The 144179-nt window shown below is 43.5% G+C and overlaps 1 protein-coding gene across 2 annotated transcripts; it reads left to right on the forward strand.

Annotated features, from left to right (window-relative positions):
• Positions 1-7967: 7967 nt before the first annotated feature.
• On the forward strand, positions 7968-88887 carry TBX4 (T-box transcription factor 4). Of its 2 annotated transcripts, none has more exons than XM_039320849.1 (9): positions 7968-8377; positions 31237-31395; positions 35831-35925; positions 58493-58612; positions 59217-59364; positions 64902-65054; positions 75305-75393; positions 81566-81807; positions 86313-88887. In XM_039320849.1, the coding sequence occupies exons 2-9, from the start codon at positions 31240-31242 to the stop codon at positions 86942-86944; spliced, it is 1635 nt and encodes a 544-aa protein (XP_039176783.1). In that variant the 5' UTR covers positions 7968-8377; positions 31237-31239; the 3' UTR covers positions 86945-88887. The 2 variants fall into 2 exon arrangements, with proteins under 2 accessions (XP_039176783.1, XP_039176784.1); XM_039320850.1 differs by having other exon boundaries at positions 58496-58612.
• The last annotated feature ends 55292 nt before the right edge of the window (positions 88888-144179 follow it).

Here is a 144179-nt window from a genome sequence, read left to right on the forward strand (position 1 = left end):
CTTCCTTCCCTATTTCATTGCTTCGTTCCTTCCTTCTTCTTTATTCCTTCATCCTTTCCTACTTTCCTCCCTCCCTTCCCCCCTCCCTGTTCTCTTGTTTTCCTTCCTTCCTTCCTTTCTTCATTCTTCTTTATTCCTTCATCCTTTCCTTCCTTCCTCCGTCCGTCCCTCTCTCCCTCCATCCCTCCCTCCCTGTTGTCCTTCCTTCCTTCCTTCCTTCCTTCCTTCCTTCCTTCCTTCCTTCCTTTATTCATTCATTCATTCTTCTTTATTCCTTCATTCTTTCCTATCTTCCTCCCTCCGTTCCTGTTCTCTTGTTTTCCTTCTTTCTTCTTTATTCCTTCATCCTTTCCTCCTTTCCTCCCTCTGTCTCTCTGTCCCTCCCTTCCCCTCCCTCCCTGCTCTCTTGTTTCCTTCCTTCCTTCCATTCTTCCTTCCTTACTTCATTGCTTTCTTTCTTCATTCTTTATTCCTTCATTCTTTCCTATCTTCCTCCCTGTTCCCTTGTTTTCCTTCCTTCCATTCTTCCTTCCCTACATTGCTTCCTTCCTTCCTTCTTCTTTATTCCTTCATTCTTTCCTATCTTCCTCCCTCCCTCCCTGTTCCCTTGTTTCCTTCCTTCCTTCCTTCCTTCCTTCCTTCCTTCCTTCCTTCCTTCCTTCCTTCCTTCCTTCCTTCCTCATCCTCCCCCCTATTCCCCATCTCTCCGTCTCTCTGCAAGAGATGCAGTTTTGGCATCTTTCTATGGACTTCTGATACACCAAGAAAAAAGCATAATTCTGAATAATCTCAAGACTTTAACTTAACGCTTAGACATTCGGAGGAAAACAGCGTTCCCTAAACAGCAGCCACCGATGAAATGTTAGCGGAATGTGACTTTAAAATGATTTATGTTTTACTAAGGCGAGGAGGGCGACCTTATTCACAAGAAAGGTGACCAGGTTTATTCCGGTGCCAATCCGATTTATGCTTCGGAGCTTCCCGGCTAAAGAAAGGGTACTGAGGACTGGAACCTTAGCTACTGTAAGTCTCCTCGCGGTACTCTATTTGGGAGCCACGAGTTTTCTCAGGGGAAAACCACACCACTTCCTACATGAAAATAGGCATCTTTCTGATATACACCTAAAAAATCCTCTCCTGGAAAAAAAAACACCCCGTAGATTCAGCCCACTTTCCAAATTTATTTATTATAGACTTTATTTATTATTATTATTTTATCTCTTTGTTAAAGGCGAGAAGAGGTCCAACAGTCGGCATTAAATGCTGCCTTTGATTTATGGCCGAGGGGGCTTAGCCAAATAGCAGCGATTGTTTCAGAGGAGAAGCTTGTACGTGTTTGTGTGTGCTTGTGTGTCTGTCTCTGTGTACATGCCGTACACATTTTAAAAATTGGCCTGATCCCATTAAATTCTCTTTTCTGTTGGCTTTGTTCTTTCTGTTGGAGAAACCTCTCTTTTATCATGAAAAGTACTCTCCGGATTTGAAAGAATCATGCATCTCCTGCGTGAAGGGGCAATGCCTTTCCTTGCTCCCAAGTGGCTCCGATCTGAGTTCATCGGCCCTCAATACTAAGTCTCCCTGCCGGTCTACGTCTCCATCTCTGTCTCCATCATCTCCATCTCCATCATCTCCATCCATGCACCCATGCATCCATCTATCTATCTATCTATCTATCTATCTATCTATCTATCTATCTATCTATCTATCTATCTATCATCTCATGGATCTATCTCCTAGATCTATCTGCCTGCTATCTCTATCTCTATCTCTGTCTCTGTCTGTCTGTCTGTCTGTCTGTCTATCCATCCATCCATCCATCCATCCATCCATCTATCTATCTATCTATCTATCTATCTATCTATCTATCATGGATCTCTCTCCTAGATCTATCTGCCTGCTATCTCTGTCTCTATCTCTGTCTCTGTCTGTCCGTCTGTCCGTCCGTCCGTCCATCCATCCATCCATCCATCCATCCATCTATCTATCTATCTATCTATCTATCTATCTATCTATCTATCTATCATCTCATGGATCTATCTCCTAGATCTATCTGCCTGCTATCTCTATCTCTATCTCTGTCTGTCTGTCTGTCTGTTTGTCCGTCCATCCATCCATCCATCCATCCATCCATCCATCCATCCATCTATCTATCTATCTATCTATCTATCTATCTATGATATTAATTCTCCAAGCCCTAAGCACGTATAAGTGTTTGCAAGCCATATCCTGAATCACGGGAAGCGAGCTTTCTATAATCTTCTCGGCTGTCCTCACCACTCTCTGCATGGATCTTCCATCCGAAGTTCTGCTACCACCACACCAGACGGTGATGCAGTTTGTTAAGACGCTGGCTCTCCATCCTTCCTCTGCAAAAAGTGGCCAGGACAGAAGGAGAAAGAGTTGCTCTCCTTATCCAATGGAAGAAATGCAAACGGTGGTTTGAGCATTTTGAGAGTTTTGCACAGGATCTTAGCTGTTCTTAGCATTGCACTCCTCTGGACCAAACACTCTAATATGATTCCTGGGATCTGTTGGAGTCTCTTCCACTTTAGAAGACCACCTGAGATCACTTTGTCCATGACTTTCCACTTCCCCTCCAGTGCCTCCTTCATACCCTCCAGCTTCTCATTCTCCTTGTTCCTCAGACTACTCTAACTTGGCCCTGCTAACATGTGTCACCACCGCTGTGTTCTGGTCCTTGTCTGCTACCACCATATCTGGCTTGATTTTCTAGTACCAACCTGTGTGTCTAGAGCTGGGATTCCCACAGGCAGGCTGGGGGATTCTGGGAGTTGAAGTCCACGCGACTTCAAGCTGTCAACGATGAGAAAGACAGAGCTAGAGGCTGAAGGCTTAGGGCCCTTAAACCGTTTGGCACAAGAAATCTGTAATTCTTGAAGGAGATATCAGATTCCAGACCTTCACTGGGGTCTGCTTCTTCATTGGGGACTAGTTCCTTGCCTTTCAGGATTCATTTGGGGTTTGTAGCTGATTCTTGCCTTGGAGTTTAAGAAACATAGAACATAGAATAGTAGGCTTGGAAGGGACCTTGGAGGTCTTCTAGTCCAACCCTCAGATGAATGATCGTCCAGTCTCTTTTTGAAAACCTCCTAAATTTTCCTGGCTGGCTGTGGAATTCTGGGAGTTGAAGTCCACAAGTCATAAAAGGGCCATGTTTGAAGACCCCTGTCTTACAAGATGACTTAGGAAAGGACGTAGGATCCAAACTGCCCCAGACTTTAGAGTGGGTTTTGAATGTTTGAGCCTCCATTTTTCCCATCTGTAAAATGGACCTATGCAGTCATTGCTCTCCCCACCAGAACGTGGCTGCCAAAGTCCAGATGAACACCTGACAGGAGCAAGAGATTAAGTCTTAGAGGAGAATATTTATAGCTCAGGGTTGAACTGTGGACTAACTTTCCAATGGGTTCAAAATTAGGGGTTATTTTCTGTGTTTCTGCACACACACACACACACACACACACACACACACACACAAAAGGCTGGATGGAGAATCCACAACAGATGACTTTGTGTACTGTAATTAAAAGCACCAAATGAATATTGTCCCATCTGCTTTGGGGCTGGAACTAGCATAATTGCCTTACACATTCAGAATATTTTACATTGAATTATTGAATTACATTGAATTATTGGCCAATGAATGGAGTTTGTTCGTTTTGATTTAAAAGGGTTTCTCTGTTCAAGCAACTGACTAGCTCGGGGGAGAAGCTGTGAATTGGGTACGGGATGGTGGTCCGATGCTGGCTGGAATGGGGTTTTAGGAAAAGAAATGTCTAATCCACCCCCTCCTGTTTATTCAGAAGACCAGTTAACCACAGGTCCCTGCCTGCAAGGTTAACAATAGCAGTGTGTCTTTAAATGTCAGCAGATGGTTGGGGGGGGGCAGGAACCCCAGAGGGGGCAACTTACCACTGCTGGAGGTGAAACTCTGAATCAAGTTTGTGATTGGTCTGATCTAAAGAGTTATTTTAATTTTAGGTTCCCCCTCCCAAAAGTCCCCGCTTGCTGTGTCATATTTATGTATGACTGTGTAACACAACAAATGAATATTGCTTGTCTTTGTGGTCACATTACCCAGCCAGAAGGAATATATGGGCCAAAAATTCCAACCAGCAAATCTTATTAAAGGCATAAATTTTTGTGAACTGCAGGCCGCTTAATCAAAAGCTGGTGTCCTTTGATGGAATATGTTAGCCTAAAACAGGGGGCTCCAATCCTGGCAAACTTTAAGATTTGTGGATCTCAAAAGTTCAGAATTCCACAGCCAGCATGGGGAATTCTGGGAGTTGAAGTCCACAGGTCTTAAGGTTGGACACTCCTGGTCTAAAAAAAGTGCTACTTTTTCACTTGTTGTCAAATACACTAACACAGTTCTACTACAGCAGGGGTTTTCAAACTTGGCCCTTTTATAATTGTGGACTTGTGGACTTCAACTCCCAGAATTGTGGACTTCAACTCCCAGAATTCCTCAGCCAGGCACACGTGCCTGGCTGAGGATTTCTGGGAGCTGAAGTCCACAAGTCATAAAAGGGCCAAGTTTGAAGACCCTGTCTTACAAGATGACTCAGGAAAAGATGTAGGATCCAAATTGCCCCAGACTTTAGAGTGGGTTTTGAATGTTTGAGCCTCCATTTTTCCCATCTGTAAAATGGACCTATGCAGTCATTGCTCTCCCCACCAGAACATGGCTGCCAAAGTCCAGATGAACACCTGATAGGAGCAAGAGAATAATTATAGCTCAGAGTTGAACTGTGGGGTCCTTGGTGCTCTCCGTGCCTGGTTGTTTACTTGCAGACATTTCATGACCCAGCTAGGTACATCATCAGTATTAGAAGGGAGTGTGGGGTTTGCAGAGAGGAGGAGGAGGAGGAAGAGGAGGAGGAGGACTGTGGAGCCCTGGGTGCTCTCTGAGCTTGGTAGTTTTATTGCAGACGTTTCATGACGCAACTAGGTAACAACATCAGTGCTAGAAGGGAATGGGGTTTGTGGAGAGAAGGAGGAGGAGGAGGAGGAGGAGGAGGAGGACGACGACGACGACGACGACGACGATTGTGGGGTCCTTTGTGCTCTCTGTGCCTGGTTGTTTACTTGCAGATATTTCATGACCCAGCTAGGTAACATCATCAGTGCTAGAAGGGAATGTGAGGTTTGTTCTCTGTTTATATTCTAGTGGCTTGCTTGCACTGTCAGTTTTCATGGGAGTGGTCTTGATGGATGGATCTAGTTAGCCAATGAAACATTTACAAACCCGCCCCCAAAAGCTCAGAGAGCACCAAGGATCCCTCGGACCAACTCTTTCTGTACAAAGATTGTAAAGGCAGACTGCAAAATTGATTTTAATTTGTCAGGTCCTTGGTGCTCTCTGAGTTTGCTGGTTTTCTTGCAGATGTTTCATGACCCAACTAGGTAACATCATAAGTGCTTCTAGGGAGTGGGGTTTGCTGTCTGTTTATATATGAGTGGCTTGCCTTGGTGGTTCTCTGATTAGATATATAGCATAGATAGATAGATAGATAGATAGATAGATAGATAGATAGATAGATAGATAGATAGATAGATAGAAGATAGATAGAGATGGATGATAGAGATAGATAGATAGATAGATAGATGGATAGATAGATAGATAGATAGATGATAGAGATATGATAGATAGATTAGATAGATAGATAGATAGATAGATAGATAGATAGATAGATAGATATATGATGGATGATAGACGGAGAGATGATAGATAGATGATAGATAGATAGATAGATAGATAGATAGATAGAGAGAGAGAGAGAGAGAGAGAGATGATAGCTAGCTAGATAGATAGATGATATAGATAGATAGATGATAGATAGATAGATGATAGATAGATAGATGATAGATAGATAGATGATAAATGATAGAGATAGAAGGCAGAATGGAGCCTATATGTTTCTAAGCAGTCTATCTGTATAGATGGGGAAGGATGGCCCAGGATTGGGGTTTATCCTCAAAATCTCTTGGATCCTTCGAAATCCTGGAGCAAGCTGTGCATCCTTAAGCCAGTTTAGAACTGCTCCTATAAAAATCCTAGTAAGGCCACTCCTGGAAAACTGGAGCCAATTTTGGTCAGCATATCAGAAAAAAGATATTGAGAGTTTAGAAAAGATTCAGAGAAGATCAACTAAAATGATCCAAGGCCTGGAGACTAAAAGATACGAAGAATGGCTGCAGGACTTGGGTTTGGCCAGTCTAAAGAAAAGAAGAAATAGGGGAGACATGATAGCAGTGTTCCAGTATTTGAGGGGCTGCCACAAAGAAGAGGGGGTCACGTTATTTTCCAAAGCACCAGAGGGAAGGACGAGAAACAATGGATGGAAGTTCATCAAAGAGAGAAGCAACCTGGATTTAAGGAGAAACTTCCTGACAGTGAGGACAATTAACCAATGGAACTGCTTGCCTCCAGAAATCATGGGCGCTCCATCGCTGAAGATTTTTAAGAAGAGATTGGACAATCACCTGCTTGAGCAGGGGTGGGGGGACTGGACTAGAAGATCTCCAAGATCCCTTCCAGCTCTATTCTATTCTATTCTATTCTATTCTATTCTATTCTATTCTATTCTATTCTATTCTATTCTATTCTATTCTATTCTATTCTACAATCTATTCTATTCTATTCTAAATAAAGATTCTATTCTGTTCTGTTCTATTCTATTCTATTCTGTCCTGTCCTGTCCTGTCCTGTCCTATCCTATCCTATCCTATCCTATCCTATCCTATCCTATCCTACTTTATCCTAAAAGATTCTATTCTATTCTAAATAAAGATTCTATTCTGTTCTATTCTATTCTATTCTGTCCTGTCCTGTCCTGTCCTGTCCTATCCTATCCTATCCTATCCTATCCTATCCTATCCTATCCTACTTTATCCTAAAAGATTCTATTCTATTCTAAATAAAGATTCTATTCTATTCTATTCTATTCTATTCTGTTCTGTTCTGTTCTGTTCTATTCTATTCTAAATAAAGATTCTATTCTGTTCTATTCTATTCTAAATAAAGATTCTATTCTGTTCTGTTCCGTTCTGTCCTGTCCTATCCTATCCTATCCTATCCTATTTTATCCTAAAAGATTCTATTCTATTCTAAATAAAGATTCTATTCTATCCTATCCTACCCTATCCTATCCTAAAAGATTCTATTCTATTCTATTCTATTCTATTCTATTCTATTCTATTCTATTCTATTCTATTCTATTCTATTCTAGCGTCTTTACGCAGCTGCGCGAGGCCAGACGGGGCAGGATCTGTTCAGGATCGAGGCCGGGCGGGATCTCCGTCCTGCAGCCCTTCAACCCGTCCAGAGCTGAAGAAGCTTCTTGGAGGAGAAGCGAAACGTCTTCAAAGAAAAACCAGCAAAGTCCAAGTCGCCTGGTGAAAAAAATCACCTTTGGGATAACTACGACCTGGGTGACTGAGAATCTCCGTAGACAGCCCGCCCGGTTGGGCCGCTGCCTGGAGCGTGGCGAGGAATCCTCCGGGCCGTGCTTTCCAGATGTACCCTTAATTTAAACCAGGAGGGGCTCCGCTGATCCTCCCTCCCTCCCTTCCTCCTTCCTTCCAGCTTGCATGCGCCTCTTGCTTTTCTGGAAGGTTTGCAAGAGGCGGGGGGGGGGCAGAATTTGGCTGCGGGGGAGCAAGCAGGGAAAAGGCTGGATTGCGGGGGGGGGGCCCTGCGCTGAGAGATCCAGGGGGCTTGAGAGAATTTGGCAAAAACATCCCGATTGGGAGAAAGTCTTTGCTCAGTCGGGTGGGGAGTGGGGGGGGGGCTAGAAGCAGCCCCGGGCTGGTCTGGAAAATCCTGGGCTTGAAGATTGACAGCAGCGACGTCAGCAGAGCGGGGGGGGCGGCGCGGGAGGGCAGCCCTTTCCTCCGTACCTCGCAGGCGTTTTATGGGACAGTTGAAGAGGCGATCCGAAGGGAGCCGAGCGATCCTTTTGGCGCTGCCAGTAGCCTGGAGCCGAAGCTGCTTTCTCTTCTACTCCCCCCCCCAACCACCTGCCCCCTCCCCGATCCTGTCTCCTTTGGGGGAGACCCCCCACACACACACACCCTCCACCGGACCTTTCAAGAGAAGAGACTGTCGTTTCTTCCTTGGCCCTTTTCAAAGTGCTGTTCTTATTACCGCCACTATTCTTATTTTGCCCGGCGGGGGGAGAAAAGAAAAAAAAAAGAATTCTCTGGATGTCGCTGCGCGGGATCTGGTGATCCGCGAAAGGTTTTTTTTTTTCTCCCGAGGATGCGGAGCCCCGCAGGATGGTCTTGATGCCGCCGCAGCTGCACAGCCTTAGCATCTGATCCTCCCAGCTTCCAGCCTCGGGGGCTTACTGTGAGTCGGAGCGGTGCCGTCCCCCCCCTCCCCTGGCAAGGATCCTCAGCCGGGTGGGGGTGGAGAGGGAGGAGGACCAGGTCTTTAGCCGTGTTTACCGCCTGTTGGACCCCCCAGCACAGGACTGGGAGGTGGGGAAGGACCCATGCCCCTCTCTCTTTCTCCCCCCCTCCCCACTCACACCCTAAAGAAGGAAGGGCATCTTTCAGGCTTGGTCCAGAAAAAAAAAAAAAAAACAACCAACAGGGTGCCTGCATTCCCACGACTCCTTGACTCCCGCTTCCGGAAGTCTCCCAGGTGCAACCTGACCCCGGAGACCTGGGCTCGCTAAAGCACTACGAGTCCAGATGCCCTTCTGCAGGCGTAATCTTTCCTGAAAGGCAGTTACTGGGGGGGGGGGGTTGTGTGTATATGTGTTTTGTTTTTCTCAACCCGAGTCAGCTGGTTGTGGGAAGGCAAGTCCCCGCGTGGCATGGGCCTGGTTGTAGCCAGAGGCTTTGTGTGTGTGTTTCTTTCCTTTCCTCTCCTCTCCTCTCCTCTCCTTCCATTTCCCTCCTTTCCTTTCCTTTCCTTTCTTCTCCTCTCCTTCCATTTCCCTCCTTTCCTTTCCTTTCCTTTCCTTTCTTCTCCTCTCCTTCCATTTCCCTCCTTTCCTTTCCTTTCTTCTCCTCTCCTTCCATTTCCCTCCTTTCCTTTCCTTTCCTTTCCTTTCCTCTCCTTCCATTTCCCTTTCCTTTCCTTTCCTCTCCTTTCCTTTCCTTTTTTTTTAAATGGCACTTGGCCTTCCTCTTTGGCCTTCCCTGGTATCAAAATCAACCTTGCTCGCTGGATCCTAAGTAAAGGGTGGGGGGAGGGAGAGAAGCGTGGGCTGACGCGGCCGTCGCGTTTCGCGAAAAACAGGTTGGCGGGCAATTCTGGGGATCTGAAAGTCGCGGGTAGGTCCTTAGGAATGCAAAGTGCTCCTGGATGGCTTTTTTGGGGGGCGCAGTTAACGCTAAGAGGGTGCGGGTCCTCTTTCCCAATAGCCCCACCGGGAAATTTCTACTGAAATGAAAAACGGTGTAATTTCCACCTCTCTCTTCCTCTTACGAAGATTAGCAGCCTTCTTACAAAAAAAAAGGGGGGGGAAGGAAAATGTAAAATGTGTCCCCAAAAGAAAACTTGACATTTTCTTTCTTTTTTTTTTTTTTTTGGAAAAGGCCACCCTCCGCTTCCAGACCACGATCCAGCTGTTGCTCCTTTCTCCCTTTTCACAGCCGTCCTTTTCCTTTTCAAACGGTCTGGGCTGGCTTCAGCCCGGCCTGCTTTGCAGAGGCCGATCCCCTGAACGTATTCGCTCGCTTCGGAGTCAGTCCGCTTGGGGCCTCTCTGGTTAGGGACCGGAGTCGCCGCCGGGGAAGCGTTCTGAGGTCGCGCGGGGAAGGGGTGCAGGAAAAGCCGTAGCGCGTGGCTTGAAATCCAGATTTTTATTTATTTTTTTTGGAAAAGGTGTTTTTTTAAGAAAGAAAACCCACGTTACGCAGCGCTGAAATCACCCCGGAATGATTGATTGATTGATTCTTTTTTTTTTCTATTGAAAAAAAGGAAAGTTTATTTTTCATCAACGGTTTGTAAAGGCCCTATTATCTAGTAACCGGTAGGGTAGGACGGCATGTGCTTGCCTCACACACATATCCGTTTATGTGTGTGTGTGTGTGTGTGTGTGTGTGTGTGTGTGTACAATTTGTGTCTCCTGCGGTTCGCGTTCTCCTTCCTTCAACGCCCTGGACGGGAAACTGAGCGCCCGGTTCGCCGGTTTCGCGTCGGTTTCGCTCTCCCACTGCCCCCAGGGAGGGCGAACTTCGGCCGCCCGTCGGTGCAATTATTTAGCGGCCGCTGTTGAACGCCGCTTGGTTTGCAAAGTTTCGGGACTCGCCTTGTGGGTCTAGAGAGCGGCGTCTTCCCCGCGAACCCTTCGAACTTCGTAGCGGCTCTTCGAACCCCTTGTCAGGGTGTGGGGACGCCAAACGGGCCTGCCTGGAGAAGGCTCTGCACGGGCTGAGAAGGCGTTTTAAGAAAGTTCAGGTAGGCGTCGGGGAGAAAAGAAAGCGGTCAAGGCGAAATGTGGCCGGAATTGATCAATTGCCCCTTCCTCTCTGGATTAAAAGGGAGCGAATTGCACTCCAGCGTCCGTCCCGCTCTGACTTTTAATTCCTGGTTGGGAAGGAAGCGAGGCCTAAGAACCGCGTTCAGCCCGGGTTAAACCCTGTTGAATTCTGCCAGGGTTAAATCCTGCTGAATTCTGCCAGCTTGCAGTATTTCGGGACAGGGTGGATCTTAATAGCGATAGCACTTCTTAGACTTATATACCGCTTCACGGAGCTTTATAGCCCTCTCTAAGCGGTTTACAGAGTTAGCCTATTTGCCCCCCAACAATCTGGGTCCTCGTTTTACCGACCTCGGAAGGATGGAAGGCTGAGTCAACCTTGAGCAGGTCAGGATCGAACTCCTGGCAGTGGGCAAAGTCAGTCTGCAATACTGCATTCTAAACTTCGTGCCACCGTGAGAAGGAAGGAAGGAAGGAAGGAAGGAAGGAAGGAAGGAAGGAGAAGGAGGGAAAGAAAGGAGGGAGGGAAGGAGGGAAGGAGGAAAGAGAGGGAGGGAAAGAAGGAAAGGAAGGAAGGAAGCAATAGCAATAGCACTTAGACTTATATACCGCTTCATAGTGCTTTACAGCCCTCTCTAAGCGGTTTACAGAGTCAGCCTATTTGCCCCCAACAATCTGGGTCCTCCTTTTACAGACCTTGGAAGGAAGGTAGGTTGAGGCAAGTTTGAGCTGGTGAGAATCAAACCACCAAACTGCAGGCAACCGGCAGGCAGCAGAAGTAGCCTGTAGTACTGCATTTGGCTCGCCTGAAGATACTTAGAAATTGCTCTATCAATCAATCAGAATAGGTCTGGAAGGGACCTTGGAGGTCTTCTAGTCCAACCACTTACTCAAGTAGGAGACCCTCTACAATTTGAGACAAGTGGCTGTCCAGTCTCTTCCTAAAAACCTCCAGTGTTGGAGCATTCACAATTTCTGGTGGCAAGCTGTTCCACTGGTTAACTGACCTCAGTGTCAGGAAGTTTCTCCTTAGTTCTAGGTTGCTTCTCTCCTTGATCAGTTTCCATCCGTTGCTTCTTATCTGGCCTTCTGGTGCTTTGGAAAATAAGTTGACCCCCCCCCCCCTCTTCTTTTTTGGCGGCCCCTCAAATACTGGAAGACTGCTATCATATCACCACCACCCCCCCCCCTAGTCTTTCTTGTCTCTAGACTAGCCAGACCCAAATCCTTCTTCCTTTGTTTTCATCTCCAGGCCTTTAATAGTCTTTGTTACTCTTCTCCACACTTTTTCCAAAGTCTCAACATTTTTTGTGTAATGTGGGTGCGGATTGAATCGAGGTTTTTTTGAAGTGACTGCAACCCGCTGGATCACAAAGAGGACGAGAGTCGGCCCAACTCAACCCTTAGACAGTCCAAGTTGCATATCCAAGTACTAAATCCAAGGGCCAGACAGCTGCTTGAGCAGGCCCCATCTCTTCTCAGCTTCCAGCAAATCCTGGCGACCTGGCGGGATTGTGGATCGAAGAATCCATTGCAAGCTTTCCAGGGGGGGAAAGAATCGATTTTTCCATTATTGACCCAAATTTGAAAGGGGTCTTCTTCTAAGCATCAGCCAGGGCAGCCGTGGGGGGAAAGGTTATTCCAAAGAATGGTGAGTAAGGGGCGTCTAATATCGCCCCCCCCTCGTTGGACAGATCCATTTGTTTCTCTTGGGGAAGGAGAGGAAAAATCTCTTCCCCATCTTAATCCTGAATTTGGGTTAGGAGCAGCTGTAGGAATCCTGTAGGGCTTTGATGGTTATGGTATTCAGGGTATTAGTTGCAATCCTATTTATTTCCGTCCGTTATTAATATTAGTCCTAAGAGTCAGCAATGTTAGCTCGTTTCCTCTGCTTTTACATCAGGGTTTTTCCAAACCTCTCTGTTTTACAGGCTGGGAAACTGAGGCTGGCAGCCTACAAATAGGCCTTATCGAACCATAGTTTAACTCACTTCAGATTGCCTTTCAGTATTTCATTTTTTAAAATCAGGCGGGTTCAAAAGCATTTCAAGGCTCTCTGTCCATCTTCTTTTAAAATTTAAAATTTTATTGAATCTTCTTGTGAAGGTTCAGTTTATTTTAAAACGTGGGATAAATTTTACCAACGGTTAGGAAAACAAACTAGTGAGGAAATGAATCTGAAATGTTATTTTGGAGATATATTAGCAAGAAGAATGATATGTATTGACCAATTGATATTGTTCATGATTATTGTTTATCATATTCACTACAGCTATTTACTCTTGTATTAATTAGTGTTAACTGAGCATATGTACCCCGACAATAGTCTGTTTGCTAAAGCTTGAAAATGTTATTGGGGGGGGGCAACTTCAATGTTGTTCCCAATCCTATCCTAACCCCAATCCTGATCCTAACCCCACCCTGAACCTTAATCCCTATCCTGGTCCTATCCCTTCCCTAACCCCATAAAACTCAATGAAAACTTTTATTTAAACAAAAAAAATAAATTAAAATTTTACTTCCTCAGTAATCTTTTAGCACTGCCCTGTCCTGACTTTCCGGGAAAGTGTGGGCTTTATTTTTAAAAGGAGAAGCCTTGGGTTTTCTTTGCCATAAAAAAAAGATAAAAAAACGATTACAAAAAATAAAATGTAACAATGTATGTAATATGTATGTAATATGTAATATGCATGTAATAATGATTTCCTGGGTGAATTCACAAAGTAGCTATGAACAGCTCTGCTCTAATCCTTCAGATAAATGAAAGAGAGATTCAGACGTTTCCTATTTGGGTTTAGTTTTTTAAAACGTGTGGAAGCGGCTCCCTTAAGCCATTTAAAGACTCCAAGCAGCCTGTAACTTGTTTTGTCCCAAGGATTTTCCTGCTCTTCTGACTTAGTTACAGTTAAACTCCCGACGGCTTATCCGTCAGCGAAAATTTTACAAAGGGTGCACAATTTTAGAAAGGTTTGCCTTCGTCCTTATCTCCTTTCGTTCGGTTGAAATGGAGGGACCGCGTTGATTTTAAAGGGGTTTCCCCCCCCCTTTCTTCTCTCGAAAAAGAACGGAAAATGCAACCCATTTGAATATAATTAACTGGGATCAATCCATTGTATGAATACACTTTTAGGGATAAAGAAATGCAGTTTTTTTCCCCCTTGCCAATGGATGCGCCTGGATGTTTTTATTTTAAGAACAGACACCACTGTATTTTTCTAAAATTAAAATTAGACAGCTCCTTTGACCTCAGTCTATTCGAAACTAACTTTTCTTTCATTTCGATATTTTCTCTTTCTTTCTTTCTTTCTTTCTTTCTTTCTTTCTTTCTTTCTTTCTTTCTCTCTCTCTCTCTCTCTTTCTTTCCTTCCTTCCTTCTCTCTCTCTCTCTCTCTCTCTCTCTCTCTCTCTCTCTCTCTCTCTCTCTCTCTCTCTTTCTTTCTTTCTTTCTTTCTTTCTTTCTTTCTTTCTTTCTAAACAAAAACGTCCTGAAAAAGATAACGAAGCGAGAGGTCCGCTGCGGTTTTGCCCTGTTTCTGAGAACTAACTAAACGAAATAACTAACTTAAAGAAACTGGCCAGGGAGATTTAAAAAAAAAAAAAAGTTAGAAACTGGGAATTCTACGGGCTTGTCCCAAAGGCAGGGTTAATCCTATTTCTAGCCCGCGCGAAAAATCTTTCGGGGGGGGGGCAGCTTGGACTGTCCAGAATTGAAGCGGAGACCCCCCCCGGAAAGCGGAACTAGCGCAGTTCTACTTGAGAGTAAGCAGCTGCTTTCTCAGAGGACGGTTCAAATCGGTTAGTTTTTCCTTATCTGGGAAGTAAATCCGCTGGTTCAGCAGGGCTTGAGGATGGTTGGGGTCGTCTCCTTTAAAATCTAAAATAATTGTGAGCGGGATCTGGCTAAGGGGTTCCCCACAAGCGGAAAAAAAAAACTGGAGAAGTGGTGTGTGGTCTCTGATCGTCTGCAATTTGGAAAACGGAGAACAGTTGATTATCCATCCTGTTCTCTTTTTCTCTCTCTCTCTCTCTCTTCTTTGCGCTTCTCACTTCCTTGGGTTGCAAATCAAGTTTCTAGGCCTCGTGGCCTTCCCAGCTACCACTTCCTGCTCGCAATAACGTGGAAATCAAGCAATCCTCTCAAGGTGTCTATGGAGATTCTCAATCATCCGGGCCGTGGTTGCCCCAAAAGTGCTTTTCCATAGGCAACTGGACTTCTTGTTTTGTCCCCCCCCCCTCTTTCTCTCCCCCCTCCCTTGGAGACGTTTCGTTTCCGAACTGAAGAAGCTTCTTGGATGAGAAGCGAAACGTTTTCAAGGGGGGCGGGGAAAGGAAGAAAGTCCGGTTGCCTTTTGAGGAAAAAAAATCACCTTTTGAGACAACCCTCTTTGTATTTCATAAAAGTCCTTTCTTCCCCACCTTTTCCAGAAACGACTAACATTCAAAATTAGTCCTGCTATAACTGACTCCCAAACGGATGCCATTTCGGAGGATCAAGCGGGTCCCGTTTTTAAAAATTGCTTACGCCTTGAGTAAATGAAAGAAATAAAAGGTAAGGTGTGTAAACGGGGGGGGCCGTGAGATTCGGCGTGAATTACCAAATCTGATCCATGCTTTTAATCTACGTATTGATTTATATCCTGCCTATTATTATTTTTTTTTTACAAATAACTCAAGGCAGTAAACATATCCCACATGCCTCCTTCCTCCCGTTTTCCCCACAACAACGTCAACCCTGTGAGGTAGTTTGGGCTGAGAAAAGGCGACTGGCCCAAAGTCAGCCAGGTGGCCTTCATGGCTAAGGCAGAACTAGAACTCACAGTCTCCTGTTTTTCGGCCTGGTACCTTATCGCTAGGCCAAATTGGCTGAAACTATATTATATATAGTATATTATTAATTATATTACTATGCTATTATATGTGATCAACTAATGTATTATTAAAATATTGTTAATATTATTGGCTGGTTGCACAGTCAGACTGGATCTGGAATTTTTTGTCCACCGATCAAATCCTTCCCAAGGATTTGGGATAGGCAGATGGGGATGTTTGATGGTGTTATAATCATCCTCTTCATTTTAACCATGGTCTTATCCCCTGCAGGATGAAGGCCTTTTCGGCATGTTTCCAACCAATTTGGTCCTGAGTTTCCTTTTGCCAATTGCCCCCCTCCTAATACTTGTTGATGTAATGTCTTAATATTATTATTATAACGGCCAAACTAATATAAAAATAATGATAACCCACCTGGGGGGGAAAAGCATTTGGACAATTCACTAATTGCAAAAAAAAAAAAAAAGTGTTTCCAATCAATTTGGTCCTTTTGCCATTTCCCCCCCCCTCAATACTTGCTGATGTGGTGTCCTAATATTATTATTATAATGGCCAAACTAATATAACAATAATGATAATCAATCTGGGGGGGGAAGGGATTTTGAGCTTCCTTTTGCCAATTGCCCCCCCCCCAATACTTGCTGATGTGGTGTCCTAATATTATTATTATAATAACAGCCAAACTAATATAACCATAATGATAATCAATCTGGGGAGAGAAGCATTTGGACAATTCACTAATTGCAAAAAAAAAAAAAAGTGTTTCCAATCAATTTGGTCCTTTTGCCATTTCCCCCCCCCCTCAATACTTGCTGATGTGGTGTCCTAATATTATTATTATTATAATGGCCAAACTAATATAACAATAATGATAATCAATCTGGGGGGGGAAGGGATTTTGAGCTTCCTTTTGCCAATTGCCCCCCCCCAATACTTGCTGATGTGGTGTCCTAATATTATTATTATTATAATAACAGCCAAACTAATATAACAATAATGATAATCCACCTGGGGAAAAAAAGCATTTGGACCATTCACCAATTGCAAAAAAAAAAAAAAAAAAAGTTGCACTCTTAGGAGCAGTGCAAATATTAGGACCCTATCCGTTTATTGCGTTTATTTAGAAAAGGCATACAGCCTCCCATCTTAAGTACATCACTCGGCAGTCAACAATAGGAAGATCATATTAAAAAACAAAAACAAAAGCCACTCTGTTCCCAGAAGAAATTCCGGCCAACAAACGCTTCTGTGGGCAAGATAACCGGGCGACTCCTGTCCATTAGGCCGGACAAGGCAGGAGAAACGCAGATCGGCTCTCCAAAGCCAAACGGGAGATCCTGACGCGCCTCTTTATTTATTTATGTATGTATATATGTATTTATTTCTTTATGAGACTTATATACCGCTTTAAGTGCAAGCACTCTCTAAGCGGTGTATACCAGTAAGCAATGTATACATATATTTACATTGCCCCCCACAATCTGGGTCCTCTTTGCTTCTGGATCTCGCCACGCAGCAAAGGCAGTTTGTGTGGAAGCACAGAGGCTCCGGGAGTCGAGTGGGGAACGGGGAGAGAGCAGTCTTAAGGTCTCCCCAAATTAGCTTCTTCCAGGGGTTTTACTTCTGGAAATATCCAAAGATCAGAGAATCTTTTTCTTGCCTCTGGAGCAAATTCGGTTGCGCCTTTTTTTGGGGGGGGGACTCAGCCAAAAAGCCTCGCTGGAGCTATGGCCAGCTTCTGGTTTCCCCAAGAGGTCGCGTTCAAACGACCTTTTTGTAACGAAACGGTGCCGTGGTCCTGCTTTGGCTAACTGGAGAGGAAAGGAGCGGGTGCGTCTTTGGAATGAGAAGCGGGATGGGTGGGGGTTAATCCGAATTGGATTCCGGCTTCGCACTTTAACCCGGGGGAAGATATAGGGTTTCCTGCCTGAGAAGGGGGGAGGGTTATTATTATTATTATTAATTATTAATAATAATAATAATAATAGACCTATCCCAGGTCCTGGGTAAGGACTCGATAGATAGACAAAATGCCAAATCCAGTCTGAACATCTGGCTGTGCGATGATCCATAATAATAATAATAATAATAATAATAATAATAATAATAACAACAACAACAACAACAACAACAATAACAATAATAGTAATAAAGTTGGAAGGGACTTTGGAGGTCATCAAGTCCAACCCCCTGCTCAGGCAGGAAACCCTGCGCCAGGGCTTTTCAACAGAAATAATAAGAAGGGTGCACTAAAGATGTGTAGAATAACAGGTTAACAGACTTGGAAGGGACCTTGGAGGTCATCTAGTCCAACCTCCTGCTCAGGCAGGTAACCCTATACCATTTCGAACAAATGGCTGTCCAGTTTCTTCTTACAAACTTCCAGTGTTGGAGCATTCACCGCTTCTGGAGGCAGGTCGTTGGACTAGAAGACCTCTAAGGTGCCTTCCAACTCTATAATTATTATTACTGTTATTATTAAGGGATGTCGGAAGAGCTCCCCCATGCCTGATCGGGTTTGAGGCGGCTTTCAAACGTGAGAGGGTGGCGGCTGGCTGAAACGTACCTTCCTTATGAGGGAGGTTTTCGCGAGGGACGGACGGATGGAGAAATCGCCTCGGCTCTCGTGATAGCAGCGTTCCAATATTTGAGGGGCTGCCCCAAAGAAGAGGGGGTCAACCTATTCTCCCAAGCACCCGAAGGCAGGACAAGAAGCAACGGGTGGAAACTAATCAAGGAGAGAAGCAACCTGGAACTAAGGAGAAATTTCCCGTCAGTGAGAACAATGAACCAGTGGAACGACTTGCCACCAGAAGTTGTGGCTGCTCCATCCCTGGAGGTTTTCAAGAAGAGATTGGACAACCGTCGGTGTGAAATGGTATAGGGTCTCCTGCTTGAGCAAGGGGTTGGACTAGAAGACCTCCAAGGTCCCTTCCAACTCGGCTGTCCTGTTATTCTGAATCCGAAGTGACTCCGCCAGGCGGTTCCTTCCGCCACCCATCTGCCTCCTTGGAGGTGGGCGCCTAGGTTGGCCCGGTCTAGGCCAGGGGTAGGCAACCTCGGCTCTTTTATGACTCGTGGACTTCAACTCCCAGAATTCCTGAGCCAGCATGGCTCAGCATGGAAACCTCTCTATTTCTCCTCAGCATGGCTGGCTCAGGAATTCTGGGAGCTGAAGTCCACAAGTATAAAAGAGCCAAGGTTGCCTACTACTGATCTAGGCCAGGGGGAGGGAACCTTGGCTCTTTTATGACTCGTGGACTTCAACTCCCAGAATTCCTGAGCCAGCATGGCTCAGCATGGAAACCTCTCCCTTTCTCCTCAGCATGGCTGGCGCAGGAATTCTGGGAGTTGAAGTCCACGAGTCATAAAAGAGCCAAGATTGCCTATCCCTGGTTTAGGAGCTTTCAAGCAATCCTAACCAAGCGCGGCTTTGTTAAGTTAAAGGCAGGGGCGTTCAGCCTTGGCCACTTTAAGACCTGGGGACCTCTGGGAGTTGGCCCACAAGTTTTCAAGTTGCCGTGGTTGGACGTTCCTGGGTTAAGGGAGCCCTTTCGAATCCGATTCGGCTCAGCGGACGCTCTGCGGGGCCGCTCCGAAGTAAAGGCGGAGCAGGAGCGCCTTCGCAAGAGTGAGCAGCTTCAGAGGTCAAATGTCTCTCGCCTCGGGGTGAGATGGGGCTTTGGCAAAGGTTGCCCCGGGCTATCAGGCCGGGCCAGACCTATGACAGGAGCCGTTTGGCCGTCCCGGGGAAGCTGGGTCACCCGGGGCTTCTGCAGGAGGAGATGGGGATGATGGGAGTTGTAGTTGTGCCCGGTGAGGAGGGGCAGAGTGGCTGTAAGCTGGGCCCTAATTCTCTCTCTCTCTCTTTACTCTGTCTTTCTCTCTTTCTCATTCTCTTTCTCTGTCTTTCTCATTCTCTTTCTTTCTCATTCTCTTACTCATTCTCTCTTTCTCTCTCTCTCATTCTCTCTCATTCTCTGTCTTTCTCATTCTCTTTTTCTCTTTCTCATTCTCTCATTCTCTCACTCTCTTTCGCATTCTCTCTCTCGCTGTCTCTCTCATTCACTCTCTCTCTCAAACCTTTGGGGTAAATTCTTGAGGGGCTGAAACTAATGGACTTAGGAGATGCCTCGCTCTTTTATTTGAGTTTTTTGGGGGGGTCCGTGAAGGGGGTCCAAAGGAATGTGCAGAACCAGCAAAGATGAGGATTGCCCTCCCTCTCCAGCTAACACAGAATTGACTTCCACGTCCACAAGACCTGCTCGCCGGAGTTAACGGATTAGCCCCTTTTCCGAGTTCGCACAGCAACTCAAACCTGAAAGAAATCCAGCAAGATAATTCGGCTTAACGTCTTGCGTGCAGACTTTGAGCTGACCCCGAGTTGGGAAACTCTACCGACATGCAGCTTTCCTTCCAGTTCATAACCCGTGTGAATCTGTGGGGTTACTTCTAGGTACTCTTAGCTGCTCTCCCTAAAATGAGCAATACCTAGTGGGGCCCATTCCGGAGTCATTCCTAAGAGTGCTCAACTTCCGGACAATCCTTGTCGCAAAAGCGAGGAAGAAATAAAATTAACCAGGATAAACTATAGGATGTTTGTGGGGCTTCTCCTGTTACAGGAAAACCTAAAGAAGGATCAACGCTGCCCAAAACTGCCCAAAACTTCAAACCCCTTGAAATTCCCTGGTTTTAGTGTCCTGGCTTTTTTTGGGGGGGGGGGAAACTGTGTGTAATTCCTCTTAAATATGAAGGAAATGCAATGCTACTTCTCTGTCTGTTTTTCCTTCCCTTCTCACCCACCCCCTTCTTTTTAAAATCTTTATTGCTTTTTTCCCAGTCTCTCTCTTTTATCTTGAGTGGAGATTCACCGTTTGTGATGTTTACAGCAAGGCATCCTTGGGTCTGTCTCCGGCCTTAATACCAATGCTAAAAATGGATTCCAGATAAGAAACTTGGGGAAAGAGAGAGAATCTTAAAAAGAGCTAGCCTGCCTTCCATCTATCTAAATAAGGGGGGGTGGGTAGGTGGGTAGTTGAAAAATAAAAGGATCCTCAGTGCAGACAGCTATGGGCCTTCTCAGAAATAAGAATTCTCTTTAACGGGCTTTGCTTCCTGGGAAATTTCTATGTAATTGCAGCTTAATGCAGCTTTTTTTTATTTTAAAGTCCAGAAAAATATTTTTCTCTCCTGATCAAAACAGATTCTACTAAGTCATATTCTATATGGCTGATCCTTTTTTTTTTACAAATTTTATTTATAATACAATTAAAAACAAACAAACATTGAATTTGACGTGACATTCCAGTATATACATTCTTATCAGATTATTCCACTTTTTACAATCTCTACATATACATCTAAGTTTTATATACAATACTTGTTCTAAAATAACATATATTTCTATCTTAACATTCGTCTTTAATCCTGACTGTCCTCTTCAAATTCCTCCAGCGGTAAAATTTATCCCAGGTTTCATAATAAACTGATCCACATTTGTCTTTTAATATCATTGTGAGCCTGTCCATTTCCGCACATGCTAATATTTTATGTATTAACTCTTCCTCTGTGGGAATTTCCTTGCTCTTCCATTTTTGCGCTAAAGCAAGCCTAGCTGCAGTCAGGATGTGTAGCAGCAGGTAGATTGTTCCCTTGTCATATTTTTCTGTCGTTATTCCCAACAAGAATGGTTCAGGTTTTAACTCTAAGTCCAGTGTTAATATATCCCTCAATCAGTTTCGTGTCCTGTTCCAATACTCATGGATCTTTGGGCATTCCCACCACATATGGTAGTATGAACCTAATGCTGTTTTACATTTCCAGCATAGGGGTGAAATGTTTGAACCCATTTTGGCTAACCTTACGGGAAATGTATATGGCTGATCCTTGATCTACAATAGTTCGTTTAGTGACTGTTCAGGGTTACAACAATGCTGAAAAATGGGACTTATTATGACCGTTTTTCACACTTACGGCCTTGGCCACATCCCCATATTCACGTGATCAAAATTCCGACGCTTGGCAACTGATTCATATTTATGACGCTTGCATGTCCCGGAGTCCTGTGATCCCCTTTTTGTGACCTTCTGACAAGCAAAGTCAAGGGGGGGGGAAGCCAGATTCACTTAACAACCAGCTTACTGACTTAACAACTGCAGGGATTCACTTAACAACTGTGGCAGGAAAGGGCGTAAAATGGGGCAAAACTCACTTAACAGAGGTCTCCCGTAACAACAGAAATTTGGGGCCTCAATTGTGATTGTAAATTGAGAACAACCTGTATGTGTCAGTGCTAAAGGAGGACTCAAATAACCCTTCCCTTTAACCACATCTCGCTACAAAAATTCTAAAACTGCAGGGAAGGGAAAAAAAATAAGATAATTTTTGTAAAAAAAAAAAGCAGCATAGGCGGCATTTTAGAACAAATCATCTGGGTAAATTTTCCAGTCGGATGGAAAGTTTCTAGGGATTCCTTCACTGAAGAAGTAGTCAGAGGAGGTAATAATAATAATAATAATAATAATAATAATAATAATAATAATAATAATAATAATAAAGTTGGAAAGGACTTTAGAGGTCATCTAGTCCAACCCTCTGCTCAGACAGGAAACCCTATACCATTTCGGACAAATGGCTGTCCAGTCTCTTCTTAAAAACTTCCAGGGTTGGAGCATTCACTACCTCTGGAGGCAGGTTGTTCCACTGGTTAACTGTTATGTCAGGAAGTTTCTCCTTAGTTCTATGTTGCTTCTCTCCTTGATTAGTTTCCATCCGTTGTTTCTTGTCCTGCCCTCAGGCGCTTTGGAGAATAGCTTGACTCCCTCTTCTTTGGGGCAGCCCCTGAGATACTGGAGCACTGTGATGATCAAAAACCGGAGTAAGGGGTGATCTTACTGGATTCTCCATCTTTTCACTTGAAACGGAATTTGGTGATTTTTCAGTGTTACCTCTGTGCAATTTTACACAGTGCTGTGATCTTCTGTAAGTTGGCTGCTAAATCTCTTAAATTTAGGAAAAGAGGTTTTCCTGGAAAAAACTTCCTTTACTCTTAAGCAAATGAATGTAAGAGTAGAAGAATAGTATCTTGCTACCCCGACTAAGATAGGACGAGACATTTGTAGGGGTCTCTCATTATGATCCAAAAATGATATTTTAGCCTTATTGTGAATTTTTTTTTTCCTGGCGAAATTTGAATCAATACATCCGAAGGGAATTGGGGGTAAAAAGAGAATTGGAAATGATTGTTGAACTAAAATGCGGCAATATATTTAATAAACACAGGAATAGTGTTTATTCTGAAAAGTTAATTATTCTGGAATAACCCTTACGAGTCTACATGCTTAAAATGGTAACACAACTGTAGAACACAAATAGTTTTTTAGGCATTTGGATTCCAGTGAGAAAATGATTTGAAGCATACAGACAAATGCAAGCACACAAGATTACTGTATTGTTTTTCATCACAAAAGAGTGATTAAAACACAACAACTTGGAAGTAAACCTGCACAGTTAGGTTGTATGTGCCACACAGCAGTGTTCAGTGGGGATACAGATAGTCCCCAACTTACGACAACTAAGCCCAAAATTTCCATTGCGAAGCAAAACCGTTGTTAAGTGAGCTTTGCCCCATTTTACGACCTTTCTTGCCACAGTTGCTAAGCGAATCACTGCAGTTGTTGAGTTAGTCACACAGTTGTTAAGTGAATCTGGCTCCCCCCCATTGACTTTGCTTGTCAGAAGGTCGCAAAAAGGGGATCTGATGACCCCGGGAGTCTGCAAACTGTCATAAATACGAACCCATTGTCAAAAGTTCGAATTCTGAGCAGGAGGCTGCAGTGGTTACATGTGTGAAAAAAGTCAGCAATCACTTTTTTCAGCGCCGTCATAACTTTGAACAGTCACTAAACGAACTATTGTCGATCAAAGATTAGCCATATAGAATATGGCTTAGTAGAATCTGTTTTGTTCAGGAGAGAAAAATATTTTTCTGGACTTAGAAAAAAAAAAAGCTGCATTAAGCTGCAATTACATAGAAATTTCCCAGGAAGCAAAGCCCGTTAAAGAGAATTCTTATTTCTGAGAAGGCCCATAGCTGTCTGCACTGAGGACCCTTTCATTTTTCAACTACCCACCTATCCCCCCCCCCCTTAATACCAGTAAGCCCTACGGTGACTTTTCCAATGCAATTTGCTCTTTTTACCATAACGAACAGTCTGAAGCTGAAAAGATTTATTCAAAGGGACCTGTGGGGACTCACTCCCTAGGAAGGTCGTTCTATCAATGTCTGAGATTCATACAAGTTGCTGGTTGTCTGAATGAAGCTTTAAGTTTGCTGGAGGCTTTTGTTTTACCAAAGATCATTATATTATGTTATGTTATGTTATGTTATATGTTATATATAATAATAATAGTAGTAGTAAAGTTGGAAGGGACCTTGGAGGTCATCTAGTCCAACCCTCTGCTCGGGCAGGAAACCCTACACCATTTCGGACAAATGGCTGTCCAGTCTCTTCTTAAAAACTTCCAGTGTTGGAGCATTCACAACTTCTAGAGGCAGGTTGTTCCACTGATTAATTGTTCTCACTGTCAGGAAGTTTCTCCTTACTTCCAGGTTGCTTCTCTCCTTGATTAGCTTCCATCCGTTGTTTCTTTTCCTGCCTTTAGGCGCTTTGGCGAATAGCTTGACTCCCTCTTCTTTAGGGCAGCCCCTGAGATATTGGAATACTGCTATCATGTCCCCCCTTGTCCTTCTCTTCATTAAACTAGACATACCCAATTCTAGCAACCATTCCTTATATGTTTTAGCCTCCAGTCCCCTAATCATCTTTGTTGCTCTTCTCTGTACTCTTTCTAGAGTCTTGTTATGTTATGTTATGTTATATTACCGTATTTTCCAGCGTATAAGATGACTGGGCATATAAGACGACCCCCCCCCCGCCTTTGGAGAAGATTTGCATGGTTAGAAAGTCGTCTTATATGCCGGAAAATACGGTATTTTCTGGCATATAAGACAACTGGGCGTATAAGACGACCCCCGACTTTGGAGAAGATTTGCATGATTTAGAAAGTTGTCTTATACGCCGGAAAATACGTTATATTATATTATATTGTATTGTATTGTATTGTATTGTATTGTATTGTGTTGTGTTGTATTGTATTGTATTATATTATATTAATATATTATATATTATAGTATAGTATAGTATTATATTACATTACGTTATACTACATTACATTACATTACATTGTATTATATTATATTATATTATTATTTTATTTTTATTTTATTATTATTTACTTCAATGCCTTGGAATACTGCATCCAGTTTTGGTCACCACGATGTAAAAAAGATGTTGAGACTCTAGAAAGAGTACAGAGAAGAGCAACAAAGATGATTAGGGGACTGGAGGCTAAAACATATAAGGAACGGTTGCGAGAATTGGGTATGTCTAGTTTAATGAAGAGAAGGACAATGGGGGACATGATAGCAGTATTCCAATATCTCAGGGGCTGCCATAAAGAAGAGGGAATTAAGCTATTTTCCAAAGCACCTGAAGGCAGGACAAGAAGCAACAGGTGGAAACTAATCAAGGAGAGAAGCAACCTAGAATTAAGGAGAAACTTCCTGACAGTGAGAACAATTAACCAATGGAACAACCTGCCGCCAGAAGCAGTAAATGCTCCAACACTGGAAGTTTTTAAGAAGAGACTGGACAGCTATTTGTCCGAAATGGTGTAGGGTTTCCTGCCCGAGCAGGCAGTTGGACTAGATGACCTCCAAGGTCCCTTCCAACTTTACTATTATTATTATTATTATTATTATTATTATTATTATTATTATTATTATTATTATTATTATTATTATTTACCTCCTGTATTATTTTTTTATAAACAACTCAAAGTGTTGTTTCTTTCTTCCTATTTTTCTTCCTATTTTTCCCAACAACAGAAACCTTGTGAAAGAAGAGAGAAAGAGAGAGAATGAGAGAATGGGGGGGGGGGGGCACAAAGTCTCTCAGCTTTCAAAGGCAGGACTAGAAGTCCCTGTCTCCTGGTGATTGGCCCAAAGTCACCCAGCTGGCTTTCATGGATAAGATGGGACAAGATCCCCTGAAAAGCAAAAAGTTGGTTGGATTGTTGTTGTTTTTCACTGGGAGGCTGTATGTGTATGTGTTTCCAGTGTTTCCAATGTTCTCCTGTTATTGGAGAGAAGCTTGTAATTCCCGTACATCAAACTATAGTAACGTCATCAGTCGGCAAAGCTACCAAAGGAGAGTTTTAAGAAATAAGGTGATAGGATAGAGTTTACCCGTTCACTTTCCCAGGGTAAGCACTGGTTTGTTGTAAGTCGAGTTAGTCCTCTACTTACAACGGCTCATTTAGTGACCGTTCAACCTTACAACGGCACTGAAAAAAGTGACTTATGACTAGTTTTCACAGTTACCACCTTTGCAGCATCCCCATGATCACGTGATCAGAAGTCAGGCGTTTGGCAACTGGTTCACACTTATGACCATTGCAGTGTCCTGGGGTCACGTTGATCCCCTTTTGTGACCGTCTGATAAGCAAAGTCAAAGGGGAAGCCGGATTCACATCACAACTGGGTAACCAACTTATCCACTGTAGTGATTCCCTTAGCAATGGCGGCAGGAAAGGTGGGAAAAACGGAGCAAAACTCACTTAACAAATATCTCGCTTAACAACAGAAATTTTGGGCCTCAGTTGTCGTCGTAAGTCGAGGACTATTTGTAGGTGTTTACTAGATCACCTGAGCATGGGGATGCTGTAACCATCGGAATTCCAAGGAATTAGGGTCGTAAGTCGTTTATAATCAGGCGTGTTATGACTTTGAACAGTTGGCCAAGGTGAAGGAGAAGCTGCAAATTGACTTCTAATGGGGGGAATCTTTAATATATTTTACTATTTTTTAAAAAACATAATCTCCATTAATGTTTGATAAACAGCGTGTTGTCTGGGTTTAGATTTACAAACAATAACTATTCATTTCTATAATTCCATACTCCACGTAGTAGCTTCCCTTGATTTTCTTTTCTTCTAATAATATTCTCTTTTATCAACCTTAAATTAGTCCATTTCTTAATAATTTTAGTAGATAACAATTGAATATAGGCATTTTTGTAGTATTTCTACAAGTAACAACACATCAATATGAAGCTTCTTTTCTAATTAATAGAATAGAATGGCATGGCATGGCATGGCATGGCATGGAATAGAGCTGGAAGGAACCTTGGAGGTCATCTAGTCCATCCCCCTGCTGAAGCAGGAGAACCTATACCGTCTAAGACAGGTGGTTGTCTAGTCTCTTCTTAAAAACCTCCAGTGATGGAGCGCCCACGATTTCTGGAGGCAAGCTGTTCCACTGGTTGATTGTCCTCACTGTCAGGAAGTTTCTCCTTAATTCCAGGTTGCTTCTCTCTTTGATCAGTTTCCAACTATTGTTTCTCATCCTGCCCTCTGGTGCTTTGGAGAATAACGTGACCCCTTCTTCTTTGTGGCAGCCCTCAGATACTGGAATACCGCTATCATGTCTCCCCTATTTCTTCTTTTCTTTAGACTAGCCAAACCCAAGTCCCGCAACCGTTCTTTGTATCTTTTAGTCTCCAGGCCTTGGATCAGATTACACGGTGTCCCAAAGCCCTGAGAAAAATTGAAACCCACCGTCTCGGGGCCTTCTTTACGGTGGCACCTTGGCATGGATATCAGCTTCTCTTGCAGGCCGGGCTGCCGTTTGCATTTTTGATGTTTTTATTTCTATCCCGCCTTTATCATTTGAGAGCTGGCTTTTTACGGTCCTATTTGCGGCTTTGCCTCCACCTCCACCAATGTTGCTGCTGGTTATTCTTCCTGTGTTACGATTTGTTTAAAAATTGTTCTCTCTCTCGCTGTTTTATTTGGCTTGGCTGCTTAGTCCAGCTTGTTTTTATGGAGTGCTGCTTCCATGAGTTCATCTGGGTGAGTGGGTGGGCTGCCGCTTTTGGAACCAAATAAATAAATAAGAAAAAAGGAGACCGCTGGGTGGTCAAGCCTACTATGTTTTATATCCCCGGCGAGGGTGATTAAAAAAGACAGGAAGGCCCCTTCTTCCACCTTGGAGCAATGTGCTTTGGAGTAGAGAGTCCTTGATTTATCACCACAAGGGAGCCCAGAAATTTTCCTGTTAAGCAAGGCAGTTGTTAAGTGAGTTTTGCCCCATTTTACAACTTTTTCTGGCCACGGTTGTTACTACTATGGTGGCGCAGTGGTTAGAATGTGGTATTGCAGGCTGACTCTGCCCACTGCCAGGAGTTCGATCCTGACCGGCTGAAGGTTGACTCAGCCTTCCATCCTTCTGAAATCGGTAAAATGAGGACCGAGATTGTTGGGGGCAAAATGCTGACTCTGTAAACCGCTTAGAGAGGGCTATAAAGCACTGTGAAATGGTATATAAGTGCTATTCTATTCTATTCTATTCTATTCTATTCTATTCTATTCTATTCTATTCTATTCTATTCTATTCTATTCTATTCATATTATTTCATTCTGTTCCATTTCGTTCCGTTCTGTTCTGTTCTATTCTTGCCATGGTGGTGCAGTGGTTAGGATGCAATATTGCAGACTAACTCTTCCCACTGCCAGGAGTTCGATCCTGACCTGCTCAAGGTTGACTCAGCCTTTCGCCTTCTGAAGTCAGTAAAATGAGGACCCAGATTGTTGGGGGCAAATATGCTGATCCTGTAAACTGCTAAGAGAGGGCTGTGAAGCACTGTGAAGAGGTACATACTGTAAGTGTTATTCTATCCCATCCCACCCCGTCCCATCCCGTCCCGTTCTGTTCTGTTCTGTTCTATTCCATTCCATTCCATTCTATTCCATTCCATATTTTCTATTCTATTCCATTCCATTCCATATTTTCTATTCCATTCCATTCTATTCTATTCTATTCTATTCTATTCTATTCTATTCTATTCTATTCTATTCTATTCTATTCTATTCTATTCTATTCTATTCCATATATTCTATTCTATTCTATTCTATTCTATTCTATTCTATTCTATTCTATTCTATTCTATTCTATTCTTACCCTGGTGGCGCAGTGGTTAGGATGCAGTATTGCAGGCTAACTCACTACTCGCTGTCAGCAGTTCGATCCTGGCCAGCTCAAGGCTGACTCAGCCTTCCCTCCTTCCGAGATTGGTAAAATAAGAACCCAGATTGTTGGGGGAAATATACTGACTCTGTAAATTCCTTAGTGAGGGCTGTAAAGCACTGTGAAGTGGTATATAAGCCTATGTGCTATTGCTACCTTGCCACTACCTGTAAATACACTGTGACAAGGTGTGGTTTTCCCCTCCCAATAAAATGGTCTCCAAATCATACAAAATGTCTACCCCATCCAGTTACGCTTTCGGTAAGAGGCTCTGCTGGTTTTGCTATTCTGCCAAGAGAAATTAGAGTTTTGTTCTTCCCTTGACTACAGGTGATTTTGAACCGAGCCCCAAATTTCCCTTGCTAAGCAAGACAATCATTAAGAGAGCTTTGCCCCATTTTATCACCTTTCTTGCCACAATTGCTAAGCGAATCATGCGGTTGCTAAGTTAGTTGCACAGTTGTCAAATGCAGCTGACTTCCCCACTGACTTTGCTTGTCATAAAGTCACAAAAGGTGACTTTCACATGACCCCCGGGACACTGCAACTGTCACAAGTACGAGTCGGTTGCCAAGCATCTGAATTTTGATCGCATGACGATGGAGAGGCTGCAACGGTTGTTAAGCGTGAAAAACCGTCATAAGTCACTTTATTTCAGGGCTGTTTGAAGGATCACTCAGGGGATGGCTGTAAGTCAAGGACTGTGGTACAATTGGGTTGTGAGCCAAGAATTCTTTTTGGTGGGCTCAGATTTTAATTCACTTCCTTCCTTTATTTCCAAAAGGGAAACCCTGGGAAATTGACTGTCATGGTTCTGACAGATGAAACTCTTCAAAGAACTTCCAGGCATTGTTTATCTTAAATAATCTTTATTCGAGTAGCATAGCATCAGCATGTACATAGGCAAAGCCAAAATCTGAATTCCCCTTCCCTGAGCACATAGTATCAAAACACAATTCCCTCTTCTAATTAACTGTCATAAATCACATTCTCCAATTAGTTTGAAATGCAGGCTTCCCTCCAGTTCTCCAACCCGCCATTTCTTATCATCTCTTATTTCAAACAACCTTGATTCTCACACTGTTCTAATATTGTTATGTCTAACTAACTCCCATGCACATTCCTCCCCCCCCAGTATCATCTAATTCTAAGAGTAAAACATAAGAAGGAAAATGGCTGCACATCTCCATATGATGTTAGCAGCATTGAGATTGACATGAGTATCTTCCATGGATGGAGAGAACTTCCCTGTCCATCAAAACATGGGCAACCAAAGTTAAGATGGCAAACAATAGGATAATTCAGGGGTCCCCAACCTCACTACTGTGGCTAGCTGGAGCATGCACATGTGCAGGTCAACATCCATGAGCAGCGGGCTGGCGGGCACTCACATGCACGAGCGCTGGCCTGTCACTCATGGAAGGGCTGTGTGCGAGCAAGCGCCAGCCCACTGCTAGTGTGGCCCAGTTCCCCTCTCCACCCACCAGCCAGACCCCCAGGCCTCAAAGGTTGGAGACCACTGGGATTATTCATAGGAAGGTTCAAAGGAGTGAAGATGGTGGATGTGTGCAGATAGTCCTTAGCTTATGACCGTAATTAGTACCAGAATCGTGTGGTTGTTAAGTGAATCATTGCAGTTGTTAAATGAATCATGTGGCTGTTAAGTGAATCACATTAGTTAAGGGAATCACATACTTGTTAATTGACTCATTGCAGCTGTTAAGCGAATCACATGGTTGTTAAGTGAATCACTTCAGTTGTTAAGTGAATCACGATTGTTAAGCAAATCTCTGCATTTGTGAAATGAATCGTGGCTGTTAAGTGAATCACATTAGTTAAGTGAATCAGATGGTTGTTAATCGAATGACTGCAGTTGTTAAGTGAATCATGTGACTGTTAAGCGAATCACGTGGTTGTTAAGCGAATCATTGCATTTGTTAATCATGTGGCTGTTAAGTGAATCACGTGGTTGTTAAATGAATCCCTGCAGTTGTTAAATAAATCCTATGGCTGTCAAGTGAATCACATTAGTTAAGTGAATCTGATGGTTGTTAATTGAATCACTTCAGTTGTTAAATGAATCATGTGGCTAAATAAATCATATGGTTGTTAAGTGAATCCCTGCAGTTATTAAGTTGTTCATTGAATTACTGCAACTGTTAAATGAATCATGTGGCCGTTAAGTGAATCACATGGTTGTTAAGCGAATCATTGTTAATTGAATCCATCTTCCCCCCCCCCCTTGACTTTGCATGTCGGAATCTCCCTGGGAAGGTTGCAAATGGAGATCAGGCAGGCAAAAGGCAGGTTGGTTGCCAACCACCTGGAGTTTGATCCTGTGACCCTGGGGATGGAGTGGTCGTAAGTCACTTTTACCAGTGCCATTGTAACTTCGAACGGTTGCTAAACAAATGGTTGTAAGTTAAGGACTGCTACACCTGTTTTGTGGAAGCCCCGCCTCTCCCTCCCATTGCATTGCAGAGTAAGAGAGGAAGGCTGAAATCTCACAGGTACAGCCACCAGCTTAGCTTTTTGGAGCCTGTCTTAGCCATTCTGGGGGTGGGTGAGGGAACACAGCAATTTACTGTAAATACTAAATCTTTGTTGATGAAATCTGTGTCCAGATTTCGGGGGGGGGGTCTGCCCTTGCAAAAAAAAGGAAAGTGATCGAGGGCAAAAGGTTGACTGACTTCACTTTGGAGGCAAGGAAACCCCAATTCTGTAGAATCTCTTTTTCCTGGGAGGAACCTGGCCTACAGCAAACCGGTTAATTTCTGTTGGCTTGCTCACTTTCAGGAGATGCTCCAGGAGAAAAGCTTGTCGGACGTGGAGGATGGGTTTGTGGTGCCTCAGGGCCCTGCCCATGCTGAAACCACGGGAGGGTCTCCAGTACTTGGGGTCGCAGGAGTCAGCAGCACACCCCTGAACAGTCCTCAGGTCCCAGATGCGGAACAGGTAAGCATTTAGCACATGAAACAGTTTTCAGATATATCTCAAGCTTGGCAACTTTAAAGAATGTGGACTTCAACTCCCAGAATTCTCTAGCCAGCCCTCAAGCTAGAAGGCCACGCTAGGCTGTGTTTCTCAAACCTGGCAACTTTAAGATGTATGGACTTCAACTCCCAGAATTCTCTAGCCAGCCCTCAAGCTAGAAGGCCACACTAGGCCTGTGTTTCTCAAACCTGGCAACTTTAAGATGTGTGGACTTTAACTCCCAGAATTCCGTAGCCAGCCATCACACTAGAAGACTACACCAGGCCAGTGTTTCTCAAACCTGGCAACTTTAAGACATCTGGATTTCAACTCCGAGAATTCCCCAGCAAAAATTTTGGAAGTTGGAGTCTACACATGTTAAAGTTTCTGGCTGGGGAACTCTGGGAGTTGAAGTCCACATGTCTTAAAGTCGCCAAGTTTGTGAAACTTGGCCACCGGACTGACCTAGTACTTCAGAATCCAGAAATGGGGAGAAGCAGTGTTAAAATTGCAAATAAGATCTAATTCATTTGCTGGGAAATTACTTGGTCAATCACCAGATCTCCCGGAGGAGACATTTTCTGAGGAAAAACTTTGGTGGCTGGGAGATGGCTTTGGTCTGGTGGTCAAGTTCCTGCTTGTAGACCAGGGGTCTTCAAACTCGGCCCTTTTATGACTCATGGACTTCAACTCCCAGAATTCATCAGCCAGGCACTGCTGAGGAATTCTGGGAGCTGAAGTCCATGACTCATAAAAGGGCCGAATTTGAAGACCCCTGTCGTAGACAAAGTAATTTCTATGTTCCACAGTTCCATAGTTGAATTGGTGACAAACGCCAATAAAAATGATCAAGTTACAACTGATGGCGTGTTTCTGTCTATTTGAAACTCTATAATCATAGAATCATAGGGCTAGAAGGGACCTTGGAGGACTTCACTTTCATTTCCTTGAAAATGTTTTGCTTCTCATCCGAGAAGCTTCTTTTGTTCTGGCTGAATGGTGGAGAATGGAAGAAACAAAACATCTTCAAGCCAAACAAAGAAAGTCCAGTTGCCTTTTGGACTCCAGCTATGGAGCACCCAAAACTCCAGGAGGCAAGCTGTTCCACTCCCGAAGGTGCCTTTTCAAGAGTCAACTGGACTTTCTTGTTTGTCTTTGAAGACGTTTTGCTTCTCATCCAAGAAGCTTCTTCAGCTCTGGCTGGATGGTGGGGAATGGGAGGATTTATACTCCTTGCAGACAGCTGGTCATTTGCCTTCTTTTAGACCAGTGGTTCTCAACCTGTGGGTCAGGACTCCATTTGGGGTCAAACGACCATTTCATGGGGGTCGCCAAACAAGGCTGTCCGTCATTTTTTCCCACTTTTCTTTGGCCACGCCCCTGGCACCCGGTGATGTATAAGTGGTTGGGGGTCATCACAACATGGGGAACTGTATTATGGGGTCACGGCATTAGAAAGGTTGAGAACCACTGTTTTAGACAGTCCTTGAGGCCACCTGGAGGTTTACCTGTGTCCTCAGGATCACCTGAGTGGTGCAAATGTGTGTGCAGGAGTATGAAAGGATTTCCAAAAAACATTGCAGTCTATAGGAACAATTTGCACTTCAGTTTGAGATAAAAAAAGAAGGCAAATGACCGGCTGTCTGCAAGGAGTATAAATCCTTCCGTTCCCCACCCTCCAGTCAGAGCTGAAGAAGCTTCTTGGATGAGAAGCGAAACGTCTTCAAAGGAAAAACAAGAAAGTCCAATTGCCTCCTGAAAAAGCATCTTTGGGATTGAAGGGTCCTGTAACTGCAACAAAAAGAAATTGTTTAGGCTAACTATTGCTATCTCGCTTCTGTAATCAGCGTTTGTGTCAGGGATAAATTTCATGCAAGTGTGGGAAACATGTACATGGATGGGATGTACTGAAGGAGGGAATAAGGGAGTATATAGGAATTGTGCTGGACCAGCTAGGATTGATGCCTTCCTTATAATCTAATGGCTCTGTTGTCTGCTTTTGATTGGCTAACAAAGTTTATAAAGCAATGCTACTAACTTTCTAAAGTGTGGCACCTCTGGATGTAACTCTGCCACCATTCCAGACTCTTTGCCACACAGCTGTTTTACTTGATCAATTAAAGCACTGTTTCCCCAAGACACCTCTGTTTGAGTTGCCTGATTAGACTTTTAATGGCATCTCAAATTTACGTTAAGTGCCAGTGACCTTACAAGACAACCATGATCTGGATGATGGAGAATCTCCATAGACATTAAGCTGTTCCACTGATTCCACAGTTCTGTCAAGAAATTTCTCCTTAACTCTAGATTTGATCTCTCTTTGATAAGATTCCATCCTTTACTTCTCATCCTGCCCTCAAGGGCTTTGGAGAACAGGTTGACCCTCCCATCTTCTCTCTGACAAACCCTCAAATATTGGAAGATGGCTTATCATGTCACTCCTAAGCCTTGTCTTCATTGGGATAGATCGCTTCTGAGGCTTCAGGAATAATTCCAGGAAAAGATCAGCTTGTCTGCCTCAGCAGAAGTGAAAACATCAAAATATCACATATTTTGATCCTGCAACTAAGATGATCAAAGGCCTGGAGACCAAAACGTACGAAGAACGGCTGCGGAACTTGGGTCTGGCCAGTCTAAAGAAAAGAAGAAATAGGGGAGACATGATAGCATCTTCCAGTATCTGAGGGGCTGCCACAAAGAAGAGGGGCTCAGGTTGTTCACCAGAGAACCAGAGGGAAGGATGAGAAACAATGGTTGGAAACTGATCAAAGAGAGAAGCAACCTGGAATTAAGGAGAAACTTCCTGACAGTGAGGACAATCAACCAGTGGAACAGCTTGCCTCCAGAAATCGTGGCTGCTCCATCACTGGAGGTTTTTAAGGAGAGACTAGACAACCACCTGTCTGAGATGGTATAGGTTCTCCTGCTTCAGCAGGGGGCTGGACTAGAAGACCTCCAAGGTCCCTTCCAGCTCTATTCTATTCTAGTCTAGTCTAGTCTAGTCTGTTCTAGTCTAGTCTAGTCTGGTCTGGTCTGGTCTGGTCTAGTCTAGTCTAGTCCTATTCTGTTCTCTTCTCTTTCTTCTCTTCTCTTCTCTTCTCTTCTCTTCTCTTCTCTTCTCTTCTCTTCTCTTCTCTTCTATTCTATTCTATTCTATTCTATTCTATTCTTTCCACTTAAAATGGAGGATCCAAACTCAGCTTTGAAGATTAAATTATCCCAATCCCCAGGGTCCTCAACAAACAACCATTTGTTTAACGACCATTCAAAGTCACAATTGGCACTGGAAAAAGTGACTTACAACCAGTCCTCACACTCAAGACCATTGCAGCGTCCTCACAGTTACGTGATCAAAATTTGGTTGGTTGGCAACCTGCATATAGTTACAATTGCAGCATCCCGGGATCATGTGATAAATCCTTTGCCACCTTCCCAGATGACTTCAGACCGGCAAAGCCGATTGGGGAAGCTGGATTCATTTAATGACCATCGATTCACTTAAGAACGGCACTGATTCGCTGAACAACTGTGCCCCCCCAAAAGGTCATAAATTCGGGCCTGATTCACTTCATCACTGCCTTGTTTAACAATGGAAATTTTGATCCCAATCCCTATAATGCAGGGAGAAAAATGTAGGGTAGAGTCTGCCAAAAACCTGCTAACTTATTTTGGAAGTAAGTGGGGTCAGAATCAAAAGGGTAGAGTTTATAGCTACAACTATATGCTCTTTTTGGAATATCAGTGAATGAGGGAGCATGTTTTGAGAAAAAGAAGTCTGGGCTGCAAAAAGATCAGCAAAGGCTATGGTCTAAAGCAGGGGTGTCCAACCTTGGCCACTTTAAGACTGTGGACTTCAACTCCCAGAATTCCCCAGCCAGCCATGCGGGCTGGGGAATTCTGGGAGTTGAAGTCCACAAATCTTAAAGTGGGCAACTGGGCCCAAAATTTCAGTTGCTAAGAACGGTGGTTGTTTCGCCTCATTTTACAACCTTTACTGCCACGGTTGCTAAGTGGATCACTGCAGCTGTTAAGTCAGCCACATGGAATCACCGCAGTTCTTAAGTTAGGAACACAGTTGTGAAGTGAATCTGACTTCCCCTTTGACTTGGCTTGTCAGAAGATCGCAAAAGGAGATCATGTGATCCCGGAACGCTGCAACCGTCATAAGTACATGTCAGTTGCCAAGCCTCTGAATTTTGATCACGTGACCATGGAGATGCTGCAATGGCTGTGAAGTGTGAAACTGTCACTAAACAAATTGTTGTAAGTGGAGGACGATCTGTAGAACTTTGTTTCTGCCCAGGCCAATGAGGACTCCTCGCTCTTCTATTAGAGAAGAGGCGCTAACTGTCTCCTTCCGCATTCCGGCATCTTATCTCACTTTTTAATTTTTGTTCTTTCTCGGTGTATTTGGAAGACCATTGAGAATATCAAGGTGTATTTGCACGAAAAAGAGCTATGGAAGAAATTTCACGAAGCTGGGACCGAGATGATTATAACTAAAGCCGGGAGGTAAGCCTGCTTTTGCAACAATCGGTTTCAATGTCTACATCTATTTCAAGTTTTTATTTAGCATGTTTTGTTGCTGACGAGCCTACTTTACAGGGTTGTGGTCAGGGTGCAAAGGGACAGCCTAGCTCAGGGGTAGGCAACCTCGGCTCTTTTATGACTCGTGGACTTCAACTCCCAGAATTCCTGAGCCAGCCATGCTGAGGAGAAATGGAGAGGTTAACATGCTGAGCCATGCTGGCTCTGGAATTCTGGGAGTTGAAGTCCACGAGTCAAAAAGCAGCCTAGGCCTAGGCCAGAGGTAGGCAACCTTGGCTCTTTTATGACTCGTGGACTTCAACTCCCAGAATTCCTGGGCCAGCCATGCTGAGGGGAAAGGGAGAGGTTTCCATGCTGAGCCATGCCGGCTCAGGAATTCTGGGAGTTGAAGTCCACGAGTCATAAAAGAGCCAAGGTTGCCTACCCCTGGGCTAGCTCCTTTTCTGAATTCCTTGGAAGAAAGCTGGGATCAATCGAATCGTCATTCTACTTTTCCTAGTTGAAAATCCGGGTAATTCTCGACTTACAATGCATTCATTAAGTGATCCTTCAAAGTGACAACAACAGTGGAAAAAAAGTGACTTATGATCATTTTCCCCCCTTAACATCATTGCAACGTCCCCGTGGTCACATGATCCAGATCCAGACGCCTGACAACCGGCTCAGTCTTATGATGGTTGCCGTGTCCCGGAGTCATGTGATCAACTTTCGCGACTTTGGGGAACCCAGGTTGACTTAACAGCCACATTACTAACTTAACAAGCGCAATGATTTGCTTACAAACCGTGGCAAGAAAGGTCATAAAATGGGGCGAAACTTAACCTGCCTCACTTAGCAATGGGAATTTCTTGCTCAATTGTGGTCGTAAGTCGAGGACTGCCTATATTTCCCAAAGGTAGAGGGAGAAACTGCTTCCCACCAATTCGTGATGGTGAGACTGTTACAGTTCTTTGCGTTAATTATTCTACCATCATACCTGGCCAAGGTTTCCAGATAGTTCCAGCATCCACATTTTCCAAGTTAATTACCGTTGCAAGCCCAAGCTTTGGTGTCTCTGCTCCTTACGTTGATCCTGAGAAAAAAATCCTGTTTTGGATTTTTTATTTTTTTTAAATTCTGATTTATTATTTTTATAAATAATTCAAGATGGCATAAATATCTAATGCTCCTTCCTCTTCCTAATTTCCTCACAACAACCCTGTGAGGTAAGTTGGGCTGAGATTGGCTCAAAGTAACCCAGCAACTTTCATGCCTAAGATCCAGCTGGCTTTCATGCCTAAGGCGGGATTAGAACTCACAGACGCCTGGTGATTGGCTCAAATTCACCCAGCGACTTTCATGTCTCAGGTAGGACTAGAACTCACCATCTCCTGGTGATTAGCCCAAAGCCATCCTGCTGGCTTTCATACCTAAGGCCAGACTAGAACTCACAGTCTCCTGGTGATTGGCCCAAAGTCACCCAACAGCTTTCATGCCTAAGACGCCACTAGAACTCACCGTCTCCTGGTGATTGGCCCAAAGTCATCCAACTGGCTTTCATGCCTAAAGCGGGATCAGAACTCACAGTCTCCTGGTGATTTGCCCAAAGTCACCCAGTGGCTTTCATACCTAAGACGCCACTAGAACTCACAGTCTCCTGGTGATTGGCCCAAAGTCATCCAACTGGCTTTCATGCCTAAGACGCCACTAGAACTCACCGTCTCCTGGTGATTGGCCCAAAGTCATCCAACTGGCTTTCATGCCTAAAGCGGGATTAGAACTCACAGTCTCCTGGTGACTTGCCCAAAGTCACCCAGTGGCTTTCATACCTAAGAACTCACAGTCTCCTGGTGATTGGCCCAAAGTCACCCAGCTGGTTTTTTTCATTTCCTAAGCTGGAACTAGAACTCACCATCTCCTGGTTTCTAGCCAGGAGACCAAACTGGCTCACACTTCCCTTTTCCCTTTCATCTCCAAAAAAGGTTCCTGGCTCATCCAGGATGACAACACTTTGCAGATTGCCAAGCGAAGAAGGCAAAACAAGTGATGGAAATTCATCAGGAAGATAAGGCAGGAAATAAGGAGCCTTCTTGGGAAGGGTTGAAGAAGACCCAGCTTGGCTGGTTTAAAAGATAGTGGCACGGATCAAAGTGAGGTTGCCTTATACATTAAAAAAAAAACACATAAAAAACCTCCAGTCACCATTGGCCAGCTTAAGCATCACTTTCAAAGCAGAGTAAGAGAATAACAGCAGAAGCATGCTATTCTCATCTGCTGTTTGCACAAGCAGGTCTATAAATTAGCCAGGATTTATTACTAACCTCTTAGTAATAGATGTTACTTACTGAGTCTTAACTCCCTTTTAGACCCAGGGATATATATAAAAAATCAGAACTTGGTACAATAGGCAAGTTTGCCAAGAATGTGTGATTTATAAAGTGGAAACATCTTTAAAATGCTCTCACTATCTTTCCGATGTTTGGCTGTTTTAGTTACAGGAGGAGGGCGGGGGGGGGGAACCAGAGAGATTATTTCATATTAAGATCATCAAAAGATTCTGGGGAAAAAAGGAGTTTATATTAACCAAGTTCCCTGAACTTTGCATAAAACGAGGTGACTCTTTGGCGGATAAAAGACAGAAGAGACCCAGTATACAAGACGGAGAATGTTTCCAAGCATAAATCTACACACTTTTTGAGTTCCAGGATTTTATTATGACTTTATCTTGGCACGCAGAGTAGCTTTTTGGGAATTTTTTATTTATTTATTTGGGAAACAGGCAGTGGGTTAAGGCTCCGAAGCTCCAGGTTTTTTTGCAGACCTTTAAATGATTCTAGGATTGAAAGAACTGGTTAATGTGTGAAAAAGAGCATGGAATAACAATAGCGATCATAATTTTTTAGTATTTCAAGTTCTTCCTGTTGTTTAGCTCTTAAAACCAAACGGATGGAGAGAATCAAAGTTCCATAATTAAATATCAACTTATCAGGGTTTGTCCATTATAGGTAGTCTTCAACTTACAAACATTCGTTTAGTGCAGTGGTTCTCAACCTTTGGGTCGGGACCCCATTTGGGGTCGAACGACCATTTCACGGGGGTCGCCAAACAATGCAGTCCGCCATTTTTTCCCCCTTTTCCTTAGCTGTGCTACTCCCTTTTATTCTATTGGCTTTTGAATGCCAATAGAATAGACTCTCTTGAATAGAGTCTAATTCTATTGGCTTTCAAAAGCCAATAGGAATTGTCCAGGCTTTCTCTGCCCTGCTGAGCCCGCCAAAAGTCCCATTCTGCAAACGGTGCTGCGCCAGTTGAGTAGTAAAAAGGTTGAGAACCACTGGTTTAGTGACTTTTGGAAGTTACAAGGGCACTGAAAAAAGTGACGTATGACTCTTGTTCACACTTACGACCATTACAGCACCTTTGTGATCACGTGATCAGATTTCAGAGGCTTGGCAACTGGCATGTACTTATGACAGTTGCAGAGTCCCAGGGTCACGTGATCCCCTTTGGCGAGCTTCTGATAAGCAAAGTCAACGGGAAAGCCAGAATCACTTAACAACCATGTTACTAATGTAACAAGTGCAGTGATTCACTTCACCGCTGTGGCAAGAAAGATCACAAAATGGGGCAAAACTCCATTTTTAACAACTGCCTCGCTTAGCAATCAAAATTGTGGGTTCAGTTGTGGTCATTAAGTCGAGGACTACCTGCCCGTTGAACCACCTTCTGATCTGCTTTTGGCTTAAGGTAGTTAGACAAGAAGCTATTATTTGTCATTATGGTTTGTGATGGATTTGTAAGCGCCAGATTGCTTTCAGTGTGACTTTTGGTGACTGAATCGAGAATCTGGTTTCATCGTGGGTTTGTTTCATGGATTGGGGTTGAGCCAGCAGATATAAAGATAATAAGCTAGGATGACTTTGCACATTGGCAAGACTAACCCTGATTAAAGCAATCTGGCGAAAGATGGCTTATCAATGAAGGCTTGTAGACAGTTTGCTTAGAAACCCATCTTTTGCAAACCTGGATAATGCCAGTTTTGTCTAATGGAGGCAATAACAGGCTCTCCTTGACTTACCTGGAGTGATTGTTCAACATTACAATAGCATTGGAAAAAGTGGCTTATGACCATTTTTTCACACAACCATCGCAGCATCCCCCGTAGTCACGTGATCAAAATTCAGACACTCGGCAACCGTCTCATATTTATGGCGGTTGCAGGGTACCAGGTCCCCTTTTTGTGACCTTCTGACGAGCAAAGTCAACGGGGAAGCCAGACTCACTTAACAGCTGTGTTACTTTAAAGCAGGGGTCTTCAAACTTGGCCCTTTTATGACTTGTGGACTTCAACTCCCAGAATTCCTCAGCCAGCGTGCCTGGCTGAGGAATTCTGGGAGTTGAAGTTCACAAACCGGGGTCTTCAAACTTGGCCCTTTTATGACTTGTGGACTTCAACTCCCAGAATTCCTCAGCCAGCATGAGGGAACTATGACCCTTTTATGACTTGTGGACTTCAGCTCCCAGAATTCCTGAGCCAGCATGCCTGGCTGAGGAATTCTGGGAATTGAGATTCACAAGCAGGGGTCTTCAAACTTGGCCGTTTTATGACTTGTGGACTTCAACTCTCAGAATTCCTCAGCTAGCATGAGGGAACTATGACCCTTTTATGATTTGTGGACTTCAATTCCCAGAATTCCTCAGCCAGCGTGCCTGGCTGAGGAATTCTGGGAGTTGAAGTTCACAAACCGGGGTCTTCAAACTTGGCCCTTTTATGAGTTGTGGACCAGGTATGCGTGGCTGGCTGAGGAATTCTGGGAGTTGAAGTCCACAAGTCATAAAAGGGCCAAGTTTGAAGACCCCTGCTTTAAACTTAATAACTGCAGCGAGTCATTTAACAATTGTGCCAAGGAAGGTCGTAAAATGGGGGGAAAGTCACTTAACGACTGCCTCGCTTAGCAACAGAAATGTTGGGCTCAATTGGGGTGGCAAATTGAGGCCTATAGTACCTGTACATTGCTTATGAAACTCAGCAGTGTCATTAACCATGCCCCCACTTGTGTAGTATTTACGAAGCCCTCTTGAAGATTTACCTTTGGCTAAGTGGAAATCTAATTTTAGCTTTGTTATGCTTTGAGTGTTCAAGGCTGGGGAGACAGGATTTTTTTTTTTTGTCAGGCAGAAAGTAACCAGCTCAATTTAGAGGCCTGGTTGGAAAGCTAAGAAAAGTCAACCAGTGTTTAGAAGAGGCAAAATATTGTCTTTAAATCCAACAGCCTACAAGTAGTCCTCAATTTACAGCCATTCGCGTAGTGAATATTCGAAATTAGGACAGCACTGAAAAAAGAAACTTTTGACCATTTTTCACACTTAACGACTGTTGCAGCAGCCCCAGGGTCACGCGTTCAGAAATTCAGATGCTGGGCAACTGATTCATAATTGTGACGGTTACAGTCTCCTGCGGTCGTGCAATCTCCTTTTGTGACCTTCTGACAAGCAAAGTCAATGGGGAAGCCCGATTCGCTTAACAACCGTGTGACTAATTTAACAACTGCAACGATTCCCTTTAGCAACTGAGGCCAGGAAGGTCATCAAACGGGGCAAAACTCAATTAACAGCCGTCTTGCGCAGCAAGGGAAGTTTGGGGTTTGATTGTGGCCGTAAGACGAGGACTACCTGTAACTTAGCCAGCAGGACAAGAAGCAACAGATGGAAACTAATCAAGGAGAGAAGCAACCTGGAACTAAGGAGAAATTTCCTGACAGAACAATTAATCAGTGGAACAACCTGCCTCCAGAAGCAGTGAATGCTCCAACACTGGAGGTTTTTAAGAAGAGACTGGACAGCCATTTGTCTGAAATGGTATAGGGTTTCCTGCTTGAACAGGGGGTTGGACTAGATGACCTCCAACATCCCCTCCAACTCTGTTATTCTATTCTATTCTATTCTATTCTATTCTATTCTATTCTATTCCATTCCATTCCATTCCACATTTTCTATTCTATTCTATTCTATTCTATTCTATTCTATTCTATTCTATTCTATTCTATTCTATTCTATTCCATTCCATTCCATTCCATTCCATTCATATATATTCTATTCTATCTATTCCATATTTTCTATTCTATTCCATATTTTCTATTCTATTCTATTCTACTCTCTATTCTATTCTATTCTATTCTATTCTATTCTATTCTATTCTATTCCATTCCATTCCATTCCATTCCATCCATTCCTATTTCATTCTATCTATTCCATATTTTCTATTCTATTTCTATTTCTATTCTATTCTATTCTATTCTATTCTATTCTATTCTATTCTATTCTATTCTATTCTATTCTATTTCCATTCCATTCATTCCATCCATTCTATTCTATTCTATTTCATTCCATTCCATCCATATTCTATTCTATTCTATTCTATTCTATTCTATTCTATTCTATTCTATTCTATTCTATTCTATTCTATTCCATTCCTTCCATTCCACTCTATTCCTATTTCTATTCTATTCTATTCCATTCCATTCTTATTCTATTCTATTCCATTCCATTTCCATTCCATTCCATATATTCTATTCTATTCTATTCTATTCTATTCTATTCATTCCATTTATTCTATATTCTATTCTATTCTATTTCTATTCCATATTTTTCTATTCTATTCTATTCATATTTATCTATTATTCCATCTCTATTCTATTCTTTCTATTATTCTATTCATTCTTCCATTCCATTCTATTCTATTCTATTATTCTATTCCTATATTTTCTATTCTATTCCATATTTTCTTCTATTCTATTCTATTCTATTCTATTCTATTCTATTCTTCTATTCTATTCTATTCTATTCTATTCTATTCTATTCTATTCCATTCCATTCCATTCCATTTCATTCCATTCCATTCCATTCCATTCCATTCCATTCCATTCCATATTCTATTCTATTCTATTCTATTCTATTCCATATTTTCTATTCTATTCCATATTTTCTATTCTATTCTATTCTATTCTATTCCATTCCATTCCATTCCATTCCATTCTCGGGAAGGGATAAAAAAAGAAGATTTTAAAGAAAAGCCAGAGTGGGAAAGAGGGTGGTTTAAATAAATCCTAGATGGTACACTCTGTCTCTGCCTCTCCCTCCCCGTCTAGAGTTATCTCCAAATTTAGACACGGGTCCATCCCCGTTATCCGCTGGGGCTCCACCACCAGATAAAACTCTTCGATCTGTCCACGGGCCATGAGTTCAAGGGTGCTGATGGGTGCCGAGCATGAATTTGGGGCTGACAAATGAACTAGCCAACGAGAACTCCTCTTGAACCTGTATTGTTTGTTATTCTGGAGTAAGGATCGGGCCCGGGCTAATCCTGCACTTCAAAGAGGGCCTGTCCCCGTTTTGTATATCACACGTCAGAGCCGAGCGGCGTGGTATGATAAGCGAAGCTGGCGTAGGAAGAGTGCGATGCCCTGGGAACGGAGGGACACGGACCGAAACCCCTTTGATCTTGCTCAAATAGTTTCCATCAGCCAGATTATTTTCCTCTGTCATCTCCTTCCCATCTCTCTCTCTCTCTCTCTCTCTCTCTCTCTCTCTCTCTCTCTCTCTCTCTCTCTCTCCCTCTCTCTCTCTCTCTAAAAAAAAAATCCTTCTGAGACTTGGTGTCCATAAGCGAATATCTTTGGGGTGGCTTTCAGTGTGTGGGGGGGGGGGGAGTCGTGCAGAGAAGAACAACAAAGATGATCAGGGGACTGGAGGCTAAAACATACCAAGACGGTTGCTGGAATTGGGCATGTCTAGTTTAATGAAGAGAAGGACGAGGGATGACAGGATAGCAAGTCTTCCAATCTCTCAGGGGCTGCCCCAAAGAAGAGGGAGTCAAGCTATTCTTTAAAGTGCCTGAAGGCAGGACAAGAAGCCACAGATGAAAACTAACCAAAGAGAGAAGCAACCTAGAACTAAGGAGAAATTTCCTGACAGTTAGAACAATTAACCAGTGGAACCACCTGCCTCCAGTAGTTGTGGGAGCTTTATCACTGGAAGCTTTCAAGAAGAGACTGGACTGACATCTGTCAGAAAGGTGTAGGGTCTCCTGCTTGGGCGGTGGGATTGAACTGGATGACCTACAAAGTCCCTTCCAACTCTATTATTCTAATTCTATTCTTCAAAGCGCCTGAAGGCAGGACAAGAAGCAACGGATGGATACTAATCAAAGAGAGAACCAACCTAGAACGAAGGAGAAATTTTCTGACAGTGAGAACAGTTAACCAGTGGAATGACTTGCCTCCAGAAATTGTGGGTGCTTCAACACTGGAGATTTTAAAGAAGAGATTGGATAACTATTTGTCGGTCTCCTGCTTGAGCAGGGGGTTGGACTAGAAGACCTCCAAGCTCCCTTCTGACTCTGTTATTCTCTTATTTCCAATCCCCAAAGTTGAACAGTTCCAATATGAGAAATTCCCAATGGAGACGGCTCCTGGGGATCATCCAGAGGGTCAAAAAAAAGAACATCATCCGTTCCTCCCTCAAGCTTTTCTGAGACTTTTTTTCAGGTCCGGTTTTATTCTATCGATTGCTTGATTAAACTTAGATGTTGCCCTTCTGTTCCTTCTGCAAAGCGATTCTGAACAGCTTTCAAAAGAATCCAAACATAAGTATGAAAACAATTCAAATGACAAAAGTTAAAAGGAATGTAAAATTATAACATTGGAAGGACCTTGGAGATCTTCTAGTCCAACCCCCTACTTAATTGGGACTTGGACTAGGGCAGTGGTTCTCAACCTGTGGGTCGGGACCCCATTTGGGGTCGTACGACCATTTCATGGGGGTCGCCAAACAACGCAGTCCGCCGTTTTTTTCCCCTTTTCCTTAGCTGTGCTACTCCCTTTTATTCTATTGGCTTTTGAAAGCCAATAGAATAGACTCTCTTGAATAGAGTCTAATTCTATTGGCTTTCAAAAGCCAATAGGAATTGTCCAGGCTGTCTCTGCCCTGCTGAGCCCGCCAAAAGTCCCATTCTGCAAACGGTGCTGCATCAGTTGAATAGTCCTCGACTTACGACCGGTTGGGGGTCGCAGCATTAAAAAGGTTGAGAACCACTGGACTAGGGGGATTTCAATTTATCTTTGGGAATTTGGGGACAGTACATTAAGTCAGAGGAGCTTATTTTTGCTATTATAGGAGGTCTGTACCCATTTTATTGATTGTTGAGGTGGGGAGATTGTCACAGCATTTTGAATTTGATTTTCTGTTTTATTGGCTATTGAGGATTGACGCTGTCCCTTGTTCAACACCAAAATGTTCAAAGTTATGATGTAAAAAACATAAACTAAAATCTGAGAGGATGTTCTTGCTGCAGAAAAACAGACCATTCTCCTAAATACTTTCAGAATACAGATAGTCCTTGACTTACAAGCATTCGTTTAGTGACAGTTTGAAGTTCCAAAAGCCTTAAAAAAAATAAATTGGATGTTTAGCAACTGGCATGTATTTATGACTGTTGCAGTGTCCTGAACTCACATCATCTTTGTTGCTCTTCTCTGCATTTTTTTCTAGACTATCAACAACTTTTTTTACATCGTGGCGACCAAAACTGGATGCAGTATTCCTAGTGTGGTCTTAGCAAGGCATTATTATTTGAGGTCATCTAGTCCAACCCCTAACGTTGCATCAGGCAGCAAATTTCTGAATGTCAGGTTTGTTTGTAGGAGCAAGAAAGAAAAAGGGCCGTTAATCCAGTGCTGACATGTGAATTTCTGAATGGATCTAGATAGAAAACAGCAGGTTTGTGTAAGGGAGGAGGGGTGGTGATCTAGTTACGAAGTGCTCTAGGCACCCTTTCTAGAGATTGCTGGTTTCCAACTCCTGGCATTGCACCAAATTTTCAAATTCAGCAGGATTCAGGCTGACCTAGTCACCAAAAAAAAGAGCCGAGGTGGCGCAGCAGTTAGAGTGCAGTACTGCAGGCCACTTTAGCTGACTGTTCAGCAGGTCAGCGGTTCAAATCTCACCGGCTCAAGGTTGACTCAGCCTTCCATCCTTCCGGGGTAGGTAAAATGAGGACCCAGATTGTTGGGGGCTATGTAAATATATATATACATTGCTTACTGGTGTACACCGCTTAGAGAGTGCTTGCACTTAAAGCGGTATATAAGTCTCATAAATAAATAAATAAGTATTTTCTAAAACAAAATTTGCAGTTTTTCTCTCCTGGATCCCTGGTGATGCAAAAGCCAGCCAATCCCTGGATGGACCCCTTGGATTCAGAACAGAGGGATAGAATCAAGATCATGTGAAGTATTAGTACCACTTTACAATGCCTTGGTGAGGTCACTCTTGGAATACTGCATCCAGTTTTGGTCACCGCGATGTAAAAAAGATGTTGAGACTCTAGAAAGAGTACAGAGAAGAGCAACAAAGATGATTAAGGGACTGGAGGCTAAAACATATAAGGAACGGTTGCTGGAATTGGGTCTGTCTAGTTTAACGAAGAGAAGGACAAGGGGGGACATGATAGCAGTATTCCAATATCTCAGGGGCTGCCCCAAAGAAGAGGGAGTCAAGCTATTCTCCAAAGCGCCTGAAAGCAGGACAAGAAGCAACAGGTGGAAACTAATCAAGGAGAGAAGCAACCTGGAACTAAGGAGAAGTTTCCTGACAGTAGGAATAATAAACCAGTGGAACGACTTGCCTCCAGAAGTTGTGAGTGCTCCAACACTGGACGTTTTTAAGGAGAAAATTGGGCAACCATTTGTCTGGAATGATACAGGTTTCCCTCCTTGAGCAGGGAGTTGGACTAGAAGACCTCTAAGGTCCCTTCCAACTTGGTTATTCTGTCATTCTGAATCCGTGCCTGCTGACGGGGAGTCAAGAACTGTGGGGTGACTCTGGGAGACAAATAAATCAATAAATCTCTCCCCTCCCCCCCCCGCCATCCCATGACGAACACGATTGCAAGACCAGCTGTAAAACATGGAAATCTTCAGAGGTTTCTTCTCTCACAGTTCATTTAAAAGCCATTTGTGAGGATCCGGCATTCCTGGGACAATCCGAACAACACAGAGAGCACTTCATTATACAGGAATAAGTCATTCGCACTTCATCGCGGAGCTATTTTAACCTCGGGTTTTCTTTCTATATCCCCCCCCTTTTTTCCCCTTGATTTCGCTTTGTTCTTGGCCACCAGCAGAGTTGGTCAAGGGCTGCCAAAACAGGCTGTTTGGGTAGAAAGACAGCGGGGCGTGTCCCCTGGGAGAAGGATGAGACAAGCTGGGTCTCTAAAGACAGGCCAACAAGGAAGCCGGTTTGAGTGACCCATGGCTTGCTTCTCTCCTGTTTCAACCAGCTTTGCAGAGAAGAGCATCAAAGATAATCAGGGGTCTGGAGGCTAAGCCCTGGGATGAACGATCGTGGGAACTAACTATGTCTAGCCTAACAAAGAGAGATTTTAGGGGTGACACAATTTGACAGTATTCCATTGTTTGAGAAATTGCCACAAAGAGGAGGGGGGTCAAATTATTCTCCAAAGCACCACAGGCAGGACAAGAAACAATGGATGGAAAGTAAGCAAGGAGAGAAGCAACCTGGAATTAAGGAGAAACTTCCTAACAATGAAGACAATTAACTGGTGGAACAGATTGCCTCCGGAAGTTGTGGGTGCTCCATCCGTTGGAGGCTTTAAAAATAGATTGGACAACCATTTATCTGGGATGGTATATAGGGTCTTCAACTTGAGCAGAAGGGTTAATAATAATAATAATAATAATAATAATAATAATAATGCAAGTACATCAGATGGTTGAAGAAAAAAAATGGCTTTGAAAGAATATCTGAAGGTCAGTGATGAAGATGCACTAAAATTAGTATATCAGGAAGGCTTACTGACTACTGGAGAGACCAAACTGGCCTACAAGAAAGACCAAATGAAGAACAGAATAGAGGCATGGGAAGACAAAGCACTACATGGCCAATACATGAAAAAATAGCTGGAAAAGCAGATAATAATAAAACCTGGCAATGGCTAAGAGCAGGAAAATTGAAGAAAGAGACCGAGGGACTAATTCTGGCTGCACAAGACCAAGCCTTAAGGACAAATGCATACAAAGTCAAAATTGAGAAGACAGCAACAAATAGTAAGTGCCATCTATGCAAAGAAGCTGAAGGAGCAGTGGACCACCTGGTAAGCTGCTGCAAGAAGATTGCACAAACTGACTACAAGCAGCAGCATGACAAAGTAGCAACAATGATGCATTGGAAGATCTGCAAGTAATATCATTTGCCTGTAAGCAAGAACTGGTGGGATCATAAAATAGAGAAAGTCATAGAAAATGATAAAGTTAAACTGCTCTGGGACTTCAAAATTCAAACAGACAGGCACCTGCAACATAACAACCGGACGTAACAATTGTCGATAAGAAAGACAAAAAAGTCTGGATAGTGGACGTGGCAGTGCCTGGAGACAGCAGAATAGACGAGAAAGAACTGGAGAAGATAACAAAATACAAAGACCTACAAATAGAAATAGAAAGACTGTGGCAAAAGCAAGCAAGGGTAGTACCAATAGTCATAGGCTCCTTGGGTGCAATCCCAAAACAACTGGAGCACAACTTGAACACCATTGGCATTGACAAATTCGCTATTAGTCAATTGCAAAAGGCGGCCTTATTAGGAACTGCTTCCATCCTGCCACGATATCTGTAATACCATCAAACATCCACATCTACCTATCCCAGGTCCTGGGTAAGGACTCGATAGGTAGACAAAATGCCAAATCCAGTCTGAACATCTGGCTGACTGTGCGATGATCCATAATAATAATAATAGTTGGAAGGGACCTTGGAGGTCATCTAGTCCAACCCCCTGCTCAGGCAGGAAACCCTACACCATTTCGGACAAATGTCTGTCCAGTCTCTTCTTAAAAATTTCCAGTGTTGGAGCATTCACCACTTCTGGAGGCAGGTTGTTCCACTGGTTAATTGTTCTAACTGTCAGGAAGTTTCTCCTTAGTTCTGGGTTGCTTCTTTCCTTGATTAGTTTCTATCCGTTGCTTCTTGTCCTGCCTTCAGGCGCTTTGGAGAATAGCTTGATTCCCTCTTCTTTGCGGTAGCTCCTGAGATATTGGAACACAGCTATCCTGTCCCCCCTCGTCCTTCTCTTCGTTAAACTAGACATACCCAATTCCAGCAACCGTTCCTTATACGTTTTAGCCTCCAGTCCCCTAATCACCTTTGTTGCTCTTCTCTGTACTCTTTCTAGAGTCTCAACATCTTTCTTACATCGTGGTGACCAAAACTGGATGCAGTATTCCATTGTGGCCTTACCAAGGCACTGTAAAGTGGTATTAACACTTCACATGATCTTAATTCTTACCCTCTGTTAATGCAGCCCAGCACTGTGTTGGCTTTTTTGGCAGCTGCAGCACACTGCTGGCTCATATTTAAGTGATTGTCCACTAGGACTCCGAGATCCCTCTCACAGTTACTACTATTGAGCAAGGTACCCCCTATACTTTACCTGTGCTTTTGGTTTTTCTTGCCTAAATGTAGAACCTTACTTTTTTCACCACTGAATTTCATTTTGTTAGTTAGCAGCCAGTGTTCAAGTCTGTCCGGGTCCTCCTGTATCTTAAGCCTGTCTTCTGGAGTGTTGGCTACCATTAATCTATGTTCTGTATCCTTTTTTAGGAACAGTTCAAGTAGCCTTGCTGTGATAGGGTTGGGATTGCAAAGGCTAGGTTGACCTTCTTTGGTATCTCCCAAATTTTGGCTGATCGTGAAAATTCCACTGATCTTCAGCTGCTCTAATCTCAGCCAATGAAACCCAGATGGCTGTGTCTTGAGATTGAGAGAGCGTCTTCAGAGAAGGCCTTTTGCGGTTCATTAGTGCAACTGTCTAGTACAGTGGTTCTCAACCTGTGGGTCGGGAGCCCATTTGGGGTCGAACGACCATTTCACGGGGGTCACCAAACAACGCCATTTTTTTCCCCTTTTCCTTAGCTGTGCTACTCCCTTTTATTCTATTGGCTTTTGAAAGCCAATAAAATAGACTCTCTTGAATAGAGTCTAATTCTATTGGCTTTCAAAAGCCAGTAGGAATTGTCCAGGCTGTCTCTGCCCTGCTGAGCCCGCCAAAAGTCCCATTCTGCAAACGGTGCTGCACCAGTTGAGTAATCCTCGACTTACAACCGGTTGAGTAGTCCTCAACTTACGACCGGTTGGGGGTCGCGGCATTAAAAAGGTTGAGAACCACTGGTCTAGTAGCTGCCAAGCATCTGAGTTTTGATCACGTTACCACTGCAACAGTCGTAGGTGTGGGAAATGATCATAAGTCATTTCTCCGGTGCCTTTCTCACTTTGAACGGTCACTAAACAAACTGTTGTAAGTTGAGGACTACTTGCATTCGCCTTTGGGATATAAGGAGCTTTTTCTAGGCGGGAAGTAGGTTTTTGAAATCGTGGGACTAAGGCAGGGGTAGGCAACCTTGCCTCTTTTATGACTCGTGGATTTCAACTCCCAGAATTCCTGAGCCAGCCGTGCTGAGGGGAAAGGGAGAGGTTTCTATGCTGAGCCATGCCGGCTCAGGAATTCTGGGAGTTGAAGTCCACGAGTCATAAAAGAGCCAAGGTTGCCTACCCCTGGACTAAGGGAAGCTGGACTGTGTGCTGATATTTTGAAAAGAATCTAAGGCCCTTATTGGTTGACAGCTGGATGTCAGCACCAACATAAACAGAGAGATGTCCGTCTCTATTAAAGAGGAATGTTGTGATTGCTACTCTTGTAGTATTCTCTCAATTTATCTTTGACTCCCTGGATTGTTGGTTTAATTCATGCTTTGCAAATTGCACAAAATTGAGGCATTAATGTGAGGGGGGGTATGAGTAAATATTATTTTAGATAAGATATCTACTCCTAGATTGGACCTATCTTAGAATTCACCAGCCTCACTTTTTAAGACAAAGAGTGGACAGATATCGATTAAATATATGATGTGACTTGCTGATTGCCGAGGTACTTTTGTGTATTGCCTAAGAGTTTGTCAATGAACCCTCCTTTGCACAGTTGTTCCCTGTGGATCAGTGCTTTTCAACCTTAGACACTTTAAGACGGGTGGACTTCCACTCCCAGAATTCCCCAACCAGCTTGCTTTAAGACGGGTGGACTTCCACTCCCAGAATTCCCCAACCAGCTTGCTTTAAGACGGGTGGACTTCCACTCCCAGAATTCCCCAGCCAGCTTGCTTTAAGACGGGTGGACTTCCACTCCCAGAATTTCCCAGCCAGCCTGCTTTAAGACGGGTGGACTTCCACTCCCAGAATTCCCCAGCCAGTGTGCTTTAAGACGGGTGGACTTCCACTCCCAGAATTCCCCAGCCAGCTTGCTTTAAGACGGGTGGACTTCCACTCCCAGAATTTCCCAGCCAGCCTGCTTTAAGACGGGTGGACTTCCACTCCCAGAATTCCCCAGCCAGTGTGCTTTAAGACGGGTGGACTTCCACTCCCAGAATTCCCCAGCCAGTGTGCTTTAAGACAGGCGTACTTCCACTCCCAGAATTCCCCAGCCAGTGTGCTTTAAGACGGGTGGACTTCCACTCCCAGAATTCCCCAGCCAGCCTGCTTTAAGACAGGCGGACTTCCACTCCCAGAATTCCCCAGCCAGTTTGCTTTAAGACGGGTGGACTTCCACTCCCAGAATTCCCCAGCCAGCATGCTTTAAGACCGGTGGACTTCCACTCCCAGAATTCCCCAGCCAGTTTGCTTTAAGAGGGGTGGACTTCCACTCCGAGTACACATTTTCCTCTCCACCCTCCACCCTGCCCCAGCCTACTTTCTCAGTGCCAGATGTGAAGCTTTAGATATGGCAGGTCAAGGAGCTGGTTGGTGGGGAACAGCTGTCCTCCTTCCCCAATTAAAGAAGAAGGATTTCAGTCTCTGGAAAGTCTTTCTCCAAAGAATCAACTCTTAATGGCTGAGGGGATCCTGAGATTGGCAGGATGCAGCCATGAGGGCTGCTCTTTGTTTATATACCAGTGACTTTCCCTGTCAGGGTTGATGGGAGTGTTGCTTGCCAACAGTCAACACCCAGATTAGCAGACTGTAACTGTAACATCAAAACGATTGTTATTATTGTTATTGTTATTGTTGATGATGATGATAATAATAATAATAATATCAGGAAGGCTTACTAACTACTGGAGAGAGCAAACTGGCCTACAAGAAAGACCAAATGAAGAACAGAATAGAGGCATGGGAAGACAAAGCACTACATGGCCAATACGTGAAAAAAATAGCTGGGAAAGCAGATAATAACAAGACCTGGCAATGGCTAAGAGCAGGAAAATTGAAGAAAGAGACCGAGGGACTAATTCTGGCTGCACAAGACCAAGCCTTAAGGACAAATGCATACAAAGTCAAAATTGAGAAGACAGCAACAGACAGTAAGTGCCGCCTATGCAAAGAAGCTGAAGAAACAGTGGACCACCTGGTAAGCTGTTGCAAGAAGATTGCACAGACTGACTACAAGCAGCGGCATGACAAAGTAGCAACAATGGTGCATTGGAAGATCTGCAAAAAATATCATTTGCCTGTAAGCAAAAACTGGTGGGATCATAAAATAGAGAAAGTCATAGAAAATGATAAAATTAAACTGCTCTGGGACTTCAGAATTCAAACAGACAAGCACCTGCAACATAACACCCCAGACTTAACAATTGTCGATAAGAAAGACAAAAAAGTCTGGATAGTGGACGTGGCAGTGCCTGGAGATAGCAGAATAGAAGAGAAAGAACTGGAGAAGATAACAAAATACAAAGACCTACAAATAGAAATAGAAAGACTGTGGCAAAAGCAAGCAAGGGTAGTACCAATAGTCATAGGCTCCTTGGGTGCAATCCCAAAACAACTGGAGCACCACTTGAACACCATTGGCATTGACAAATTCGCTATTAGTCAATTGCAAAAGGCGGCCTTACTAGGAACTGCTTCCATCCTGCGACGATATCTGTAATACCATCAAACATCCACATCTGCCTATCCCAGGTCCTGGGTAAGGACTCGATAGGTAGACAAAATGCCAAATCCAGTCTGAACATCTGGCTGACTATGCGATGATCGATAATAATAATAATAGACATGACTGAGTTGCTAAATTAATCCACTGGGCATTGTGTAAAAAATATGACTTGCCTGAAAAGTCGTGGGAACATAGGGTGGAAAAAGTTGTTGAGAATGAGAGGGTGAAGATCTTGTGGGATTTTCGAATACAGACAGATTGCCATTTGGAACACAACATGCCAGGTATCGCAGTTGTAGAGAACCGAAGCGTACAGCTGATTGATATCGCTGTACCAGGAGATGCCAGAGTCGAAGAAAAAGAACGGGAAAAAATTACGAAATATCACGACCTGGCCATCAAAACTGTGCAATTATGGATGAAACGTGTAACAGTGGTACCCATTGTCATCGGGGCACTGGGAACTATGTCCCAAAACTTTGCAAAATACATCAAGAAACTGCAGCTTCCTGCAATACTACAAAAAACTGCGCTACTCAGAACATCTTACATTTTAAGGAGGTACCTTGTTGATACTTAGGATGCTGGTAGCAACCATCAGCGCCAGTCAATCTGAATGTTTAGTTAACTGAGGTTCACATCTAATGAATAATAATAATAATAACAACAACAACAACAACAATAATAATAATAATAATAAAGATGATGATGATGATGATGTTGGAAAGGACCTTGGAGGTCACCTAGTCCAACCTCCTATACCATTTCAAACAAATTGCTGTTCAGTCTCTTCTCAAAAACTTCCAGCGTTGGTGCATTCACTGCTTCTGGAGGCAGGTTGTTCCACTGGTTAATTGTCCTCACTGTCAGGAAGTTTCTCCTTAGTTCTAGGTTGCTTCTCTCCTTGAATAGTTTCCATCCATGGCTTCTTGTCCTGCCTTCTGGTGCTTTGGAGAATAGCTTGACTCCCTCTTCTTTGTGGCAGCCCCTGAGATATTGGAGCACTGCTATCATGTCCCCCCTCATCCTGCTCTTCATTAGACTAGACAAAACAATCAAGCAGTAAACAACACAATCAAGGAAGCATCAAGAACTCTTCCAGCAACACTGACACAGCAATCCCTTTATATATAAGCACGAAGCAAATCTCACTCCCTTCAAGCATGATGTTCCCTGTCTCCTTCCTTCCTTCCTTCCTTCCTTCCTTCCTTCCTTCCTTCCTTCCTTCCTTCCTTCCTTCCTTCCTTCCTTCCTTCCTTCTTTCCTTCCATCCCTTCTTTTTCTTCCTTCCTTCCCCTCTCCCTTCCCCTTCCCCTCTCCCTTCCTCTTCCCCTTCTTCTCTCCTCTTCCTCTTCCTCTCTCCCTTCCCCTTCGCCTTTCCCTATCCCTTCCCCTTGCCTTATCACTTTCCCCTGTCTCTCCCTTCCCTTCCTTTCCCTCTCCACCCCTCCCTCCAAGGTTTTGGTTGCACCTCCCAGCTATACCTGCTTTATGAATACAATGACAATGTTGGAATTCCCCCCCCCCTCCGTCCTGTTGCTTGCATGCCTAAAAACACACCAGCCTATCTTCTTCTTCTTTTTGTGCCATATCCGTTATGGGACATTGGAGATCATGTTGACGATCCTGTTTTTATCAGCAGCCGCACGAAAAAGTGCTGCTGAGTTTTGTCCAAACCAGTCCCTTCGATTTTGAAGCCACGATGTTCTTCTTCTGCCTGGACCTCGTTTGCCTTCAGTCTTTCCCTGGAGGATTAAATGGAGTATGCCGTATTTTTCTGGGTGTCGCTTCCCATGTCCAGAATATTCTAATTTTCGTTTTTTGTTTTGATGATTTCCCTTGGCTTTCCCAGGCGGCTGATCACCTCCTCATTTCTGATCTTGTCAACCCAGCTTATACGTAACAGCCGCCTGTAAATCCACATTTCAAATACTTCTAGTCTCTTCAGGTGGCCTTCTGTCAGAGACCAACTCTCTACTCCATAGAGCAGGATAGAAAAAAATATAGCATCTGATAAGCCTGATTTTCATCAGGATGATGAAATGGCCATGAGCTAAAACCTGAGAGGTGGGAGGTGGGGATCCCTCCAAGATGCTTTTTTCCCCTCCCCTCCTGGAAAAGGAGGGGAAAATTGGGCAGGTGCCTCTAGGCCAGAGGTAGGAAACCTTGGCTCTTTTTTATGACTCATGGACTTCAACTCCCAGAATTCCTGAGCCAGGATGGCTCAGCATGGAAACTTCTCCCTTTCTCCTCAGCATGGCTGGCTCAGGAATTCTGGGAGTTGAAGTCCATGAGTCATAAAAGAGCCAAGGTTGCCTACCCCTGGTCTAGGGCAAGGGTCTTCAAACTTGGCCTTTTATGACTCGCAGACTTCAACTCCCAGAATTCCTGAGCCGGCATGGCTCAGCATGTTAATCTCTCCATTTCTCCTCAGCATGGCTGGCTCAGGGATTCTGGGAGTTGAAGTCCACGAATCATACAAGAGCCAAGGTGGCCTACCCCTGCTCTGGGCAGTTGACCAATCCTGATTTGTGACAGTCCATGTTATTCAAAGCTGTTGCGGCGCAGCTCGCAGCTTAAATGACACCTGGGTTAAGACGCAGGATTCTCATTTGTTCTGCCGAAAAGAATTTCAGTTGTATATATTACGGTCGGACTTCGGCTTGCACTATTTATTTTACAGCCCTCTTCTACAGAACATTATTAACTCCGACTTGTCTCTTCCGTATGAAGTCCATATGCTGAAGCTTAATTTTAAATGCCATTAAAAAGCACTTAACATTTACAATATTTCAGATGTTGGCTCCTTTAGTAGCTTTGAATGCCCTTCGGTTTGGACAGGGCCGGGCTGGTAAAAGAGAGAGGAAGCTGTTCTAACGCGGCTCTCATAAATATCCTTGTGCAATCTTCCAGCGCACTGTTTATAATTGTACTGAACAAACTTTGCGTCTGCCCGTCTGTGTGTGGGTCCTTGTGTGCACATGATTTTTAGAACGGTTTTCTAAACCTTAGTTTCAAATAACACAAATGGCAAGGGGGAAAAAAAATCACAGCCTTAAAAATTGAGTACAGCGCTGCACTTTCTTTTCTCCGCTTCCCCCCCTTCTTCTCTTTTTGGTGGGGGGAGGGTCTCAAATCGCACAGCAAAATTAATATATGGAAGTGTACTTTTGCAGTTGCGTGTCTAAGGGTGTCTAATCAGTCACTCTGAAAAGAAATCAACACCCTGGCTGGAAGGACAGAGACTGAGCTAAATTTCAAATACTCCAACACTGGAAGTTTTTAAGAAGAGACTGGACAGCCATTTGTCTGGAATGCTATAGGGTTTCCTGCCTGAGCAGGGGGTTGGACTCAATGACCTCCAAGGTCCCTTCCAACTTTACTACTACTACTACTACTACTACTACTACTACTACTACTACTACTACTATTACTATTATTATTATTGATCATCGCACAGTCAGCCAAATGTTCAGACTGGATTTGGCATTTTGTCTACCTATTGAGTCCTTCCCAAGGACCTGGGATAGGCAGGCGTGGATGTTTGATGGTATTACAGATATCGTCGCAGGATGGAAGCAGTTCCTAGTAAGGCCGCCTTTTGCAATTGACTAATAGCGAATTTGTCAATGCCAATGATGTTCAAGTGGTGCTCCAGTTGTTTTGGGATTGCACCCAAGGCGCCTATTACTATTGGTACCACCCTTGCTTGCTTTTGCCACAGTCTTTCTATTTGTATTTGTAAGTCTTTGTATTTATTATTGTTATTATTATTAATGCAGGTATTAGTTAGAAAGGTTTTTTTCATCACCATTGTAACTCTGAACAGTTGCTGAATGAGGCAGTTGGTAAAAGAGGATTAGCTGTACATAGGCTGTTAGAAGCAGCACTTCAGGGGCCTTTTAAAAGCATACCATTTTGTCACTAGGGAGTAAGCAATCACTGTTTACTGCACGGAAGGTGTCAAAAAAATCAAGATGGCCGTTTTCATTGCACATTAAGTTTTGAGAATGCCCATTGTCAGGAGGCTGAGTTTTCAGGGCAGAGGGCAAAGTGGACGATAGAGAGGAAGACAAGAAAAAGGCCAGCTGAAATTCCAAATACAAAGATTGACTAAAAATAGCCACTCCTTGAGAGTAAGAAGGGAGGAAGGTGTAGGGAGGAAGTAGGATGGTAAGAGGAGAAGGGGAGGGGAGAGAGTAGGAGGGGAGGAAAGAAAGAGGAGGGAAGTAGGGAAAGTTTAGAGAGAGTGGACGCAGCCTGGGGGGGAATGGGCAGGCGGTACCAATAGTCATGAATTTATTTCATTTTGTAAATTGTATTTTGTATTTTGTATGATGAATAAATGGAAAATAAAAACTTTTTTTTAAAAAAAGAGAGTAAGAAGTCTACAATTCAATTGTGATTGCATGTCACTGTGGTTTGACCTCTGCTTTGTCTTCTTTGGGCATATCAATTGTCCTTGTGATGAATGTTCCTTGTTATCTATTTATTTCCCTCCTTTATTATCTTTATATATAACTCAAAGTGGTGATCATATCTAACACACCTTTCTCCTCCTATTTTCCCCTCAACAACAATCCAGTGAGATAGGCTGGGCTAAGAGACCATGACTGATCCAAAGTCACCCAGCCAGCTTTCATGCCTAAGTGGACTAGAACTCACCATCTCCTGGTGATTGGCCCAAAGCCACACAGCTGGCTTTCATGAACTAAAACTGGACTAGAACTCCCAGTCTTCTGGTAAACAGCCCAGAATCACCCAGATGGCTTTCATGCCTATGTGGGACTAGAACTCAACATCACCTGGTGATTGGCCCAAAATCACCCAGCTGGATCCCATGAATGTTTTTCTCTCAAGGTTTGAAGGCGGTCTAAACAGACTTCTCCACCTGTGTGTTTTTCAGATGTATGATGGGGGAAGCTAAAACATCCCAGCAGTGGTAACTGGGGTGGGGGGGGGTGAGGCAGAAAAGTCAAGATAAGTGACCATAACTGTATGACCAAAGCCTCACTGCTTTTTAATGTCTCGCATATGCATTACCCTAAAAGGTGTGTGTGACTTCATTTGCCAGACCTTTTTGATCTCCTGCCCCAACGGGCTTTTTTTTTCTTTACAGTTGCTATAGAACAGTGTTTCTCAACCTTGACAATTTTAAGGCATGTGGACTTCAACTCCCAGAATTCCACAGCCAGGAATGCTGGCTGTGGAATTCTGGGAGTTGAAGTCCACATGCCTTAAAATTGTCAAGGTTGAGAAACACTGCTATAGAAGTTGATGATGTAGAAATTCTGGGAATGATAATCCCAATGAAGTCACAGAAAGATGATCTATAATCTGATTTGTTTTTTAGTGTGTCTAATGTTGATTCTCCTCCTCCTCTTCCTCCTCCTCCTCCTCCTCTTCCTCTTCCTCTTCCTCTTCTTCTTCTTCTTCTTCTTCCTTCTCTCCCTCTCCATCTCCATCTCTATCTCCTCCTCCCTCTTTCCCCCCATCTCCTTCTCCATCCCCATCCCCTCCTCATCCTCCTTTCTTTCATCCTTCCCATAAGGAGGATGTTTCCAAGCTACAAAGTGAAAGTGACCGGCATGAACCCCAAGACTAAGTACATCTTGCTGATTGATATCGTCCCCGCCGACGACCATCGATACAAATTCTGTGATAACAAGTGGTAAGTGATGAATAGCACAATTGACATAACTGTAGGGAATTTTGTGGCAGGACCTCAGCTGGCTGAGGAATTCTGGGAATTGAAGTCCACAAGTCATCAAAGGGCCATGTTTGAAGACCCCCGCTCTTTTGTGACCTTCTGACAAGCAAAGTCAATGGGGAAAGCCAGATTCACTTAACGACCATGTGACTCACTTAATTGCAGTGATTCGCTTAACAACAGTGGCAAGGAAGATCGCAAATGGCGGCAAAGCAGACTTAACAAACGTCTCGCTTAGTGACAGAAATTTTGGGTTCAGTTGTGGTCCTGAGCCGAGGAGTACCAACATTAGCTTTTGATTGCTGAACAATATTCATTATTTAAATGGACACAACCATACGGCTGTTGCAACACAACCTGCACAAAGTCAATGGGGGAAGCCAGATCCACTTAACAACCATGTTACCAACTTAACCACGGTGGCAAGGAAGGTCGCAAATTGGGGACCAGGCTCACTGAACAAAGGTCTCACTTAGCAACAGAAATTTTGAGCTCAACTGTGGTCGTAAGTCAAGGACTATCTGCTAGAGGCAGGGAAATTTAACTTCTTATATTTTGCACATAGGATGGTGGCTGGAAAAGCTGAACCTGCGATGCCTGGACGATTATATGTTCACCCCGACTCTCCAGCCACCGGAACCCATTGGATGCGACAACTGGTGTCTTTCCAGAAGCTAAAACTCACCAACAATCACCTGGATCCCTTTGGACATGTAAGAGAAATTTCTAACATTTCTCCTTGTTGTTGTTGTTAATTGCAAAGTTGTGTCCGACCCATCGCGACCCCATGGACAATATTCCTCCAGACCTCCTGTCCTATTCAGACAAGTAGGTAGATGGATAGGTAGGTAGGTAGGTAGATACGTAGGTGGATGGATGGATGGATGGATGGATAGATAGATAGATAGATAGATAGATAGATAGATAGATAGATAGATAGACAGACAGACAGAAAGATAAATTCTGTTGCTTCTTTTCTAGTAAAAGTTTTGTGATTTTCTAATTTGTCCTGAAATATAACTCAGAGCATACAAAAAAAGAGGGGGGGGAAGGGCACATTGCACAATACAATTTAATTGTCAAATAATCCTGATCTGTTCTCATTATACTTTGTGGAAGCTTGAAAAGATAGAAAGTAAAAATGTGTCCTGGTATATTTTAGTTATTCGGTCAAAAGAAGGTAGAAGTTTGGTGGGCTTTTTAGCCTTTGCTTTTCCAGATTATTTTCCTTGTTGTTGTTGTTAGTTGTGAAGTCGTGTCCGACCCATCGCGACCCCATGGACAACGTTCCTCCAGGCCTTCCTGTCCTCTACCATCTCCTGGAGTCCATTGAAGCTCACGCCTACTGCTTCAGGGACTCCATCCAGCCACCTCATTCTCTGTCGTCCCCTTCTTCTCTTGCCCTCCATCTTTCCCAGCATCAGGCTCTTCTCCAGTGAGTCCTTCCTTCTCATTAGGTGGCCGAAGTACTTGAGTCTCAACTTCAATTTCTCCTAGCCTCACTCAAGGAATAATGGATGGAAACTGATCAAAGAGAGAAGCAACCTGGAAATAAGGAGAAACCTCCTGACAGTGAGGACAATCAACCAGTGGAACAGCTTGCCTCCAGAAATCGTGGGCGCTCCATCACTGGAGGTTTTTAAGGAGAGACTAGACAATCATTTGTCTGAGATGGTGTAGGTTCTCCTGCTTGAGTAGGGGGCTGGACTAGAAAACCTCCAAGGTCCCTTCCAACTCTATTCTATTCATTTAAAGAAGAGACTGGACTGCCATCTGTCAGAAATGGTGTAAGGTCTCCTGCTTGGGCAGGGGGTTGAACTAGATGACCTACAGGATCCCTTCCAACTCTGTTATTCTAATTCTAATTCTCAACCATCAGTGACTAGCGTAAGCTACAGTGATGTCACCTACCTGGTCATAACGTCCCTGCAAAAATGATAGCATTTGCGCCATGCAGATTACAGATGATGTCACTCTCTTCCATTCCCCCAGCTTTCTTTCATGAAAAGAAGGAGTATCAATCAGAATAGAACTGGAAGGGACCTTGGAGGTCTTCTAGTCCAGCCCCCTGCTCAAGCAGGAGACCCTATACCATTTCAGACAGGTGGCTGTCCTATCTCTTGTTGAAAGCCTCCAATGCAGACTGCCTTCAGATGTTGTGGGTGCTTCATCACTGGAGGCTTTCAAGAAGAGACTGGACAGCCATCTGTCAGAAATGGTATAGGGTCTCCTGCTTGCGTGGGGGGTTGGACTAGATGACCTCCAAGGTCCCTTCCAACTCTTCTCTTCTCTTCTCCTCTCGTCTCGTCTCGTCTACTCTATTCTTTCATTATTCTGTTCTGTTCTGTTATGTTGTATTCTTCCATTCCATATTTTCTCTTCTCTTCTCTTCTCTTCTCTTCTCTTCTCTTCTCTTCTCTTCTCTTCTCTTATTCTATTCTATTCTATTCTATTCTATTCTATTCTATTCTATTCTATTCTATTTCTTTACTCTATTCCTATTCTATTCTATTCTATTCTATTCTATTCTATTCTATTCTATTCTATTCTATTCTATTCTATTCTATTCTTTCATTATTCTGTTCTGTTCCATTCTTTCATTATTCTATTCTATTCTATTCTATTCTATTCTATTCTATTCTATTCTATTCTATTCTATTCTATTCTATTCTTCCATTCCATGTTTTCTCTTCTCTTCTATTCTATTTGCAAGCTTTTCCACTGATTAATTGTTCTCACTGTTAGAAAGTTTCTCCTTAATTCCAGGTTGCTTCTCTCCTTGGTTAGTTTCCATCCATTGTTTCTTGCCTGGCCTTCTAGTGCTCAGGAAAATAATTTGACCCCCTCTTCTTTGTGGCAGCCCCTCAAATATTGGAATACTGCGATCATGTCACCCCCAAGTCCTCCTTTTCTCTAGACTGGCCATATCCAATTCCTGCAACCGTTCTTCATACGTTTTTGTCTCCAGGCCTTTAATTGCTCTTCTTTGCACTTTTTCCCAAAGTCTTTTTTGTAATGTGGTAAGCAAAACTGGATGCAATATTCCAAGTGTGGCCTTACTAAGCATTTATAAAGCAGTGCTAATCCTTCACATGATTTTGGTTCTCTGCCTCTGTTTGTACAACCAGGGATTGTATTAGCTTTTTTGGCTGCTGCTGCACACTGCTGACTCATGTAGATAGCATCTTCCAATATCTCAGGGGCTGCCACAAAGAAGACGGGATCAACCTATTCTCCAAAGCACCTGAAGGCAGGACAAGAAGCAACAGATGGAAACCAATCAAGGAGAGAAGCAGTTAAAACTAAGGAGAAATTCCTTGACAGAACAGTTAATCAGTGGAACGACTTGCCTCTAGAAGTTGTGTGTGCATCACTGGAGTTTTTTAAAAAGTGGACAACCACTTGTCTGAAATGGTATAGGTCTAGGACAATGATGGTGAACCTTTTAGAGACCGAGTGCCCAAAATGCAACCTAAAATGTATCGTCGGGTGCCCAATTGGTGGGTGTGGCCCATTGGGTGGGTGTGGCCCATTGGGTGGGCATGGCCCATTGGGCGGGTATGGCTGCGGTGGTAACAGCAGACTGAGTGGCTCTAAAAAATTCAATCAATCAATTCCAACTTTGCGAGATCTTTTTTTCCCCCATGAGAAGTTGAAATTGATTGATTGATTGAAACTTTTTTTTTTTGTACATGGCGGCGGAGGCCTAAAGCGAAAAAGTTTTATAAAACCCAGCTGAAGGCCTAGGACAGAGGCGACGGCGCGCGTGCCCACAGAGAGGGCTCTGCGTGCCACCTGTGGCACGCGTGCCATAGGTTCGTCACCACAGGTATAGGATCTCTTGCTTGAGCAGGGGGTTGGACTAGAAGACTTCCAAGGTCCCTTCCAACTCTATTATTCTGTTATTCTATTACTCTTGAATCACAGAAAGCCCGCGTCTTAAGTAATCAAATTAATTCTACCAACTAATGCTTTGTAAGATATTTATAAAGCCCAGTAAAGTTCTCCTTGAAGGACCTTTGGGTGCCAAATAGGAGAAGCTAGAACATCGATGTTGTAAATGGTACACACTTTTCTTTTTTTCTGGTCAAAGCCCCAGGTTGCAGCAAAAGAGTTAAAAGAAACCCCCCATATGAGGCTCAGAAATCCTAGTTTTTCATTCTCCCTCAAAGAGGAGGGGGCAAGACCTGATCTGGAAAATGTCATCAATAAAAACTGCATTTCCGGGTGGGGGTATAAGATGCAGTTGCTTCTGTGGGTAAGGTTATACATTGCAACCAGATTTTAAAAAAGGGGCCATTAAAAAGGGGATCCCAACCTAATGGACAGGCTCATCAATCCAGCAAAGAAAGAGCTTCTGTTTTCTTGTGACCTTCGTAGTGGGCTCCAACAAGTGAAGAGGTCAGCTGGAGAGAAACCCCAAAATGGAAAAAAGGCTGTTCCTGGATGTTTTTTCCCCAATGAGAATTTGAATTCTCCAGGGTCAATGGATCCTATTTCAGACACATGATGTGACAGAGGGATAGAATCAAGATCACGTGAAGTATTAATACCACTCTTCAATACCTTGGTAAGGTCATACTTGGAATACGGCATCCAGTTTTGGTCACCACGATGTAAAAAAGATGTTGAGACTCTAGAAAGAGTACAGAGAAGAGCAACAAAGATGATCAGGGGACTGGAGGCTAAAACATATAAGGAACGGTTGCTAGAATTGGGTCTGTCTAGTTTAACGAAGAGAAGGACGAGGGGGGACATGATAGCAGTATTCCAATATCTCAGGGGCTGCCATAAAGAAGAGGGAATTAAGCTATTTTCCAAAGCACCTGAAGGCAGGACAAGAAGCAACGGGTGGAAACTAATCAAGGAGAGAAGCAACCTAGAACTAAGGAGAAACTTCCTGACAGTGAGAACAATTAATCAGTGGAACAGCTTGCCTCCAGAAGCAGTAAAGGCTCCAACACTGGAAGTTTTTAAGAAGAGACTGGACAGCCATTTGTCCGAAATGGTGTAGGGTTTCCTGCCTGAGCAGGGGGTTGGACTAGATGACCTCCAAGGTCCCTTCCAACTTTATTACTACTACTTTGAAGAGCTACAGTAACTTCCTGGAGAAGACTCTAACATTGGGTAGGATGGAAAGGACGAGAAGAGGACAACCCGCAACGAAGTGGATAGAATCAATTTCAGCAGTGTTTTTCAAACTTAGACACTTTCATACCTAAGGTGGGACTAGAACTCACCCCTCCTGGTGATTGGCCCAAAGTCACCCAGCCAGCTTTCATATCCAAGGTGGGACTAGAACTCACCATCTCCTGGTGATTGGTCCAAAGTCACCCAGTTGGCTTCCATTCCTAAGGCAGGACTAGAACTCACTGCCTCCTGGTTTCTAACCTGGTGCCTTTACCTCTAGACTCAACTGGATTTCACAGTTGCACCAATCCCAGAGCAACACAATTGCCTTCCTCTTTGAAATAAAATGCAACCAAGATCATGGCATCCGTCCCTCTCAGTTCCTGGCAAATAGATGGGGAAGAAATGGAGGTAGTGACAGATTTTATCTTCCTGGGCTCCAAGATCACCACAGATGGGGACTGCAGCCAAGAAATTAAAAGACGCTTGCTCCTGGGGAGGAAAGCTATGGCAAATCTAGACAGCATACTAAAAAGCAGAGATGTCACCCTGCCAACAAAAGTATGTACAATCAAGGCCATGGTTTTCCCAGTTGCAATGTATGGCTGTAAAAGTTGGACCATAAGAAAGACTGAGCGCCAAAGAATGGAGGCCTTTGGACTCTGGTACTGGAGAAGACTCCTGCGAGTCCCCTGGACTTCAAGGTGATCCAACCGGTCAGTTCTGGAGGAGATCAACCCTGACTGCTCTTTAGAAGGCCAGATCCTAAAGTTGAAACTCAAGTACTTTGGCCACCTAATGAGAAGGAAGGACTCACTGGAGAAGGGCCTAATGCTGGGAAAGATTGAGGGCAAGAGAAGAAGGGGACGACAGAGAATGAGGTGGCTGGATGGAGTCACTGAAGCATTAGGAGTGAGCTTAAATGGATTCCAGAAGATGGTAGAGGACAGGAAGGCCTGGAGGAACGTTGTCCATGGGGCCACGATGGTCGGACACAACTTCGCAACTAACAACAACAACTCAATTGTTTTTAAGTTTTGCTCTGCTCCAATGATTTCTTTTAGCAGAACAGGCTTTTATTGATAATTCTCTTTTTTCTCGTCTTCTTTTCCTCCTCCAGATTATTCTTAATTCCATGCACAAATACCAGCCCAGGTTGCACATAGTGAAAGCGGATGAAAACAACGCATTTGGCTCAAAGAACACAGCTTTTTGCACTCACGTCTTTCCAGAAACCTCCTTTATATCGGTGACATCCTACCAAAATCATAAGGTAGGTTTGTAGCTCACCTCAAACCCCACCCCCCTTTTTTTGCTTTGTGAATTCGATGTAGGATGCAAATTAAACATCAACAAGGTAAGGTTTTTTTAGAATGTCTTTAAATCTGAAAGAGTCAATTCATCTTCATCCCAGCAAGCTCATGTGAATTGTGAATTATCACTCTCAAAAATATGAAGTTTTCTTTTCCACAACTGTCTTGGTCATTTCCACATGTGCAGGCTGTGCACAGTCCAGAAATTAATTGTAGGCAGTACAGTATAATTTTTTCCCCTGTTTCTTCTGACCATATTTAAACATTGAATTTTTAATAGGACAGTATTGGGCCAAAATTAAATGAAAGCAAATTTTTTTTTTGTTCTCTCTCAAGAGTGGAGTTTAAATAAACCCCAAATTAAATTTCTACTTGAAATTCAGTTCAACGCCTGCTGATTTAATGGAAAAATCTAAATAATTTTTTGGCAACAACCTGGAGGAAATAGTTGCCCTTCATTGTTGTAATATTCATTTCAGGCTAGGCTACAGTATTGGGATTTTCTCTTCAGCGTCCCCGACCAATTATTAATCCAGTCTAATTCTGTTAAGTTTCATTTCCTCCAAAATGCTGAGAAATCAAACCTGCTCTCAAAAAATTAAAAATTAACTACTGAATAATTCTAGGATTCTCTGGATTGAGGAACGTTCTCCAGAAATTGTTCTATTCAAGACCTGTTATTATTGTTTTTAATGTTGTGCACTGCCTAGAATAGTGTTCCTTAATCTTGGTGGGGGGACTTCAGCTCCCAGAATTTCCTAGCCAGCCATGTTGTGGATTTTTAATGTAATATGCCTAGAGTCACTTATCTGTGAGTTGGACAGCCATATACATTTCTTTAATAAATAAATATATAAAATTTCTTGCAATTTGAACATGAAGAAAAGGTGGAGCCTTTTGTAAGGGACAAGGAAGTGGGGGGGGGGAGAAGTGGAATTAGAATGGAAGCCATTAGAAAAGATTTGTCCATTGCCTTGCCCATAGTTATCTTTCAATTATCAAAAAAGTCAAAATGGCAGTTAGAACATGGGGTTCAAGTCCCACACTTCAGAGCTGCAGAACCTGGACCACATCATTGTAGCTGCCATCTTGAGTTTTTGACACCAGCAAAAGATTGGAGCCCCGCCTTCTTTAGATGATTGAAACCCCACCTTCTCCAGGTGTTTGAAGCCCCATCCTCTCTAGATGATTGAAGCCCTACCCTCTCCGGGTGACTGAAGCCCCACCCTCTCCAGGTGTTTGAAGCCCCACCCTCTCCAGATGATTGAAGCCCCACCTTCTCTAGATGATTGAAGCCCCACCCTCTCTAGATGATTGAAGCCCCACCTTCTCTAAATGATTGAAGCCCCACCCTCTCCAGTGTTTGAAGCCCTATCCTCTCCAGGTGACTGAAGCCCCACCCTCTCCAGGTGTTTGAAGCACCACCCTTTTCAGATGATTAAAGCCCCACCTTCTCTAGATGATTGAAGCCCCACCCTCTCTAGATGATTGAAGCCCCACCTTCTCTAGATGATTGAAGCCCCACCTTCTCTAGATGATTGAAGCCCCACCTTCTTCAGATGATTGAAGCCCCACTCTCCAGATGATTGAAGCCCTGCCTTCTTAAATGATTGAAGCCCCACCCTCTCCAGATGATTGAAGCCCCACCCTCTTTTGCTTGCGTCAAAACCCTCAAGATGGAAGCCAGAACTATGCAGTCCAAGCTTTGACTTTGTTGCTCTCTCCCGGATCCTGTGGCTGCTTTCTTGAAATATTGTGGAAAGTTAGCATGAAGACAGACCTGGGATAGCAATAGCAATAGCGCTTAGACCAGTGGTTCTCAACCTGTGGGTCGGGACCCCATTTGGGGTCGAACGACCATTTCACGGGGGTCGCCAAACAAGGCTGTCCGCCATTTTTTCCCCCTTTTCTTTGGCCACGCCCCTGGCACCCGGTGATGTATAAGTGGTTGGGGGTCACCACAACATGGGGAACTGTATTATGGGGTCGCGGCATTAGAAAGGTTGAGAACCACTGGCTTAGACTTATATACCGCTTCACACTGCTTCACAGCCCTCTCTAAGCAGTTTACAGAATCAGTATCTTGCCCCTAATAATCTGGGTCCTCATTTTACCGATCTTGGAAGGATGGAAGGCTGAGTCGACCCTGAGTCGGTCAGGACTCAGCAAATTCGGAGTGAGAAAGAAAATTTTGAAAATGTTTCTCCTGTCAGATTCCAGAGCTGGGCCTGAGGCGGCTTTCCTTCACTTTCACCCTGCACGATCCACCCAAAAAAACAGAATTCCTTTGTTTTTCTTATAGGTAGTCCTTGACTTACAACCATTCATTTAGTGACTGTTCAAAGTTACAACCGCACTTTAAAAAGGGACTTATGACCGGTTTTCACACTTACGTCCATTGCCGCATCCCCATGGTCACATGATCAAAATTCAAATGCTTGGCAACTGGCATGTACTTATGACAGTTGCAGTGTCCTGCGGTCTTGTGATTCCCCCTTTGCGGCCTTTCTGACAAGGAAAGTCAGTTGGGGAACCCAGATTCACTTCACAGCCGTGTGACTCACTTAACAACTGCAGTGATTCACTTAACAACCGTGGCAAAAAGGGTCATAAAATGGGGCAAAACTCACTTAACAACTGTCTCGCTTAGGCTCAATTGTAGTCTAATTGTAGTCTAATTCTTGCTATACTTCATGAGGCACCCAACTGGAGCCAAGGACAATGAAGAAGGAGGGGGGGGCTGTGTTTTTCCATCCCCAACTTAAGCCTGAAATCTTTTCACAGAGGAAAAATCTGTTCCTGAGGGGTTTCCCCCCCCCAATTTGTCAGCTGATCGTTATTTATTTGCTACCGTCCATCAGCCGAGAGTCAGAAAGTCTTCCAGAATCTTCCGCAAATCGGTCTGACCCTGGTAAATCCAGGCCTGGTTTCCTTTTTACGGGGAGGGGGGGCACACCCGGGCTCTAAAAGGAGACCTCCAGATGCCTCCAAAGTCCTGGAAAAAAAGAGGATTGCAAGCTTAAAGAGCCATTAAATTTATGGAAGGAACTGGCCCTGCGAATTTTATTTTATTTTTGCCTCCCCTCCGGCGGCTTGCTTCCTGATCAAAATCCAAAGCACTGGCTTTAAAAAAATTGACAGGGTTCGTGTCATTTTAGGAAAAGCCAGGCCGGATACCGAAGTGGGGAGAAGGAAAAAAGGTCTGGGGTGGGGGTGGGGGTGGGAATGATCCTGCTTTAGCAGAAAACAGGCCAAAAAAAAAAAAAAAAAGCTTGATCAAGGCAGCAGCTAGGAGGAACCCGGAGCCCCTATAACTTGTTTCACCTGGGGCGGGATTGTCAGTTGCAAAGTGAAGCTGTCCAGAAGCCGCCTGCATTTTGAGGACCTTTAAGGAAAGGGATCAGCCTGAGGACCCTCTTAAAACGTCAGTCTTAAGGAGGGGGTAATATTTCTACATTAAATGAGGTTGAGACGTGGCTTTCTTAGCGCCCTGGCTTCAAAGCTGCTCTCCCGGCACTCCAGGAACAGATTGTTCCAGGCTTATTGGCTTCCATCTTTATAGGAATAAAGCAAAAAAAAAAAAAAAAAAAAAGTTCATTTGGTGCCTAATTGCGCAGAGAGAGAGAGAGACAAAAACCTGGATAAACATGAGATAAAAGAGATGGGTCTCTTCCTATCGCTGTGTGTCCCAAAGGTGCTTTTTCAAGAGGCAATTGTTTTGCCTTGAGGACGTTTTGCTTCTCATCCGAGAAGCTTCTTCGGTTCTGACTGAATGGTGGAGAAGGGAACTGAAGAAGAACCAAAGAAGCTTCTTTTTTTTTTTTATTAAAAGTTTTACAAATTACAATATAAACCCCTCCCACCCAATCCCACCCCTCCCCCACTTCCCAGAGCTGATTACAGGGTAACAAATAAACAAGCATAATCTAACTAACATTAACCAACTATACTATCAATCAAAACCATAACACACTTTTAACTCCTTTTCAAAGCAAATATTAACAAATCAAAAACGAAAATAATAATATAATTAAAACTATTAATAATTATCTAAAATCTACTCATATGCAAAATAAACCGAAGAAGCTTCTTAGATGAGAAGCGAAATCTCTTCAAAGAAAAACAAAGAAAGTTCAGTTGCTTTTTGAAAAAGCATCTTTCGGACAAACGTGACCTGGAGGACGGAGAATCACCAGAGACTCCTATCATTATGATTATTTTGATAGCGGAAGTCCTCGATTTACAAGCATTTGTTTAGCGAGCATTCAGAGTCACAACAGCGTGGGAAAAAAGTGATATCCAATCAGTACCCACACGTACAACCATTGCAGCATCCCCATGGTCATGTGATTGAAATGTGGGCGCCACTGGGATGTTATTCACAACGGTGGCAGCGTCCGGGGTCACGTGATTTTTGGAATGTTGTCATACAAATAATGGGCAGACTGTTGCTCCCTTTCTCGTTGCAAATCAACCCTGAGTGCACTTTCTTTGAGCATGACAGGATTAGCTCAGTGAGACATGTTAAATAGCATAGCAATAGCACTTAGACCAGTGGTTCTCAACCTGTGGGTCGGGACCCCATTTGGGGTCGAACGGCCATTTCACGGGGGTCGCCAAACAACGCAGTCCGCCATTTTTTTCCCCTCAGCTGTGCTACTCCCTTTTATTCTATTGGCTTTTGAAAGCCAATAGAATAGACTCTCTTGAATAGAGTCTAATTCTATTGGCTTTCAAAAGCCAATAGGAATTGTCCAGGCTGTCTCTGCCCTGCTGAGCCCGCCAAAAGTCCCAGTCTGCAAACGGTGCTGCATCAGTTGAGTAGTCCTCGACTTACGACTGGTTGAGTAGTCCCCGACTTATGACCGGTTGGGGGTCGCGGCATTAAAAAGGTTGAGAACCACTGACTTAGACTTATATACCGCTTCACAGTGCTTTACAGCCCTCTCTAAGCAGTTTACAGAGTTGGTTCCCCAACAATCTGGGTCCTCATTTTACTGACCTCGGAAGAATGGAAGGCTGAGTCCGCCTTGAGCCGGTCAGGATCGAACTGCTGGCAGTGGGCAGAGTCAGCCTGCAATACCACATTCTAACCACTGCACCACCATGAGAAGGAAGGAAGGAAGGGAGGGAGGGAGGGAGGGAGGGAGGAAGGAAGGAGGGAGGGAAGGAGAAAAGGGATTGAAAGAAGGAAAGGAAGGAAGGAAGCAATAGCAATAGCACTTAGACTTATATACCGCTTCACAGTGCTTTACAGCCCTCTCTAAGCGGCTTAGAGAGTCAGCCTATGACCCCCAACAATCTGGATCCTCATTTTACCATCTCAGAAGAATGGAAGGCTGAGTCAATCTTGAGCCAGTCAGGATCGAACTGCTGGCAGTTGGCAGAATTAGCTTGCAATACCACATTCTAACCACTGCGCCACCATGAGAAGGAAGGAAGGAAGGAAGGAAGGAAGGAAGGAAGGAAGGAAGGAAGGAAGGAAGGAAGGAAGTAGAAAAGGGAGGGAGAAAAGGAAGGAGGAAGGGAAGGAGAAAAGGGAGGGAAAGAAGGAAAGGAAGGAAGCAATAGCAATAGCACTTAGACTTATATACCACTTCACAGAGCTTTACAGCCCTCTCTAAGCGGCTTAGAAAGTCAGCCTATGGCCCCCAACAATCTGGGTCCTTATTTTACTGACCTCGGAAGGAGGGAAGGCTGAGTCAACCTTGAGCCGGTCAAGATCGAACTGCTGGCGTTGGCAGAATTAGCCTGCAATACTGCACTCTAACCACTGCGCCACCACAGGCCTTAACACAGTGTGACAGGATTTTTATTTATTTATTTTTGCTCGAGGTTCATCAGCACCTGGGTTGAGGACCACCCTGGGGGGGGGGGAGGGAGAAGCCCGATCTAGTGAACTTCCTGTGAATGGGAAGTGTGAAGTAATATAAGAGCACATCAGGAAGTGGTCCAGAATCCCCATTGTGTCTATGACCAGAGTAGGCCAATTCGGGCCTCTGCTTTCTTGGACTTTGATTATTCTTTTTTGGACAGGGTTTATTTTCTCTTTCCGAAAAAAGAAAGCAGTTTATTTTTACTATCGAGCACTCGGCTGCCTCAGATTAAGCCAAGGTGCACAAAATTCCACGTCAAAACTGAGATGCTGCCTTAACTTGGAATGTTGGTTTTAAGTATTGGATCGTAGCTTCCTTGTGGCAAAAATGGAGAACTCTGGTGTTCCTGAATCCACACAAGGATGCTAGTTGGGGATTTTTGGGAGTTAAAGTCCACTCATCTTAAAGTGTTACCTGTAGTGTGTTCTGGATGGCATTCAGAGGGATGAGGAAAAACTTTATTTTGCTTGCCCCTTTTTCGTGATTTTTTTTAAAAAAACTACTTTTCCCAGTAGCTTAGTACGATACGTTTTAAGACTCACTGTGGGTCTATTAAAGTTCTCCCTATCGTGTCAAGGGCTGAGAGGGTAAGCAAGAGGAGTAAAATAAATAACTATCCCACCAAGAATAAGAGCAGAAGGACTCCGGGTTGTGCGTAACACTAAGCAATGGAGGGGAAAAGGGAACTTGGTTGTAAATCTCTTGTAGCGAGAAGCCCGGAAGAGGGAGATGGAAAAAGAGCTTCCCAGCCAGAAAATTCTGCCAGCTGCAGCTGGGAAGCGCTTCTTGTGAATATCATCAAAAAAAAATAAAACAAAACCAAGTTAAGATAAGTTCGGCTCCATGCTGGTTTACAGGGAGAGCAATGATCTTTTGTGGTCTGCAGAGATTTATTAAGAGTGGGAAGCCCTCATCTCCAGTAAGAAGATAGTTTTTGAGGCATTGCTTGAGGAACATCTGCAGGGGATGGTCAAGCTCCCGCTGTGGGATTTCCAAGTGGTCTCCTATCCTCCCATCCTCCTTAGCATTGGAGATCAGACAAGGTTGATTCAAGACTGCCACCTTCTGTTGATCGAAGGAACAGGCGAGGTTACAAATGTAATCTCCGTTCATTTTATTTTATTTTTTTTTGTAACATATTTCATTGATTTTTTAAAAAAACATAAATCACTTAATAATTGGTGAACAGTGTGTTGTCTGGGTTACCTTTGTAAAACAATCACTAACAATTGGTTTCTATAATCCATAATCCACGTAGTAGTATTAGTTGATTTCCTCTTTTCCCAAAATATCTTCTTTTGCAAACCTTGAGTTAATACAATTCTTATCGTTTTGATAGATAGCAATTAAATATATAATTTAGGGCCTCTTCCTATCACTGTGTGTCCCAAAGATGCTTTTTCAAGAGGCAACTGGACTTCGTTTGTTTTGCCTTGAGGATGTTTTGCATCTCATCCAAGAAGCTCCTTCGGTTCTGAGTGAATGGTGGAGAAGGGAAATGAAGAAGAACCGAAGAAGCTTCTTAGATGAGAAGCGAAATGTCTTCAAAGAAAAATAAAGGAAGTTCAGTTGCCTTTTGAAAAAGCACCTTTGGGACAAACGTGACCTGGAGGACGGAGAATCACCAGAGATCCCTGTCATTATGATTATTTTGATAGCGGAAGTCCTCGACTTACAAGCATTTGTTTAGCGACCATTCAAAGTTACAACAGCGTGGGAAAAAAAGTGATATCCAATCAGTACTCACATGTACAACCACTGCAGCATCCCCATGGTCATGTGATCAAAATGTGGGCGCCACTGGCATGTTATTCACAATGGTGGCAGCGTCCGGGCTCACGTGATTCTTGGAATGTTGTCGTGCACTCGGTCTTACAAACAATGGGCAGACTGTTTGCTCCCTTTCTCGTTGTGAATCAGCCCTGAGTGCAGTTTCTTTGAGCATGACAGGATTAGCTCAGTGAGACACGTTAAATAGCCTTTGAGGAAATATAATATTCTGCCCTTTTAATATTTCTTTCTCTGGGGGGCTGACTTCCAACAGGCCATTCTTGGAGGATTTCAAGCAAGGTTGGGCAGCTATTTGTCTGGAATAGTATAGGGTTCCTCCTTGGATGGGGGGGGGGCTGGACTAGAAGACCTCAAGGTCCCTTCAAGCCCTATGATTCTAGGATTCTTTTGGCCTGCCAAGACCACAGGCAATGGACCAGCTGTGTGGCGGTTATAGCAAAGGCTGAACTTTTTGGCTGTTTCTTTTTTCCATTTTGGGGAGTCAGGCAGAGGGAAGTAAAGCAAAACAGATGGAGCTGTAAGATTCCTATTATCTATTTCTAAAGCCCCAAATTGGGCTGTCAACATTCGTTGTCTGCCAAATTTCATCAGCGCAATCTTGGTGGGATGCTGGGTCAAGTAAATTCGGGAGGGGAGGCCTTCCCGGTCCCCAAGAGTGGTGTGAGAAGGGGATATTTTGTTTATTACTTTTTAAGCAATAATAATTGCTTCATAAGCAATAATAATAAGCAATAATAATTGCTTTATAAGCAATTCAAAGCAGCAAACGTAAAACTCCTTTCTCGTATTTTACTCACAACAACAACCCTATAAGTTGGGTTAGGCCAGGGGTAGGCAACCTTGGCTCTTTTATGACTCATGGACTTCAACTCCCACAATTCCTGAGCATAGTTGGCTCAGGAATTCTGGGAGTTGAAGTCCACGAGTCATAAAAGAGCCAAAGTTGCCTACCCCTAGGTTAGACTGAGAGTGTGACTGGACCAAAGTCATCAAGCAGGCTGTCATGCCTAAGATGGAACTACAACTCACCATCTCCTGGTGATTGGCTTAAAGCAGGGGTGTCAAACTGCCAGCCCGCGGGCCGGACGCATCATGCGAAAGCCGCGCCCACCCCATTGCCGGCAATGGCAAAACTGTCCTGATACGTTGCACGATGTCACGGGTTTGACATGTCTGACTTAAAGTCACCCAGTGGGCTTTCATGCTTAAGAAAGAACCAGAACTCACCGTCTCCTGGTGATTGGCTTAAGGTTACCCAGTTGGCTTTTATGCTTAAGATGGAACTAGAACTCACAGTCTCCTGGTGATTGGCTTAAAGTCACCCAGTTGGCTTTCATGCTTAAGATGGAACTAGAACTCACAGTCTCCTGGTGATTGGCTTAAAGTCACCCAGTTGGCTTTCATGCTTAAGATGGAACTAGAACTCACTGTCTCCTGGTGATTGGCTTTAAGGCACCCAGTGGGCTTTCATGCCTAAGATGGAACTAGAACTCACAGTCTCCTGGTGATTGGCTTAAAGCAGTGGTTCTCAACCTGTGGGTCGGGACCCCATTTGGGGTCGAATGACCATTTCACGGGGGTCGCCAAACCACGCTGTCCGCCATTTTTTTCCCTTTTCCCTAGCTGTCCTACTCCCTCTTATTGATGGCCACACACCCACTTGGGGGTCACCACAACATGGGGAACTGTATTATGGGGTCACGGTATTAGAAAGGTTGAGAACCACTGGCTTAAAGTCACCCAGTTGGCTTTCACGCTTAAGATGGAACTAGAACTCACCATCTGCTGATTGGCTTAAAGTCACCCAATTGGCTTTCATACTTAAGATGGAACTAGAATTCACTGTCTCCTGGTGATTGGCTTAAACTCACCCAGTTGGCTTTCATGTCTAAGATGGAACTAGAACTCACAGTCTCCTGGAGATTGGCTTAAAGTCACCCAGCTGGCTTTCCCGCTTAAGATGGAACTAGAACTCACCATCTGCTGATTGGCTTAAAGTCACCCAATTGGCTTTCATGCTTAAGATGGAACTAGAACTCACTGTCTCCTGGTGACTGGCTTAAAGTCAACCAGATTCATGCCAAAGGTGGAAACAACAACACTGAAGAAAGTGATGTATGGCCAATTTTCACACTTACGACTGTCGTAGCACCTCGACGGTCACATGATCCAAATTCAGGTACCTGGCAGTGTCTCTGGGTCATGTGATCACCCTTTGCAACCTTCCCAGCCGGCTTCCCACAAGCAAAGTCAGTGGGGGGAGCTTGACTTGCTTAATGACCGCATGATTCATTTAACAACTGCAGCGATTCGCTTAACTGCTGTGGCAAAAAGCTCGTAAAAATGGGGCAAAAGCCATTTATACCAACTGCCTCATTTAGCAACTGAAATTTTGGACTGAATTGCAGTTGTAAGCCGAGGACGACCTATAACAGGCTCCACATCCTGATCAAGTTTGACATTTCCTGTTCTTAAAGTGCCAAAGCTTAAGAATCCTGAGTTGTGTCAAACTGGATGTAACTTTTTCTTCTTTCCCTCGACAGATCACCCAGCTGAAGATAGAGAATAACCCGTTTGCCAAAGGCTTTCGAGGGAGCGACGACACCGATCTCCGCGTGGCAAGATTACAAAGGTGGGATAAAAGGGAAATTTTGAAAAAAGCAAGGTTCTTCATTTAGGCAAGAAAAACCAAATGCACAAGTACAGCATAGGTGGCACCATGCTCAATAGTAGTAACTGTGAGAGGGACCTCGGAGTCCTAGTAGACAATCACCTAAATATGAGCCAGCAGTGTGCTGCAGCTACCAAAAAGGCCAACACGGTGCTAGGCTGCATTAACAGAGGGATAGAATCAAGATCACGTGAAGTATTAATACCACTCTTCAATGCCTTGGTAAGGCCACACTTGGAATACTGCATCCAGTTTTGGTCACCACGATGTAAAAAAGATGTTGAGACTCTAGAAAGAGTACAGAGAAGAGCAACAAAGATGATTAGGGGACTGGAGGCTAAAACATATAAGGAACGTTTGCTAGAATTGGGTATGTCTAGTTTAACAAAGAGAAGGACAAGGGGGGACATGATAGCAGTATTCCAATATCTCAGGGGCTGCCATAAAGAAGAGGGAATTAAGCTATTTTCCAAAGCACCTGAAGGCATGACAAGAAGCAACGGGTGGAAACTAATCAAGGAGAGAAGCAACCTAGAACTAAGGAGAAACTTCCTGACAGTGAGAACAATTAATCAGTGGAACAGCCTGCCTCCAGAAGCAGTAAATGCTCCAACACTGGAAGTTTTTAAGAAGAGAGTGGACAGCCATTTGTCCGAAATGGTGTAGGGTTTCCTGCCTGAGCAGGGGGTTGGACTAGATGACCTCCAAGATCCCTTCCAACTTTACTACTATTACTATTACTAGACATTCCCAATTCCAGCAACCGTTCTTCGTATGTTTTGGCCTCCAGTCCCCTGATCATCTTTGTTGCTCTTCTTTGCACTCTTTCTAGAATCTCAACATTTTTAATAGTGTGGTGACCAAAACTGGTTGCAGTATAATAATAACAATAAGAACAGCAGCAGCAGCAACAACAACAACAACAACAACAATAAAGTTGGAAGGGACATTGGAGGTCATCTAGTCCAACCCCCTGCTGAGGCAGGAAACCCTATACCATTCCAGATAAATGGCTGTCCAGACTCTTCTTAAAAACTTTCAGTGTTGGAGCATTCACCGCTTCTGGAGACAGGTTGTTCCACTGGTTAATTGTTCTCACTGTCAGGAAATTTCTCCTTAGTTCTAGGTTGCTTCTCTCTTTGATTAGTTTCCATCCGTTGCTTCTTGTCCTGCCTTCAGGTGCTTTGGAGAAGAGCTTGACTCCCTCTTCTTTGGGGCAGCCCCTCAGATACTGGAATGCTGCTATCATGTCCCCCCTCGTCCTTCTCTTCATTAAACTAGACAGACCCAATTCCAGCAACTGTTCTTTATATATTTTAGCCTCCAGTCCCCTAATCACCTTTGTTGCTCTTCTCTGCACTTTTTCTAGAGTCTCAACATCTTTTTGATATTGTGGCGCCCAAACTGGATGCCATATTCCAAGTGTGGTATTCTAGGTGTGATCTTACTAAGGCTTTATAGAGTGATAGTAGTACCTCCCATGATCTTGATTGAATCTCTCTGTTAATGCAACTTAGGATTGCCTTGGCTTTTTTGGCTGCCGCTGTTCGGCCCAGAGGCCTCTGACTTCTCTCAACCTGGGAGATTTACTGTCTAAAGCACAGCTCAGTTCTTGAAATTTGGGTGGCCCCAGGCAGAACACCTCACCCTGAATCTGTTTCCCATCTGTATTGCACATGGCATTGATTCATAGTCCACTTCTGCCAAGTCCATATGGGCCTTCGTCCAAGCAGCATGTTGCATACTGCAGAACTTTGCACACTGTAAAGCATTTGGCCCTTGGGAAGGACTGAGGCCACAGATGCTTTGCAAAGAAAGCTGAGGGTGCAAATGGACAACATAAGATACCAGGGATATAGGCTACAGGACAGTGGTCCCCAACTTTTGCAGTTTGGCAGCCCGGCGGGGGGGGGGAAGAGGGGAATTGGGCTGCATGAGCGATAGCCAGGTGTGCAGCTCGACTTGCGTGAGCGGCAGGCCGACGCGCATGTGCCTGCACAGGCAGCTCTACTGCAAGCGGAGCTGCGTGCACACGCGCATAAACAGCGGCCCATCGCTTGCACGAGTTGAGCTGCGCGTGCACATGTGTGCGGTGGCCCGTGGTCCGGTTGTGAATTGGCTGTGGCCCGGGGGTTGGGGACCCCTGTGGTAGGAGATGACAGTAGGAGAGAGGATTTAATCAAGGAGAGAAGCAACCTAGAACTAAGAAGAAATTCCTGATAGTTAGAACAATTGACCAGTGGAACAACCTGCCTCCAGAAGCTGTGAATGCTCCAACACTGGAAGCTTTTAAGAAGAGACTGGACAGCCATTTGTCTGAAATGGTATAGGGTTTCCTGCCCGAGCAGGGGGGTGGACTAGAAGACCTCCAAGGTCCCTTCCAACTCTGCTATTCTATTCTATTCTATTCTATTCTATTCTATTCTATTCTATTCTATTCTATTCTATTCTATTCTATTCTATTCTCAATAAAGATTCTGTTCTGTTCTATTCTATTCTCAATAAAGGTTCTATTCTATTCTACTCTGTTCTATTCTGTTCTATTCTTAATAAAGATTCTATTCTATTCTATTCTATTCTATTCTATTCTATTCTATTCTATTCTATTCTATTCTATTCTGCTTTCCCAGTCAGTTCTTTGCACATACCACGTGGTATTCTACTGCTACATCTAGTAAATTTTGAAAGTAACTACAAAGTTACAGATTCCCAAATAAGAATCTATTTATTTCACCACTGTCCCCTATAAAGTAGTCCTTGACTTACAACCATATAAGACCTAACTGGAAAATAAACCCTAATGCGTCTTTTCGAGCAAAAATTAATACAAGACCCGGTCTAATTTTTGGGAAAATACAGTTTGTAGGTCAGAGGCTTTTGCACCAAACAATGTAATGAGTCCATTGCATCAAATATTTCTCGAATTTCCACAGCTAGAACGTAGAACACAGAGTAATACAGTTGGAAGGGACCTTAGAGGTCTTCTAGTCCAACCCCCTATTCGAGCAGGAAACCTTATACAAGTATTCATTAGAGCACGCTTGTTAAATGAATGTGGCTTTCCCCCATTGACTTTGCTGGTCAGAAGGTCACAAAACAGGATCACGTGACCTTGGGACACTGCAACCGTCGTAAATATGAGTCCGTTGCCGAGCGTCTGAATGAACTGTGGCATGAAAGGTTGTAAAAGGAGTCCCAAAGGTGCTTTTCCAAGAGGTAACTGGACTTCCTTGTTTTTCCTTTGAAGACATTTCGCTTCTCCTCCCAGAAGCTTCTTCAGCTCTGACTGGATGGTGGGGAATGGAAGTATTTATACTCCTTGCAGACAGCCGGTCATTTGCACTCTTTCAGAGAGTCGTTGAGGCCATTTGGAGCTATCTGCAAAGAGTATAAATATTTTCTCTCTTCTTTTTTTGTACATTTTTATTGATTTTCTAATATTACCTTTAACTATTTGAAAGCAACGTGGTGGCTGGGTACAATAATTCTGTTACACATAAATATCACTGGTACAGATCTCAAACTGTTACAATCCCCATTCCTTCTCTTTCGCCCTTAATATCTACTGTTTCGTATCTTAACGAATACAATTCTTGTTCTGTCCATCAGACAGAAAGTAACTTTCTAACATTTATCAATCATTTTTAGTTAATATGTACCTTAGTTCAGTGATGGCGAACCTTTTAGAGACCGAGTGCCCAAACTGCAACCCAACACCCACTTATTTATCGCCCGGTGTCAGGTGGGCATGGCCCCTGGGTGGGCGTGGCTGTGGTGGTCATGGCAGATTGGGTGGGTGTGGCCAAGGTAGGCGTAATCACCTCAATGTTGCTCGTGGGAGGGACACCTGTGGAGGCTGGGCAGGGTTGGGGGAGGTCCAGGGGGTCTCTGGCAGGTGGGGCAGTGGGCAGGAGGCTCGTCCTGCAGGGAGAGGCAAGGCAACGTGAGGCAGGGCGGGGGTGCTATTGTCACAGGGCAAGGCGAGGCAGGGGCCGGGCGGCCACTGCCTGACACCATCGGCCCCTGCACATTCCAGATGTTGGCTTTTCTCAAATGCAAAGTCTGCCAAAATTAATGCATCCACTTTTTTTTCCTTTGACTCCATGAATTAAGTTTCCTTTATATAAAAAAATAAAATAACAAAAAGGCCCAGCATATTTTAACATGAGATTTACAGATAGTCCTCAATTTACTAGTCTAAAGAAAAGAAGAAACGGGTGACAGGATAGCAATATTCCAATATCTGAGGGGCTGCCAGAAAGAAGAAGGTGTCAAACTATTCTCCAAAGCACCAGAGGGCAGGACAAGAAACAATGGTTGGAAACTGATCAGGAAAGAAGTAACCTGGAATTAAGGAGAATGTTCCTAACAGTGAGGACAATTAATCAGTGGAACAGCTTGCCCCCAGAAATCGTGGACACTCTATCACTGGAGATTTTTAAGAAGAAACTGGACAGTCACTTGTCTGAAACAGTATAGATTCTCCTGCTCAAGCAGGGGCTGGACTAGAAGACCTCCAAGGTCCCTCCCAGCTTCTATTCTATTCTGTTCTGTTCTAATTCTATTCTATTCTATTCTCAATAAAGATTCTATTCTATTCTATTCTATTCTCAGTAAAGATTCTATTCTATTCTATTCTCAATAAAGGTTCTATTCTATTCTATTCTAAATAAAAATTCTATTCTATTCTATTCTATTCTCAATAAAGATTCTATTCTATTCTATTCTATTCTAAATAAAAATTCTATTCTATTCTATTCTATTCTAAATAAAAATTCTATTCTATTCTATTCTATTCTCAATAAAGATTCTATTCTATTCTATTTTCTATTCTATTCTATTCTATTCTATTCTATTCTATTCTATTCTATTCTATTCTATTCTATTCTATTCTATTCTATTCTATTCTATTCTAAATAGAATAGGTGCTGGGATGCATCCAGCCATGTGGGACCTTGGCAAGTTAGCAGGCGGCTGGTTGAAGAGGGACAGTTGCCATCTCCAGGGCATGGCGCACGTGCCCACAAAGAGGGCTCTGAGTGCCGCCTCTGGCACGCATGCCATAGGTTCGCCACCACTGCCTTAGTTGTTTTAACTTTCAGTCTTTAGACAATCAATGACCTAATCCATTTTTCTCAATTTTAGTTTTCTGTTAATATTTAAATTTAACGTTTAATGATGATCATTTCCACACTTTAGATGACCCCAGTTCCTTTATCATCATTCTTCCCAAAGTCTAATATTCCAGATACACATCTTATCTACATAAGTTCTCACCATCTACATCAACAAGTTAATAATGCAATAATAGTATAGAACGGTGGTTCTCGACCTGTGGGTCGGGACCCCATTTGGGGTCGAACGACCATTTCACGGGGGTCACCAAACAACGCAGTCTGCCATTTTTCCCCCCTTTTCCTTGGCTGTGCTACTCACTTTTATTCTATTGGCTTTTGAAAGCCAATAGAATAGACTCTCCTGAATAGAGTCTAATTCTATTGGCTTTCAAAAGCCAATAGGAATTGTCCAGGATGTCTCTGCCCTGCTGAGCCCGCCAAAAGTCCCATTCTGCAAATGGTGCTGCACCAGTTGAGTAGTCCTCGACTTACGACCGATTGAGTAGTCCTCGACTTACAATCGGTTGGAGGTCGCAGCATTAAAAAGGTTGAGAACCACTGGTATAGAAGAAATTTTGGTTATTAACTTTAAGATTTTAAGGAGAATTATTAGAGTAGAAACACTTCCATTCCCCACCATCCAGTCAGAACCGAAGAAGCTTCTGGGATGAGAAGCGAAACGTCTTCCAAGAAAAACCAGAAAGTCCAGTGGCCTCCTGAAAAAAGCCCCTTTGGGACAACCACGACCTGGATGACGTTGTAAAAGGGGGCAAAACTCACTTAACCACCGTCTTGCTTAGCAACCAAAATTTGAGGATCAATCATGGTCGTACGTTGAAGTCTACCTGTAATCCAATTAACCGCTGTGGAGATTCTCAGTCGTCCAGGTCACAGTTACCTCAAAAGTGCTTTTTCAAAAGGCAGCTGGACTGTTCTTTTCTCTTGAGGAAGAAGAACGAAACGTTTTGTTTCTCAGCCAAGGGAAAACTTCATCCCTTTTCTACTAACCTTTGCAGCAAAGAGTATCCTGTGATCTCGAAGACCATCATGAGACAGAGGTTGGTGTCCGCGCACGGTCAACTCTCCGGAAAATCGGACCTCAGCCCACCTCACGGAAGCCACCAGTCCCTCCACCACTACCAGTACGAGAATGGCGCTCACATGCAGTTTGCCGCCTCAGATGCCCAGGATCTGCCAATTAACACCTTCACGGGACAGAGGGAATCTGGGCTCTTCTACCACTGTCTGAAACGGAGAGGTGAGGCAAGGGAATGGGACTGGGGGAGATCTTTTTGAACAGATTCATGGGGGGATCTTCTGCTGGAGAAGGTCAGACTTGAGGCAGGTCTGGGGTTTTTGACATCCAAGTAAAGAAACGAACTAGGCCTTTGGTTGGTAAGGAGCAGGCTGAAACTTCCGAGGCTTCCTGATTGGCTGCAGAGCCTTGGAAGGGTTCTTGATTGGTTGGGATCATGCTGAACCTTCCCAAGGGTTTCTGATGGGTTGGGATCAGGAACCTCTCCAAGGATCTTCATTAGCTGGGATCGTGCTGGACCTTCCCAAGGGTTCCTGATGGGTTGGGATCGTGCTGAACCTGCCAAAGGTTCTTCATTGGTTGGGATCAGGAACCTCTCAAAAGTTCTTCATTAGCTGGGATCGTACTGGACCTTCCCAAGGATTCCTGATTGGTTGGGATCAGGAACCTCTCAAAGATTCTTCATTAGCTAGGACCTTGCTGGATCTTCCCAAAGGTTCTTGATTGGTTGGGATCAGGAACCTCTCAAAAGTTCTTCATTAGCTGGGATTGTGCTGGATCTTCCCAGAGGTTCTTGATTGGTTGGGATCAGGAACCTCTCAAAGGTTCTTCATTAGCTGGGATCAAGCTGGACCTTCCCAAGGATTCCTGATTGGTTGGGATCAGGAACCTCTCAAAGATTCTTCATTAGCTGGGATCGTGCTGGACCTTCCCAAGGATTCCTGATTGGTTGGGATCAGGAACCTCTCAAAGATTCTTCATTAGCTAGGACCTTGCTGGACCTTCCCAAAGGTTCTTGATTGGTTGGGATCAGGAACCTCTCAAAAGTTCTTCATTAGCTGGGATTGTGCTGGATCTTCCCAGAAGTTCTTGATTGGTTGGGATCAGGAACCTCTCAAAAGTTCTTCATTAGCTGGGATCGTACTGGACCTTCCCAAGGATTCCTGATTGGTTGGGATCAGGAACCTCTCAAAGATTCTTCATTAGCTAGGACCTTGCTGGACCTTCCCAAAGGTTCTTGATTGGTTGGGATCAGGAACCTCTCAAAAGTTCTTCATTAGCTGGGATCGTGCTGGACCTTCCGAAGATTCCTGATTGGTTGAGATCAGGAACCTCTCAAAGATACTTCATTAGCTGGGATCGTGCTGGACCTTCCCAAAGGTTTTTGATTGGTTGGGGTCAGGAACCTCTCAAAAGTTCTTCATTAGCTGGGATCGTACTGGACCTTCCCAAGGATTCCTGATTGGTTGGGATCAGGAACCTCTCAAAGATTCTTCATTAGCTAGGACCTTGCTGGATCTTCCCAAAGGTTCTTGATTGGTTGGGATCGTGCTGAACCTGCCAAAGGTTCTTCATTGGTTGGGATCAGGAACCTCTCAAAAGTTCTTCATTAGCTGGGATCGTACTGGACCTTCCCAAGGATTCCTGATTGGTTGGGATCAGGAACCTCTCAAAGATTCTTCATTAGCTAGGACCTTGCTGGACCTTCCCAAAGGTTCTTGATTGGTTGGGATCAGGAACCTCTCAAAAGTTCTTCATTAGCTGGGATTGTGCTGGACCTTCCCAAGGATTCCTGATTGGTTGGGATCAGGAACCTCTCAACAGTTCTTCATTAGCTGGGATTGTGCTGGATCTTCCCAGAGGTTCTTGATTGGTTGGGATCAGGAACCTCTCAAAGATTCTTCATTAGCTAGAACCTTGCTGGACCTTCCCAAAGGTTCTTGATTGGTTGGGATCAGGAACCTCTCAAAAGTTCTTCATTAGCTGGGATTGTGCTGGACCTTCCCAAGGATTCCTGATTGGTTGGGATCAGGAACCTCTCAACAGTTCTTCATTAGCTGGGATCATACTGGACCTTCCCAAGGATTCCTGATTGGTTGGAATCAGGAACCTCTCAAAGATTCTTCATTAGCTAGGACCTTGCTGGACCTTCCCAAAGGTTCTTGATTGGTTGGGATCAGGAACCTCTCAAAAGTTCTTCATTAGCTGGGATCGTGCTGGACCTTCCCAGAGGTTCTTGATTGGTTGGGATCAGGAACCTCTCAAAGGTTCTTCATTAGCTGGGATTGTACTGAATCTCTCTAAGGGTTCCTCACTGGTTGAGAGTGTGCTTACTATTTAATTTTTGTTTGGCTAGTTCTTGAGCATTAGGAAACTAACCCTGAGCTACTGCAATGAAATTATTTTTAGTAATGAATAAGCAGGATGGAGGAACAGAGAGGCAGATCAGCAATACGGTTACTATGCTGAAAGCAAACGAAATCATTAATATTGCCAGCTCTACTACCCTTTGTCAGAAATAAATTAATTTGCGCCATTCAGTTTCAACATAAGTGAGCCAGTTTGGTGTCACAGTGAAGGTGCTGGCTTAGAAACCAGGAGGCTTTGAATTCTAATTTTACCTTAGCCGTGAAAGCTGGCTGGGTGACTTTGGGCCAATCATCAGGAGACGGTGAGTTCTAGTCCTGCCTTAGGCATGAACGCTGGCTAAGTGACTTTGGGCTAATCAATAGGATACTGTGAATTCTAGTTTTACTTTAGGCGTGAAGGCCGGCTGGGTGACTTTTCGGCCAATCACCAGGAAATGGTGCGTTCTAGTCCCACCTTTTATGCCTTAGGCGTGAAAGCTGACTGGCTTACTTTGGGCCAATCGTCAGGAGACTGTGAGTTCGAGTCCTACCTTAGGCACGGAAACCAGATGGGTAGCTTTTGGGCCAGGTTCTCTGTCTCAACCCAAACTGCATCACAGGGTTATTCTTGTGGGGAAACAGGAGGAGAAAGGAGTTTTAGGCATGTCCACTACTTTGAGTTAACCGTGTGTGTGTGTGTGTGTGTGTGTGTGCGCGCGTGCGCGCATGTGTGTTTGTTTGTGTGTGTGTAAAAAAAAAGGCAGGATACAAATCTAATAATAACAATTTTAAAAAGCATCTTATAACAGTTAACAAAATGTCTTGACCCCAGAACACTGTCAGATAAGAAAGGAGATATTTTCTGAACAACTGGGTTTTTTTCCCTTGTCCTGTTTTTTTTTTTGTTTGTTTGTTTTTTAAACCATTCCTGGAGTAAGCCCTTACTTTTATCTTGCAAGATTTCCCCAGCCTCCTGAATAGGGCTGCTGGCAAATGTAAAACACTTTTGAACACAAGTATCCAAACACTGCAGCATGTTGTAAAAAGTCATGGCTGGATGTAAGAAAGCAGTGGGTCCCCAAGTTACTGAAATTCTCAGCTGATGGAACAAAATCCTGGAAATTAAGATTGATAGGATTAACTAGACCAGAGGGAGGGAACCTTGGCTCTTTTATGACTCGTGGACTTCAACTCCCAGAATCCCTGAGCCAGCATGGCTCAGCATGGAAACCTCTCCCTTTCTCCTCAGCATGGCTGGCTCAGGAATTCTGGGAGTTGAAGTCCATGAGTCATAAAAGAGCCAAGGTTGCCTACTACTGATCTAGGCCAGGGGGAGGGAACCTCGGCTCTTTAATGACTCGTGGACTTCAACTCCCAGAATTCCTGAGCCAGCCACGCTGAGGAGAAATGGAGAGGTTTCTATGCTGAGCCATGCTGGCTCAGGAATTCTGGGAGTTGAAGTCCACGAGTCATAAAAGAGCCAAGGTTGCCTACTACTGAGCTAGACTCTGTCTGTGCTCTGTCTTTTTTTTTTTTTTTTTTTTTTGCTAATGAGGAAAATCCTTTGAGGAAAAATAAATAAAATAAAGGTGGTGAGATTCTGCGCATGTGGAAGTTCCTTAAGCAATTTATTATGTTCCAGATCATTTTTTTAAAAAAAATATCCTACACAGTTAAGGACTAGCAGTAGTTCTTGATCACAACCATTTGTTTAGTGACTGTCCAAAGTTACAATAGCACTGAAAAAAAGTGATTTAAGTCCATTTTCAGCCTTTATGACCATTGCAGCATCTCCCAGGGTCACATGATCAAAATTCGGGCACTGAGCAACTGACTCGTATTTACGACGGTTGCAATGTCCCGGGATCACGTGATTCCCTTTTGCGACCTGACAAGCAAAGTCAATGGGAGAAGTCAGACTCGCTTAACACCCGTACTGCTAACTGAACAGCTGCAGCAAATCCCTTAAGAACTGTGGCAAGCACGGTCGTAAAATTGGCCAAAAAATTATTTAGCAACGGTCTTGCTGAGCTGTGGAAAATTTAGGCTCAGTGAGGTGGTCGTAAGTGAAGGAAGACCTGTTCATTGTAACTTTGAAGGATCATTAAGCGAGCTGTTGTTAAATGAGGACTACCTAGCCCAGAGGTCCCCCAATCTTTTGAGCACCAGGGTCCGGTTCTGTGGAGAGAGGTTTTTCCGCGGACCGGAGGTGCGTGGTTTTGTGTGCTGCCTACATCTCGTGGATGGGGCTTTGCTTGTTTGTGCGGCCCGGTTGCTGGCATGCCGTGGCCTGGTATCGGTCCATGGACCGGGATTGGGGACCCCTGACCTAGCCAATAAGAACCAAGAATTAAAAAAGAATTCTTTGCACTTCCACAGAAGGGGCCCGGCACCTGGACTTACCCTGCAAACGTTCGTATCTGGAACCAACCTCTTCCGCCGGAGAAGACCCCTACTTCCGGTCGCCTCCACCCTACGAACAACAGATGTTGAGTCCCCCGTATTGCGGCGAGGTGACCCCACGAGAAGCATGCATGTACTCCGGGTCTGAAATTGCAGGCGTGTCAGGGGTGGAAGATCTGCCTCCTCCTCCTCCTCCTCCTCCCCCACCTCCTCCCCCACCCCCTCCCCCTCTGAGCTGCAATATGTGGACCTCAGTTGCACCTTACACCAGCTACAGCGTTCAGACCATGGAGACTGTCCCCTACCAGCCCTTCCCTGCTCACTTCACGGCCACCACCATGATGCCACGCCTCCCACCCATAGCCGGTCAAGGATCGCAGACACCGGGCAACAGCCCTTTCGCTGTCTATAATCAGCTCTCCCAACCTCGCGAGAGGATTCCCGGATCGCCCTTCCCCAGAGAACGGATGGGGGAGAGGAAGCTCCCGTCGCCCCACTTAAGCCCGGCCAACGAGTTTCTGTACTCCCAGACTTTCTCTTTGTCCAGGGAATCCTCTTTACAGTATCATTCAGGAGTCAGCACAGTGGACAACTGGACTGACGGATGATTCCACGTGTCGCCACGTGATTTCGATTCGCTGCTCCCGGACGGTTAATTCGGTGTGAATATTCATGGATGCCTTGCACGCCCGCTGCATCTACGCCGACTTGTGTTTCTGTGGGTGTTGGGGACTTTCTGCGCAACGCCAGAGGAACTCTGTTGGGAGGAGCGGTGGGGTCAGTTCGGTGGAAGAGGTTTGGCTTAGCAGCATGGACCCCCTGTCCCAGGGATCCAGTTGGGTATTTGCCTCTTAGAGAACACATTCTTCACTGAGTTCCTTTCAGGTGCAAAGAATTAGGATCACAGGTTAAGTTCCAGTTAAACAGATGTATTGCTCATGCCTACACACCAGAATCTAATTAACTAACATTAACTAAATAGATAAACGTCAACAGCATTCAAGAGGTATTGGGCTTAGACCATTTGTGGGAACGTAACGATTCTAGGCTGATTCCTCTTTTGACTCTGCCTCTCCTTCTCTTCACAGTTCCTAAAATGCTCAAAGCTTCATTTGATTATCTGTCAAAATCAGGGTCTTCTACTCCATCCAAGAAAAGTCGATAGACATAACTTGGGCTCCCAGATGTAAGGGCAGCAAAAAAATCCCACAATTTTTTCCCCTTAGCTGCAGCCGATTTTACCTCTGGTTATTATCACCTACCAACAACAACAACAAAAAAAAAACAAGGCCAGTATTTTTTGCTGGAAATTGCCTAGTGGGGAAAATCAGGATGTCCAGGTAGTTCAAATGAATATAAAGATTTATTGCAGGCTTAAGCTCTCTACAACAATCTGAGCTACTAACGGTCAAAGCAAATGAGCGGTAGAGGAGAGTCAGTGGAATTTAAGGTGGGTTGAACTTACCTCTCTTGTGGGCACGAAGGGACTCCAGATTCATGATGGTGCTTGACCCCCTCCCAGTGGCTCAGCCTTGTCATCTATAACAGAGTTCCTCAATCTTTCCGGCTTGGTGGCCCGGAAGCAAAGGAAGCAGCAGGGAAATGTGAGCGTGTGTGAACCCACTTTGGGTGCCCTTGGTTTGAAGAACAAACAGAACACACACACACACACACACACACACAGAGAGAGAGAGAGAGAGAACTACAATGCACTCCATTCCTGCTTAAACCTAGCCATTTAAGGCAGGGGTCTCCAACCTTGGCAATTTTAAGACTTGTGGACTTCAACTCCCAGAATTCCTCAGCCAGTCCACAAGTTATAAAAGTTGCCAAGGTTGGGGACCTCCGATTTAGGGTGCTAGGATACTGATCATCAAAAAAAAAAAAAAGAAGAGAGGGTGTTTTTAAAACGGAGTTGCTTTTAAAAGTGTTAAATGGTTCTCCTCAAACATTGTGGTGCAAGGTGCCTCCCCCCCAAAAAAAGTACCCAAGACACCAGATTTAATCCCCCCCTCAAAGAACCTCCTGGATTAAACCTAACCCAAGCTGTGTTAAAAAAAAAAAAGGCAGAAATTTGGGCTGCAGCTCTTTGCCTTCCGCGTTCCCAAGAGCAGAAATAAATCAGTGTTTTTCTGCCGTTTTTTTTTTTTTTTTAAAAAATAAGCCAAATTCTTAGCGATGCTAAATTGTCTTGGATAAAACCAAAGAAATATGAGGTCATGTTTTTCTAATTTCCTGGATTGCAGAGAATGGAATTTCCGTCCTTGGGGAAACACCCTGCTAACCCAAGCGACATCTCTTCATCCATCCTTAATCCTGAGGCTCCACCGAGAACCGCAGAAAATTATTCCAGCTAATTATAAATACAGAAGCTGGGAATTTGGAATTTGTCCCTCGGAGATATTATGTAGCCGCCTCAGATTTCCAGCCTGGGTTTGTACCGACATTCCTCAAGTTACGACCACAACTGAGCCCCAAATTTCTGTTGTTAACTGAAACCATTGTTGAGTTTTGCCCCATTTTATGACCTTTTTGTCACAATTGTTAGGCGAATCACTGCAGTTGTTAAGTCAGTAACCTGGCTTCCTCCAGTGACTTCGCTTGTCAGAAGGTTGCAAAAAGAGATCACGTGACCTTGGGACACTGCGACCGTCATAAATACGAGTCAGCTGTCAAGCATCCGAATTTTGATCACGTGACCACAGGGATGCTACAATGGCTGTGCAAAAAAAAAAAAATGGCCGTAAGTCACTTTTTTCACTACTGTGGTAACTTCGAACAGTCACTAAATTAATAGCTGTGAGTCAAGGATTATCTGTATCGGAGAATTGGTTTAAATACTTTTAAAATGTGTTTAACCTTCTCTTTTTCTTGCAGGGAATTAGCCCCGAGGCAAAATCTTTCAAATTCTGAAATGTTGTGGGATGGAATTTTCAAAACTCTCTGCCACTAGAAAGCTAGCACAGCAGGGAACAGATTTTGATGCTTTATCCTGAATTTTACAGAGCATTTTTTTTTTAATCGGGGAACCCCCTCAGAAAAGGTTTCTAGCCAAGAATTTGCCTTACTTTCCATCCGAGCAGTGTGTTAAGCAAGATCAACGCTTAGTAACGATGTTCACATCATAGGTTAAGCCTTAATTAATTTAACTATGGTTAGCAAAATAATCATAGATAGGCTTACACAATGTTTTCAGCTATAAACTCTGGTTTAATAAACAACACAGGCTGCGTTCACATGTCACTCTATCCCAGAAACAAGCCCTGGACGTTTGGTTATGTGGTTTGTGTGAATCCATCTGCGGACTCTTTTGCATTAAGAAATGACCAGGGACAGCCCAGGTGAAGCAGGTAAGAGAGAAAAAAAATCAAGATGGTGGTTAAACAGTGTGACTGAAGCTCCATCCCTTTTTGACGTGGGTTGCACAACGTGGGTGTGAGCGCCATCTTGACTTTTTTGACCTGTCTTGCACAGAGTGGATTCAGTTGATTTATTCCATACCAGTTTGGCATAGTGGTGAAGGCACCAGGTTAAAAACTGTGAGTTCTAGTCCTTCTTAGGTACAAAAGCTGGCTGAGTCACTTTGAGCCAATCACCAGGAGACTGTGAGTTCTAGTACCGCCTTAGACGTGAAAACTGGCTGGGTGACTTTGGGCCAATCACCAGGAGATGGTGAGTTCTAGTCCTGTCTTAGGCATGAAATCCAGCTGGGTGACTGGGCCAATCACCAGGAGATTGAGAGTTCTAGTCCCATTTTAGGCTTGAAAACCAGCTGGGTGACTTTGAGCCAATCACCAGGAGACGGTGAGTTCTAGTCCTGTCTTAGGCATGAAATCCAGCTGGGTGATTGGGCCAATCACCGGGAGATTGAGAGTTCTAGTCCTGCTTTAGGCATGAAAACCAGCTGGGTTACTTTGGGCCAATCACCAGGAGACGGTGAGTTCTAGTCCTGTCTTAGGCATGAAAACCAGCTGGGTGACTTTGAGCTAGTCGCTCTCTCTCAGCCCTACCCACTTCACACGGTTCTTGTTATGGGGAAAATAGAAGTAGGAACGGATATCTGGTTGCTTTCCACCTTGCGTTATTTATAAAAATAACAAAGGCAGTATAAAAATAAATAAATAAATAAACAAAATACATGTGTAGTAGGGATCTTCAGCGCTCAGAAAACCATACCAGTCGAACAATACTCTTCAAAGCATCCAACATATGGTAGCTTGACTGGAATTACTCTCATTCCTGGCTTTTAAAGAAGAATTAAAGAATACATGATCTAAGCAACTTTTGAACTTCTTAAAAATTCCAACTTTTATCAAGTTTTTGTTTGAGGGGGGAGGTCACCCAGATTGATTCAGTTCACCCTTTCACAGGAATCTGTATAGTAAGGAATAAGTTAGCAACAGAAAGTACTCTTTTTTTGTGGGGGGGGGAAAGGATTTTTTTTAAAAAAAGTCATTTTCCTGTCATCAAGGTTGCTAAAGAAAAGTTTATTTTTCATACAGAAGATTTTTAAAAAGAAAATAATGATCAAAATTGGGGCATCACCGCCAATGTTGCATGCTGAATAGTTATTTATATACCTATATATCTTTATATAAAAATATGTATTATCTTTCTCACAAACGCAGGCCCACGTGTTCCATTCAGCTTTGCTCTTTGTACGATAAAATTCCTAGTAAAAGAATGAAATGTTGCAAGGAGATTTTTTAAAAAAATAAATAAATAAATAAAAAGAGAGCTATTTAAGGATTCCCCCTCCCCCCCCATTATTATTTACACCATTCTCTGTTGTAAAAACTTAAGATTTGGTTACATAACATATATATGCTACAGATAAATCTCTATTAGAAACCAAAAGAGATTTTTGTTCGTTTTTTCTTTTAAAAAAAACACTGTTATAATATGAACCTTTTATTTTGCATATCGGCACATAAAAATAACTGCTAAAAATTGTCTACGGGTAGCTTTCACTGACTAAAAGGTAGATTCTGGGGTTGCGGTTACTCAATGGAAACTTCCTTGAGTGAATTTTGTTTTTATTAAAAAAAACCGAACCATTGGGGAGTTCGCTTGTAATGTGCAGGACTGTTTGTTCTGGTCCTCGACTTACGACCACAATTGGGATCAGAATTTTGATTGCTAAACAAGGTGGTTTTAAGTGAATCGCATCTGATTTTACAACCTTTTTTTTTGCCACCGTTTTGAACAAATCACTGCAGTTTTTAAGCCAGGGATAGGCAACCTCGGCTCTTTTCAGACTCGTGGACTTCAACTCCCGGAATTCCTGAGCCAGCATGGCTCTGCTTGGAAACCTCTCCATTTCTCCTCAGCATGGCTGGCTCAGGAATTCTGGGAGTTGAATTCCACGAGTCATAAAAGAGCCCAGGTTGCCTACCCCTGGGCTAGGGCAAGGGTCTTCAAACTTGGCCTTTTATGACTCATGGACTTCAACTCCCAGAATTCCTGAGCCGGCATGGCTCAGGATGTTAATCTCTCCATTTCTCCTCAGCATGGCTGGCTCAGGAATTCTGGGAGTTGAAGTCCACCAGTCATAAAAGGGCCAAGGTTGCCTACCCTTGTTTTAAGCGAACCATACGGTCGTTAAGTGAATCCAGCTTCCCCTTTAACCCCTCTACTTGTCGGAAGCCAGCTGGGAAGGTCGCAAAAGGAGATCACATGACCCCGGGACACTGCGACCCCGGGACACTGAGACCGTCATAAATATGGGTTGCCCAACGCCAGAATTTTGATCCTGTGACCTTGGGGAAAATGCTGCCATGGTCGCAAGTGAGAAAAACGGTCCTAAGTCACTTTTTTCAGTGCGAACGGTCACTAAAGAAAATAAGTTGAGGACTACCTGTATTAAAGCCGATGGTGGAGGACTTACAAATAGTCCTCGACTTACGACAACAATTGGCACCAGAATTTTCATTGCTAAGCAAGACGGTGGTTAAGTGACACCCAATTTTATGAAGGTTTTTGGCTAGGGCTATTAAATGAACCAATGCAGTTAAGCGACTCATGCAGTCATTAAATGAATCCAGCTTCCCCCTCCCCCCCAACTTTGCTTGTTGGAAGCCAGCTGGAAGCTTGCAGATGTGGAACACATGACGGCAGGATGCTGCAATGATCACAAATACATGCCAGTTGCCAGGCGCCCCAATTTTTTTCTTGTGATCATTGGATTACATCATAAGCACAAGGACCCCGTCATAAGTCCCTTTTTCAGCACTGTTGTAACTTTGAATAGTCACTAAACAAACAACAGTAAGAATAGAATAGAAATAGAATAGAATAGAATAGAATAGAATAGAATAGAATAGAATAGAATAGAATAGAATAGAATCTTTATTGAGAACAGAATAGAATCTTTATTTAGAATAGAATAGAATAGAATAGAATAGAATAGAATCTTTATTGAGAATAGAATAGAATCTTTATTGAGAATAGAATAGAATAGAATAGATTAGAATAGAATCTTTATTGAGAATAGAATAGAATCTTTATTTAGAATAGAATAGAAAATAGAATAGAATAGAATAGAATCTTTATTGAGAATAGAATAGAATAGAACAGAACAGAATATTTAGAATAGAATAGAATAGAATAGAATAGAATCTTTATTGAGAATAGAATAGAATCTTTATTGAGAATAGAATAGAATAGAATAGATTAGAATAGAATCTTTATTGAGAATAAAATAGAATCTTTATTTAGAATAGAATAGAAAATAGAATAGAATAGAATAGAATCTTTATTGAGAATAGAATAGAATAGAACAGAACAGAATATTTAGAATAGAATAGAATAGAATAGAATAGAATAGAATAGAATAGAATAGAATAGAATAGAATAGAATAGAAGACTCCTGCGAGTCCCTTGGACTGCAAGGCGTTCAAACCGGTCAGTCCTAGAAGAGATCAACCCCGACTGCTCTTTAGAAGGCCAGATCCTGAAGTTGAAACTCAAATACTTTGGCCACCTAATGAGAAGGGAGGACTCACTGGAGAAGAGCCTGATGCTGGGAAAGATGGAGGGCAATAGAAGAAGGGGACGACAGAGAATGAGGTGGCTGGATGGAGTCACTGAAGCAGTAGGTGTGAACATAAATGGACTCCAGAAGATGGTAGAGGACAGGAAGACCTGGAGGAACATTGTCCATGGGGTCGCGATGGGTCGGACACTACTTCACAATTAACAACAACAACAAAGAATAGAATAGAAAATAGAATAGAATAGAATCTTTATTGAGAATAGAATAGAATAGAATAGAATAGAATAGAAAATAGAATAGAATAGAATAGAGTTTTTATTTAGAATAGAATAGAATAGAATAGAATCTTTACTGAGAATAGAATAGAATAGAATCTTTATTGAGAATAGAATAGAATTAGAACAGAACAGAATAGAATAGAAGCTGGGAGGGACCTTGGAGGTCTTCTAGTCCAGCCCCAGCTTGAGCAGGAGAACCTATACTGTTTCAGACAAGTGACTGTCCAGTCTCTTCTTAAAAATCTCTAGTGATAAGAGTGTCCACGATTTCTGGGGGCAAGCTGTTCCACTGATTAATTGTCCTCACTTTTAGGAACATTCTCCTTAATTCCAGGTTACTTCTTTCCTGATTCGTTTCCAACTATTGTTTTTTCTCCTGCCCTCTGGTGCTTTAGAGAATAGTTTGACACCTTCTTCTTTGTGGCAGCCCCTCAAATATTGGAATATTGCTATCCTGTCACCCATTTCTTCTTTTCTTTAGACTAGTAAGTTGAGGACTATCTGTAAATCTCATGTTAAAATATGCTGGGCCTTTTTGTTATTTTTTTTTTATATATAAAGGAAACTTAATTCATGGAGTCAAAGGAAAAAAAAGTGGATGCATTAATTTTGGCAGACTTTGCATTTGAGAAAAGCCAACATCTGGAATTAAAAAGGGCACATTTGGGCAAAAGTGATTTGCTTACAGCAAGGAGAAAGGAAGTCTTTGCAATCTGGAACATTTGAGCTGCTTCACATTACTTTTATTATGTCATTAATTCATAATGCAATATGTAGAGAAAAAAAATAAGTTTCTTTTCAGAGGGAGGAGAAATCTCTTATAAGAAGAGAAAGTCCAGGGCAAGATTTTTCCAGCCTATATTAGGATTCTCCGGCACCCCTGGACAGAAGGTACAAATGGTTCGCAATTTGGGGGCAGATCCACTGCAAAATAAATTCTCAGGACATCTGCAAATTCTGGATTGCTTCCAGATTTAATCGGCGCAGATGCTCCCTGAAATCAATATTGTAACATTGGTTCCAGATTTGTATCGCAAGCAAATTCCGTTGTCTGCAATCTTTGCTCACTTCTTCGGCGTTCTCATAAATGTAGAGTGAAATTCGGCATTCTCATATATATATATATATAGTGAAAGCCTTCCTCTACCACCTGGTCAATTTTGACCTGCTCTTGCTTTAAAAAACATAAAGGAACAAAGGTGTGTGAAAGGTATGGATTAAAAAAAAAAAAGCCAGAATGGTGGCCACTTGGTTGAGTGGTTAAGGGACTAAGCTGGAAACCAGGAGATGGTGAGTTCTAGTTCCACCTTTGGAATGAAAGCCAGATGGGTAACTTCGGACCAATCACCAGGAGACTGTGAGTTCTAGTCCCACCTTAGAGATGAAAGCTGGCTGGGAAACGTTGGGCCAATTACCAGGAGACAGTGAGTTCTAGTCCTGCCTTGGGCATGAAAGCTGGTTGGATGACTTTAGGCCAATCACCAGGAAACTGTGAGTTCTAGTCCCACCTTAGACATGGAAGCTTGTTGGGAAACTTTGGGCCAAGCACCAGGAGAGATGAGTTTTAGTTCTACCTTAGGCATGAAAGCTATCTGGGTGACTTTGGCCAATCACCAGGAGACGGTGAGTTCTAGTCCCACTTTAGGCATGAAAGCCAGCTGGGTGACTTTGGGTCAATCACCAGATGATTTCTAATCCTGCGTTGGGCATGACAACCATCTGATTGACACTAGCCCAATCATCAGGAAACTGTGAGTTAAAGAGTATTAAGTATGTTTGCCTCCTTGAGTTATTTATAAAAATAATAAAGGCAGGGAATAAAAAAATAAAAAAGGGAATAAACAAATCCAAACATAGATAAAATAAATCAACTTTTAATGTGCAACGCTCCTAAAAACTAAAGTGGAACTTCCATGACACAACTATAGCCACCATTTTAACTTTTTTGTCCCTACCCTGGAGAAACACTTGACTGCAGCTTGGTCAAGTGAGTTTCTGGTATACGTGGTTGAAAGGTTGTGTTTCACCGGAAACCTGTGAAATAAGAATCAGTCCTTGAAGTCAACCAATCAAAATAGAGCTGGAAGGGATCTTGGAGGTCTTCTAGTCCAACCCTCTGCTCAAGCAGGAGATCCTGTACCATTTTGGACAAATGGCTGTCCAGTCTCTTCTTAAAAACTTCCAGTGTTGGAGCATTTGCTGCTTCTGGAGGCAGGTTGTTCCACTGGTTAATTGTTCTAACTGTCAGGAAGTTTCTCCTTCGTTCTAGGTTGCTTCTCTCCTTGATTAGGTCCCATCCGTTGCTTCTTGTCCTGCCTTCAGGTGCTTTGGAGAATAACTTGACTCCCTCTCCTTTGTGGCAGCCCCTGAGATACTGGAACACTGCTATCATGTCATCCCTCGTCCTTTTCTTCATTCAACTAGACATGCCCAATTCCAGCTGTTGTGTTGAAGCCAAACTGAAGTTGAAGCGATAAATATATGTAGCATTGTTGGACTTTTCTGCATATGGTTTGAGTCATTTGTAGTTGTAGATGTTTTGTTATGTTACCAAGTAAGATCTCCAGGGCAGAAGATCTTGTATAATTGTGTAGAAATCATACAATACAATGCAACGCACTGGACTAGACTAGACTAGACTAGACTAGACTAGACTAGACTAGACTAGAATAGAATAGAATAGAATAGAATAGAATAGAATAGAATAACAATACAATACAATACAATACAATACAATACAATAATATGAATTATATATAAATCTCAGAGCCAGTTTGGCCTAGTGCAGGGGTAGGCAAGCTTGGCTCTTTTATGACTCGTGGACTTCAACTCCCAGAATTCCTGAGCCAGCCATGCTGAGGAGAAAGGGAGAGGTTTCTATGCTAAGCCATGCTGGCTCAGGAATTCTGGGAGTTGAAGTCCACGAGTCATAAAAGAGTCAAGGTCGCCTACCCCCGACCTAGTGGTTAAGGCATCCGGCTAGAAAGCAGGAGACGGTGAGTTATAATCTGGATTTAGCCATTAAAATCAGCTGGGTGACTCTGGACCAATTGCCAGGAGATTATCAGTTCTAGTCCCGCCTTAGGCATGAAAGCTGCTGGGTGACTTTTGGCCAGTCCCCCTCTTTCTCTCACAGCCCAACCCACCTCACAAGGTTCTTGTTGGGAAAATAGAAAGAGGAAGGTGTGTTGGATGTGTTTGCCGTCTTATTTGTAAAAATAATAAAGATAGGGTACATAAACAAACAAATAAATAAATGGTGGGGCTTGGACAGCACGGTTACCATTTTAACGTGAATTCTGGGAGTTGAAGTCTACACATCTTTAAGCTGCCAAGGTTAAAAAACATTGGCCTAGCAGGGGTAGGCAACCTTGGCTCTTTTATGACTCGTGGACTTCAATTCCCAGAATTCCTGAGCCAGCATGGCTCAGCATGGAAACTCTCCCTTTCTCCTCAGCATGGCTGGCTCAGGAATTCTGGGAGCTGAAGTCCACGAGTCATAAAAGAGCCACAATTGCCTACCCCTGACCTATATCAGGGGTGGGGAACAATGGCCCCTTCATGACTCATGGACTTCAACTCCCAGAATTCCTGAGCCAGCATGGCTCAGCATGGAAACCTCTCCCTTTCCCCTCAGTATGGCTGGCTCAGGAATTCTGGGAGTTGAAGTCCACGAGTCATAAAAGAGCCAAGGTTGCCTACCCGTAGCCTAGAGGAACCTTATTGTGCGACCCCAGTCAGAACAAAACACTTGGCACAAAAGTCATCTATTTTACGTCCGTAGTTGAGCCAATGCATCAAGCCCCTTTACCTGTCCTCAGCCGATAAAACTTTCTTCACCTCAATCTCCTTCAACAGAAGCCTCAAAGAAAAAAAATAACCCATGATAAAGGTTTAGCAAGACACTCAAAGGCAGCCAGGCCTGCTTACTCTCCTGCCCACCAAGCAGCCAACTTGATGAAGCCATTTATCATTATGAAGGAAGGAAGACAGCCTGGAAAGGGGGAGAGGGAGGGGGAGAAACCTTTCCTTGGGATTTCTGGGCATTGTCACTGAGACCAGTCTTTACAACTACACACACACACACACACACACACACACACACACACAAAATCCACAAGCTTAACTGCCTCTTCAAGCTTGGTTGCCTGTATGCATTTTTGGTTTTCAAAAGAAGCAGGTTTTGTTTTATGCAGACATGGCTAAGAATGCTAGGTGCAACGGCTGGGTGTATTGGAGACAGGCAGATCTGAAGAGGAAGAGGAAGGAAAGGGACAAAGAGAGAGGGAGGAAGGAAGGAAGGAAGGAAGGAAGGAGAGAGGAGGGGAGGGAAAGGGAAGGGAAGGGAAAGGAAAGGAAAGGAAGAGAGGGAGGAGAGGAGAGGAGAGAAGAGAAGAGAAGAGAAGAGAAGAGAAGAGAAGAGAAGAGAAGAGAAGAGAAGAGAAGAGAAGATCCAATATCTCAGGGGCTGCCATAAAGAAGAGGGAATCAAGCTATTTTCCAAAGCACCTAAAGGCAGGACAAGAAGCAACGGGTGGAAACTAATCAAGGAGAGAAGCAACCTAGAACTAAGGAGAAACTTCCTGACAGTGAGAACAATTAATCAGTGGAACAACCTGCCTCCAGAAGCAGTAAATGCTCCAACACTGGAAGTTTTTAAGAAGAGACTGGACAGCCATTTGTCCGAAATGGTGTAGGGTTTCCTGCCTGAGCAGGGGGTTGGACTAGATGACCTCCAAGGTCCCTTCCAACTTTACTACTATTACTATTACGAAGAGAAGAGAAGAGAAGAGAAGAGAAGAGAAGAGAAGAGAAGAGAAGAGAAGAGAAGAGAAGAGAAGAGAAGAGAAGAGAAGAGGGGAAAGAAGGGGAGAGGCAAACAACAAGAATGATTAGGGGGCTGGAGGCAGGAATTGGGTATGGCCAGTCTAGAGAAAAGAAGGACTAGGGGTAACATGATAGCAGTCTTCCAATATTTGAAGGGCTGCCCCAAAGAAGAGGGAGTCAGGCTATTATCCAAAGCACCTGAAGGCAGGACAAGACGCAACAGATGGAAACTGATCAAAGAGAGAAGCAACCTAGAAATAAGGAGAAATTTCCTGACATTGAGAACAATTAACCAGTGGAACGACTTGCCTCCAGAAGTTGTGGGTGCCCCATTGTTGGAGGCTTTTAAGAAGAGACTGGACAGTCACTTGTCTGAAATGTAGTTGGACTAGATGCTCTCCAAGATCCCTTCCAACTCTTTTATTCTATGTTCTTCTGACATTGCCCAGAACCTTTAGATGTGTATAAATTCAAAAATTTCTCTCGTTTCTTTCCCTTTCCTTCCAACCAGAGAATTGTAGTGATGTCAGTATTAAAAAATGCACTTGCCCTTCAGATATTCGTTGCAATGGAAGTACTCAAAACCATATTGAGGTTTTACTCATGAAATTCTAACTGAATTCCACTTTGTGGAACCAGATCTCTTTAAAGTAGGCTTGAATGCTGGCTAGGTTCATCATAAAAAAAGGATCTGGTTATCGTGTCACTGCAATTCACCCCCAGAAGTCTCAGTGAATGAGTAATTTGAGGCTTCCTAAAGGATCAGCTACCCTAAGAAAGCAAAAGAGAACCCATCAACAGTCAAAGTAGCACTCCCATTAATGTTCTTTGAGGATGGGCATCAAGGGAGGCTCTTTTTGATGGACCCCGATCAACAGTACTACAAACAGAGTTGGCTTCTGCTAATGGCACAAGTAAATTGGCAGCAGGTAGATAATCTTGCAAGTATAAAAGATTTAACTAAACTCAGGAGAGAGAGTTTGAAGAGAAAGGGATGAAGGAAACCAGGGAAAGAATTACAGGTAATCTCCGACTTACGACTACAATTGGGACCCGCAATTTCTATTACTAAGCAAAGTGGCTTTTAAGTGAGTTGCACCCAATTTTATGAACTTTTTTGCTATGGTGGTTGCAGCTGTTAAGTGAATCATGTCATTGTTAAGCAAATCGGGCTTCCCTCGTTGACTTTGCTTAGCGGAAGCCGGCTAGAAAGGACACAAATGGTAATCACATGACCCCGAGACACTGCAATTGTGCTAAATACATGCCAGTTGCCCAATGTCTGAATTTCAATCATGAACTGGGTGGATAACTGCAATGGTCGTAAACGTGAGGACTAGAGGTAAGTCACTTTTTTCAGTATCATTGCAACTTCGAACCGTTACTAAACAAAGGGTTGTAAGTTGAGACCTGCCTATAAATGTAATCACCCAGAATTCATGCAATTGTGAAATAGATGGCATATAAATTAAATAAATAATGTTTATTCTGGAAAAGAGTTAGAGTAGGGGTCCCCAACCCCTGATCTGTGGACCGGTACCGGGCTGTGGCATGCCAGCAACTGGTCCACACAAATAAGCAAAGCCCCATCTGTGGGATGCAGGCAGCACACAAAACCACTCACTTTCTGGTCCGTGGAAAAACCTTTTGGACACGGTCCCTGGTGCCCAAAAGGTTGGGGGCCTCTGAGTTAGAGTATAAATCTTCATCTTTTGTTACAGAAACAAACATTGCTGTTCTACTGTCCTCTTTAGTCTTGATTCCTTCTCATTTTCACCGTATCCTATTAGTTATTTCAGCCCCAATGTGGACTAGAATCTTGCTTCTTCAAGTCAGGAAACAGGGCAATACAGGTAGTCCTCAACCTACAACAATTTGTTTAGGGGGCATTCAAAGTTACAACAGCCCTGAAAAAAGTGACTGTTGACCGTTTTCCACACTTACAACTGTTGCAGCATCCTCATGGTAAGGTGACCAACCATCCTCCTTTAGGGAGGACAGTCCTCCTTTTGTGAGTTCTGTCCTCCCTCAAAAAGTGTCCTCCTACATGTCCTCCTTTTCGATATTTGAAGACTAATCTGCAGGGCTTTTTTTTTTCTCATAGAATGCTCAGAACGGCGTTCCGGCACCTTTTTTTGATGGTTTTCTTTCAACTTTTGCATGAGCTGTGCTACTCCCGCTATTGGCTTTCGAAAGCCAATAGGAATTGCTGCTGAGCGCGCCAAAACACCCGGCCGGCAAACTTTGCACATGCAAGTTGTCTGCAGCGAAGGCGAATTGGTAGGAACTTTGCACCCCTCCCTGCTACCCAACTACACCATCTCCTAGTTAGTCCCGAAGATACCTGGAGGAGACTGGATCTTTGGCACTGCTAGGGTAATAATGGCTGCGGGTGCAAGAGGCAGGGGCGGCGGGGCTGCTGCGGGCAGGGGTGTGAGGGGCAGCGGTGGCCGGCTGCCCCCTGTGCTGTGGGAGCCGTGGGGCCTGCTCTACACAGGACTACGCAGAGTGGGCAGTGGTGCTGGTGGAGCGGCTGCAGGTGGGGTGTGTTGACGGCAGGCTGCCCCCTGGGGCCGGAGCTGGCACAGCTGGTGCTTTGGGAGCCACGGGGCCCGCTCTACACGGTGGGGCAGCTGTGCTGGCGGGGCGGCTGCAGGTGGGGGTGCAGCATGTAAGCATTTATCATATTATAGTGTATTCTGTATTGTTGCAATGAATAAAATGTTTCTTTTATTTACGATATTTTTTTCTTCAATTTATTTGTGTCCTCCTTTTCACTGTAAAAAAGTTGGTCACCTAACTCATGGTCATGTGGTTAAAATTAAGACACTGGGCAACTGACTTGTACTTATGATGGTTGCAAAGTCCCGGCGTCATGTGATCGACTTTTGCGACCTTCCAACAGGCAAAGTCAATGGGGAAGCCAGAATGACTTCACAAAACATGTGATTAATTGAACAATTGCATGATTCCCTTAATAATCGTGGTAAGACAGGTTGTAAATTGGGGCAAAATTCATTTAACAGATGTCTCAGCTTAACAACAACACAATTTGGGCTCAATTGTGATGGCAGTTGAGGACCACCTGTATTTGGGAGTTTAATAAGAGTGATTTAAACTGCACAAAGAATTGGGGCAAAGGGATTTGGAAACTGTTAAAATTATTTAACTCCCAGACAGCATGCTAAAAAGCAGAGAGGTCACCCTGCCAACAAAAGTGCATACAGTCAAGGCCATGGTTTTCCCAGTTGCAATGTATGGCTGTGAAAGTTGGACCATAAGAAAGGCTGAGTGCCAAAGAATGGAGGCCTTTGAACTGTGGTGCTGGAGAAGACTCCTGCGAGTCCCCTGGACTGCAAGGCGTTCAAACCGGTCAGTCCTAGAGGAGATCAACCCCGACTGCTCTTTAGAAGGCCACATCCTGAAGTTGAAACTCAAGTACTTTGGCCACCTAATGAGAAGGAAGGACTCACTGGAGAAGAGCCTGATGCTGGGAAAGATGGAGGGCAATAGAAGAAAGAGACGTCAGAGAATGAGGTGGCTGGATGGAGTCCCTGAAGCAGTAGGCGTGAGCTTAAATGGACTCCAGAAGATGGCAGAGGACAGGAAGGCCTGGAGGAACGTTGTTCATGGGGTCACGATGGGTCGGACATGACTTTGCAACTAACAACAACAACAATAACAACTCCCAGGTATATTTAGGGGCTAACATTCAAGGGGAGATTGCTATGTGTACTGCCACTAACCTGTGGAGGAAAGATGAGACATAAATTGTATAAATACATAAATAAATTCAATGCTTTCATTAGACAACAGAATTCTCAGTTGCTGTGCAGACTTTCCCCCTTCTGAGACATTAAAAGAATAAAAGGGGAAAAAAGAACTAATTTAAATTAATTCAAAGGGCATTAAAAGAATTACACGGGGAAAAAAAACATCGTGGCTTCCAGGAATGAAAAAAGCAACCTTTAATTTCTTTCTCCTGTTGGACTGATCATTCTCAACCAAGACACTCTTTAAAATGTCATAAAATCTTAACCAGGGCCCTGTCTGCAGAATTCAGAGGAGACAGCCTCAATGAAAAATGACAAAACCCCTTTAAACCAATGACTAAAAAGGACTAAATGACTTTAAAATCAGATTTATTTCCTTCTGGCTGTGAATCATTTCCGCTCATGAAATCATGCTTCAAAAGCCATGCAACGAAAAACAAAGCCTAAGGAACATCCAATAATTGCATTTTTAACCTTCCAGGAAGTAGCAATTTATTTATTTGAAATTCAAATTCCCAAGAGCTGGAGGCAATGGCCAGCAATATATACTGTAATCAGTAAAAATACAATTTAAAAAAAATGCCCTCAGTAAAACATCTAATAAAAAATCGTCAACAAAACCAATAAAACAATGCAGTGACACCCAAACTTCAAACAACAGAAGCTATAAATATGATAATGCCATCCCTGTTCTGTCTCAGTGGAAAATGTCTACTTACATGCCCTAAATAAGAAATAGAGCATCCAAGAATACCAGCTAACAATCAGAAGATGTGAAGAAAACTCCTTAATTGCACAACCCATGGACAGACTTCAGCATAGTTTCAACTGGGAAAATGTAAGCATCCTAGATCAAACCAAGAATAAAAAAAATGCCATAGAATTCCTGGAAGCCTGACACTCAGACATATCGGCCATCCACAGGCACATAAACAACAGCTACACGCCAGGCACATAAACAACAGCTACACGCCATTCAAAAGAGACAATCAAAAAGCTAAAAAGGAAACAAAAAGACCCAATCAACACCCAGAGGAACAGTGATTCACCAGGATTAACACTAGACCAAGAATTATGGGAGCTGAAGTCCATAAGTCTTAAAGTTGTCAAGGTTGCAGATCCCTGCACTAGACCAACAATCGAGAAGTAAACAATATTCCAATCAAGGAACTACCATCTCCAATGCACAAGCTAACAGTAAACAACAGCCTAATCCTTGTGGCAGCCCCTCAGATATTGGAATACTGCTATCAGGTCTCCCCTATTTCTTCTTTTCTTTAGACTAGCCAAACTCAAGTCCCGTAGCCGTTCTTTGTATGTTTTAGTCTCCAGGCCTTTGATCATCTTAGTTACACTTCTCTGAATTTTTTTTCCAAACTCTCAACATCTTTTTTGTGATATGGTGACCAAAATTAGCTGCAGTATTCCAGGTATGGTCTTACTAGGGTTTTATAAAGTGGTACTAATACCTCGCGTGATCTTGATTCTATGCCTCTGTTTATACAACCCAGGATTGTATTAGTTTTTTGGGTTGCTGCTGCACACTGTTGGCTCATAGTCAAGTGATCGTCCACTAGGATTCCAAGGTCCTTCTCACAGTTATTGTTTTTAAGCCAGAGCTCACCCAATCTGTACTTGTACCTTTGATTTTTCCTGCCTAGATGTAAAACTTTGCTTTTCTCCATATTGAAACTTATTTTGTTGGATAGGGCCCATTGTTCAAGTTTGTCAAGATCTTTTTGGATCCTGAGCTTGTCTTCTGGAGTGTTGGCTACTCCTGTCAATTTGGTGTCATCTGCAAATTTGATGAGTTCCCCTTCAATTCCCTCATCTAAGTCATTTATGAAGATATTGAAGAGTACTGGGCCTAAGATGGAACCTTGTAGTATCCCACTAGAATTGAAATGCAAATGGAACTGGTCATATAGCAAGAAGAACTGAGGGCGGGGGGGGGGGCAAAGTAATCATAGAATGGATCGCACTTGATCAAAAGCATCCAGGAAAGAGACCTAAAACAAGATGGATCGCCGACATCAGCAAGTATTCCAGGCCCAGCTGGCAAAAGGAATTTAAGGACCAAATTTGTTGGAAACATGCAGAAGAGGCCTCCATCCTACAGTGGATAAGACCATGGCCAAAATGATGATGGTAATATAAGATAAGATATGAAATAAGATAACCTTTGTCATTTTTCTGTGTACATAATGGCACACATTAAAATGAATTTGCAGTGCCCACGCTCGAAAGAAAAGGAAAAAAAAAAAACCACCCACCAAACAATGTTATCATCTCAAGGATAACAATAATATAATAACAATAACAGTATCCAAAAGTCTCAAGTTATACAAAATGATGGTAAATGTACACACACCCAAACATATGTACATAGAGAGACAGAGAGACAGAGACACATATATACACATATAAATATAAATCACACTATAAATATATATTTGAACTTTGATTCATATTAATATTAATAAATATTTAAGCCAGAAGTCCCTAATTCCTAAAGATAAAGCAATGCCTCTCCACCTGGCCTTAATTTGATCATGGTTCAAGCAGTCTCTCTTTTGCACAATTTAACTACCAAAACCTCTGGAGATTCTGAGATTTAGAGTACGGAGCCAAGCGCATTTCAGAATGATATGGTTAATGTGTCAAATCTAGTAAAATAGCTCTTACTGGCCAACCTGCTTTTAGAAGAAGCCGTTTTAAATAGCCAGAGCCTTTAACATTGAATCCATCTCACCGGCTCAAGGCCTTGTAAAGAATCAATTATGGATTGCTCCTGATTCAATCCACATGCAAAAGAATCAGCTCCTTTGCCGGTCAACTTCTCTGGCAAGTGCCTCGTTTAAATAAGTGATACTTTTGCTTTGATCACACTGATCTGCTTGGTTATCTTTCTGGGTTAATTTACTATTTAATCCCTGTAAAAAAAGGGGGGGACAGGCATTAATCTCTACCCTTTGCAAAGCTGTAGAGATTTTTAAATGCACGCACAGATCCAGGTAACTATCAAAATGCAACAGAACTCCTAAAAGCTGAAGGGGAAGGGAAAGCGGGTGATTTATCTGTGCTGCAGAATTAATGTCTCAACGACCTCTGCTGTTCAGGGAATGCATTAGAACTATTTAGCATACGCTCCAAACCCAACGCGATACGAGCGTTCCAGCAACAACAGCAGTCGCCCATAAACCCATTTAAGAAAATCGATGGCAACGTTTTAAAATGTAATGACCATGAATGAAAGCGAATCTACGTGTCCCAGGAAAATGTTTAGAATAGAATAGAATAGAATAGAATAGAATAGAATAGAATAGAATAGAGCTGGAAGGGACCTTGGAAGTCTTCTAGTCCAGCCCTCTGCTCAAGCAGTAAGGCATTTGATAAAGTAGATCACAACCTACTACTTGATAAGATAGAAAAATGTGGGTTAGAGAGCATCACCACCAGATGGATCCATAGCTGGCTGACCGGCCGTACTCAGCGTGTGGTCCTCAATGGAACTGCATCTACATGCAGGAAAGTGTGTAGTGGGGTGCCCCAGGGCTCTGTTCTGGGTTCTTCAACATCTTCATCAACGATTTGGACGAGGGGATAGATGGGGAACTCATCAAATTTGCAGACGACGCCAAGCTGGCAGGAATAGCCAACACTCCAGAAGACAGGCTTAAGATACAGGAGGACCTGGACAGACTTGAACACTGGCCACTATCTAACAAAATGAAATTCAATGGTGAAAAAAGTAAGAAAAACCAAATGTACAGGTACAGTAGAGGGGGTACCTTGCTCAATAGTAGCAACTGTGAGAGGGATCTCGGAGTCCTACTGGACAATCACTTAAATAGGAGCCAGCCGTGTGCTGGAGCTGCCAAAAAGGCCAACACAGTGCTAGGTTGCATTAACAGAGGGATAGAATCAAGATCATGTGAAGTATTAATACCACTTTACAATGCCTTGGTAAGGCCACACTTGGAATACTGCATCCAGTTTTGGTCACCATGATGTAAAAAAGATGTTGAGACTCTAGAAAGAGTGCAGAGAAGAGCAACAAAGATGATCAGGAGACTGGAGGCTAAAACATACAAAGAACTGTTGCTGGAATTGGGTATGTCTAGTCTAAAGAAGAGAAGGATGAGGGGGGCATGATAGCAGTGTTCCAATATCTCAGGGGCTGCCACAAAGAAGAGGGAGTCAAGCTAGTCTCCAAAGCACCTGAAGGCAGGACAAGAAGCAACGGATGGAAACTAATCAAGGAAAGAAGCAACCTAGAACTAAGGAGAAATTTCCTGACAGTTAGAATAATCAGTGGAACAACCTGCCTCCAGAAGTGGTGAATGCTCCAACACTGTAAGTTTTTAAGAAGAGACATTATTATTATTATTGATCATCGCACAGTCAGCCAGATGTTCAGACTGGATTTGGCATTTTGTCTACCTATCGAGTCCTTACCCAGGACCTGGGATAGGCAGATGTGGATGTTTGATGGTATTACAGATATCGTCGCAGGATGGAAGCAGTTCCTAATAAGGCCGCCTTTTGCAATTGACTAATAGCGAATTTGTCAATGCCAATGGTGTTCAAGTGGTGCTCCAGTTGTTTTGGGATTGCACCCAAGGAGCCTATGACTATTGGTACTACCCTTGCTTGCTTTTGCCACAGTCTTTCTATTTCTATTTGTAGGTCTTTGTATTTTGTTATCTTCTCCAGTTCTTTCTCTTCTATTCTGCTATCTCCAGGCACTGCCACGTCCACTATCCAGACTTTTTTGTCTTTCTTATCGACAATTGTTAAGTCTGGGGTGTTATGTTGCAGGTGCTTGTCTGTTTGAATTCTGAAGTCCCAGAGCAGTTTAATTTTATCATTTTCTATGACTTTCTCTATTTTATGATCCCACCAGTTTTTGCTTACAGGCAAATGATATTTCTTGCAGATCTTCTAATGCACCATTGTTGCTACTTTGTCATGTTGCTGCTTATAGTCAGTCTGTGCAATCTTCTTGCAACAGCTTACCAAGTGGTCCACTGTTTCTTCAGCTTCTTTGCACAGGCGGCACTTACTGTCTTTTGCTGTCTTCTCAATTTTGATTTTGTATGCATTTGTCCTTAAGGCTTGGTCTTGTGCAGCAGAATATTATTATTATTATTATTATTATTATTATTATTATTATTATTATTATGCATCATCGCACAGTCAGCCAGATGTTCAGACTGGATCTGGCATTTTGTCTACCTAACGAGTCCTTACCCAGGACCTGGGATCGGAAGATGTAGATGTTTGATGGTATTACAGATATTATTATAATTATTAAATTATTATTATTAGTTGTTATTATTATTATTAACCAATACCATCTCAGACAGGTGACTGTCCAGTCTCCTCTTAAAAATCTCCAGGGATGAAGCCCCCACGATCTCTGGTGGCAAGTTGTTCCACTGGTTGATTGTCCTCACTGTCAGGAAGTTTCTCTTTAATTCTAGGTTGCTTCTCTATTTGATCAGTTTCCAACCATTGTTTCTTGTCCTGCCCTCTGGTGCTTTGGAGAACAATGTGGCCCCCTCTTCTTTATGGCAGCCCCTCAGATACTGGAATATTGCTATCATGTCTCCCCTATTTCTTCTTTTCTTTACACTAGAGGTCCCCAACCTTTTGGGTACCAGGAACCGGTTCCGTGGAGAGAGCTTTTTCCACGGACCAGAGAGTGTGTGGTTTTGTGTGCTGCCTGCATCCCACAGATGGGGCTTTGCTTGTTTGTGCGGACCGGTTGCTGGCATGCTGCGGCCTAGTACCTGTCCACAGACCAGGGATTGGGGACCCTGCTTTAGACTAGCCAAACCCAAGTCCCGCAGCCATTCTTCGTATGTTTTAGTCTCCAGCCATTGATCGTCTTAGTTGCTCGTCTCTGAATTTTTTCCAAGGTCTCAACATCTTTTTTGTGATATGGTGACCAAAATTGGCTGCAGTATTGCAGGTGTGGTCTTACTATGGCTTTATAAAGTGGTGCTAGTACTTCGTGTGATCTTGATTCTATGCCTATTTATACAACCCAGGATTGTGTTAGCTTTTTTGGTTGCTGCTGCACACGGCTGGCTCATGGTCAAGTGATCGTCCACTAGGACTCTAAGGTCCCTCTCACAGTTACTGTTTTAAGGCAGGTCTTGCCTAATCTGTACTTGTACCTTTGATTTTTCCTGCAAATGTAAGACTTTGCTTTTCTCCACATTAAAACTCAAGATTGTACTTGTATAGGTATGGGGTAGATCATAGATGTGTGTGTGTGTTTGTGTGTCTGTCTGTCTGTCTGTCTGTCTGTCTGTCTATCTGTGTCTCTGTGTGTGTCTGTATGTATACAGCATGTATATATGTGTGTATGGATAGATATGTACTTTTTTAAAGAGAAGGCAACAGAATTTCATTTTTAATGTGGGCCAGTGTGTGCACAGTAAAAAATAACAATAAATCTTATCTCTTATTTTATGTCAATAGTCACAGGAGCCTTGGGTGAAAACCCCAAACATCTGGAATACCACTTAAACACCATTGCCATTGATAAACATCCCTCCCCATCAGTCAATTGCAAAAGGCAGCTTTACTTGGAACTGCTGGCCTCCTTAAACAACATCTGCATATTGTTGAAGGAAAAGTCTTCATCATGGTTCAGTCCAAGCCGGGAATAAACAACATGGCAACTGCTTTAGAAAGAAGGTTGCAGTTTATTGAAGAGGAGAGCCAGACAGAAAGATGGCTCTGGAAGAAAAGAGAGAGAGCACATGTAAGGATGGGTTTTTATACCCTCTGGAGCCTTTTGTTTGGAGTTGTTCCTGTGGCATGAACTTTGACCTGAGTCTGAGTGTGCTCCTTTGGCGTCTGTGGGTTAATCCTATTATGTCCTGTCTTAGAGTTTGGGTGGGGCATGTAGATTTTAGGTGTTTTTGTCTTCCTAAGCTTCTAGCTGGAAGCCTCCAACTTTCCTGGATTATTTACATCTGCATTTCTACAGAGCTGGTTTCTGCTTAGGGGAGGGAAACTTGGGGCTATTAAGAAAAACTGGGCATGCTTTTCTGCCTCTTTAAGATCCTTTGAGAAAATATATTTTTCTGCCCTTTTAATATTTCCTTCTCTGGGGGGCTGACCTCACAATATCTTAAGGTAGCCCTCAACTTACGACCACAATCAAGTCCCAAATTTCTGTTGCTAAGCACGTCAGTTGTTAGGCGAGTTTTGCCCCATTTTATGACCTTTCTTGACACAGTTGTTAAGTGAATCACTGAAGTTGTTAAGTTAGTAACACAGTTGTTAAGTGAATCTGGCTTCCCCATTGACTTTGCTCGTCAGAAGAACGCAAAGGGGGATCACGTGCAGTGGTGGGATTCAGCCAGTTCACACCAGTTCGGCAGAATCAGTAGCTAATTTTTTGTTGGCCGGGCCCAGAACGGACTTCCGGAAGCGGCATCCACACAGAGAACCGGTTGTTCACCTATTTGAATCCCACCACTAATCACGTGACCCCCGGGATACTGGCTGCCTGTGGAATTCTGGTAGTTGAAGTCAGCAGATCTTTAAGTTGCCAAGGCCAAAAAACACGGCTAGAAACCAAGGTGGAAAGTTGTAGAACAAATAAAGCTATTGCCATCCCACCCTTCCTTCCCTGACTGAAGTCAAACCAACTTTAGTAAATTACATCCACAAAGCCATGGTTGCAAGAGAGCCATGATCTCTCTCTGGAACAGATACCCCGTTGAAGAAGATTTGGCGAAGCTGAAAGGTGCTTTACAGATGTCGTAACTATTTCAAGGCTCCTTCACTTCAGTCTTGCACAAGCTCACTGAGGATACTGATGATGTTATCTAATTTGGAAATGAAACGCCTGCAAGAAACCGCCAAGTTCAGAGAGCACCAAGGACCCTTCCTCCTCTCTGCAAACCCCACTCCCTTCTAACACTGATGATGTTACCTAGTTGGGTCATGAAACGTCTGCAAGAAGCCACCAAGCACAGAGAGCAGCAAGAACCCCACAGTTCTTCTTCTTCTTTCTTCTTCTTCTTCTTCTTCTTCTTCTTCTTCTTCTTCTTCTTCTTCTTCTTCTTCTTCTTCTTCTTCTTCTTCTTCTTCTTCTTCTTCTTCTTCTCCTCCTCCTCCTCCTCCTCCTCCTCCTCCTCCTCCTCCTCCTACTCTCTGCAAACCCCACTCCCTTCTAGCACTGATGATGTTACCTAGTTGGGTCATGAAATGTCTGCAAGAAAACAACCAAACTCAGAGAGCAGCAAGAACCCCACAGTTGTCTTCCTCCTCTTCCTCCTCCTCCTCCTCCTCCTCCTCCTCCTCCTCCTCCTCCTCCTCTCTGCAAACCCCACTCCCTTCTAGCACTGATGATATTACCTAGATGGGTTATGAAACATCTGCAAGAAAACAACCAAACTCAGAGAGCATCAAAGACTCCACAGTTGCTGTCCTCCTCCTCCTCTTCCTCCTCCTCTCTGCAAACCGCACTCCCTTCTAGCACTGATGATGTTACCTAGTTGGGTCATGAAATGTCTGCAAGAAGCCACCAAACTCAAAGAGCAGCAAGGACCCCACAATTATCTTCCTCCTCCTCCTCCTCCACCCCCTCCTCCTCCTCCTCCTCTCTGCAAACCCCACTCCCTTCTAGCACTGATGACGTTACCCAGCTGGGTCATGAAACGTCTCTAAGAAGCTCAGAGAGCCTCCTCTGATTCAACCCTGATCTACAAATATTCTCTTTAATCGGCCCACAAGCACAGACCGGTGTACTGATCCTGGGCCAAAGCTGGCACCCTTGACGTCTCTTTGAAGGCCTCCAGGCTTGGCAGCCTTGGTCCCTTTCCCACTTCAGCTGCAATAAAGCCACCCGCCCAAGAGCCACGGACAGGAAAAGCGGTTCGGATTAGCCGAGAAAACCCATTTGAAATCTCCAATGATCAAGCGCCCTCAATCCCATCCGGCATCTTAAAGGCTGTGCCGCCTTGCCCCCCCCCCGATCTGCCCAGGCTGATCTTGTCTTTAAGTTTGACAACTGGAGCTTAGCCAAAGGCCGGGCATTGCTGGGTGCCGGAATTAGTCCGAGAGAGGATTCCGCACTCGGAAAGACAATAATCTGGCTAGAGAAGATGTGTCCCAAAGACAACCTGGTTTGTCAGTTTGCACACTTTAATCAGGGTGAAACTCGTAATCCGAAAAGCCTCTGGGGGGGGGGGTGTTTATCAATAATGAAGGCAGAGCTGCAGCTAATGAAATCGGGCTACTTTTTGGAGTGAGGCAGAGGGAGGAAGAGATGGCCTTCCAGAAGATTTTACTCTGGGATATTTTTGTGGGACCCCTTTGCAAATCGGAAAGAAACAGTAAATCCCAGGTTTAATAGGAAGCAAGAGAAGAGATTTAAGAAGAGACTGGACAGCCATTTGTATGAAATGGTATAGGGTTTCCTGCCTGAGCAAGGGGTTGGACTAGAAGATCTCCAAGGTCCCTTCAATTCAATTCAATTCTATTCTATTCAATTCTATTCTATACTATTCCATTCCATTCCGTATATTCTATTCTGTTCTGTTCCATTCCGTTCCATTCTATTCCATTCCATATTTTCTATTCTATTCTATTCTATTCTATTCTATTCTATTCTATTCTATTCTATTCTATTCTATTCTGTATTTCTATTCTATATTATGTGTTTCTATTGTATACTTTATTCTATTCTATTACATTACATTACATATTTTCTATTCTATTCTATTCTATTCTATTCTATTCTATTCTATTCTATTCCATTCCATTCCATATATTCTATTCTATTCCGTTCTATTCCATTCTATTCCGTTCTATTCTATTCTGTTCTATTCTATTCTATTCTGTATTTCTATTCTATATTATGTGTTTCTATTCTATACTTTATTCTATTCTATTACATTACATTACATATTTTCTATTCTGTATTTCTATTCTATTCTATTCTATTCTATTCTATTCTATTCTATTCTATTCTATTCTATTCTATTCCATTCCGTATATTCTATTCTGTTCTGTTCCATTCTATTCCATTCCATATTTTCTATTCTATTCTATTCTATTCTATTCTATTCTATTCTATTCTATTCTATAGAGCAATAAAGATGATCAGAGCAAAAAACGTGCTATGAATGGTTGCAGGAACTAGGAATGTGCAGTCTAACGAAGAGAAGGACTAGGGGGTGACCTGACAGCTCTTTTCCAATACTTGGGGGCTATCACAGAGAAGAGGGGCTCAACCAATTCTCCAAAGCACCTGAAGGCAAGACAAGAAGTAATGGATGGAAGATTATCAAAGAGAGACCCACTCTAGAACTAAGGAAGAATTTCCTGACAGTGAGAACAATTAATCCGTGGAATGGCCTGCTTCCAGAAGTTGTGGGTTCCAAACCTAGCCAACCAACGTTAATAAAGTTTGCTATCCCTGAAAATAATTTCAGGCAAGATTCCTCCTGCCACTCTTTCCTTTCTCCACAGGAGGTGCTGATGAAAATCCTGGATTGAAATTATAGTTAGGACGCTCAGGTTTAACTCAAAATGTCCTAATTTATAAAATTCCTGCACAGGCACTAGGCTAGGAATCAGGAGATGGTGAGTTCTAATTCTGCCTTAGAAAAGAAAGCCAGCTGGGTGACTGGGGTAGGCAACCTTGGCTCTTTTATGACTCGTGGACTTCAACTCCCAGAATTCCTGAGCCAGCATGGCTCAGCATGGAAACCTCTCCCTTTCCCCTCAGCATGGCTGGCTCAGGAGTTCTGGGAGTTGAAGTCCATGAGTCATAAAAGAGCCACGGTTGCCTACCCCTTCTTTGGGCCAATCACCAGAAGACTTTTAGACCCGCCTTATTGTAGGCATGAAAGCCATCCGGGTGATTTTGGGCCAGTCACTCCTTCACAGCCCAACCTACCTCACAGGGTTGTTGTTGGGAAAACAGGAGAAGAAAGGTTTAATGTTCACCACCTTGACATTTATAAATATAAAGGTAGGAATATAAATAAACAAATAAAATACTCTTTGTGTGTTCAGTTCAAAGCCCCACCAAGATACACAGAGCAAAAAAAAAAATTGGAAAAAAAATTAAAATATTTGGCTTTATGGTTTTAGGAAAGGATCAACCCAATCCAACCAGAATCATGTTTGATTGATTGATTTTTAATTCAATTTCTATAGCCGCCCATCTTAATCGAAGACTCAGAGCGGCAGAAGTATAAAAACAATCCAAAAAATCAAAAGCATTTTTTTAAAAAAATAAAAACTTCCCCTATAAAATATATGCACAGCAGCCCAGATCTTGGCCAGCTAAGAAACAAAGTAAATTTTCTTCCTTAAAATAATATGGCAGGCAACAAAAGGACAGACATATCTTTTTATCAGTGCAAGCTATTTTATTTTATTTTATTTTATTATTTTTTATTTTATTTTATTTATTTTATTTTATTTATTTTATTATTTTATTTTATTTTTTTATTTTATTTTTTTATTTTATTATTTTATTTATTTTATTATTTTATTTTATTATTTTACTTTATTTTTTATTTTATTTATTTTATTTTATTTTACTTTACTATATTTATTTTATTTATTTTATTTATTTATTTATTTTATTATTTTATTTTTTATTTTATTTATTTTATTATTTTATTTATTTTATTATTTTATTTTACTTTATTTTTTTATTTTATTATTTTATTTTACTTTATTTTTTATTTTATTTATTTTATTTTACTTTATTTTTTATTTTATTTTATTTGTCATTTATTTTATTTTATTTTATTATTTTTCAAATTGTATCCTAGCCAACTGGCAGCCTTTGTCACTTGCAACGGGCGGCCCCAGCATTGCCCTACTCTAAACCTTACCAAAGAGTTTGGATTAATCCTTTCAGAAGCTTCGTAACCGCTTCAATTCTTTCCCTGCGGCCGGTTAAGAGGGCAAATGTGCTCCCCACGCCATCCTCTAAATCTTTTTAAGTGAAAGATGATTTACAGTTAAGCTAACAAAAATGCAACCCGATTTCCAGAGTCTGGAAAATCTCAGTCTGATTTCGGTAATCTTAACTCACGGGAAAAGGTTGTGTCTCATGGAGCCCAGATTCATTTAAACCGATGGAGGGGAAAAAAATAATAAAAAAGACTCTGTTGCCAGACGTTCATTAAACTAGAAAAGTTTTATGGAATTTTTTTTTTGGGGGGGGGGGGACTATCAAGGATGGCTTGGGAGCCAGCAAATGGCATAAATTCATCACAACTTTTACAGGGAGTGAGGGTCAAGCTGAGATATTTTAATTAGGAATATTAAGTCCCCGGGAGTCTCAAAGTTCAAGCTAATGTAGTTGAGATGGAAACACTTAAAGCACGTTGAACCCACTCAGTGACCTTTTTGCAACGTCTATTAATATAAATGGAGGCTGGCCCAGATTCCTAATGTATTCAGCTTAGCCAGTCTGGGAGAGATAGATTAGTTGGAGACACAAAATGGAAGGTTTTAACTGGCAGCGCTTTATGGATGCTAAATAGCCATCTTGGCAAAGAGGAACAAGTCCGTTTATTGAGAGTACCAATCCTGCATCTCTCACACACATTAATCTATAATAATAATAATAATAATAATAATAATAATAATAATAATAGTAGTAGTAGTAGTAGTAGTAGTAGTAGTAGTAGTAGTAGTAGTAAAGTTGGAAGGGACCTTGGAGGTCATCTAGTCCAACCCTCTGCTCAGGCAGGAAACCCTACACCATTTCGGACAAATGGCTGTCCAGTCTCTTCTTAAAAACTTCCAGTATTGGAGCATTTACTGCTTCTGGAGGCGGGTTGTTCCACTGGTTAATTGTTCTCACTGTCAGGAAGTTTCTCCTTAGTTCTAGGTTGCTTCTCTCCTTGATTAGTTTCCACCCGTTGCTTCTTGTCCTGCCTTCAGGTGCTTTGAAAAATAGCTTGACTCCCTCTTCTTTGGGGCAGCCCCTGAGATATTGGAATACTGCTATCATGTCCCCCCTTGTCCTTCTGTTCGTTAAACTAGAGATGTGTGAGAGTTGTGAAGGTGGATCCTCGCACAGCAGCTCCGCAGCAACCTGAAGCATGAGCTTCATTAGTAAAGAGAGTCCTCAACTTATAACCATTTGTTTGGCAACTGTTCAAAATTATAAAGTGTAATTACAAGGACTTATGACCAGTCAGAATCAGAATCAGAATACAGCTGGAAGGGACTTTGGAGGACTTCTAGTCCAGCCCCCTGCTCAAGCAGGAGAACCTATACCATTTCAGACAGGTAGCTGTCCTGTCTCTTCTTAAAAACCTTCAGAGATGGAGCACCCACGATTTCTGGTGGCAAGCTGTTCCACTGGTTAATTGTCCTCACTGTTATCACAGCATCTCCATAGTCATGTGATCAAAATCCGGGCAGTTGTCAACCAGGATGTCTTTATGACAGTAGCAGTGTCCCGGGCTCATGTGATCACTTTTTGTGACCTTCCCACAAAAAAGCCAACGGGAGAATCCGGAATTGCTTAACGACCCCATGGTTCATTTAAAAACTGCCCTGATTTGCTTAACAATCATGGCAAAAAAAGGTCATAAAATCCAGTGTGACTCGGTTAATAACCACCCTGCTTGCTCTCTGAATGTGATGGCTTTCTTGCAGACATTTCATTACCAAGTTAGGTAACATCATCAGTGCTAGAAAGGAGCCCTGATAGAGCAAGCCACTAGGTCACTGGTTCTCAGCCTGTGGGTCGCGACCCCATTTGGGGTCGAACGAGCATTTCACGGGGGTCACCAAACAACGCAGCCCGCCATTTTTTTCCCCCTTTTCCTTAGCTGTGCTACTCCCTTTTATTCTATTGGCTTTTGAAAGCCAATAGAATAGACTCTTTTGAATAGAGTCTAATTCTATTGGCTTTCAAAAGCCAATAGGAATTGTCCAGGCTGTCTCTGCCCTGCTGAGCCCACCAAAAGCCCCAGTCTGCAAATGGTGCTTCAAGTTGTCTGTAGCGAAGGCGAGCTGTCTGGACGTTTCCACCCCTCCCTGCTAAGCAACTACTAAAAATGTAAGTAAAAGAGAGCCAGGGGTGGGAGGCCGGCGGGCGCAGGGAGGGTTGCTGGCGTGTGTGGGGCCCGGTGGGTGCCTTACCTCCCTTGGGCTGGGCCAGCTGGTGGCCCAGCCGGTGGTCACCCTGCGCCGTCGCTGCCCCTTGCCAGCTACACTTCGGCCGGCGCAAGGGGCGGCACCATGCATGCGTGGCACTCCCGGACAGGGAAAGTTCTCGACTTACGACCGATTGGGTAGTCCTTGACTTACGACCGGTTGGGGTCGCGGCATTAAAAAGGGTGAGAACCACTGTACTAGGTGGTACCTGGCTCTATAGTGTGAGAGGGATCTCAGAGTCCTAGTGGACAATCGCTTAAATATGAGCCAGCAGGTTGCGGCAGCTACCAAAAAAAGCTAATCCAATCCTAGGCTGCATTAACAGAGGTTGAAGATCACCTGAAGTGTGAATACCACTTTATAAGGCCTTGGAAAGATTACACTTGGAATATTGCATTGGTGCAAAATGGCTTTTGTAATTTTACTGGAAAGAGGAGCTGAGTCACTAGCCAGATCAGGTGATTTGAAGCAGAAGAGTCCACTAGGTTTTGTTTTCCAGGTTTGGCTCCTCTTATTGGGAAGACTCCGCAGAACTGCCTTTTCCGTTCTGGAATGTATTGATTGGTTAATTGGTTTTTGTTTTAATTTATTGGTTTTGTTACCTGCCACAATCCAACACCTTTGGGCAGCTTAGAACACTTTCCAATATATTAAAACTTCCACAAAGTATAATAAGATGAAAATAAAACTTGGGTCCGTGTCTGGTTAATATAGAGCCTGTTTGGTGTAGTGGTTAAGGCACTAGATTAGGAAGGAGGAGACTGTGAATTCTAGTCCCATCTTAGCCATGAAAGCCAGCTGGATGACATTGGGTCAATCACCAGTAGGCAGTGAGTTCTAGTTTTGCTTTAGGCATGAAAGCCGGCTGAGTGACTTTGGGCCAATCACCAGGAGATGGTGAATTCTAGTCCCATTTTAGCTATGAAAGCTGCCTGGATGACCTTGGGCCAATCACCAGGGGACTGTGAGTTCTAGTCTCGCCTTAGGCATGAAAGCCGGCTGAGTGACTTTGGGCCAATCACCAGGAGATGGTGAGTTCTAGTCCCGTTTTAGCTATGAAAGCTGCCTGGATGACCCTGGGCCAATCATCAGGGGGCTGTGAGTTCTAGTCTCGCCTTAGGCGTGAAAGCCGGCTGAGTGACTTTGGGCCAATCACCAGGAGACGGTGAGTTCTAGTCCTGCTTTAGGCATGAAAACCAGCTGGGTGAGTTGGGTTAGTCACTCTCTCTGCCCAACCGACCTCACAGAGTCATTGTGGGGAAAATAGGAGAGGACTGTTTGTTGCCTTGGGTTACTTATAAAAATAATAAAGGTGGGATACAAAAAAGTAGATAAGAAAATGCCAGAAAAGCTCTATAAAAATAAAGAGCTCAGAGAATAAAGAGATGGCCGTAGTCAACATTTGGACATTCTTTAAAACATTTTCCCAAGTTCTGAACTGTTAAGCAAAGAGAGGGCTGATTGTCTTTCACAGGACCATGCTAATCTGCCAATCTTGTGTAGGCTGAGACCTGAGCCAGATTGGGCTTAATAGGGACTTGGATGGGAGGCCATCAGGAAATCCCTCGGCTATACAGGTTGTCCTCGATATACATCCATTCAAAGTTAGAACAATACTGAAAAAAGTGACTTGGAACTAGTCCTCACACTTACAACGGTCAGGTGACCGTAAGGATGACAATCTGGGTGCTTGGTACCCAATCACATTTACGATGGTTGCAGAACTGCAACTTGCAACCTTCCCAGCTGGCTTCTGACAATCAGTGATGATGAATAGAATAGAATAGAATAGAATAGAATAGAATAGAATAGAATAGAATAGAATAGAATAGAATAGAATAGAATAGAATAGAGATGGAAGGGACCTTGGAGGTCTTCTAGTCCAGCCCCCTGCTCAGGCAGGAAACTCTATACCATTTCAGACAAATGGTTGTCCAGTCTCTTCTTTAAAACTTCCAGTGTCAGAGCATTCACAACTTCTGGAGGCAGGTGGTTCCACTGATTAATTGTTCTCACTGTCAGGAAATTTCTCCTTAGTTCTAGGTTGCTTCTCTCCTTGATTAATAATAATAATAATAATAATAAAGTTGGAAGGGACCTTGGAGGTCATCTAGTCCAACCCCCTACTCAGGCAGGAAACCCTATACCATTTCAGACAAATGGTTGTCCAATCTCTTCTTTAAAACTTCCAGTGTCAGAGCATTCACAACTTCTGGAGGCAGGTGGTTCCACTGATTAATTGTTCTCACTGTCAGGAAATTTCTCCTTAGTTCTAGGTTGCTTTTCTCCTTGATTAGTTTCCATCCGTTGCTTCTTGTCCTGCCTTTAGATGCTTTGGAGAATAGCTTGACTCCTCTTCTTTGGGGCAGCCCCTGAGATATTGGAAGACTGCTATCATGTCATCCCTCATCCTTCTGTTCATTAAATTAGACATTCCCAATTCCAGCAACCGTTCCTTATATGTTTTAGCCTCCAGTCCCCTGGTCTTTGTTGCTCTTCTCTGCACTCTTTCTAGAGTCTCAACATCTTTTTTATATCGTGGTGAGCAAAACTAGATGCCATATTCCAAGTGTGGCCTTACTAAGGCATTGTAAAGTGGTATTAATACTTCACGTGATCTTGATTCTATCCCTCTGTTAATGCAGCCTAGCACTGAGTTGGCTTTTTTGGCAGCTGCAGCACACGGCTGGCTCATATTTAAGTGATTGTCCACTAGGACTCCAAGATCCCTCTCGCAATTGCTACTATTGCCTATACTATACCTGTGCATTTGGTTTTTCTTGCCTAAATGTATAACCTTACTTTGATGATGCTGATGATATCCACTCAGTCATGTCTGACTCTTGAAGCTTCTATGGGCCAGGTGATCTCCCCACGTCTTCCAATCTTGCATTGTGTCTGTTGAGTTGTTCTTTGCTCTGCCTGGTGTCAGCTTTGATGGTGTCCAACCACCCTGTTCCTCCACGGCCTGTTTCCCTTTTACCTCTTATTCAGTGGTTCTCAACCTTTTTAATGCCACGACCCCCAACTGGTCGTAAGTCAAGGGCTACTCAACCGGTTGTAAGTCGAGGACTACTCAACTGGTGCAGCACCGTTTGCAGAATGGGACTTTTGGCGGGCTCAGCAGGGCAGAGACAGCCTGGACAATTTCTATTGGCTTTTGAAAGCCAATAGAATTAGACTCTATTCAAGAGAGTCTATTCTATTGGCTTTCAAAAGCCAATAGAATAAAAGGGAGTAGCACAGCTAAGGAAAAGAGGGAAAAAAATGGCGGAATGCGTTGTTTGGCGACCCCCGTGAAATGATCGTTTGACCTCAAATGGGGTCCCGACCCACAGGTTGAGAACCACTGCTCTAACTCTTCCCAACATAATTGCTTTCTCTGGTGAATTCCCCCACATGTCAGACCCAAAGTAAGTGAGACGCAGTTTCCTGATTTTGGCTTCCAGCGACATGTTTGGTGTTATGCGTTCCTGTGCTTGCATGTTAGTCTCCTTTGCTGTTGAAGGAATATGCAGCTTTATCCAGCTTCACCACAGCTCAAATGAGCCCATTTTCTTCCTGTCTTCCTTTTGTTAACGTCCAACTTTCACAACTACAGGTAGCTGTAGAGCAGATTCACCGACATTTGGTTGCCAGGCTGAAGTCCTTGCTTTCCCATGTTCGGCTCGTATCCATCATTGCTGTACGACCCAATGCAATCCGACGTTTTATTTCTGGGCTGCGTTCCCCACTTTGAGTGATCCTGCAACTCTAGGAAAGGGAATGTCAGACCAACAAACCAGTATATAAAATTGTCAAACCAAATAAGAATAAATCAATAAAAAGGGAACCGTAAGGGTCAGATTGGCACAAAGGAGGAACGGGGAGCAGCCCAAATTCACAAGCGTAAAGACTCCTCGATAAAAAATAACAGGGCAGTCCTTGAAAGCTCTTAAGGCACCATGTTTCCACGCGCGGCTGCCATTCAAGCCTTTGTTCTTTCTGTAAACTGCCGAAAGTGCTTTAGGAAGATCAAGTGTCCTTGACAATAACAACACACCATTTCTGCTTTCGGCTTTTGTGCTCCAGCTGCCGGCGTTTTACTTCTGCACAGATTCACCATCTCCTTTTCCAAGCTTGTGGCCTGCAGAGTCGTTGAACTTCAGAGCCCAGACCTGCCAGGGTCACCAACAGCCATGCTGGACAGGTGGACGATGAGGGCAGCCAAAGATATCAATTTGGTCTAGTATTTAAGGCTGCAGGCTAGAAACCAGGAGACGGTGAGTTCTAGTCCTGCCTTAGGCGTGAAAGCCAGATGGGTGACTTCGGGCCAATCACCAGGAGACGGTGAGTTCTAGGCCCACCTTAGGCATGAAAATGAGGTGGGTGACTTTAGGCCAAGGGTAGGCCACCTTGGCTCTTTTATGACTCGTGGACTTCAACTCCCAGAATTCCTGAGCCACATGACTCAGCTTGGAAACCTCTCCCTTTCTCCTCAGCGTGGCTGGCTCAGGAATTCTGGGAGTTGAAGTCCACGAGTCATAAAAGAGTCGAGGTTGTCTACCCCTGCTTTAGGCCAATCAATGGGAGACTATGAGTTCTAGTCCCACCTTAGGCATGAAAGCCAGCTGGGTGACTTTGGGCCAGTCATTCTCTCATAGCCCAAACCACCTCACCGGGTTGTCATTGTGGGAAAAATAGGAGAAGGAAGATACTGTATGTTGCGTATGTTCATCCTGTTGAGTTACTTATATATAAAAAAAATCAAGGTGAGATACAAATAAATAGAAATAAAAACAAGAATAAATAAATGAACCAGGTTGACCCACTTGTGTGTATTAAAGAAAGTCAAGATGACAGCTAGAATTGCAGGATTGAAGCCCGGTTCATCTTTTTTATATGGATCACGGGCCCCTAAGATGAACAATCTCAGTTTTAAACTTGCTGCCTCTTCCTATTGCAACTTCTCCCCTTAGTTTCAACGCCTCCTAACCTTTTTCTTTCATTACCCAAAACCACTTATTGAACTTTGAGGATTGAACCTTAAGTCCCTTCCTTCAGCATGTCATAATTTCAAACAGGCGCTGAACGAACGGTCCTAACTTGAGGAGAATCAAGATCACGTGAAGTGTTAATACCACTCTACAATGCCTTGGTAAGGCCACACTTGCAATACTGCATCCATTTTTGGTCACCATGATGTAAAAAGATGTTGAGACTCTAGAAAGAGTACAGAGAAGAGCAACAAAGATGATTAGGGGATTAGAGGCTAAAACATATAAGGAAAGGCTGCTGGAATTGGGTATGTCTAGTTTAATGAAGAGAAGGACCAGGGGTGACATGATAGCAGTCTTCCAGTATCTCAGGAGCTGCCACAAAGAAGAGGGAGTCAAGCTATTCTCCAAAGCGCCTGAAGGCAGGACAAGAAGCAATGGGTGGAAACTGACCAAGGAGAGAAACAATCTAGAACTAAGGAGAAACTTCCTGACAGTTAGAACAATTAACCAGTGGAACAACCGGCTTCCAGAAGCAGTGAATGCTCCAACACTGGAAGTTTTCAAGAAAAGACTGGACAGCCATTTGTCCGAAATGGTATAGGGTTTCCTACCTGAGCAGGGGGTTGGACTTGATGACCTCCAAGGTCCCTTCCAACTTTATATTATTATTATTATTATTATTATTATTATTATTATTATTATTATTATTATTATTATTATTATGGATCATCGCACAGTCAGCCAGATGTTCAGACTAGATTTGGCATTTTGTCTACCTATCGAGTCCTTACCCAGGACCTGGGATAGGCAGATGTGGATGTTTGATGGTATTACAGATATCGTCGCAGGATGGAAGCAGTTCCTAGTAAGGCCGCCTTTTGCAACTGACTAATAGCGAATTTGTCAATGCCAATGGTGTTCAAGTGGTGCTCCAGTTGTTTTGGGATTGCACCCAAGGAGCCTATCACTATTGGTACTACCCTTGCTTGCTTTTGCCACAGTCTTTCTATTTCTATTTGTAGGTCTTGTATTTTGTTATCTTCTCCAGTTCTTTCTCTTCTATTCTGCTATCTCCAGGCACTGCCACGTCCATTATCCAGACTTTTTTGTCTTTCTTATCGACAATTGTTAAGTCTGGGGTGTTATGTTGCAGGTGCTTGTCTGTTTGAATTCTGAAGTCCCAGAGCATTTAATTTTATCATTTTCTATGACTTTCTCTATTTTATGATCCCACCAGTTTTTGCTTACAGGCAAGTGATATTTTTTGCAGATCTTCCAATGCACCATTGTTGCTACTTTGTCATGCCGCTGCTTGTAATCAGTTTGTTCAATCTTCTTGCAACAGCTTACCAAGTGGTCCACTGTTTCTTCAGCTTCTTTGCATAGGCGGCACTTACTGTCTGTTGCTGTCTTCTCAATTTTGACGTTGTATGCAGTTGTCCTTAAGGCTTGGTCTTGTGCAGCCAGAATTAGTCCCTCGGTCTCTTTCTTCAATTTTCCTGCTCTTAGCCATTGCCAGGTCTTGTTATGATCTGCTTTCCCAGCTATTTTTTTAATGTATTGGCCATGTAGTGCTTTGTTTTCCCATGCCTCTATTCTGTTCTTCATTTGGTCTTTCTTGTAGGCCAGTTTGGTCTCTCCAGTAGTCAGTAAGCCTTCCTGATATACTAATTTCAGTGCATCTTCATCATTGTTCTTCAGATATTCTTCCAAAGCCATTTTTTCTTCTTCAACCATCTGATGTACTTGTAGCATTCCACGCCCACCTATTTGCCTTGGTAGATAAAGTCTGTCAATGTCACTGCGTGGATGAAGGGCATGATTCATTGTCATTATTTTTCTGGTCTGCCTATCCATTGCTTTTAGTTCTGCTTGAGTCCAGTCCACTATTCCAGCTGTGTACCTAATGACTGGGATTGCCCAGGTGTTGATTGCCTTTATGGTATTTCCTCCATTGAGTTTGGACTTTAAGATCTTCTTCACTCTCTTGATGTATTCACCTCTAATCTTTTTCTTGACTTCAGTGTGCTTGATGTTGTCAGCTTGAAGGATACCCAAGTATTTGTAGTAATCTTCCTCATCCAGACTCTTAATGTTATTTTCGTGGGGCATCTTGATTCCTTCAGTTTTCACTATTTTTCCTTGTTTGATAGTAAGTGTGGCACATTTGTCCAAGCCAAACTCCATTACAATATCTTGGCTATATATACGGACAGTGTTGAGCAGCGATTCTATTTCAGATGATGTTTTTCCATACAGCTTCAGATCATCCATATAAAGGAGGTGGGATAGTCTGGCAGATGTTTTTGATGTTTGATAGCCATGTCCTGAGTTATTCAGTATTGTTGACAGAGGAAACAGTGCAATAACAAATAGTAATGGTGATAATGAATCTCCTTGAAATATTCCTCTCTTGATATTAACCTCTCCCAGCCTCTCACCATTGATCTGCAACTGTGTCTTCCATTGTGCCATCGATCTTTGCACAAATTTTCTGATGTTTCTACTGACTCCTGTTATTTCTAGGCACTTTATTATCCAATCATGTGGCAGAGAGTCAAATGCCTTTTTGTAGTCAATCCATGCCACATTCAGGTTGGTCTTCCTTCTCTTGCAGTTTTCCAAGATCATTTTGTCTATTAGGAGTTGATCTTTTGTTCCTCTGCTATTGGGGCGGTTTCCTTTCTGCTCAGGTGGAAAGAGATTGTTTTCAACTAGATGCTGTTGCACTGCATCAGCTACTACACCAGTTAGTAATTTGAAAGTTGTTGGTAAGCAGGTAATTGGCCTGTAGTTACCTGGTGTTGCCCCTTTTGCTGGATTTTTCATTATTAGGTAGGTTTTCCCAGTTGTTAGCCACTTTTCAATTTCTCCTCCTTGTAGTATATTGTTGAACTGTTTGGCAATGAGTGGGTGTATAACAGTTAGATGTTTCAACCAAAACCCATGCAGTTCATCTTCACCTGGTGCTGACCAATTTTTGATTTTCTTTGCTCTTTTTTCTACCATTTTTGTTGTTATTACTAGTTCTTTCATTTCAACTTCTGTTTTATTTGCATCCACCTCTTTTAACCAAGCCGCATCCTTGTTGTATTTCTTTGGGTTATCCCATATCTGCTTCCAGAATTGCACTGTTTCTTCCTTGTCAGGTACTGACTGATTCCTTGCAGTTTCTCCATTGATGGATTGGTAGAAACGTTTCTGATTGGATTGAAATTGGAGGTTCTGCCTATAGTTTGCAATTCGAGCTTCATATCTACTGATTTTCCTGGCTATAGCTGTTATTTGTTGCTTTATTATTTCCAGTGCTTCCTTGATCTTCCTTGTTTCTAAGTGGTATTTCTTGATTAGGTATTCTTTGGTCTTCTTGTTCTTCAGCTTCTTTTCTTTCATCTGTTCTAGCTTGCTTGCATGTGATCTTAACTTGCTGATCTTATTTTCTAGTCTAACCTTCCATTTTTCTGGTGCACTGTTTGTTTGTTTTTCTTTTTGTTGATTTTGCATCCCAGGTATTCTGTTATAACTGCAGCTGTGCTGTACATTAGTTGGTTTGTTTCTTGCAGTGAATTGGTGCTTATACTTGATATTGCAGTATTTGCATCTTTTAATGCTTGTGCTAGCTGTTTCTTTGGAACAAGCTTCAATGCAGGTAGCCTTATTCTGTTGTTTTTGTGCTGTTCTAGATGCTCAGTTATTCTTTGTTTCAATTCTTTTATTTCTTTAGTTAGAGGGTTTTGTTCTTCCTGAGGAAGAGGTGCCTGGTTTCCAAATGAGAACAGTTGTATATCTCTGCTGGATTCCTTCACTGCCAATTCCCCCTGGTTTGCCTCTACATTCTGGATTACTTCTGGTAAGGCTTTGATTTCTTTGCCCTGGGTAAACCTTTGCAGTTCGTCCAATTCTGTTTCTGTGAATATTTTATTTCGTGTTATAAATCGGCGTTGATCTGCTAGTCTCTGTTCTGTTATTTCTGATTCTGGATGTTGTTCTTTCCAGAATGGTGCATTCGTTTTAGATATCCTCGTCTTGTTGGACTTGATCTGTAGTAACAGATCATTATTTCTTTGTTTTCCATCACTGTGTATCTGCGACGGGTAAAGACCTTTTCTTCCAGTAGTTCTGCAGCTGCTGGCCCTGGTTGCTCAGCCAACAGTCCTGAGTCCTGTAACCCATTTTTCACCAGATATCCAGGAACTCCAATATCTAGTGCGGACCTTGTTAACCCGGGCGACGTCCGAGCCGGTATGGCATTCTGAAATTTACGTCTCACCATATTTTTTATGGGAGAGACACTCTTTGTCTGACTCCTCTGATGAGACCTGTCCAGTATGGTTGAACCTCTGGCATAGCTCTCATCTTCCTCAGAGTACACAAGCCCCACAACCACGTCAAGGTAGTGCCTCACTGGGGGATTATTATTATTATTATTATTATTATCTTTGTATTATAAAAACAAGACAATTGCAGGGTCTCTAGGTCCTTTTAACAAATGACCATTGATCATTTCATCCATTTTCATCTTCCTAAGACTGCTTTGGGAAGGTTTTAAAGTATATTTTCATTGATGTGGTAATCTTTAAGTCAGCTTAAAGGTCCTTGCTGCTAGGGGTAATGGGTTCATGTTATACCTCCCCCCCCTAAAAAAAACCCACTTTTACCCAATTGGGTGGTAAATTATACAGGTTTACGAAGCAGTGTTTTAAGTGGATCTCTTTGACATGTCCCACAGGTGCTTTTTCAGGAGGCCAATTGGAGGTTCTTGTTTTTCCTTTGAAGACATTTCGCTTCTCATCCAAGAAGCTTCTTCAGCTCTGACTGGAGGGTGGGGAATGTATTTATACTCCTTGCAGACAGCTGGTCATTTGCATCCTTTTAGAGAGAGTTGTTGAGGCCACCTGGAGGTTTATCTGTGTCCTCAGGGTCACTTGAGTAGTGCAAATGGGCATGGAGCCTTCTTGGAACCGCTGAAAGGACTGTGTTGTAGGTTGGAGATGGATGATGTTGTGTCCCTCCCCCTCTGTTGAGGGAGGGCTGTTCAGTTTTGACACAGATGGCCTCTTTGATCCTTCTTTCAAACCAATGGTCCTCTCTGTCCAAAATGTGGACTTTGCTATCTTCGAAAGAGCGGCCTTTGTCTTTTAAATGCAGATAAGATGGCTGAATCTTGTCCTGATGGGTTTGTTCTCCTATATCAGCAGAAGAGATATACAGGCAGTCCTCAACTTATGACCACAAACGAGCCCAAACTTTCCGTCGCTCAGCAAGACAGCCGTTGTGAATTTCGCTCCACTTTACGACCTCTCTTGCCACAGCTGTTAAGTGAATCACTGCAGTGGTTGAGCTAGTATCAGAGCTGTTAAATGGATCTGGCTTCCCCACAGACTTGGCTTGTCGGCAGGTGGCGAAAGGCGATCACGCAACCGACGTAAATGTGAATCGGTGGCCAAGCGTCTGAATTTTGATCACGTGACCGCGTGGAATGCTGCAATGGTCGTAAGTGTGAAAAACGGTCATAAGTCAGTTTTTCCGGCGCACTTTTTCCAGTGGTAGGTCAAGAACTGCCTGTCAATACAAATTTCTGACTTTCTCTGGATATTCTTTAAAAAAAAAAGCACATAGGCATTTCTCTAATCCCCACCCATCCCTGGAGGAAAGAAAGCGCTTTTTGTTTTAAATAAAAATAAATAAATAAAAATGGGGGGGGGAGACCGAAACCTCGATGTGGGCAGAGAGGAGTTCACATTTTTTGAATAGCAATGTTAACACACCTGCCAAAACGTTTTCCTTCTGGGTTTGTGTGGGGTTCTTTTCTTTGTGTTCCCTGTTATAGAAAAGAAAAAAAAAAGCAGACAAAAGAGTCCACTTCACGAGCGGCCGTTAGAATCTTTCAAACCACCTGCCTCTCCGTGGTTTTTGGCACGGGGCGAAGGAAGCTTCCACCGTTTAGCTGGGGCTGGTCCTAAAAACCTGGGAACAGAGCAGCGGAGCAGGTGAGGGGATGAAAGGGGCTCACCAAACGGGGCCGGTTTTTGTGTTGGCAAGAGGGTGGGTCCCCAAAGACCTGAGAGCGACTGAATTGTTCTGGGTGACTTTGCTTGCCTGAAAGATGGAGTCAGTGGGGAGCACGGGGAAGGATGGATCGAAGAAAGGAGGCAGGGAGGGAGAGAGGGAGAAGGAGAAAGAGCAGAAGGAGAAGGAAGGGAAAAAAGGAAAGGGAAATGGAAGAGGAAGGAGGAGGGAAGGGAAGGGAAGCAAAGGGAAGGGAGGAAGGGAAAGGAAAGGAAGGAAGGGGAAGGAAGGAAGGAAGGAAAAGAAAGGGAAGGGAAGGGAAAGGAAGGAAAGGGAGGGGAGAAAGGAAGGAAGGGAGGAAGGGAAAGGAAAGGAAGGAAGGGGAAGGAAAAGAAAGGGAAGGGAAAGGAAGGAAAGGGAGGGGAGGAAGGAAGGAAGGAAGGAAGGAAGGAAGGAAGGAAGGAAGGAAGGAAGGAAGGAAGGAAAGGGAGGGGCAGAAAGGAAAGGGAGGGAGGGAGGAACAGAGAAAGGAAGGAAGGAAAGGAAAGGAAAGGAAAGGGAGGGACTAACAGAAGAAGGAAGGAAGGAAGGAAGGAAAGAAGGAAGGGAGGGAGGAATGGAAGAAGGAAGGAAGGAAGGAAGGAGGAAGGAAGGAAGGAAGGAAGGAAGGAAGGAAGGAAGGAAGGAAGGAAGGAAGAAAGGAAGGAAGGAAGGAAGGAGAGACAATACTTTACAGATTGTCTCTGGCAAGTTTGGCTGACTCAAAGAAAATGCATATCCATTTATTCTAAGAACTTGTTGGCCTCCTTGTTGAACTACAACTCCCAGCATCCTTCCCTACTGACCTGGCTCGGCATTGATGTGTAATTTCCAATGAGGAAAGATGGGAGACCCCATAATAGCTCCTACCTATTCCCTCCCTGGCGTTGTTAGTCCTGTGAAGTGTGATGCACCTTAGGTGTCCTGATCAGGTAGTTCTCAGCTACAGTTCTGAACCAGCTGCCTTCATTATGGACTGCATTTACAGTACAAAGACACGTGAAGAGCAGACGATGAAAATGCCCAGTTGAGATCCAATCTATCAGAACAGAGCCGGAAGAGACCTTGGAGGTCCTCTAGTCCAACCCCCTGCTCAGGCAGGAGACCCTATACCATTTCAAATAAATGGTTGTCCAATTTCTTCTTTAAAACTTCCAGTATTGGAGCATTCACAACTTTGGGAGACAGGTTGTTCTACTGGCCGATTGTCCTCACTGTCAGGAAGTTTCTCCTTAATTTCAGGTTGCTTCTCTCCTTGATTCATTTCCACCCATTGTTTCTCATCTTGCCTTCTGGTGCTTTGGAAAATAAGTTGACCCCCTTCTTTTTTGGGGCAGCCCCTCAAATATTGGAATACTGCTTTCATGTCACCCCCTAATCCTTTTCTCTAGACTAGCCATGCCCCAGTTCCAGTAACCATTCTTCCTATGTTTTCATCTCCAGGCATTTCATCATGTTGTTGTTGTTGTTGTTGTTGTTGTTGTTAATTGCGAAGTCGTGTCTGACCCATCGCAACCCCATGGACAATGTTCCTCCAGGTCTTCCTGTTCTCTACCATCTTCTGGAGTCCATTTAAGTTCACACCTACTGCTTCAGTGACTCCATCCAGCCATCTCATTCTCTGTCGTCCTCTTCTTCTATTGCCCTCAATCTTTCCCAGCATTAGGTTCTTCTCCAGTGAGTCCTTCCTTCTCATTAGGTGGCCAAAGTATTTGAGTTTCAACTTCAGGATCTGGCCTTCTAAAGAGCAGTCAGGATTGATCTCTTCTAGGAGAATATTACATTATTCATATTACATTAATATTGAATCATACCAAAGAAGACTGGGTAAGACTGGGTGCTTAAAAATGGACCCTGGGTTTCTTGGTTGAAGACAATGGATAGTCCTCCTCCTCCTCCTCTTCTTGAATGGATTACTTTCATCTCATTTTATAGTTCTCCAAATAGTGGACATGACCATCACCAAATCTCAGCCCAAGTTAAAAAATCTTAAGTTAATTAGGCAGCAGAGACAGACGAATTCACTTTATCTAGCCTGTATCTTGACTCCGGTTTCATCGGGGACTCCCCATGTTTACAAGAGTCTAACACTAAGTTGGGCTAATCCTAACAACCTGATAAGATAAAAGACATCAGAGGCAACAAGGAAAACAGACCTCGGTGGTAAAAGTCAGCTAGCAGAAGAGCCACTGAAAGGATTTCAGATCTTGCCAAAGCTGGAGAGGATCACTCTAGGGCAAGCTGCTCCATTAGGTGTTTAAACCAGGGGTGGGCAAAATAGGGCTCCTTTATGACTTGTGGACTTCAACTCCCAGAATTAGGAAACTGTGCAGAGAAGAGCAACAGAGATGATTAGGGGACTGGAGGCTAAAACATATGAAGAACGGTTGCTGGAATTGGGTAGGTCTAGTTTAATGAAGAGAAGGACGAGGGGGGACATGATAGCAGTCTTCCAATATCTCAGGGGCTGCCCCAAAGAAGAGGGAGTCAAGCCATTCTCCAAAGTAGAATGGGATAGAATAGAGCTGGAAGGGGCCTTGGAGGTCTTCTAGTCCAGCCCCCTGCTCAAGCAGAAGAACTTATACCATCTCAGACAAGTGACTGTCCAGTCTCTTCTTGAAAATCTCCAGTGATGGAGTGCCCACGATTTGTTCTACTGGTTAATTGTCCTCACTAATTGTCCTCACCTGAAAGCCAGACAAGGAATAACGGATGGAAACTGATCAAGGAGAGATTCAACCTGGAAATAAGGAGAAATTTTCTGACAGTGAGAACAATAAAAAAAATGGAACAGATTGCCTTCAGAAATTGTGGGAGCTTCATCACTGGAAGCGTTCAAGAAGAGACTGGAGTCCCATCAGTCAGAAATGGTATAGGCTCTCCTGCTTGGGCAGTGAGTTGGACTAGAAGGTCCCTTCCAACTCTCTTCTCTATTCTATTCTATTCTATTCTATTCTATTCTATTCTATTCTATTCTCAATAAAGATTCTATTCTATTCTATTCTATTCTATTCTATTCTATACTATTCTATTCTATTCCATTCCATTGTATTCTATTCTATTCTCAATAAAGATTCTATTCTATTCTATTCCATTGTATTCTATTCTATTCTCAATAAAGATTCTATTCTATTCTATTCTATTCTATTCTATTCTATTCTATTCTATTCCATTCCATTGTATTCTATTCTATTCTCAATAAAGATTCTATTCTATTCTATTCTATTCTATTCTCAATAAAGATTCTATTCTATTCTATTCTATTCTATTCTATTCTATTCTATTCTATTCTATTCTATTCTATACTATTCTATTCTATTCCATTGTATTCTATTCTATTCTATTCTATTCTCAATAAAGATTCTATTCTATTCTATTCTATTCTATTCCATTGTATTCTATTCTATTCTATTCTATTCTCAATAAAGATTCTATTCTATTCTATTGTATTCTATTCTATTCTCAATAAAGATTCTATTCTATTCTATTCTATTCTATTCTATTCTATTCTATTCTATTCTCAATAAAGATTCTATTCTATTCTATTCCATTCCATTCTATTCTATTCTCAATAAAGATTCTATTCTATTCTGTTCTGTTCTGTTCTGTTCCGTTCCGTTCCGTTCCATTCCATTCTACTCTACCCTACCCTACTTTGTTCTCCCAGCAGTAGCTGTTTAGCATTTCCTTCCACGGCCAATAATGATTGATTGATCAGGGATGAAGCATCTGTGGATGACCATGTAACTTCCCCAGAACAATTCTTTTTCAGATATTATATGGGGTCGGGGGAGAGAGGGGGAGTAGGATGCTCTAAAAAGAATCATGAAGATGGAGGAGGAGGAGGAGGAGGAGGAGGAGGAGGAGGAGGAGGGAGGGAGGGAGGGAGGGAGAGAGAGAGAGAGAGAGAGAGAGAGAGAGAGAGAGAGAGAGAGAGAGAGAGAGCTCCATGCAATACCCTTGTGCATTGCTGCCACCTAGTGATCAATTAAAAGAACTGCAGCTGATGATTCAATAGTTTGACTGACAAGGCCTAGCTAGCATTGACTAACTGATAAGTGAGTCCGATGCAGGAAGTCCTCAACTTACGATCACAATTGGGAGCAGAATTTTCACGACAAAGCAAGGGGGTTGTCAAGTGGCCAATTTTACAATCTTTTTTTTGCCACAGTTGTTAAGTGAAACCATGCAGTTGTTAAGTGAATCAGTGGTCGTTAAGCAAAGCCAGCTGCTCCCATTGTCTTTGCTTGTTGGAAGCTGAACTGATGCAAACTGGCAGAATCCCACTACTGCCTACAGGCCACTGCTGAGTAAGGGTTAAGGGTTGTTGAGAGGGAGGATCTGATTGCAGGAGGAGCGGTGGGTCTTTTTGCCCCATCCTTGTTGATTTAATTCAACAATTAAAACCTACAGACAACCTTGCCCGCTGTTCAACAACACAACACAACATCCACACAACTTTTCTGCCTCCTGGTGAGCATCTTTAGGACTTCCTCCCCTTCTCCCACGGTGGGATCATCCCCAGAAGCCATAACAAAGCTTAGCAAACTTGCATGATGGTCCGTTACCTCTCCGTAGTCCCATTGTGTGTGTGTGTGTACGTGTGTACACACAGGCACACAGGCATCCGTTCACACACCTATGTATTTTTTATTTTTTAAAAAGAAATCTCTTTGTTTTCGGAGTCAAAGAGGTACTCTCTGAAACAACTTCCAATTCAGAGCAAATATTGACAAGGCTTTTAAAGGAGCTCTTCTCAACAGACACACATACACACAAACACACACAAACACAAGGGATTCATCTTTCACCAAACGCTCCTGTTCTGATCCTAGTTGTAAAAAAAAAAAAAGTCAATAATTAAAATAACAGGCTTAGGAACAAAGAGGGCATGTTTCACCAACCGAACCTCTCAAAATGGCGGCAGTGAGGAGCCAGTTTATTTGTGGGGAACAATGAAGCACCCACAATTTTGGATGCTGCCCTTCGGTCCATGCAGGGGGAGGGAAACGCATCAGCAGCGCCCAATCTAAACATTTTCAACTGTTTATAGCCGGGGTCTTCAAACTTGGCCCTTTTATGACTTGTGGACTTCAACTCCCAGAATTCCTCAGCCAGCATGCATGCTGGCTGAGGAATTCTGGGAGTTGAAGTCCACAAGTCATAAAAGGGCCAAGTTTGAAGACCCCTGGTGTAAGGTCTCTTGCCTTGACTTGAAGACCTCTGAGATGCCTTCCAGCCCAATGGTTACATGTTCTATGTCGGGAGGCTAAATCATATGATGAATGGCTAAGGCATGGGTAGGCAACCTTGGCTCTTTTATGGCTCATGGACAGTCATAAAAGAGCCAAGGTTGCCTACTACTAATCTAGGCCAGGGGGAGGGAACCTTGGCTCTTTATGACTGGTGGACTTCAACTCCCAGAATTCCTGAGCCAGCATGGCTCAGCTTGGAAACCTCTCCCTTTCTCCTCAGCATGGCTGGCTCAGGAATTCTGGGAGTTGAAGTCCACGAGTCATAAAAGAGCCAAGGTGGCCTACCCCTGGTCTAGACCTAGGCCGCTTTATGACTCGTGGACTTCAACTCCCAGAATTCCTGAGCCAGCATGGCTCAGCATGGAAACCTCTCCCTTTCTCCTCAGCATGGCTGGCTCAGGAATTCTGGGAGTTGAAGTGCACGAGTCATAAAAGAGCCAAGGTTCCCCACCCCTGGGCTAAGGGAACTAGGTATTTTAGCTTAACGAAAAAAAGGCTTGGGGTGACATGATAGCAGTCTTCCAATCTTTGAGAGACGGTCACCGAGAAGAGGGCCTTGATTTATTCTCCAAATCACCTAAGGCAGTGGTTCTCAACCTTTCTAATGCCGTGACCCCATAATACAGTTCCCCATGTTGTGGTGACCCCCAAGTGGGTGTGGCCACCAATAAGAGGGAGTAGGACAGCTGGGGAAAAGGGAAAAAAATGGCGGACAGCGTGGTTTGGCGACCCCTGTGAAAGGGTCGTTCGATCCCAAATGGGGTCCCGACCCACAGGTTGAGAACCACTGACCTAAGGGCAGGAGAAGAAGCAATAGATGGAAGCTTCTTAAAGAGAGAGCCACCTAGAACTAAGGAGGAATTTCCTGACAGGGAGAACAATTAATCCATGGAATGGCTTGTGAGGGCTCCATCGCTGCAGATTTTCAATAAAAGACTGGACCAACGTTTGCCCAAGATGGAATAATTAGCAGTTTCCAAGTGACGCATCGGCTCATTTCCTTTGATCTTCTCTGCCCAGCTGTCTCTGTTCATTTTCTTCCAGGCTTCCCGCTCAATGCCCGGACACGCTTTGTGACTTTCGGGTGACACGTTTCCTTTGATTGGCTCCGGGGGTGACTCATCCTTGCAAGAAAGAAATCTGTCATCACCAGGTTGGGAGAAGCATTAACCCAGCTCTTTTGATAGCCACCCTCTTCCCTTCTTCCCATTCCCTGGCGTGCATCTGTGTGTGGGGCTTTAATAAAAAATCATTCCAGCGCAACCATTCATTCTGACTTCCTCAAAAGAGGTGCACACCTGTACGGAGCAATTGCTGGAGAAGTTTTTGATCTCTCCATTTGAACTTAGGATGCTCTTTCGACAAGGCAGCCGAGCTGTGCCAGGGTGGTGGGGATGCTCTCCTTTGGTTAACACTGAAGAGAGCTTAAGTCAGATATTGTGAAGTCTACCTATAATCACACTTGGATTTAAAACAACAACACGATTGTCCTCTGTTTTCTTTGGGCCTCTGAAGTGCTATCTGCTCTAATCCTGCCTGCACACATGACATGCAAACGTTAATGCAGGTAGATTTGATTACTAAGCTTTTCCAGGTCTCAGCACTTAAGGAGTCATGGAGAAGGGGTGAGAAGTGGCAGAGAAGCGAAGGGAAGGGAAGAGACAAAGAGGGAGGGAGGGAGGGAGGGAGGGATACTAGGGGAAGGACGGATGAAGGAAGGAAGTGGTAGGTTGTCCATCACTGGAGGTTTTTAAGAAGAGACTGGACAGTCACTTGTCTGAAATGGTATAGGGCAGTGGTGGCGAATCTATGGCACGCGTGCCAGAGGCGGCACTCAGAGCCCTCTCTGTGGGCACGCTTGCCATGCCCTGGAGATGGCAACCAGCCCTCTTCAACCATCCGCCCATTAATTCGGCGAGGTCCCACATGGCTGGATGCATCCCAGCACCCATGCGCTTGCTGGCCTCTGTGTGCAGGTGTGCCCCTGCCTCACCTTGCCCTGTGACAATGGCACCCCCGCCCTGTCTTGCCTTGCCTTGCCTCACCCTGCAGGACGAGCCTCCTGCCCACCACCCCACCAGCCAAAGACCCCCTGGATCTCCCCCAACCCTGCTCTGCCCCACAGGCGTCCCTCCCCACAAGCAACATTGAGGTGATCACGCCCACCTTGGCCACACCCACCCAATCTGCCATGACCACCACAGCCACGCCCATCCAGTGGGCCACCCCCACCTGGCATCCGGGGATAAATAAGTGGGTTTTGGGTTGCAGTTTGGGCACTCGCTCTCTAAAAGGTTCGCCATCCCTGGTATAGGGTCTCCCGCTTGAGCGGGGGATTGAACTAGATGACCTCCAAGGTCCCTTCCAACTCTATTTTGGTGGATGGTTGGATGGATGGATGGATGGGTGGAAGGAAGGAAAGGGGAGGGAAGGGGAGGGGAGGGACCAAACTACATAACCAACATCAGTGCTAGTAGGGAGTGAGGTTTTGCACTTACGATGTTACGTAGCTGGGTCATGAAACGTCTGCTAGAAAACCACCAAGCTCATTTCAACCCTCAGTACAAATATTCTCCTTTATGGGTGTCTAGTTTAAATTTTTAAAAAAGGGTCTTCTTTGGTATCAGAAACACTTCCAACTTTCTTCTCTTAAACTGCAATCTTTGGAAGGAAATGTAGGCAAATGAAGTTGTTCTGTGTGTGCTATTCTACTTTAAAATCTGAGATGGATCAATTTTTTATATTGAGGATATAAAACCAAAAGAAAAGAAAAAAAGCAGGGGATTTTCAGCCAAACCAAGGTGGGGGAGGTCTTGAACCTCTGGGAAGAAAGGGTCAGTATGCATATATTTCAATTTCAATCCAAATAGAGCTGGAAGGGACCTTGGAGGTCTTCTAGTCTAACCCCCTGCTCAAGCAGGAGATCCTATACCCTTTCAGACAAATGGCTGTCCAGGCTCTTCTTAAAAACCTCCAGTGATGGAGCACCCGCAACTTCTGGTGGCAAGCGGTTCCACTGGCTAATTGTCCTCACTGTCAGGAAATTTCTCCTTAGTTCCAGGTTGCTTCTCTCCTTGATTAGTTTCCATCCATTGTTTCTTGTCCTGTCTTCAGGCACTTTGGAGAATAAGTTGCACCCCTCAAATGCTTAAAGCGATACACACACCTGCTGAGATTCCTATTACTGCATCATCCACATCACATTACATCTTTACATAAGCTGTTTAGCTGTTAAATCATTAAACCGTGACAGATTGCATGACCCAGAGATACGGCAACCGTCATAAATACAAGCCAGTTGCCAAGCGGCTGAATTTTGAATCACGTGACCTTGGGGGGATGCTCCAACGGTCGTAAGTATGAAAAATGGTCATAAGCCGTTGTAACTTTGAACGGTCACTAAATGAAAGGTGGTAAGTCAAGGACCACCTGTACTCCAAATGGGGTCTGACTAAAGTCCTAGATAGCAGGATTAAGACCTCCTTTTTCCTGATGGCTGTCCCGCTAATGGCGCATCCAAGAATTATCCCCGTGAGGCTTGCTTGACGAACCCTGAGCAATTCTGTTCAGCGTCTCTCTAAATAAACTTTTGAGCTGAGTGATCCATCCGTCAAACATGCAAGCCCGGGCACTGTTAATATTTACTGGATTATAGGGTGTCTTTCCAAAACCAAACACGTTGTTTCTTTATTAAGAAAATCCCCAGTGCATTTAAATATTTTCTAAAAAGCTTTTTGACAAAACAAGTGGCTCGGTTTTAACACTTTTACATTACTCCAGGTAAGACCAGTCACCGGTTGATCAAACAGCAAACAGAAAAGAATGAAAGACAGATAAGGGGACGCCTGCCAACTCCTCAAGGGAGAGGCTTGCATAAAATAAAGAGGCCCAAAGGAACAGGACAAGGGTGCAGAAATAAGGGCATCCTTCATTATATTCATTATAGTCAACTTTTATGTTTCATCTATTAAATTTATATCCCCTCTTTATTATTTTTATAAATAACTCGATGGCAAACATACACAGCGCTCCTCCCTACTCCCGTTTTCCCCATAACAACAACCCTGTGAGGTGAGTTGGACCGAGAGACAGGCCTAAGGTCACCCAGCTGGCTTTTGGGCCTAAGGTGGGACTAGAACTCTCCATCTCCTGGTAATTGGTCCAAGTCACCCAGTGGGTGTTCATGACTAGGGCAGGAATAGAACTCACCATCTCCGGGTGATTGGCCCAAAGTCATCCAGCTGGCTTTCATGCCTAAGGCGGGACTAGAATTCACCATCTCCTGGTGATTGGCCCAAAGTCATCCAGCTGGCTTTCATGCCTAAGGCGGGACTAGAATTCACCATCTCCTGGTGATTGGCCCAAAGTCATCCAGCTGGCTTTTAGGCCTAAGGCGGGACTAGAACTCACCATCTCCTGGTGATTGGCCCAAAGTCATCCAGCTGGCTTTCATGCCTAAGGCGGGACTAGAATTCACCATCTCCTGGTGATTGGCCCAAAGTAATCCAGCTGGCTTTCATGCCTAAGGCGGGACTAGAACTCACCATCTCCTGGTGATTGGCCCAAAGTCATCCAGCTGGCTTTCATGCCTAAGGCGGGACTAGAACTCACCGTCGCCTGGTGATTAGCCCAAAGTCATCCAGCTGGCTTTCATGCCTACGGCGGGACTAGAACGCACCGTCTCCTGGTGATTGGCCCAAAGTCATCCAGCTGGCTTTCATGCTTAAGGCGGGACTAGAACTCTCCATCTCCTGGTGATTGGCCCAAGGTCATACAGCTGGCTTTCATGCCTAAGGCGGGACTAGAACTCACCGTCTCCTGGTGATTAGCCCAAAGTCATCCAGCTGGCTTTCATGCCTAAGGCAGGACTAGAACTCTCCATCTCCTGGTGATTGGCCCAAGGTCATACAGCTGGCTTTCATGCCTAAGGCGGGACTAGAACTCACCGTCGCCTGGTGATTGGCCCAAAGTCATCCAGCTGGCTTTTATGACTAAGGTGGGACTAGAGCTCTCCATCTCCTGGTGATTGTCCAAAGGTCATACAGCTGGCTTTCATGCCTAAGGCGGGACTAGAACTCTCCACAACCTGGTGATTGGCCCAAAGTCATCCAGCTGGTTTTCATGCCTAAGGTGGGACTAGAACTCTCCATCACCTGGTCATTGGCCCAAGGTCATACAGCTGGCTTTCAGGCCTAAAGTGGGACTAGAACTCTCAGTCTCCTGGTGATTACACAACCTTAAATCCATACAGTCAGAATTGGAAAGAGGAGGCTGGGTTACCTTGGGTCAGTCATTCTGTCTCAGCCCGACCTACCACACAAGGTTGTTACTGCGGAGAAAAAGGTGTGTTGTATGTGTTCCCCACTGTTTCTTTTTTGCAATTCAGCCCTGCAAGCAGCCAGGATCAGCAGCAAGAAAGGATATTTGGTGCCCCCCAGTGGTGAAAAGATGCTTCTGCATTGGCCCTTCAAACAGGTATGGAAAAAGGCATCAGAGATTGGAAGAAAAGAAGTCAGCAAATATACCAGAGTTTTTGAAAAAAGCGTCATCAATAAAAGGAAACTGTCATGAGGGAGAATTCAGCAAAAATGTCTCCCTGTCCTAAACAAAAAAGCAAAGAGATTGATTTAAGAAACAATGTGACCGCAACGGTACAGCATTCTTTGCACATAGAAGGCTGTGGGCTCCTTGCTGCTCTCTGAGCTTGCTTGTTTTCTTGCAGACATTTCATTACCCCACTAGGTAACATCATCAGTGCTAGAGGGGGAAGGAGTTTGTTCTGCATTGATATATTACTAGCTTGCCCTGCAGGCTTGGTGGGAGAGTTCTTGGTGGGTTAGTTGATTAGATTATGATTTACTGTTTGATTGTTTGTCCTAATTGGTAGTTCCTTGACTGTGGTATAGAATAGAATAGAGCTGGAAGGGACCTTGAAGGTCTTCCAATCCAACCCCCTGCTCAAGCAGGAGACCTTATAGCATTCCAAATGGTTGTCCAATATCTTCTTAAAAACCTCCAGTGTTGGAGCATCCACAAGTTCTGAAGATAGGCAGTTCCACTGGTTAATTGTCCTCACTGTCAGGAAGTTTCTCCTTAATTCCAGGGTATTGTTTACTTCTTCATTGTTGGTCTGGTATTAATCTCTGCTTATCTGGGTGTTGGTCACGGGCAAGGAGATGTTTTGTTCTGTTTGTTTCCTTTTTTTTTCCTTTTTGATTATCTCTGGAAGCGACCTTGGAGGTCTTCTAGTCTCTTTTGAACGGTATGTAGTTGTTAATTATCTCGGTGTGTCTGTTGATGGCTGATTTGTCTGAGTGCCAGGCTTCCAGGAATACTCTAGCATTTGGAGAGTTGTCTTGCTCTAGGATTCTCACAGTTTCCCATTTTAAACTATGGTGAAGTCTACCCATGTGTTGTGCAATTAAGGAGTTTTCATCCTGTCTTCGGGCTGCTAGAACATAGAATAATAGAGTTGGAAGGGACCTTGGAGGTCTTCTAGTCCAACCACCTGCTTAGGCAGGAAACTCTACATCCATTCCAGATAAATGGTTGTCCAAACTCTTTTTGAAAGCCCCCAGTGATGGAGCACCCACAACTTCCAGAAGCAAGCTGTTCCATTGGTTGATTGTTCTAACCGTTAGGAAATTTCTCCTTTGTTCTAGCTTGCTTCTCTCCTTGATTCGTTTCCATCCTTTGCTTCTTGTCCTGCCTTCAACTGCTTTGGAAAATAGCTTGACCCCCACACCTTTGTCTGAGGCCCTCAGATATTGGAACACTGCTATCATGTCTTCCTTAATCCTTCTTTTCACTAGACTAGACATACCCAAATCCTGCAACTGTTCTTCATATGATTTAGCCTGCAGCCACCTAATCATTCTTGTTGCTTGGATATCATGAGCATCTGATATTCATAATATTCTACTCTTGAGATCCAGTTCAATCTCCAGGGCTGGGAAAACTCCCTGGAACACCCCTCTTAAAGTCACCTGTTTTGGAGTTTCAATCTGAATAATAGCAATAGCATCTAGACCAGGGGTAGGCAACCTTGGCTCTTTTATGCCTCGTGGACTTCAACTCCCAGAATTCCTGAGCCAGCCATGCTGAGGAGAAAGGGAGAGGTTTCCAAGCTGAGGAGAAATGGAGAGGTTTCCATGCTGAGCTATGCTGACTCAGGAATTCTGGGAGTTGAAGTCCACGAGTCATAAAAGAGCCAAGGTTGCCTACTCCTGATATAGATTTATATACCGCTTCACAGTGCTTTACAGCCCTCTCTAAGTGCTTTACAGAGCCAGCCTATGGCCCCCTACAACCTGGGTCCTCATTCTACCGACCTTGGAAGGATGGAAGCCTGAGTCAACCTTGAGCTGGTGAGGATCGAACTGCCAAACTGCAGGCAGTCGGCAGTCAGCACAGGTAGCCCGCAGTACTGCCTTCCAGCCACTGCGCCACCATGGCTCAAAATCCAATTAGAAACTACAAACTGAGTTGGATGCCTTTGAATTAATTTGCATGCTTTTAGCACATGTCCCCGACCTCTCTTATGCCTTCATTATTTGGCAGTTTATTTGGAGCATCAGAGTCAAATCAAATTGATTTTCCTGACTTGGAATTCAAAGGGTTCCCATTTTCCAGATGGATCTTTCAAACTCGAGTTTGCCTAATTGGCATGAGCCCAATTGCTTCCCGTACTATGCTAAACACATCGGTTATTTAATAATAATAATAATAATAATAATAATAATAATAATAATAATAATAAAGTTGGAAGGGACCTTGGAGGTCATCTAGTCCAACCCCCTGCTCAGGCAGGAAACCCTATACCGTTTCAGACAAATGGCTGTCCAGTCTCTTCTTAAAAACTTCCAGTGTTGGAGCATTCACCACTTCTGGAGGCAGGTTGTTCCACTGGTTAATTGTTCTAACTGTCAGGAAGTTTCTCCTTAGTTCCAGGTTGCTTCTCTCCTTGATCAGTTTCTATCCATTGCTTCTTGTCCTGCGTTCAGGTGCCTTGGATTTCAACAATCTACCATAGGTGGGAGGCTTCATGTATGCAGGTAGTCCTCGACTTACAACCGGAATTGAGACCAAAATTATAGTTGCTAAACGAGACAGTTTTAAGCATGTTTTGCCCCATTTTACAACTTTTCTTGCCACAGTTGTTAAGTTAGTAACACATGGTTGTTAAGTGAATCTGGCTTCCCGCTTGACTTTGCTTGTCAGGAGTTCGCAAAAGGGGATCACGTGACCCTGGAACGCTGCAATTGTCATAAGTATGAGTTAATTGCCAAGCGTCTGAATGCTAATCACATGACCGTTGTGAACACTGCAACGATCATGTGAAAAATGATTATAAATCACTTCTTTCAGTGGTGTCGTAATTTCAAATGGTCACTAAGTGGACTGTTTTAAGTTGAGGACCACCCGTATTGCTTTTCTATGCTGCGAAAGTTGCTATATAAATATTTAAAGCACACACGTTTGTCCTCATTTCTTACTTGTTTTTTTTTTTCCTCACCACACCAGGGGTTTATAAATTCAGCCACCAGGTGCCTGTAAACCAGGGGTCTTCAATCTTGGCCCTTTTATGACTTGTGGACTTCAACTCCCAGAATTCTCCAGCCAGCACGCTTAAGACGATGGACTTCAACTCCCAGAATTCCCCAGCCAGCACGCTTAAGACGATGGACTTCAACTCCCAGAATTCCCCAGCCAGCACGCTTAAGATGATGGACTTCAACTCCCAGAATTCCCCAGCCAGCACGCTTAAGATGATGGACTTCAACTCCCAGAATTCCCCAGCCAGCATGCTTAAGATGATGGACTTCAACTCCCAGAATTCTCCAGCCAGCACGCTTAAGATGATGGACTTCAACTCCCAGAATTGCAGCCTGTGAGTAGGGGATGCCTGGACTAGAAAACCTCCAAGGTCCTACTTAACCCTGTTATTCTATATTCTATGTCAGGGGGGGGGTTCTCCAAACCTGGCCACTTTTAAGACTTGTGGACTTCAGCTGCCAGAATTCCCATGATGGCCCATGATAAAAGACTGCTTTTTTGCTACTTATTTATGGTCTTAGGACAGAGGTAGGCAACCTTGGCTCTTTTATGACTCGTGGACTTCAACTCCCAGAATTCCTCAGCCAGCATGGCAACCTCTCCCTTTCCCCTCAGCATGGCTGGCTCAGGAATTCTGGGAGTTGAAGTCTACAAGTCATAAAAGAGCCAAGGTTGCCTACCCCTGTCTTAGGAGGAAGGCATAAATAGAAATCACGGTTTGGCAAATTTAAATCCTTGAGTTTCCATTTTTACGAACTTAGCAAACTAACATTACTAATAGCTGTTAATAAGAGCCTTAGTTCCAGGTTGCTTCTCTCCTTGATTAGTTTCCATCCGTTGCTTCTTGTCCTGCCTTCTGGTGCTTTGGAGAATAGCTTGACTCCCTCTTCTTTGGGGCAGCCCCTCTGCTTTATCTATTTTTTATTTAAAGCCATCAATTCGGCTTTACTCCCATTACACTTTCTAAGTATAAGTCGCCCTTCACTTACAGCAGTTCGTTTAGTGACGGTTGGAAGTGACGAAGGCACTGGAAAACGTGACTTAATGACCGTTTTTTACATTTAGGACCACTGCAGCATCCCGTGGTCGGGTGACCAAAATTTAGACTCTTGGCAATTGTCTCATTATTTAAGATGGTTGTAGTATCTCGGGATCCTCTTTTGCGACCTTCTGGACAAGTGAAGTCAATGGAGGAAGCCAGATTCACTTAACAACGGTGTTACTAACATAACCACTGCGGTGACAACTGTGGCAAGAAAGGTCATAAAACGGAGCAAAACTCATTCAACAACTTTCTCAACAAGAGATATTTGGGCTCAGTTGTGGTCTTTAAGTCTCTGCGTTCTTCCTCGTTCTCTTTAATCTAAGTTCCACACATACATTTAAGCAGAACACAACTGCAAGCTGGCCAGCCTGGTTATTGTTGCCGACGCTGCGCCTCTTGCCAACGTGAAAGAAAGACAACAGCAAAAAGGTGGAAATTGAGGTTATGGTTATCCACAAGCGTTTAGTCATAGGTGGCACCATGCTCAATAGTAGTAACTGTGAGAGGGACCTCGGAGTCTCAGTGGACAATCACTTAAATAGGAGCCAGCCGTGTGCTGCAGCTGCCAAAAAGGCCAGCACAGTGCTAGGCTGCATTAACAGAGGGATAGAATCAAGATCACGTGAAGTATTAATGCCACTCTACAATGCCTTGGTAAGGCCACACTTGGAATGCTGCATCCAGTTTTGGTCACCACGATGTAAAAAAGATGTTGAGACTCTAGAAAGAGTACAAAGAAGAGCAACAAAGATGATTAGGGGACTGGAGGCTAAAACATATAAGGAACGGTTGCGAGAATTGGGTATGTCTAGTTTAACTAAGAGAAGGACAAGGGGGGACATGATAGCAGTATTCCAATATCTCAGGGGCTGCCATAAAGAAGAGGGAATTAAGCTATTTTCCAAAGCACTGAAGGCAGGACAAGAAGCAACGGGTGGAAACTAATCAAGGAGAGAAGCAACCTAGAACTAAGGAGAAACTTCCTGACAGTGAGAACAATTAATCAGTGAAACAGCCTGCCTCCAGAAGCAGTAAATGCTCCAACACTGGAAGTTTTTAAGAAGAGACTGGACAGCCATTTGTCCGAAATGGTGTAGGGTTTCCTGCCTGAGCAGGGGGTTGGACTAGATGACCTCCAAGGTCCCTTCCAACTTTACCACTACTATTATTATTATATAGTCAGAAAGCCCCAATCCAATCTAAGGTCTATTCAGAAAGATTTAGTCCCCTCCTTTGATTCGCCTGCTTGTACAATTGGGTAAAACCAGATTATAAAGCTAAATCCTTAACGGATGAGGATTTCATTTCTGGGGCTGCAAAGACTGTGCTTTTAGCCAAGTCTTATCGGCTCTGCTGGCAGAGAGATTACTCAAGACGTCCTTGGATCAGAAGGGAGCCTTACCTGGCTTAAATCAATTAGGCACTTAAGGGCAAAGCTGTCAAAGCGCAAATGCCTGCCAAATCTGCACATCTTATTTTCTTGGCACGGATGCGCTTCACGTGGCTTTAAAAATGCTTTGGGAGGGACCCAGAAAGCCGCTGAAAACAATACAAAAATCTTTATTCGGAAGCCATTTCAGGAAGGGACGGGATAGAAGACAAAAGGGAAATAAAAAATAAGAGAGGTTTTAACAGAACAAAATTATCACATGTATTAGGAACAAAAATGAGTTTGCCATGAAATCAAATTTCCTCCTTAGACACAATGTTGTACCGATAGTCCTTGACTTTCAACTATTTGTTTAATAATAATAATAATAATAATAATAATAATAATAATAATATAAAGGAAAAATAAGGAAAAACGGTTTGATGACAGATTAAACCAGTGGTTCTCAACCTGTGGGTCGGGACCCCATTTGGGGTCGAACGACCATTTCACGGGGGTGCCAAACAACGCAGTCGGCCATTTTTCC

Source organism: Crotalus tigris, unplaced genomic scaffold (genome assembly GCF_016545835.1).
Source record: "Crotalus tigris isolate CLP2741 ecotype Arizona unplaced genomic scaffold, ASM1654583v1 scf7180000023712.884563, whole genome shotgun sequence".
NCBI classification, from domain to species: domain Eukaryota; kingdom Metazoa; phylum Chordata; class Lepidosauria; order Squamata; family Viperidae; genus Crotalus; species Crotalus tigris.

What these genes read in the sequence shown, in the direction of transcription:
- TBX4 (XM_039320849.1), top strand. Translation starts at nt 31,240, where the DNA reads ATGCTCCAGGAGAAAAGCTTGTCGGACGTGGAGGATGGGTTTGTGGTG. An exon ending in ATTATAACTAAAGCCGGGAG is followed by an intron (nt 35,926 to 58,492) that starts GTAAGCCTGCTT and finishes CCTTCCCATAAG; the next exon opens with GAGGATGTTTCCAAGCTACA. An exon ending in ACCTGGATCCCTTTGGACAT is followed by an intron (nt 59,365 to 64,901) that starts GTAAGAGAAATT and finishes TTCCTCCTCCAG; the next exon opens with ATTATTCTTAATTCCATGCA.